This window comes from Odontesthes bonariensis, chromosome 16 (genome assembly GCF_027942865.1).
Source record: "Odontesthes bonariensis isolate fOdoBon6 chromosome 16, fOdoBon6.hap1, whole genome shotgun sequence".
NCBI lineage: Eukaryota > Metazoa > Chordata > Actinopteri > Atheriniformes > Atherinopsidae > Odontesthes > Odontesthes bonariensis.
The window spans coordinates 7,735,005-7,837,196 of record NC_134521.1 but is presented as its reverse complement, the minus strand read 5'-3'; the positions used below and the strand labels follow the sequence as shown (position 1 = coordinate 7,837,196).

The 102,192-nt window shown below is 39.7% G+C and overlaps 2 protein-coding genes across 9 annotated transcripts; both read left to right on the top strand.

Annotated features, from left to right (window-relative positions):
* The first annotated feature begins 5,804 nt into the window (after positions 1-5,804).
* Positions 5,805-60,908, top strand: tiam1a (TIAM Rac1 associated GEF 1a). 4 transcript variants are annotated; one of them, XM_075487598.1, is made up of 30 exons: positions 5,805-6,002; positions 24,115-24,218; positions 25,995-26,650; positions 27,356-27,642; positions 28,576-28,836; positions 28,939-29,170; positions 29,735-29,907; positions 30,563-30,787; positions 31,992-32,177; positions 35,031-35,177; positions 35,379-35,453; positions 38,471-38,641; positions 39,517-39,621; positions 40,558-40,639; positions 40,903-40,989; positions 43,131-43,343; positions 44,192-44,325; positions 50,456-50,545; positions 51,799-52,023; positions 52,251-52,319; positions 53,768-53,893; positions 54,111-54,219; positions 54,474-54,653; positions 54,776-54,894; positions 55,006-55,114; positions 55,820-55,878; positions 56,510-56,606; positions 58,013-58,100; positions 58,257-58,429; positions 58,567-60,908. In XM_075487598.1, the coding sequence occupies exons 3-30, from the start codon at positions 26,002-26,004 to the stop codon at positions 59,193-59,195; spliced, it is 5,100 nt and encodes a 1,699-aa protein (XP_075343713.1). In that variant the 5' UTR covers positions 5,805-6,002; positions 24,115-24,218; positions 25,995-26,001; the 3' UTR covers positions 59,196-60,908. The 4 variants fall into 4 exon arrangements, with proteins under 4 accessions (XP_075343713.1, XP_075343712.1, XP_075343715.1 ...); XM_075487597.1 differs by having other exon boundaries at positions 28,576-28,842; XM_075487600.1 differs by lacking the exon at positions 50,456-50,545.
* Positions 60,909-62,034: 1,126 nt separating this feature from the next.
* Positions 62,035-98,870, top strand: grik1a (glutamate receptor, ionotropic, kainate 1a). Of its 5 annotated transcripts, XM_075487593.1 has the most exons (18): positions 62,035-62,414; positions 73,778-73,945; positions 74,505-74,762; positions 75,718-75,899; positions 76,484-76,537; positions 76,806-76,976; positions 77,295-77,438; positions 81,597-81,704; positions 81,962-82,006; positions 84,967-85,083; positions 85,493-85,696; positions 86,200-86,423; positions 87,804-87,922; positions 90,148-90,365; positions 91,227-91,452; positions 93,740-93,990; positions 94,632-94,800; positions 98,310-98,400. In XM_075487593.1, the coding sequence occupies exons 1-17, from the start codon at positions 62,288-62,290 to the stop codon at positions 94,755-94,757; spliced, it is 2,742 nt and encodes a 913-aa protein (XP_075343708.1). In that variant the 5' UTR covers positions 62,035-62,287; the 3' UTR covers positions 94,758-94,800; positions 98,310-98,400. The 5 variants fall into 5 exon arrangements, with proteins under 5 accessions (XP_075343708.1, XP_075343707.1, XP_075343710.1 ...); XM_075487592.1 differs by lacking the exon at positions 94,632-94,800 and having other exon boundaries at positions 98,310-98,870; XM_075487595.1 differs by lacking the exon at positions 81,962-82,006.
* Positions 98,871-102,192: the final 3,322 nt, after the last annotated feature.

Here is a 102,192-nt window from a genome sequence, read left to right as displayed (position 1 = left end):
ATCGTGGATTTTCAAGATTATGGTTGCAAATTTGAAACATTTCATCAACTGGCCATCAACCGACTTTAACAATCAATCATTTCTGTTTCAAATACAGTCGCACCGGTTTTAAGTCCAAAAATCTATCGGTATTTATAAATCCAATTTTCAGAAACCTTGGAAAGTTAAAAAATAAAAAAAAATAAAAAAATTTAACCTTTATTCAACAGACAGCAGGCAGGCCACTCAAACACACACACTCCGTGTTATGATGTTGTGAAGAATTAAATCTGGTGTTACCTCACTGAAATAAGAAATGTGATTCTGAGAAAAGATGTTGGGTTGATGGTAGCAGATGTGTCCATTACACCTATATTCTACTATACATCAGGGGTAACCTCACACATATGCAAGTAATCTGATGCACCCTTGCTATCAGTTGCTGACTTTTCCACCTCTCACTGAGAAGCAAACTGTAATATGAGCTCATCTGACCACAGAACACATTTCATAGAACAGAAACTGTGGTTTCAGTGATCATATTGTGAGAAGAATACGGGGCAGGCAGTTTTTTCCCCAGATTCCCTGAATGCTCCTTTTGTAGATTATTTTTGAACAGCTATAAATGAAGTACTGCAGACCCCCTCACAGCTTGGTGCATGTGTGGTCAGATTCACATTTCTGCTTGGTCATCTCGAACTAAGTACTCAAGGATTTCTCCTCCCACCTCTCTTTAACCCTGTGACGTTTACCAATGAGGTCAGGGAAGGGAGCTTAGAATAAGACGATAGGGGTTTTCCGACTATTTGAGCTTACATGTGTGGCAGATGGAGGAAGCAACACTAACAAGAATGAACAGATTCTACAAAATAAAACTTTATTAAAAAGGTTTACAAGAATGCAGAAGATACAATCAGTGAAACCTAACTAAACACAAATGAATAAGGAGAGATCAACTGAACAGATGTAACAAAATGTTTGCACGCATAACAATTGAATTTAAGCAGTTTGTAACAATTATAGTCTGATGCGTCATCCCTGTGGAGCAGTGACATAAACGAAGGAAGAGGATATCATAGGACCCCGCTGGAGTCAGGATACCGGTGGTGGATGAGCAGAGAAAGGAAGTTGCAGATTACCTCTGATGAGGCAACAGGAAAAAGTAGATATGGATTGCACAGAAAGTTACCCTGGCAGGGGAATGTAAGAACTAATGTGAGTTTTAAAGAACAGGGATCAGACTGATTGGCTCGAAAAGGAGCAAGCAAGAAGACCATTGGGGCAAAGTTGTAACAACAGAAAAAGGAATGAAGTGAAAGCGGGGGAAAAGAGTAGTGACAAAGCTTAATAGGATGAAAAGCCCAAACACAAGAGAAAGATAATGAAGGCAGACAAGAGGGAACAGGGAACATCCCTACTGAACTTACAGATAAGCCTCATAACAAGAATATCACAAAAGCAAAGAATATGATAAACCAAGAGTGACCTAACTAAACCAGTAGAAATTAACAAGAATATGGTACAATCCAAGAAACCAAATCCAAACCAAAAAGCAGAGGTCATTTTCTGAGCATTTGAAGAACTTCGTAAAGAATTGAAGAAATTGTATACAATGGTAGACACTTTACTGCTCTATGCAGTTATTTCTGTGTCGAAAGGCATAACAACGTTATGAAAATCATGTGTGTGGACAGATTCAGAGTAAACGTTTGAAACATTTTGCTTTGAGACCGGATCGCCTCTTCAGTAGTAACAGGGTCGACTTGGTGATGTCAGCTGGATTTACAGGAAACCTGCAACACTTTTTTTTGTGTTTACACTACACATCTCTTATCTTCTGACGTATTGCTGAAAAATATGATTTGAATCTATTGACTTCTGAACCGCGTTGATCGATTAACGATCAGTCCATGGGGTCTCTCGTCAAGACAAATCCAAGACACTGCAAAAGAAACACCAAGTGTGATCACTGCATACTGCCAGCTCTACTTGTATCTGTTTACGTGGTTATATGTTGAGTTGACGTGAGTTAGGGGCATATGCTCCATCTGTTGTATGTGACCTTTGAAATGATCAATATGCCATGTCAAACCCTGTGCTGTCCATCATGGCATTAGACTTGAAGCATGTCATAGTTTAATATGGTTGATCACAGAGGGATGCATTCCAACACCTGATGCCCGCTTACACTCCATTTTGGGGTCCTGTCAGTCACATCTGTTGTTACTGTTAATGAGTGCTGTTGTGTCTTACCTATATATCCCCCCCAATTTATTTTTTGTGTGTCCATGTGTTTGTGTCTGTGTGCTCGGGATACTATTTGTGCACATAGTAATGTGCATGTACGCACCCATAAGTGCGCACAAACTAATGGATGTGCACTGTACATGGTGTCAATCCAAGCAAATGGAAAATGTAACAGTGCTTTACAGGGATTATCTGTTATGACTCTAAGTGGTGAAAGAGCAACCATTAACTAATGTGACTAAGAGAAAGGTAGCAAGCCAGAAGGAATGTACAATTGTAGGCCAGAAGTTCATGCATTATTCATCAGCTCTGCTTGCATGGCTGGTAGTAATGATTTGATCAAATCTGGCATGATGGGTGTTGGTTGGGTGGGGGAAATGGGTATTCTGATTGTGTATTTTTTTGTGCCATACCACATGTTCATGAGTTTTAATATAATGTGTTCGGCATCTGAAATGGCAGGAAGCATAAAATGGGGACTCAATCTCACCCCGTCGGCTCTTTACTGATACCGCCCACCCCCAGCCTCACACACACTGAGATAACGTCTGATAAGGTTTGAAAGGTGGAGTTTATTGTGCTGAAAAGCCAGCTCAGGTGTGCAGGAAAAATGGGGGAAAACAGAAGCCCTACCAAGTAGAATTCAACACAAAATACAACTGGCGAGTTGGCTTTGACATCTACACTGTCTACTGCGAAGCCGACAGCAAACAATGAGTTAATTCATGTCATAAAAGTACAGCATACCGAAAGATACATACTGTACATACCCTGACATCCTGATGTTCCTGTTGCTTTCATAACATCCTCCACCTGCAGCTGTTATTGTTACCTCCTCTGTTGTCCTCTGCTTGTTCAAAAGTGCCATCACATCTATCATTAAAAAAATAACTAATTTCTCCTCACTCCCTGGATAATTGCATTACAGGCCAATAACGCCATGTTTTGGTTGGAGTGTGGGAACTGGCTGCCATTCATGATACTGGCTTGATTATTTCCTGTTTCAGCCAGCTCACAGCACAACACAACCTTGTACAGCTATACTGTTAGATAACACAGAAAAAAAAAAAAAAAAATGAGGGGAGAGGAAGAAATGGATAGACTGGTAGGAGAATGACATCTCATGATCTGTCAGGTGCTAGGCGACAGCCAGACGGTTAGCATATTCAGCACGCATTCACACAATCTTTACACAAAGGAATAGACATAGGCATGAAGCACCGCAGTAGTATTATCTGAGCAAGGTGCTGAAATGTCATCATGTGCCGGGAGGGAGAAAAGCTGCAAATGTGTGTGCCTGTGCACACTTACAGTTGAGACTTTGTGCGTCTGACTGTTTCCCTTTTCTTCCCTGTGGAAGTTGTGTCAGGTCCCTTTGTTTGGGTAGATCTGATACGGTCTCTGCCCTTTTTTTCCTGATATGTTTGCCTCTACAAATGTTGAATAACTCAACATTCTGCACTAACAGCAGAGCTCATCAGCCTGTTATGTCATTCTTCCCGTTTTCCTTGTGGATTCACATATTTTCAAGCCAAACATTTTTGATGACCGATTTAAATGACACACATTCAAAGAAGATTTGAGTCTTCAGAGAGAACAATATTTTGTTAACAGAGTCTTATTTACTGCATAAGTTAAGGTTAAACCTAAAATTTTTCAAAGGCTGACAGGTCTGCACTGCTGGCAGACAAGTTTAGCGCCTTGACTCTTTTACTATGGAACCATACTCTTGTAATATGTGCAGAATGTGGTTTGGCTTTTTCCCACTGAAAACAGCAAAACCTTCCTTGTGGTGAAATTGGTACCCCAAATGTTGATACATATTGCTCTTGGAAGTTTTTCTGAAGAAGAATCATGTCTGTTTTTAATGCAGTTCGTCCCAAAAGTCTGAAGTTAACAGTAATTCATTCAATATGGGTATTTGGCCTCATCCCTTTTATTCAGAGATTTATTCCAAATTCCATAAATAGTTTAATGGGTAATTAAATGCACATATTCTTTTCAGTTTTCATCAAGAAATAGTATTAGTGAATTCTATTTGTCCACACAGTCTTTAACAGAGTGGTGAACTTCTTCCCATCCACTGAAATATCTACTCTGCTCGCTTTTTTAAAAAAGAACATAATCATATTACTGAGTTGCTTCTGGGGATCCTGACGAGATGCCAGACATTGCATTAAGTTAATCCGGTTCAGTCCTTTCTTGATTCTCAGCTTCTTTATTCGTAAAATAATAAGAATAAATGAAAAAATATCAGTTTATATACACGTACAATAGTGATCTATTGTCATAACCTTTTTCAGTGAGATCATTACTAAATGTCATACACTCAATATTTGGTTCAGTTTTTTTGTGTTTTCTGAAAAACTTTAATTAACTTATTTTAAAAGAGTGACGATATATAGAAAGCTAAATTTCTCCATTATAAAATGTTGCCTTCGTATTATTGTGAGTTAGATGTATAGCATTTGAATTGCTTGAAGATTATTGCATTGGGTCTTTTTTAAGAACATTTTACGCAGTGTCACTCAAGTGTATTGGGAAAGGGGATTGAAATACTTCTGTTTCTTCCGTGATCTGTACTTCTGTAATCACCTGCTCTGAACACAAATGGCAAACCATGACAAAAATGGAAATATGAATCTCTGAATGTTTCCATATTGTGGTAGCATTTGGATTATGGTTAGCATATGAATGGACAGTGGAGTAGCAGGATGTTTGGTATAAATCTATCTTGCCATAAGCTGGGCACCGGTGGGAATCCATTGAATTCCAGCAGACTACAAGCGCTGTCAATGAGAGGGCAATCTACAAACCTTTCAGAGCTGCTTTTCAAGCCCGCAGGTGGTGATTTTTAGACACTCAAGAAGTGAGAGAAAACTAGGGAAAATTCAATTTGAGAATTGCTTTTTCATTCTCATGTGAAGTTCCTTTTACAAAATGCCCCAACGGGTCGTAAAGCAGTACGGGTGGATGGAGGGAAAATAAAAGAGAGAAGCAGCAAATGCAAGGATCATCAGCTCTCATGGAAAGTGTCCAAGACAGAGATAGATTTCTCTTCGTTTTCTACTGCTGGGCTTTTCCACCCCTCTACTCAAACCAGATTTCTATCTTTACTGATTTGAAGTTACATAAGTAAACATTTTTGTGCCCACTTACTTTTCATATATTATTGGCTTGCATTATCATTATCCAGTCAGAAAAAATGGTCATACCTGCTAAATTTGACTATATTTTACTTTCAGGGAGATGTTTTTTTGTGCATGCCTGTTCTCATCCACCATATTTTTGTGCCTTTGTTTTTGTGCAGAACTTGAGGCCAGAGAGCCAGCAATTAAACAGAGGATTGGGACATCTAAAGGCTTAGAGGCACAAACCGAGCACACATGCTGGCAGTCAATTGCCAAGCCAGGGGAAGTGAAACTGGAGCGAGAGAGAGCGGCGATGAGAGAGGAAAGAAGGAGGAGGAGGGCTGAGTGAGTGTGTGAGGGAGAGAAGAGGAAACCAGAGAAAAGAGGGCGGGCTTACACCCAGGGCAGTGCACACACACACACACCCTTTACTCAGCCCACAGTGTGATCACGGCATGCAAGAGGCAGCATGTACTAGTATGAGCTGCAATGTGTATAGAGTGGAACGCCGGACTCCAGGAGGTGTCTCACTGATGCAAGGATTTCCCCTCTTTTCTCTTAAAGAGAGGACAGGTGCTGTCTGTGTTTTAACCACCACAAGGAATTAAGAGTAACACACAGGAAACACTGGGAGCTTTGGTGAAGGTAAGAAGATACTTTTCTGCTCTTTTGGGATCTTTTGGGAGCTTTGTGAGCATCAAAGACAGAAAGAGCGACGGAGCTGATTGAGGGTTAAAGGGCAGTTGCTGTGGAATATTTGTTAAAAATTTGAATGCTGATGTTTGCCAGAGAAAAATAGCAGTGACAGTAAGGAGTAAATATATGGTTATACAACTTCTACAACAGTACAGTATTTGTGTATTGCATATTGTGTTCTATTTTTAGAAAGTGTGTTTATTAATTTACTCTGGCAGGTATTGTAAGATTGCATGTTTCTTTTTTACGTATGAATGTGAGCACGACTTCTCTCCTTTGCTGGTACAGTATCCTACTGTGTGGTCCTGGCTTATTTAGTCTTCAGGCTCAGTCTTTATGACTTTATGACACAAACTCATTAAAAATTTAGAAATAATCCCAGCATTGCAAATGTTTTGTTTAAATGGCCATGTTGCAGGGGCCACTGTGTGTGTGTTGATGAAAGGAGCTTATCAATCATTAATGCTCTCCTCTGGGACATCGCCTAGTTTCCAACTTGAGTTAATTCAGTGATAACAAAATACCTTTAACAGCCCTTTGGCCTGGCAGCACCTAGCAATCCCCGCCACAGTGCAAACTGCACAACTCAAAGGGCAAACACTGTGATGCATGTACCTGATTTTATACTTTTACTTAAGAAATATAGACTTTGAATTGCATTAGATAAAGTGTAATCTCAGATCAAAAAGACAAATGGTACTCACAGCAATTATAGCCTGTCAAAAGCTTGTTAGAGAGCCATAGCACTTTGATGATGTAAAAGGAAAAAAAACAAGTAAATTTTCAGAATTTCTGCTTATGCCATCAAAGGTTTAGCATACAAAATGAAGAAAGCAGGATCTCTCACCAACAGATTTATATCTGAAAAATACATTAGCCTCTTATGTGTGTGTATGTGCAAGCTGTGTTATGTGGAAATTTGTAAGGGCAAAAGAGAGGAGAGTTGAAGAAGAGAGGACTGACAAAGAAGAAGTCTTAAGAGCTGCTGAAAGTCTTGAAACATCTGTTAAAGGCAAGGTTTTTACCGAAGACAGTAGCCAACAAGATAGAATGAAGAAAGTTGGAGGGAGAGATACGATGTAAAGTCTGGGAAATACAAAAACAATGCACAAAAACAGTGCATTGCTATGTCCTTTTGGATATTGCAGACATACTAACCAGCCGTCACTCAACTTTGTGTGTGTGTTGGAGAAGGTGTAAGGTCAAAACTGTGCAGAGGGTCATCTCCAAGAATCCAGCGACAAAGTAATTATGGTGGATCAAAGGGCACAAAGCAGGCATTCTCTGGTTCTACCTGAAGTTCGTGCTACGGTTTGTGCTTCCTCTCCAGAGATCAGTGTAGTGCAGTTTTTTTCCCGTATCAGCATTACTTAAACTCTACTCAGGAATACAGTGGAGATCAAAAGAGGAACCATTTTGTTTTTCCTGCTAGTGATAGGCAATATAAGCATAAATGCAATGTGAACGGTTTAGTCCTTATTGTTATTGTATTTGCAATGTGTGGTTTCAGATTGCTCTGGCATGCCATTCAAACAAACTGCTGGAAAAATATCCCTATCATAATTCCCTGTCACAATACCTGGGATTCCTTAGACAAAGTGCTTATGGAGAATCTCGCTTTCTGTTTTCCATCATGTTATCTTTACTCTGAGTCACTGCTTCAGTTGCCACCACGAGGAAGTTGAATATTGGCAGGGTGTTTTGGGGAAGTGATCCGTGAAAGGATTTATAGTGGCAGATAAAAACCGATGTACATGTGTGTGTGTGTGTGTGGGTGCGGGTGTGCGTTTGTGTGTGGATACCCACTTTTTTCCATCACTGACAAAGACTTTGTGAAAGCCAGAGGCACTGAAAAGGGGATGGGAGAGCTGTCTTATCTCATACGCTAGTACACATCCAGGTTGTTGTGTGTGTGTGTGTGTTCATTTACCAGGTGTGTGTTTATGAAATATATATCTGTGTGTGTGTGTGTGTGTGTGTGTGTGTGTGTACGTGTATTTGCGTTCATTCAGCCAAGTGCTGTGTACAGTAAGTTAATATAGTGTATCAGCGTGAGCGCAGGATGGGATCTTGTCAAGTGGGCCTTGCGGATGTATCTGTGTATCCAGTATGTGTAAATACTGACCCAGATTGTTACACTGCTCCCATGCTAGTCCGCTTCTCTACAGATGTAGATGTAAATATCCTCTTTTAACCGATCTGATCGCACACAGTTACTAATACTCAAACATTCTTAAGACCTAACACTTAGCCGAACCTCAACCAAAAACCAACATAAAGTCGGAGGTGTTTTCCCTTAAGGGAACTCATTTTTGTTCTGTGTTGTCCGCAACATTATGATTAGAATAAACAGAAGTAAATAAAACACTCAGCCACCAAGCAAATACACTTGTGCTGTAGATATTCTGCAACCTTTGTGTAATCTGTCCGTTGAATACAAATCTTCAAGTCACACTTTGATGTGGTCATGCAAAGGCCATGACGTGCTACATGAATTACATTATATACATTATATTATTCTTCTCAAATTGATTGATTGATTTTTATTTATTTGTTTATTTTGCCATTTAGTCATTTATTATTATTTAGTTAGTAGTAGTATTATCATTGTTGTTAATTCAATCATTGTAAATATTTAAAAAAATGTTGAGCTACTTGACGAATTTGAATTTCCCCCATTGGGGGATAAATAAAGTATTTTTCTATTCTATTCTATTATACAAAGTTTTGACTCCTCTGACCTAGGAGTTGAGCAGACAAACAAACATCTGTAGGTACAGCAACATAAGGCGGTTTTCTGAGCATGTGGTAGTCATGATATGGAGCTGATACAGTAAAGACAAAAGGGATGACCTCTCTTCTCTCTGTCTGTCTCTGCATAGTCTGTTTGCTTCTCTTATTTTCTAAATGGTCTCTCCAATGTTTCATTCTCCGTGGTCCACCAATTTTTGCTGTTAAGGAAATGAGGGGCTTTTGCATCCCACAGTGTCTCTCTCCTTTTATTCAATCAAGCTGTTAAAATGTTTGTATTTGACTGTGTTCCTGTCTTCTCTCTGTGTGTATTTATATATATCTATATATATATAGATATATATACACATATGTCAAAACCCTCCAATTCTCTGCTGCTGTCACTTGGAGCGTTGTAGACAAATCGTATTGAGGTATTTTTTGCGAAGACCAAGACAAGACCTGAAAGCTGAGGGTGGAGAGGAACTAAGAAATGTTTTTCTTCCTCTCTGGTTTCATAAAATGTGTCTTTTTAAGGAGCTGTTTCTGTCACAGTTGCATGCAGTAGCTGAGGAAATCCCTTTGTAGTGTAGATTCAAGATTAAGTAGTTGTTCCCAAGCGCTCTAAATATGAGGGGTGGCAAACCAGAAGGGGAAAAGGAACATTTGCTTCACAAATGAAACTTTTTATGATGTTTTTTAATCAGTCCTTTTTTTTCCTTCAGATCTTTACAGTTTGTAGAGAAATTTGAATAAAACAGGAAAAATACTGTGATTGAACTTGGTCAAGAACCATGCTGTAGTTAATGATGGGTTACAAATAGATAAGGTTTAATTTATTTGGATTGTGATTATATCTGTGTATGTTTGGAATTCAGACATAGTTGGAAATCATACAAGACAAGACAAGACAGGCTGAATGAGAATGATCCAGTGTGAACATTATGTCACACACTGACGTCTTTGCCTATGTGCCCCCGTTTGTAATGTCACTAGTCTGGTTGAGCAGGACTAAAAGAGTAGTTAGCTGGGTTGTGAAGAACACTTTACCTCAACATCAACCCCCTGATGAGAGAATAATGACCATGCAAGGGAAGTAAAAGCAGCAAGAGGGGGTCCAAAAGGGGGGAGGGGTGTCTTAGATCTGACATGAGCTGGCATGTGCCCTCATTCATTTCCCTCCTTTTGTCTGTTCTATGTCTGCTGATGAATTGGGAGTTTTCCCCTTCCTTCCTTCCTTTGCTCCCACCTTCTTTCTCTTTAACTGTCGTTTCTCTTTATCTGCCTCTTTCTGTCACTCCATCATATTTCCTCCCTTCCCCTTGTGGTGTGACGGCTTTACCATCCCTGTCATGTCTACCCATTATCTCTGATTGGTGTTGCTTTCCAGCCCACACATCAGTTACGGCTGCCAGCTGATGGCAAAAAGCTGTGTACGAAAGGTTAGATTTGTATTTTCTGCCCCTTGGTGTCTTCAGTGAAAAAGAATAAAGGAAAGAAAGATGAACACTTCTGTGTACAGAGCAATCAACATACACAGGATGTGAGCAGAGCAAACCAAGCATCACAGGAAGTTGGGGGGGCTTGGGGTCATTGCCCATTGCCTGTCCCACATTCTTGTTGGTTATGGATCACTATGTTTCAGTTGTTCCATCCACTTCAAGACATTGCATAAAGAAAAGCAGGTGAACATAAAAACTGGGAGATCATTCGAATTTTAGGTTTGCTTGTTCTGCTGCTGGTGTTTTAAATCTATTTATCAGTAGCCACAGATTGGATGTCTGCATCATTACACTGCTTTCAAGGATATTTCCGTTTATTTTGATATTTCTTAAAACTCTCCGATGATTTCAGACCATTTGCCTGTATCACAAGAAGGTTGAATACGAACACTGACAAAATTGATGGTTTGTCAGCTCACACTGTAAATGGCTTGTCCCTCAACTGCACGATTAACGGTTTAAACCCTGGTATTGGGGTTTCTAGATTGGACATTGGTGTTTTTCATGATATGAAAATCAAATTAATCCTCTGTGCAAACAAGATGACATGTCATCCCAGAGAAATGCAATCTGAAAATGTGATAGAAGCTCACTTAATGTGAAAGTTGGGTTTGATGGAGATGTGAAACATGCCCTGAAAGGAGACGTGTTACCAGAACAGGAAACTGTTGTAAAATACTTCAGAGGGAGAGATTGGAAATGTAAGAGTGTGCGAGGTGTTTAGTAGGGTTTTAAAAGGAGGAATTAGAGCAGAAGTGCAAAGAGTGTCTTCAAAGATAGTGTTTGTGCTTTGTTTGCACTGGGGAGATTTAGTCTGCCTTGGCTCTCCTTTAGTATCTGCTTTGAAATCTTTACGCTTCCTTCTCTTTGAGTGTGCTTTTGAACTAACTTTAGCATCACAAATGTGTAATAAAAGCAAAGGAAAAAGGCATCTTAGCCACTTTCTGTCCTTGTCTCTCCTCCTTCATACTTACATAAAAGATGCTGACTTGGCTGGCGACTCAGAGCTCATCACATAGTCACACTTCACGCTCCTGCTTATTGACCTGGAAGTGATGCAGAGGGATATTACAAGGCAGTCACCAAAAAGCCTGTGGATGCATTTGTAAGTGTGTGCAAATATGTATGTGAATATGTGTGCATGGGAGTGACAAAAGCAAGGATAAAGGCTTACAGGCAAAGCTGCAGGGATTCTTTTGTTCCTTGGATTTAGTTTCTTTGAAAATCGTGGATGAGTGCTGTGTAAGATTTCTGTTAGCCTGAGTGTTTTAATTGTTGTCCCATAGTACATTAGTGGTTAGGCGCGTGAATGTGTGTATGCACGTGTGTTTGTGGTCAGGTTGTCTTTGCCGTCTCTCCTCAGGCATGCACTCAGATGTCAAAGAGTCATGTGGAGCTTATACAGGTCACTAATGCACCGTGAGGGGAGGCTCCATTCACTGCAGCCACTCAGAGCTCAAACAATAACCCCCAGCTCGAGTCGGCACAAGAGATCAACTCCCGGGAAATGTACCCAATGACCTAGATCCAACCCCATCTACAAAACAGATACCACAAAAATGACATGTTGTTTGACATCTTTGTTTCAGGGATTTGCATTGTGTTTGTCTGATCTCACACTCTTTTGTTGAAATTTGTCTTTGTACAGTTATGGTGACTAAAGTTTATGCTGATTAACGAAGTTTTCATAATGCAAAATTCAAGTTTGACAAAGAAAGAGTACGAGGTCAGTTTTCTCGTACGAGCAAATGAATCTGCTTTCCTGAACAGTAAAACAGTAAAAGATGAGTATGGTATTACCAATGCAGACAAAACATTTATTCAATCAATATTATTAGTAGTATTTTTAGACTTGTAGACTTAATGGTTGATCAGTTAATCACACATTCAAATAACCACTAACTTCAGCACCAGTCTTACTTAAGTTTTACTACAGTCTGAAGCTTGACCTTTTGTCTTTGTGTGGCAAACTGATTTATTGTGAACTAGAATTACTGGAACGGTTTGCTGTTTTGAAAGTTTGCAGAACTTTTGTGCAATTGACTGGGCGTAGGTCCTCTCACTTTCTGAATTAGTCACACCTATTTGCACGAGGGGGGTATTTATTTGTGCTTCAGTGTGATGCACAAATGGAGAAGAAGAAGGAGGGCGGGTGTCTCTTGTGAAACAATCATGTGAAAAGTGATGCAAATGTGTGAACTCTGCCAATGTTTCTGACTTAAACGTCTCAGAAAGTTCTTTTAGATTTGGGGAACTCTTACATCTGTCTGAAACTACCACAGTTTTTGGTATAAGGGTTGTCTTTATTTTTCCTGACGAGCTTAGAACTCAGAACTCAGAACTTGCAGTACTGTCTTGCGGTCCTATGTCCTATGTTGGCTTGAGACTCAGACGCAGCTGACGTTTGTCTTTTACATTCTTGCTGAACATTTCTTACCCCCATTGCTCAGTGCAGTACATTGTCTTCTGTCTCTCCTTATAGGGGGCACTTTGTTTGTGAGTGCTGCTGTTGACTCAGGTGCAGGGATGCACTAAGATAACTTCCCCTTCAACATCCCACTTTTCCCTTCCCCCACACGACCTGCTCAATGCTGCTCCTTCCTCTGCTGTTAAGATCTCTCATGTCCTTACCTGCACCATTGTCAGCTTTTTTCTTAGATGGCTGGTTTTTGCCCCTGTGCCTCCGTACCGCCACTTTTCAATACTTTCTTCCTCCCACAAAACCTTTCTCTTGTACCCTGATAATGATGTGGGTTTTCATGCCTCAGCAGTAATCATAACTGAGAACACAATAAGAGCGGTGATTTGTGTTTTCTTAATTGCACGACTCTTACAATTTCATCAAAAGAAGAATATGAAATTCCACACAAATTGCATTATTGTTACGTTTACAACAATGCAAAATTAAGCCATGTATGTTGCCCGTGTTTTAATTAAAAGCAACACAAGATGAATTGCCATTCTTTCAGTGAACTTGATAAGTTTATGGCTTGATGTTTTTACATTTATAAAACATACATGTAAATACATATGTGTGTGTTGGCTGCGTGCAAGCGTTTACAGTAATGTGCAAAGGTCTGAAGGCACCAATCATTTCTTTATATTTAGCTTGCAAGCAACCACACTCACTTGAAATATTTTAGTGGTCTTGACAAATAATGCTCCAGACCTTCTGAAGATCATTCAAAAGTTTTGTTTTTGTGAAGTCACTTAACATCAACCTACTAATCACTCAAGTAAATCGGCATCTAACTCAAGCGATGAACCAATGTTTTATCTACATATAACAGCCAACTTGGCAAAGAACAAGTTCTAAATTATATCTTGAGGTGCTTTGTTGCAAGCAGTCACAAAGACACAATTTGTTCACATTACTTTTGTTGCATCTAAAAAGAAAGACAAAGATAACTCAGTTTGACGGTCTTAAAATATTACCTTTGCACCAAAAAGGTGATTCCTAAAGAGCTATGAGTTGAGAACTTAGCGTATGTCAGCACGGTGTGCAGCAATTGTTAAAAATGTAATGAAACTGGACAAGTGAAGGACAAAAGAAGAAGTGTCAGGCCTAAAATGCTATCTACAGCACATGAGCGGTATCTCAAGGTGATGTCCTTAAGAAATAGAAAAAAAAAATGCAACAAAGACCTGACACAACAACGGAGAGTTGCACCTGGCCCCAAAGATGATTCATCTACTGTTTGCAGAGGTCTAATCAAATATGATCTCCATGGAGTGACAAGTGTCAAGAAACCATTCTTAAGGAAGGGAAACAGAGAGAAAAGGAGTGACTCAAGAAGTGGACAGAAAAAAACAGTGTCAACAGGTCTTATGGAGGGATGAATCCTCCCAAGAGCCTAGAACTCAACATTATTGAAGCAGTGTGGGATCATCTTGACCAACAGTGAAACAAAACATCCAAAGAGCTTTGGGATTTCCTTCGTTAAGTCTGCAGAACTATTCCTGGACTACTTAAAGAAATGTGGACAAATCTTGTCTAAGACAGTTCAGGCTATGTTGAAGAATATTGCACAATATGGTGGTTGAAATTTGGAATTTGGAATTTCAAGTAACAGGATATAAATGTCATCTGCATGAATAATCAGTATCTGTCAAACTAATTAATCTAATCCCTCATTTTACAAACGTCATGTGAGATAAAGTCTCACCAGCCCTGTGTCAGACCATTAGAAAACATTTTGGTTCTTGCAGCTCCTAGGGGTGAGGCCCACAAAAGTTCCTGCCTGCAGTGCACGTGTGAAAATGACTTTGCAGGCCATTAGGTCACACCTAAATACACACAAAAATACAGCAAAGATAACAACCCCCTCAATGGCTCTCCCCTGATACCCTTCCAGTCATATCGTAACTCACAACAAACCGGGCCTTTTCAAGTCTGCTCTACTTTGAACTGACAAAGCATCTGTCTCTATCAGCCCCTCAGGACCTATCAGCACCACTGTACCTCTTTTCCTCTCGTGTCTCCTTCCACCTCAGCACACATCATTCATCTGTCTACCTGTGGCCCAACACTCGATAACACCAGCTCCCCACCACATTAACAGCCCCTCATCACCCTTTCAGCACCATCATCTGTTTTTTTTAGACTCTCCTGCCACTCTTATCCCATCCCCCTGTCTCGACCTCCCACCTCAGTCAGTCTACCTTTGCCTGAAACCCTCTTATCCCTCTCACTCATCCACTCAGCCACCCTGTTATTTTGCTGTCCCTTCAGCCTGCACGGAGCGGAATTGAAGTATTACCTGCCAATTCGGCTGCATTCAAACTGGTCCGTGTTTGTCTGCTGGTGTCTGTATGCGTCGGTGTCAGACTATGTAAAGATGTCAGGGTTTAAGTGACATGGATAAATTAAGATGGTCTTTAAAGATAAAATTAGGAAAATCTTATTTTGGCTATTATTTAATCATTTTCCACCCTGAACACAAAAAACCCAAAAGAAAACCAATCTTTTGCATTATAAGACAACCTTAGTTTTAGTGTGGTTTGTGTGGTCTTTCAGGATTACCTGCTCCTTGCTGAACGGTCCATCCAAACTTTGAAATTTGTATTCTTTTGAATCTGTTTCCTCAGATAAAAAAAAAAAGCAGAAAAACAAAAAACAGGACATGTTGCACACATCACAGCACAGTCGTGTAAGAATCCAGCTGCACAAAGAGCACAGGAAGAACAGGAGCACAGGCTTTAGTGCTGCAGTGATAAAATTGACTAAATATGAAGGTAAAAAGGCTATAAAGTCTCAGTCATTTAAGTTATAACCATCAGCAATAAATTAGTTGCGTTTTTCCTTTTATAGTTGCACTTGTTTGAAGTTTCATGCTGATCAAATCTTCAAAGGATTATTCAGGAAAGAATTGTTGTGCCAGTTACAGAAAACTGGCCTGTTTCTATTATACAGAGTTGCTGATATAGTTTTTTTTTTCATAAAAGTCCAGTGATGCCTGAAATATGTAATAATTTATTAATGCATTTGTTACAATGCTCCCCCCCCCCCTCTAATTATCATTTCAGTCTCTTATTTCACAAAATCCAAATGTTGTGCACTCCTCCTGGATAATTTAACAACATTCTCGTTTCTGCCTCTCATAAGTTTGTAACAGGAAATCACCACATGAATATTCAGTTCACTGATTTTCAGGTCTGAGCAGCAATCGTCAGTGCAATCACTGATTCATCAGGAAGAACGAGCTGATTGAGGAATGGCAGGAGAGGGAGGTTATTTATTAATATTTAACAAACGGCAAATGGTAGCTTTTCATTTGTCATTCAACCGGCTACGGGATTTAAAGTGGCTTATTAACTACAGGAGAAGTCCAAGGAGGATTTAATTAAGGCTGACATGCCCTGATCTTGACCTTGCAAGAACTAAATGCTATGATCATTGAGTGTAAAATCCTCAAATTAAAATACACATCCCTAACACTCATAATGATAGGTTTGAATTATTGGGCCTTTTGTCTTTGAATTCTCACAGGGATTCCTGGTGGTTGAGGCTGCAATCTTCTGCTGCAGTGACTGAATTGAGCAGTCTGTGGTTAAGCATCAAAAGCTACACACATTCATTGACTCTCTTGGGTCTCTTACTCAATGGAAGGCTTGTGGAAGAAGAAATCTTCTTTAAATTATGGTAATCCTTGACTGCAGCATGCTGCAGAGACAGTCAGCTGAAATCTGAGTTAAGGAGCAGACAGCGTAAGCTGCCAGAAAGTGTGTTTAATGAGGTTAGTGACACTTGAGGAACCAACTGGAGTGAATTATGCTGACAGTGAATTCCATTGCTCTGTATCTTTTTTATTTATTTACTTATCTATTTTGGCTTGATCCTCAGTTGCCATTCTAGCCCAAAGTAATTTGTTTTTATATCTGTCATTTTGCAGATGATATGCTGCACTCCCATCTATATTTCTCTCCCTGTTTTTCGGCCATTTTCTGTATGTTTTACTTTACTTATCTGACATTCTTGACATGTTTTTTTTTAGAAATGTGTTCAAGTGATTGGCAGTGAATTTGCTTTGCTTCCGTGTTAATAGCCAACTATTCTTCTCTATGTCTCTGTTTGGAGATAACAAATAGAAGGAGCCATTAAAAATAGAAAAAAAAGATGAACAATCATCTCATCCCCTTACACTCCACTTTGTCATTTTCGTGCTTTGCTTCTAATGAAAGCGCTCCTCAGGAAGCAAATTATCATTTGTCTTTCACCAGTTTAAAGAAATGAATGTATGATTTCAGGAGCTGCTGAGACTTATGCTTGCAGGCACACTGTTTGTGCATGTGTGTATTTAAGCTGAGAGTGGGGGGAGGTGGCGCGTGCCTTGTCAGATCCCCAAAGGATGAATAAGAAGCTAATCTCCCTCTTCCAGGGAATTCTGTGCCTCAGACAGCCTTATATCAGAGGGACTGTGGGAGTGCAGTGGAGTGTGCACTCCCATGTCTACGATGGGATGTCTTCAGAGAATATCAGACTCTTGTCTCTTCGTTAGATAAATGTTGCTCTTCCTCAAATGTGAACAATGCACACACACCTACCAACGTGTGCAGATACAGGCAGGTGCTCTCAGATAAGCCCCCAATCCTACTCTTTTTAGACCATGAGCCTTTGTGTGTTCACTTTATCCACAGTGTTTTCATTATCTTTAAAAACTGATTTGCATGCTTCCAGTGTGTATTTCCATAGGTGAGTACAGGTGTGTATTAGCCTGGCTGACGCGTCCACGATCTCGATGAGATGGTGGTCTGGGAACTAGGTGTGCATTTTCTCGTATTTGAGGCGTGGTTTACGAATGCCTAGAGCCGTTTATTGGGCGCTACGAATGTCTATCAAATGACGTCAGGTTCTTCCCATGCTGCTTTGCGCGCGATTCATAGCCAATTGTATCACTTATACCAGATGACGACAGAAATTCGACGAGGAAGAAGAAAAAAATGGAAAATAAAAGTAAACTTGCGCTCTAAGCTACTTAAATTGACAACAAAGTAGGCCTATATGCTATATTCTACATGAATTTTTATGTTGTAGAGTTGTGAATTTATTTTAATAATGGAGAAATTGAGCAGCCTTGCTTTGTTGTCTACAGTAGTAGATCAACCCTCATCTTACTTTGAAGCTCCCAGCTCCCAGAAGTGACGTTAACGAAGCTTTAGCAGCAGAAAAGCTATCAGGCTTGTGTTGATGATAATAATAAACTCCTGGACTATGTACAAACTTCCAAATGCATCGTTTGGTGAGTACAGACCATATTTGTACAACTGTAGAAGTTTGGTGTCATGACATGTGATTTTAGTGTGGTAATTTTGGAGATACGGACCAGGGTCCGTTAGCGCTTGTACTAAGCTATTCGGGATAACTCGGTAACTCAGCTGATGTTCAGCCAATATCGGAAAAACTTCGGGTGGGCTACTTGGCTGGATGTCACGGTTCAAATGACCCTAGGGTGAATCTACTCCGAAACACTTTCTAAGGCTGCATTGAACGGTAACGTTGTGTCCGCTGTCATGTTGGATTAACGCTCTACAAGCTTCGGTGTAGCGCATAGACGTTGTCATCGTCTTGCTGCCCCCCCCCGTTCTGTGATTGGTTCCCAAACTCTAGCAAAAATAAGGGCGGTGGTTTCCAGGCTGACTTTGCAGTGAGAATGAAATCGAGCGCAAAGCAGCATGGGAATTCCCAGGCTAGGTGTGTATGTGAAAACTGGGGAAATTGTGACACTTTGATGGAAACCTTTCATCGAGGATTTTCATGGTCTTCTATTTCAGCTTGTTTCGGACAAAGTTTTACCCATCCAGAAATCCCTTAGTTTACACCTTCAGAGGGAGCATAAACCTCAGCAACTTCATTCCCTGGCTAGCTGGAGGGGGTCTGCTACCGATGTGAGGAATGTAAAAGGTGCGGGAAAAGGCCTGAGGGTAGGGTGACTCCAGTGACTGTGTCGTGTTGTGGAGCTTGATAGGAGTTGGTCAAGGTTTGAGGGTCACATTTGAGGCGTTTTTTTTATCCAGCATGTTAGAGAAAGGCACCCTGTCTTTCCTTTAAATTTGGACTAAAACCTGTGTCCTATTCCCCAGTCCTGAGCTAGTGTCGATCATCTGATTTTTTACTAATCAGTTGTTTCCCCTTATGTATGATACATTGTGACTAATAGCTAGCACCCAAGAGTAACTACAAAACATTTACAACACGAAACGTCACCAGGGAAATGCAGCATTGCTAACGCAATGAGCCAAAGCAGAAGCAATTTTTCAGGGCTGTTTGAGTATCTGGCAAAAAGATAAGGGACCAGTTTGAATAACATGAAACATGGTGGAGAGATGGAAGTTGAGAAAGGGCAGAACCATTTCAATATTAGTGTGTTTTGAGGCTGCTTTCAAAAAACAAAATAATGAACTGAGCATGGTGTATGATTAGTTCTCTGAGAGGTGTTACCTATATATATTAATGCTCTATAATGGCAGATGATAACTTGCTTTCTTTAAGGATTAATACTTTTCATATACATGATCAGCCGACTTATTGTTCATACAGAGTACGGCTCTGAAATAATTTTACACAAATTTTTGCTACAGGACATTAATACTACAAAAATAAATGAAAGCCCTTCTATATTAGTACCGTCTTTAAAAAAAAACAAGAGAATCTGTGATGAATTTTTGTTTGGGTAATGAAGAGTGTTAATAAAAAACACTACGTGGATCATTGTCTGATTGCAACAGCCACTGCAGAATGCAGTCTAGCCTATGACTTAAAAATAGCAATGAGGCATGTTTTGTTTTGCCTCACTCCTGCACAGTGCTGTACGGTAGCACATCCAAGCCATGTGTGGTTTGTTTCTGCAGAACTGAGCTGTGTGTCAGGTTAGGGTGGAGTTGTGAGACAGGTGCAGAGATGAAAAGACTGGCAGGGGGAAGTTTAGGGTGTGCCTGCTCAGTGGCTGTTCTGACAGGCCTTTGGTATTTTTCCAAAGAGTGTGAGTGCATGCGTGTGAGTCAGAAAACCTGCTCATATTTCTCTCGAGACTGTACAGGTGTGTGTGACAAGAGGTGTGTGCCATAGTACCCCAGTGCGTGAGGTAGGAAACCGCCTGCTAGTTTCTGTGTTCAGCTGTGTGATAGATGCGAGGGCCGAATGGTGTTGAAGATTTCTTAATGCAACTTTTGTGTTGCGGCAATGAGAGTTTGACAGCCTCAGTAGAGAGGTGTCTCTGACACCTCCAGTCTCGGTACGGTCGACCACATCCCTGTGATTCAAGCCATTCCTTTAAACATTTTGTTGCAAAGAGAAATGTTAAAGGAAAAAAAAGAAAAACAAAACAGAAGACAAATGGAAACTCTGAAATCAATCGAAACCTCTCTCCACTTTTTCACAGGTGTCTTTAGTGTTTAACCATGATTTATTTTATTTTTTTTTATTCAACATTACTCTTTGTCTCCTCTCAGTGTGAGCGCTTGTGTCTGTTTTTGCTGGGACATGTCTGCATGGTAATGATGCTGCTGTTGTGCAGGGCATTGTGTTAATACACTCTCAGTGTGTTAATATAGTGTGAGAAATGAAAGGCTGAGAGAAAGAGAGCGAATAATTATGTTTCCCTTTTGTCTCGGCTCCCTCAATTAAGCTCGAGGAGAGGCAGACAGAGCACATGTCTACTTATCCACTTAAAGCTCAGCAACAATAGGACCCCCCAGTTTCTCCCAGTCTATCCCATCCTCTTCTCCCTCATTTTCTAAAATTTTTCCTCTCCCTTTTCCTCACATTTTCCTATCAAACTTCTATTCTTAGCACAGTACCCCGATACCCCCCCCCTCCTTTCCGTCTGTACCAACCTCACCTCCCTCCCTCCTCGTGCGCTCCAGACTTGACTCACCTCTTGGCTCTGAGTGGGTTTAACAGCGAGCTCCCCTCCTCTTCTTGTTACCCCTCTCCGTATCCTGTGCCTTGCTGCAGGGCAAAGGGAGAGAAAAAAATGAAGAGACAAAACATTTTAAATTGTGCGCAGCCTGAGGAAAGGCAACGGTTTGATTTCCCCTGTGTGGCGTCAGACAGGACTCTTTTGTTTGTTTGGCCAGTGTGTGTGTTTTCCACCTTCCCCTCGCTGAACAGAGAAACAAACTGATCTGTATATCTTTGCAACAGTCGTTGCAATGGTCATCATCATAATAAACCCTGTATGTGTTAAAGTTCTTGCAAGCCAAATTTCTCTTGTGTGTATGTGATTGTGTTCCCAACTGGTTATTTGGGGGTTGGTTACCGCTTTCCATTCAGCCACTTTGTATGTCCTAACTGTCTATGAATCATTAGTATTGTGTGTGTGTGTGTGTGTGTGTGTCATGTATTTCTGTTTGTTTCAGGGAGTGGGTGGACAGAATGTGGGTTGTCCTCATCAGGATAGATGAGACAGAGGAGAGATGAGGAATAAAGGGCAGAATGAGAGGCAGAGAAGAGGAGGAGAAGTCTCAGGGTCGAGTTTAGCTTATATAACTACTTCCCACAGCTGGGGTTAAATATGCTGCAGTGGCTGATTTGAAATACATGAACACACATACATGCTGCATTGCAAAAGATTATCAGTATGTATTCAAATGTGTTCAGCCAAAGCCTTTACTTGTCCTTTTCTGAATTCTTATTTCTGTGTCTTTCTCAAGAATCGTAACACAATTGATTTAATGTATTTTTTTTCCCATCAGTGTCATCTGTGTTACCATCTATAATCCGATAATGCTTGCAATAAAAATAGCAGCTGCCTTTGAAGTTTGGTGAAAAACTATTTCATTCATACCAGCAATGTGGTCTCAAAGGCACAAACTGACCATTCTTTTGCATTCTAAAGTAAAAAAAAGTCTGATTTAAAGGACTCTCCAGCTGCAAAGGCTTCAGACAGACCCTGTGCTGATCGCCATCTGCCCTGCAACTGATAAAAGCATTTTATCTTTCTTGTAAAAGAGGTTTTCTTTCATCGTTTTCCTGCTTATTGGCTTATCAGGCCACAGTCAAATCTGGTAATTGTGTTTGAAGCATGGAGGGCAGCAGTCAGTTCACCAACTACTTAAGCTTCTGAATGCACAAGATGATCAACAAGATCTACTGTGTTCTGTGTAAAAACAACAACATTGTAATCTGTTTTTTTTAACTGGAAATATGTACAAGTCTACACACATGCAAGCAGGCTTGCACTTGTATACCTTGACAACATAGACTATGTAGTTAATTATAGAAATCTTGGTTCACCATTAGCGGCCCAGGGCTGGTATTAGAGAAAATTGGGTGTTGGCAAGGATAGCTTAATCAAGTGTTAAGCAGTTAATCATGCTCTACAGCTTTTTTCATCTTCTCTCATTTTACCAATAGTAAATATCAGTGCTCCTTTTTCTTTGTCTGCAGGGAGACAAAGGGTGTTTTCCCAAAATGTTTCAGGCACATGCCTGTGCCTGTCTGTATTGTTTCATGTGGGCAATGAGTGTTAGGATAGAACTGTATAACTCTCATTCTATAAGATTCTTTTTTTTTTTTACCGAGCTTTCACTTTAGTTCACCTGCTTTATATAACATAACATATACAGGTCCTTCTAAAAAAGTTAGCATATTGTGATGAAGTTCATTATTTTCCATAATGTAATGATAAAAATTGAACTTTCCTATATTTTAGATTCATTGAGTTTTAGGTTCACACCAACTGAAATATTTCAGGTCTTTTATTGTTTTAATACTGATGATTTTGGCATACAGCTCATGAAAACTCAAAATTCCTATCTCAAAAAATTAGCATATCATGAAAAGGTACTCTAAACGAGCTATTAACCTAATCATCTGAATCAACGAATTAACTCTAAACACCTGCAAAAGATTCCTGAGGATTTTAAAAACTCCCAGCCTGGTTCATTACTCAAAACCGCAATCATGGGTAAGACTGCCGACCTGACTGCTGTCCAGAAGGCCATCATTGACACCCTCAAGCAAGAAGGTAAGACACAGAAAGAAATTTCTGAGCGAATAGGCTGTTCCCAGAGTGCTGTATCAAGGCACCTCAGTGGGAAGTCTGTGGGAAGGAAAAAGTGTGGCAGAAAACGCTGCACAACCAGAAGAGGGGACCGAACCCTGAGTAGGATTGTGGAGAAGGGCCGATTCCAGACCTTGGGGGACCTGCGGAAGCAGTCGACTGAGTCTGGAGTAGAAACATCCAGAGCCACCGTGCACAGGCGTGTGCAGGAAATGGGCTACAGGTGCCGCATTCCCCAGGTCAAGCCACTTTTGAACCAGAAACAGCGGCAGAAGCGCCTGGGCTACAGAGAAGCAGCACTGGACTGTTGCTCAGTGGTCCAAAGTACGTTTTTCGGATGAAAGCAAATTTAGCATGTCATTCGGGAATCAAGGTGCCATAGTCTGGAGGAAGACTGGGGAGAAGGAAATGCCAAAATGCCTGAAGTCCAGTGTCAAGTACCCACAGTCAGTGATGGTCTGGGGTGCCATGTCAGCTGCTGGTGTTGGTCCACTGTGTTTTATCAAGGGCAGGGTCAATGCAGCTAGCTATCAGGAGATTTTGGAGCACTTCATGCTTCCATCTGCTGAAAAGCTTTATGGAGATGAAGATTTCATTTTTCAGCACGACCTGGCACCTGCTCACAGTGCCAAAACCACTGGTAAATGGTTTACTGACCATGGTATTACTGTGCTCAATTGGCCTGCCAACTCTGCTGACCTGAACCCCATGGAGAATCTGTGGGATATTGTGAAGAGGAAGTTGAGAGACACCAGACCCAACACTGTGGATGAGCTTAAGGCCGCTATCGAAGCATCCTGGGCCTCCATAACACCTCAGCAGTGCCACAGGCTGATTGCTTCCATGCCACGCCGCATTGAAGCAGTCATTTCTGCAAAAGGATTCCCGACCAAGTATTGAGTGCATAACTGAACACAATTATTTGAAGGTTGACTTTTTTTGTATTAAAAACACTTTTCTTTTATTGGTCGGATGAAATATGCTATTTTTTTGAGATAGGGATTTTTGTTTTTTCTTTACTTTTTTGCCAAAATCATCAATATTAAAACAATAAAAGGCTTGAACTACTTCAGTTGTGTGTAATGAATCTAAAATATATGAAAGTCTAATGTTTATCAGTACATTACAGAAAATAATGAACTTTATCACAATATGCTAATTTTTTGAGAAGGACCTGTATATGTCTTGCAGGCCCTTCTGCAGTAGTTTTAGAAGCTTCTTCCTCTTCGAAACCCTCTCTTCTCCTCTATGTGTTTGACACATCGAGTCACTTTGAAGTTCTGAGAGCCCTGCCTAAACACCTCTCTCTCCTCTTGTTTCGCCAAGACTAATCTGACACCAACCTTTAAGCCTGTGTGGATCATGCGGACGGTGGAAGATCACATCACACGTACGTGGGGAAGATGGTGATGGCAGCTGCTTAACCACAGGTATTTCTCTCGGTTTCTTGCTTTCTTTCAGTCATGGCACTTCCCAAAGCAGATTTGTTTAGTATATTTTATACTCCTAACGGAAAAAGAATTACTTCTTGAAACAGATTTTTAGCCAGTCTCTCTCGCTGCAGGTTGCGCAATGAAGCTGATGGTGTAGGTTTGATGATGTGTGATCACAGAGGACAAACTGATCTGACAGTAGTTGACTAAGCAGTTCCTTGTGCTTGAATAATAAAAAGCATAAAGGGAAGCAGGCAGTTTAGCTAAATGATTGACAGAATGCACCAAAGAAGGGATTTTTTCAAAATAATTTTAACTCTCGGATGTACAGCCATTGTAGAATTTTAACACCATGCAGAAATAAAAATGCAGATCTACCAACCAAGATCTGGTAGGAGCACTTTGCAGAGCGCTTAAATTGCCTAAAATTTGGAGATTAGTGATTAATCCAAATGAAAAGAAGTATTTGTAGTCCCAGATAATTAAATAGGACTTTGATCCATACTTTTTTGCTGTTAAGCATGAAAAAAAGTCAAGATCAATATGAATGGCCAGAAAACTGCCGTCCTCATATGTCCTGATCTCTGACCTCATCTGCATGACAGTTAAAGTATGTAAAGTCTTCACAGAGATTGTGAGAGCCTGCAGTTAGTAAATGGGCCTTCAAATATTCTTAATGTATAATCTGTCTTTGTTTAGATAAAACAGGTCAGAGCAGAAACTTTTTCAGTACCCTATCTTGCTTAAAATGGTTAAACATTTTTGGCATACATATATGTACATACATACATATGTGTATATACAAATACAAAACTGTACAAAACAAAGCCTCTCAAAACTGGACTAACACACTCAGATAATGCAGTTGGGGTTCATATCACTCCTGCACGTATATGCTCAGTACACTCAAATGGGCTTTGGTGCACCACACATAGTCTAAAGTTCCATCTTTTTGTTAAAACATTTTCTTTTTTTCAGTTTCTTTAATTAACTGGCTATATGCATCAGAAACTACGACTGAAAGTCATTGCTTAAAGCATTTCCAGACTGTGGCTCTGCTCTAAAAGCATCCTGACTCTATAACTGTGGCATCATTAGACAAAATCACCATTCAAGTAACTTAAAGACAACTTTTTTGCAGTGATTTCAACTCTACCTATCTGTACGATCTCCCTCCATCAACTGAAGTTGAAACCAGCAGCAAAATTGCCATCTTTTCACACTGTCCACGAGGTTGTGGCATACTTCAGTCAATAAATCTAATCTGCTCCCATGCATGTATACGGGGACAAGGATGGTGGTCAAGCTCTCAAAGGAGCTCTAACTGTAATTCAACTCAGCTGTGTCAGTAATTGTGCTGATGGACTGGAGTGTGTTTCTTTGTCGGTAAATCAAATAATGGGTGAAGGAAAACTTTAGAAACACCTGACAACTGCACATTCATGTATGAAATCTGTGCTTCCACCTGTAAAATTGATGTTGTAGCATTGACTTAAATCTAAATATTATAGGGATCTGGCACACCTCTGACTCCCTTTTATACACCGCTGTCAATGTGTTTGTGTGTGGATGATCATCTTTATCATAAAAAGTATGTACATGGCTTATGTTCACTTTGGTGTCAAGTATGAGCTAAGTGGATCACAGTTAATAGGTGCCCACATTACATATACAGCACAGATATGATGGATAAAACTTTAAGTGTGTCCTTGCTTTTCTCCATTTGTAAGTCAGCCTAAATTAAGAGGGAATGGTTTCTTCCTTGCTCCACAGTTTAATCATGGGAAATGTGGAGAGTCAGAATGGAGACAGTGGTTTCTATGGCAATGGGACGGGACATCTGTCTCGTAAGCACACGTCACGCTCTCTCCGCCTTTCCAACAAGCAGCCGGTCACCCGCCGTCCAAGGCACTCCTCATCAGTAAAACAGGAACACAGAAACTCTGAAACCTCAACTCGCTCCTCTAGCACGCCAAGCATCCCACAATCCTTAGCAGAGAACGGACTGGAACTTTTCAGCACCGCAGATGAGTTGGGAGAGTTTGGCATCAATCCGCATTGGACGCAACGTGTTGCTATGACAATGAGACCGGAGTCCTATCAGCACGATGATGACCCCTTGGCCGCACCAACTCCCGAAACCTCAGAGGTGGATACTGTCGCTCTGGATGGAGGAGAGGAGTCAATGGGGGATGGGGAGGGAGAAGTTACTGTGGAGGAAAGGTACCTTCAGCGAATGACTGAGGTTCCCCGAGAAGGAGGGAATTTTAAAAAGAAGCGGTCAAAGTCGGCGGACATGTGGAGAGAAGATAGCCTGGAGTTTTCTCTTTCTGACCTGAGCCAGGAGCATCTGACCAGCACTGAGGAGATGATTGATGGAGAAGAGGAAGAGGAAGAAGAACAGTTCACATGCCCCAGGGGCAGTGCAGGTGAGGACAGTGAACACACCTGCACTCACAAGTGTTTTGACTAATCTTTTGCGTTATCAATTTTACTCTCACTCAGTTTCTGTTGTCAATATCAGTAGAATTTATACCACGCTTTGCTTGACCGGAAGTTAAATCCCAACTGACAGAATAGATTTTTAAAAAGTTACTGGATTTCTTAAAGGATTATTCTTGCGAAAAAATAAAAGTTCACATATGTGTGCATGTAAGCAGGAGTGTTTGTTTGACTTACTGTATAGGGGATAAGGAAGAAGGAGGTGGAAAAAATGCAGGGACTCACTGCGTAGAGAAAAATGATTACAGAAAAGGGACTGATTGAAGGTTTGCTGTCATCCATCACTTGCAACAGTTCACATAATCACTGGCTTGTTAGTGTAGCTGGAGCTGTGCAGGAACCGCAGGAGTTCAGCTTTCAGCACTGCCATAAGTGGTCGGCTTGCTCAGAACAATAAATTAGTTTGCTGCAGATACATGCGCACAGACAGATTCAAACTCAGTCGCCAAAAATTGTACAGATTCACAGGACACAGAGACACGCAGAGAAGGTCAAATATGTCAAAGTAGCCTGACAGTAATCAGAATATACTTAACTCACCTGGTTCAGTCACTCTCTTGCACACACACACACACACACACACACACACACACAATGCACTGCTCTATAATAACCACCTGTGTCTGTTCCAGGTTCAGCTGAAAGGGCATCGTCTCTGGACCATCTGTGCAGCCAGCAGAGTCCTGGCCTCCGGGGGCAGAGGAGTCGCTATGTCAAAAACAGCAGAGAAACAGAGTGCGATGGAGGTGGAGAAGGGGAGGATAGCTTGATGTCTCCAACTGAAGAGGACGGTGGTGGGTACGGAGCATTCACGCTCCCATGTCGACGCTCTCACTGCCTTTCTGAAGGCTTGTCAGGGCTGAGGATCCCTGCTGCACCACACCCTGCCTTCCAGGGACGACGTGCACAGACTACTCAGGTTTGATCACAATTCATATTTATATGTATATCTATGAATAAATATACGTAAAAAAAAAAAAACAAACACTTGGTAACATGGTAAAAGTCTTCTTTCTCTAATTGTTCTGTATCATGTCCTTTTTCTTTCTCCTGTCTGAAATAAACTTCGAGATGGAGGACTTTGTTTACCAGTAGTGTCCAGGAAGTTCAAGGGGTTCACAGATCACAAGGAACAGCAGTCAGTTCAGCAATTAACATTTTGTTGACAACCAGAGACATTTCCTGGATGTTGTATGTGCACATTCAAGACAGTGTTTTTTCCATTTAGCAAGGGGGATTACAGGAACTCAGACAGAAAGGGGCCTTCTTCTCCCGCACGCTCTTCTTTCATACATAACTATGCACAACATAGAGATATTTAGAGATCCTTTCGCAAAAGCTGATCAACTCAAAAAAGAGAGGAGGCAGTTGGTGTAATTTACCACACAGGAGGCATTTGATGTGTTTTCTGTCATTTTTCTGTGTCTTGGACTGAAGAAAAGGGCAGTAGTAAAATAGTGAACTGGGCTTTTTGTTCAGCTCATTCCCACAACCTACAAGCCTCCTTCAAGAGGAACTCAGCCTAAGTGCTTATTATGGATTCATCTAGCCAAGCGGAGAGTGTCAGATATAGTTCGAGAAACAACACAGCAGAGAAAACAAACAAAAGTAGACCTTCTTTGGTGAAAGGATGGAGAACCTCCTGCTCAAACTGAAAAGCTTTCTTTTATTGGAAATGCATGGGGGGAACAAACATGTACCCTCAGGTTGATTTTGGAAATCTAACTTCTGGTTTTATGTAGAATGCCAGATCAGTTACTCAGGTTTATCAGACTGCTTCTTACAAGATTGTCTTTTGATTGTTCATCTTATATATTTCAGAGCCGTTTTCACCTGGTTTTTGTGTCTGCAGGACATCTCTGGTGTCCTAGGTGAGGGAAGCGAGTATGGTGACAGCGGGATCGATGGTGTCACCACAGAGATTGATGGAGAACTGGTATCCCGACGGTGTAAGACCATGTCAGCCTCTTTCTCAGTGTACTCGGCCGCCGAGAGCAGTGTTTTTAATGGGAGCGACAGTGGGAGCAGCAGCGCAGGTGGAGGAGAGGGAAGAGGGGGCGAAGGAGGCAGGGGAGGAGTGTATGAAAATTTCCGGAAGGAACTGGACAGTCAAGTATGGGTTAGTTGCTCTTTTAGCATGTGTTTCATTTCTTTAAAATCAAGATATTTTTGCACTTTTTCTGATCCCTTCATCTTCCGATGTCTGTCTCGTTAGACAAATCAGGGCCGGGACTGCAGGGAGGAGGCAGACTTGGCTGTAAGTGACGAGCGGAGTAGCGGCACGCTCAGCAGCGTGTATCCATCTGATAGTGTGATTGGCTGCGCACAAGGCACGGTCAGGAAAGCAGGGGCTCTGGCTGTGAAGAACTTTCTTGTTCATAAGAAAAACAAGAAGGTGGAACCTGCAACAAGGCGCAAGTGGAAACACTACTGGGTGTCCCTAAAAGGTGCTGCTCAGACTCTAACTCTTTCTTCTAATCCTTATATTTCTTAAGATTTTTTTGTTTTTGTTTTTATTTGATGGGAATGAATGTGTCATAATGTCACGGAAAAAGAAAAAGCATTTTAACCTGACCCAAGCTTGCTTAATGCCCCACACTCTTGTTCCTCTTAGACTGTAATCATATCAGACTACACCAAGTATATGCCCTTGGTTGTCACCCTTACTGACCTCTCTCACACTACTTTCGGTGGCTGTGCAGCACTTCTGCAGCAGTTCACAATTTAATTTCATGGCAGCGTCTGTGTCTAATCCAATCAGGTTCTCTTGAAATGCATAAGATTCAGCATCTGCAGCTGCATTCCTGCCCGCATCCACTGTTTATATCTAGACCTCGTGTTACATTTGCGCCAATAACCAATAATGTTCATCCATGTTCATGTTGTTTAAATACACATTGCTAATGAATATGATAGATTGTTATTATAAATTTAGTAGTACTTAAGCTTATTCTTTGGCTTACTGCTTGCCTAGAATTATTTTTCATCTGTCTTCTTCTGTGTTCTTCAAGGCTGCACCCTTTTCCTGTATGAATCTGATGGTCGCTCAGGCATTGACCATAACAGCGTTCCTAAACATGCATTGTGGGCGGAGAACAGCATCGTCCAAGCTGTTCCTGAACATCCCAAGAAAGACTTTGTCTTCTGCCTCAGCAACTCAGTAGGAGATGCTTTCTTCTTCCAGGTGAGACAAATACTGGAATTCAACATTCATGTGACATTGCTTTGCTCTTCTTAATTTTAGTCCTAATGTTGTCCTAAAGTGTGTGTGTGTGTGTGTGTGTGTGTGTGTGTGTGTGTGTGTGTGTGTGTGTTTGCTGGGGGGCGGTATTGGGTTAAGTAAATGTAAGATCTAAAAGATAGTGGAGATCATTTAATTGTTTTTGAGACAACATGACAGCATCACACGCCAGGGGACTCACAGCCAGATGGATTTAAGAGAAAAGATTTCCTTGGATTTGTGCATGTGTGTGTGTGTGTAGCACACTAATACATGACCTTTAGCCATGTGTGGGGATATGACAGACCTGTGTCCATGTGTTTGTTTTATGTCTGACATGTTTAAATGCCACACTGTCATGCTGTGACAGTGATCCTCCACGGTGACCACTGGAATATATCTATCTATATTCATAACAGCTTTCAACAAAGACATTTGATCTGTGTACAGGAGGATAATTAATAAAATGATCATGAGAACATACTAACTACCTTATCCATTGAGCCAGTATTGTGACTCAGACTTCAAATTTTTTTAGTTATCAGTTTTTTACTTCCACGTTCCACTTTTTTTATTATAGCCTAAAAGATTTGATTTCACTTTTTCCTTCTTTCGTCAGACATCTGGCCAAACTGAACTGGAAAACTGGATCACGGCGATCCACTCTGCATGTGCTGCTGCTCTCGCTCGACAACACCACAGGGAGGACACGGTGCGACTTCTGCGAACCGAGATTCGCAAGTTAGAGCAAAAGATTGACATGGATGAGAAAATGAAGAAGATGGGTGACATGCAGCTGTCCACCGTCAATGACGCCAAGAAGAGAAAGACCATACTTGAGCAGGTAAGAAGCAAAGAACTATGACAGCATCTAATACAAGTAGTCCAACAGATCAAATTTGTACATAAAGCAATAATATATAAAGATGAAGAAAAATGACAGCAGATTAGTAAAACTTAATGCCCATTTGATGCTGATATGAACCAGGCTTGCCATCTCATGTGTTAAGAACCCTATTTAAAAGTGAGAAAACGCCTAAGGAGTTCCACAGATACACACCTTTGTACAGTTGAAGTGCATTCTTTCTCTCACTCACTAAAACGTTGGCACTAAATCATCTTAACTGGGTGTCGTCACTGAGACAAAATGTTCTTAAGAAGCACGTTCCAACCACAGGTGTTTTCAAATATCCCATCTGGCGCTCATTTATGAACAAATGCAAGTGCATTATTATGCATATTTTCTTTAACACATGTTGAAGCATGTTCAAAGCCAGCATTAGCAGGCAGGTAAACCTCAGATCATTCACTAATCCTTCTGTTTGATAGCTGTCCCAGCTAGATTCTCAAAGCTGGATAATTTTTGTTCACTTTCAATGGAACAAAGCTTTCCTTGTAGTTCATGCATGTCTGTCATTGCTAGTGAAGTTTAGAGCAGCATTGCATGTAAATATTACAAGAGAGCTCGAGAATTTCGTCATTAACAAAAGGCCTTGTTATCTTGGCAAGTCTCTGCTTTGGTATGAGTGTGACAGTTGGCTGATTGTCAAAGAATGAGATGTTACATAAAAAGCACCAGGGTGTTGTTAACATCAATCATGTGTGACAAAAATTATTTCCAATAAAGCATTTTGATTGCCTTTTGTGCCACATTGATATTAACAATTTTGATAAAGAGAAGTCAGTTATATCTTATTTCTTTTTAGACTGTGTGTGTGTGTGTGCATGTCTCTGTGTTCCACCTCCCACGACCCACCCTGTGATGCATTGCACATAGCACAGCAGGTCGACAACCGGTGGTGGTTGTTAGAGTGAGTAATACCTCCCACATCACACTCGTCCCACAACAGCCACACAGCCATGTAACACCATCTTTATGCATGTTTCATCTCTTTTTCTTAATCTCTCTTGTGTTTTTTTTTTTTATCAGTGGCTAAATTGGGAGGTATTTGATTGAGCAAAGTTTGGTATCAGCAAAGTTTACTGTGGTTGCATAATCACAGCTACATCCTTCTCACTCTTTTCCCTATCATCTATCCCACTGTTAGATCTTCTTGTGGGAACAGAACCTGGAGCGGTTCCACATAGATCTCTTCCGTTGTCGCTGCTACCTGGCCAGTCTGCAGGGCGGTGAACCTCCCAATCCCAAACGCCTCTTGGGTTTTGCTTCACGTCCCACCAAACTGGCGATGGGTCGCCTGGGCATCTTCTCTGTTTCATCTTTCCACGCACTGGTACGGTCAGAAATGCTCACTCACATTCACGCACACACATACATACAGTGCTCTGACTGCTCATTCCCCATCTAGCTGTACAGTAATTATATTCTTAATTCTGAAAGTCAAACACATGTCTCTACTTGTTCGAGTCGGCATTGCGTAAGAGGTGCCCAACTGTAGACCCTCACTAACAGCCCGGCTTGGGGGTGGGTGTGTTTATGTGGCTCTGAACGTCTTGTCACATACGCCTCCTGAATTTCAAGAATTTCTCCTTGCCTGACAAATGTTCAAACTAATAGAGTGCATCTGACCCAAGGTTAAAACACACAAAAACTCAATAAGTAATATGATTTTTTTAATCATGCAATATAAATGAATGTCTGCCTCACGACAGCATTCTCAAGTCATTTTTATTGTGTAAAAGTATCAGCTGTGACTAGTTACCATAAACCAGAGTGTAAGACAAATCCAAACTACCTTTAAGAGAACTCTAAAAACAAAAAGAATCCTCACTTTGAGGGCATGCGCCCATACTTTTTTTTCCTTAGATCTATGTTGCTTGTTGCTCATTTAGGTATTAGATATTAGATTTACACACTTAGAAACACTGTTCTCACCACGTAACATTCAGAACTTACCTCAAAGCTTGAGATGAAAATGAAACCAGCATTCCTTCAATATGTTCTCTTTTACGTGCTGTTGACAATTTCACCTTGTGGCTTGAAGCCAAGTCATGAGCTCCGTGCTGCAAACTTTGTTCTTTGGTATCTGAAGCGCTTCAAGAATGTACAGAATGCAGCGCCATCATACATGGAATGATTTAGACATTAAAAAATCACTGAAAGGTGAAGTTCATAATGCTACTCATCTATCAGGGAGTGAGATTTATTAAGTTGGTTCTTGTGTTTACAGTATGCGGTGGTTGGTACATACCAACAGAGGTGCGAGCAAAGACAATGTTGAACCTGCAACATGATCAATTGCCTCCAAGGATCACTGATGGGAGCAATGGGTCGGCCAGCTTGGTCAGCATGCCCATCCCGTCCCAAAAGCGCCTACAATAGGCCTGTGACTGTCAGGCATGAATAATGGAGTAATAGAAGAAGATGGCTCAGTATGAGTTATCACGTTTGCTTTTATATAATTTGGATGGTTGAGTATTTGTAGACTGCGTGACACTAGTTTCAGTGTTGTGGCTGAATGATGCACGATAATTTAGATGTTGTATATCCTGTGCCTGTATCGTCCCTTGAATAAAACCCAAGAAATGAATAGCAAAGTAAAGAGACGGTGCTTTGAAAATATCTCTGTAGTCCAGTTTCATACCAACAGGTCATTTGATATGCCAAACATTTATGAACTCACACACATAAACACAAACACACTCCACGTCAGACATTGACAGCGTTTTTTATGATCGGTGGATCAATACAAACTCTGTTGGTAAGCTGCCATCCCTGAGGCACTTTCCCACAAACAGGCTTAACACTCTCTGGCCCTTGCCCCTGCCTTTCCTTTTACTGCCAACACCCTCGCTTCCTTTGTCTGTGTGAATATTATTCAGTCTCTCTCGTCTTTTCCTCATCTGCCTTATTTCTTGTACGTTTTTTCTTTCTTCTTGTACGTTTTCTTTTCACACATCCCTTTCCCTGCCTCACCATGTCCTTTTGAATCCACATTTGAATTCAACTTGATTATTCCAGTAGTCAAACAATTGCTGTATGCAATTATATATCATGTATAACAACAAAATTATTCATGTTTTAATTAAGTACAACAGAATAGAATAAAGGGTGGAGCCTGGTAACTAATGAAATGTAAAGAATTTAAAATGAACTAATTTATACAGCCTGGAGCAGAAATTAACTCTCCTCTCTGAATTTTTGCTTTTCTCATTCTCTGAGTCACAAAATGAGCTATTTTCAGTTCTTTTGACTTTCTTTTTTCATCGGCTTGTTACCATCTTTGGTTGAGAGAGAAATAATAAAACAGAAGGAGCAATATCCTCTTGCATACATCTTGCATCAGAAGCATCTTGCAGACAATTTGATCTTTTTGCCTGTAGTGCTTGCAGTGACGAAAAGACACCACTACAGTATGTGCACTGTGTACGCATGCATAACATGCACGCTTGTGTAATGCGGAAACATATAGGGATTCTGAGCTGCTCAAAGTCCAGCAATTGAGTGTAAATTAACCCAGAAATGCCAAAAGCTGTTCATCTGTGTTCTTGTAGGTCACTGAACAAGATGAGAGGTTGAAAACATTCACAATGTTTCACTAGTTTATATATGCTGCATTAACTTGGAATGCTGCATAATAATCTAAATGACAGCCTGTTAATGATTTAAACCCTTCAATAGATCTAATTGAAAATATAAATGTTTAAATTTGACATTTTTTTCTTTTTCATACATGTGATACATATACAGGTTTTGTAGCAACATATGCTGCCATTCAAATGACTACTTTTTCATGGAAGACCTTGCATATTTTGGCACGTCAGTGCTTAATCACATTCTGTGTATATTACAATGACAAGGCCTTCCAGTAAAGAGGCCAGGCAGAACACCGTAGAGATCTGTCGCAAGCAGTAGCAACGTTGCTATGCTTATGAACTCTGCTAATTTCAGTGTTATAAAACATAAGCTTTAATTACAGATACTAATAAGTGTGTTATGAATTGATGAAACTATGGCTATTTATTGTATAATAGATAGCCATAATGACAAAGGAGAGACATAAGACAACAATTTCCCTATAAAGAACATTTTCTATACATTGTCATTAAGTTGCAGAGATCGGGATATTGATGGTTAAATTACTTTTCCACTCATACAATGTTTTCTTCTACCATCACTGCCACAGGTGTCTGCCCGTATTGAAAGCAGCGCCAGGAGGCGGAACCAGCCCTTGTCTCGTACCTTCAGTAAACGTCGTAGCCGTTTCTCCTCTCTCTGGGGTCTGGACACCACGTCCAAGAGGAAGACCAAGGGACATCCATCAGTTGACCAGGTTTTGATTCAATTCACATTGCTTTACTGACTCAAAATGACTAAAATTGGATTTTGGTCATGATCCAACACAGCTAATAAATGTATTTGACAAGCATCTATAAATGCTATAGAAAAAAAATCTATATAATCTTTTTGGGTTCTATAAACACTCAGATCTGCGCTCAGTATTGTAACTGTATGATAATTGTTGTAATTGCAGGTGTTTGTTGATGGGATGGAACCTGTGAGAAAGCCCCTGGAGCACATGTTTGAAGACTCCATCAGTGAAAAATCTGTAAGAGTTTTTTTTTAAATTGAGGTCGATTGTGAATCAACTTATTAAAGTTGGTGAATGGGTACAAGGTTTATATTTACATAAGATGCACATTATTAGCTGTCTGTCAAGCAAAAAAGGCTAAGACAGTTTGAGTGGAGCCTAGGATGAAGCCCGACGAGCTGTAGAGATACAGACAGGGCTAAACTGTATATTTAGCCCTGTCTGTATATTCAGCACATATCAGGATGAAAGGTTACATCAAAAGAATATCTAGCTATATAGATTTTATCAACAGAGGTGACATTTTATGGTTTGGATCAATTTCCAACGAAATTTTAAATTTAGAAATTTGTTTTAGCTACGCAAAGGCTGAAGGTTAACAAGTCCTTACACTTTAGATGTCCAAAACAACTTAGATTACAGCACATACTAACTAGTTGGTGTCATCGAATGTACGCCACACAAATCTCTGTTTCTTTTGATGTTGTTTCCAGACTGCAACCAGATTGAGATGGAAAAACCCTCAATAGATACATCGAATATTCATGTCCATACAGTAATAATCTTCCAAAGGCTAAACACAAAGTTCCCCCTCAGTTTCTTTGTTTGGCATTCACTACAAAGAACCAGAGCTCTTTTAGCTGTAGGCTCATTTCTTGTCATTGTTTGCCTTTCTTGTAAACCAAGAAAAAGATCATTGGAGCATCTGATGAGCCTTTTTATTTGTACAATGGGATAGGGTCTTCAAAGACCCTGAGGCAGGCAGCATCACTGGATTTTCCACCTCTTTTCACTTAAGTTAGATGCTTTTGGTGCTCTGGTTCTTCATTTGGTGGTTATTATGGGGGAGGCGCAAAAGCCCTGGACCCTTCTGCGCCAGTGAGCATTTTTTTTAAGGTCATTCTCAAGCCCTTGCTTTAATATTTTCAGACATCCAATTCACCTCTTCACAAGGAGTAATTGGAGACATTTGCAGACTTATGAAACATTACGATCAGCAGAATCTCTTTTGCTTCATCATCAAATGATTGTGAAGTTTATTTGTGGTGTATAAAGTCTTCTTCATCTTTTGCTGCTGTTCTTCCCCCTATATCGATCAATAAATGTTCAGCTTTACAATTTTGTTTTCTCACAACTGGCCATTCTGAAGGATCCCCAGGGAAAAAAAAACACCATCATTCTTATTGTTTTTCTCCACCGTCTCCTTTTTTTTCAGTTTATCAAACAGCACTCCCACATCACTGCTGACAGATTTCCATTTCTTTTCTTATTTGCTCCAGGCAATTCCATCTCTATCAGCATCACATAGGCTATGGGCTGGAGGGATACTCCTGTCTGCCAGTCCCACTGAGACAAAGTTGATCTGATATTTGCACATCATTAGCCCTCTGATGTTTCAAGAAATTATGCAGACATTAGCTACCAAGAGCCTTGTAGTTTCACACCATCTGTGCCCTCCTGTGACTGCTGTATTGACCACATTTTGTTCACAATTTTCCGACAAATTACAAATAATGAATACTATCTAAAGAAAAAAGACATTAGATAACCCTAGGCCACCTAGCAATGGTTGTTCAGTAATTATTATCACAGATGGGTAAGTGGTGATTTTATGTAAACTAAAAAGAAAAATGTCCAATTACTCATAGTAATATCAGGTAGTGAAAGAGCAGGCATGCTAACTCCATATTTGATGAGAGCAAATGAAAGACAGCAGAGACGTGGGAGAGGAAAGTCAGGCCTCTATTTGAACCCTGCAGATTGAAGGAAACTGCAGCAATAACCCGCTGTAGCTGTGGAGGCCCCCAGTGGCAGATTGAGAGCTCAGTTTCCTTCCACCCACGCCCAACCTCAGCTGGCAGGGTATGGGATGACCGTAAAGAAATGCAAAAGGAGTACTGGTTGGTACTGAAATAGAGCTGGAAATGTTGCATTTTAGCCAGATTTAGAGTTTCGCAAAGAGCATTTCCAGCAGGATTGGCTCCAAATGATCACATTTGATGGACTCGTCCCAGCTATGACTCTGTATTTATTCTGGGGAATCCAATTGTTAGTGTAAGAGGGAATGAGAGAACATGAGAGTTTAATATGCCTCCTGGAACCTCTTCGTCCCCCCAGCAGAGGAATCCTAGATAGGCCAGGAGGGAAGCCAGATGGTGTTGAGCAGGGCTGGGAGTTCAGGGAGTAGGGGGAGGTACTGGTTACAGGCCCCCCAGTCTGTTGTCTGTCTGAGCAAATGTGTCTTTCTTTGTGTGTTTCAGTTTTGTTTGGTTTTAAATAAAAAAAACATGACGATAAATACATTTCACTGTTTCAGTTTCTTCCTCTCTTACAGTTTCCCTCTAGCACACAGATTCACACTCACTCGCACACACACAGATAAGTCTAGGTTAATTTCAGCGCCTGATTGCTAACAGTCGGCAGATTGCACGGAACAAACGAAAGACGGGGAGGAGGGAGCTGATGGGGTGATGTACAGATAGGGGAAAGGGCAGCAGAAGGATAGGCAGTGATTAATTGGAGGGTGGAATGAGGAATGAAAGAAAAATGTGGGTGCTGTCACTTGATAGGAGGAGATATGTTACAGACAGTGTGAGGTGAAACAGAAGAGATGAGTGAGGCAGGAGAGAGGCTGACATGGAGGCAAGATTATTGGTGGAGGTCAGACTGATGGGTTTAAAGGTTGTGGGCTATGGTTTAAACAGAATAAACACACTCACTTGGAAATGCAAGTGGCCTCACACAAAGAATTAACAAAGAGTAACACATTCTCATGAAGAGGCTCCCATTAACACCAATCAATCAGATTTAGTTATCAGACAGGCTGCTGCTTTCGCCCCATCACCACTGTCCATCATGTTAGTGTACTCACATAAAACATATTACTGACATCTTTCAGGATATTTAACTATCTCTCTATAATTGAAAGCTTTTCACGATTATATCAACTTTAGATTGTTCTGTCGTCTGTTTTGACACAGCACTATAGCTGCTCGAAGTTTCACTAGCTGTGTCTGTGTGTGTTGCTTTTTCAGAAAAAAACCGAAGAGTCCGTAAAAAGTCTTCATCCGCAGCACGTCGACAGTGATATTTGGGTTCCCGAGTACCTAAAACCCTCCTGGGTGTGTCTGCCGAACAATCAGCCTGTGCTGGCCGTCATACAGCCTGGTGAGACAGCGCTGGAAGTCCTGAGCACCGTCTGCAAGGTAGTCAAGTGATGGGGGTTTTGAAAATATGTTATTTGACAGCATTTATTGAGAGGTTCTTTCTGTTATTGAAAGTGCATATTTCACACTACACATTATACATAACGGTGATAATAACGGACTAAACAGAATGAACTTTTCCAACAAATTTGCCCAACCTTCAATATGTTACAGCACATCATTTTATGTGCGTTAACCTGCACACACATACACACATTTGCTAAGACTGCTAATTTATCAGCTTATATATATAGACTTATATTGACGTCTCATAAAATTGTCCGCAGCTCTGTTGCAAAGTTTAGAATACAAAGAGAAGTTACACTAAGATAAAAAAAAAAGAAGTAATTTTTCTGTGTGTGGACAACTACAAACAATTAAACATATTTCTGAATTTTTTTCTGGGAACGGGAAGATTTGAGGCTGTCTTCTTGAATGTAAACGTGTTCTTCAGAGACTTGTCATAATGATGTCTGATTATGCCTATATGTTCCATTTAAGGGGTTTGTTCAAACACTGGTATAAAGATGACTTGTGTGTTTTAATTTGTGCGCACGCATGCCATAAATACAGGCAACTGCAAAGTCTTGTGGGACCTCTGCGTTATTTAAATCTAGAATCTAGTTTGGTTTTGTTACTATTTGTGTCCTTTAGCTAGCGGATTCTACGAACTAGAAGTAAAGAAATTTAAAAGTCTTTTAAAAGAATGACTTTGACTTTATTCATAGCGAGGACAAATTACAAGTTGTAAGAGTAACCACATCTATGTGATTTTGACAGATGAATGAATACATTGTTTATGGTTGTCTAATTGATCTGTTTTTATTTCAGTAGAAGATCATTTTCTCATAACTTTTCCATCTTGTTGCCCTCAGACCCATAACATTGACCCCTCCGGACACTACCTGCGTGTAAAGGTGTGGGTTGACCACCAAATGCTTTTTTACGTTCCCAAATTTGAGGAGGACATCTCTGACCTGGTAGGAAAAATACAATACAGCACCGTAGTACAGATTATGGAGCCTGGAAAAGTAATCCAGTGCATAGAGTAAACTTTTTTTTACAATGTGTGTCATTTAGAGGTTTTTTCTTTTTTCTTTTTTCTTTCTTTTTGTTTTATTGGATTTTGAGCTTCGACTCACTGTCCTATTTGGATTTTGGGGCCTTAATTAATTTTTGGTTCTTTATCAGCAGATATGTATGCTAACTTGTGCATGTTTTATGACTTGGTTTCTGATTTGATTTGCAATGCACACAGAATCCCCAGGATGCAAAAGAGCCCTTATTGCATATGCTATAAATAATGAAAAAATGGTACTATGAGTGTATTGTCTGCGCCATGAAAAACCCATTTGTATGTGTGTGCGTCTATGCTTGGACTTTTTCTTATTATTCATATAAACAATCACACTCCCCACCCAGATTATTCAACCACCGTAAACTCCAAAATGAATTCTTTTTGTGATGCTGCTTTGTAGGTGACACGCTGAACCCTCTTTCAAAGCACAATAACCATATAACCTGCACTTTTCCTCAAGGGCTCTTTTATCTTCCTGCCTTGATCATTGACTCATTTCTACCTCTTTCATCCTCAGTCTGTGATTTTTCATTATTATGTCTTCTCAGTAAAGGCTATCACACTGCAGACGTCTGTCCTGTGTGTTGCTGCATGCACACAGCCGTCTATGCTCTTGCCTTCCTTGAGCACAAAGCCTCGTATGAATAATATTTCACTCCAACAACTTGACCTGGATTTTGGCCCCACAACCCTGTCATCCACTCGCTCCTCTAAGGAGCGAGTTCTTTATTAGGAGCAATAGCATGGCTTTGACCCTATCCATCTAAGAACATTGCTATCTCTCCATGTTTTGTTTTTTTTTGCTAATTATAATGACATTTTCTGTATGTGTTCATAGCTCTACAAAGAGATTGAGATTTGCCCCAAAGCTACCAAGGTGATCCGGTTTGACAAAACAGAGTCCTGCACCATTGGATATGGTATGCTTGTCTTTGACAATACCCTTCTACACCCTAAAATTCTGTATGAAATTGATTTCTCTAATGGTCTTTATTGAGTCATCCTTTTATAATGGCAAAAAGAGGATGACCCAGTGGGAGCACGTGTGGTCTTAAGTGGATCTAATCGCTTTGTTCTCATGCTGCAGCATTGCATACTTTCACATAGATATATACTGTATAATTCAAGGAGGACTGAGACAAAATGAGTGAATCTCACAAGGTCTAATTGTCCGTGTCTATAGGGTTTTCTGTGGCAGTTGTTGATGAGGATGGAGAGCAGCAGCTTCATATTACTGATGTGAAAGAGGGAGGACTGGCTTCAGCCAAAGGTACATGTTTCTCTCTTTTTTTTATGAACAAACAAACATGGACCGTGCAATGTCATGCATTTGATGTGAGATAGGAACACAACAAAAATCTGGCAAAATGATTTAATCTCTAATAGCAGGTTACATATAAATTATGTAAACGCTGGACAATTTTTTTTTCTTTTGAATGGAGATTACAAAATCAACATTTAAATTCCTGATCAACCCCCTGGTTCTACATGATGCCTTATCAGACATCATTGCATCAGCTAGTAAGCTATTGTTGCAGGTTTTTTGGGGAGGTTGGAAAGGAAGTAAGGTAGCTTAGGAGAGGGTAGAGGAAAGTCTGCATGCTCTTAACTGTAATGCAGTCTTTTCATTTGGATTTGTATTGTTCAGCATTTTGGGTGACCTGAATTTTTTGTGAAGATTTAAAAAGGCAATCAACCCCAACATAGATATAGAGTGCACAGAGAAGTCACACACTGGATTTTATCCCAAAGGCATTATCTGCCAAATCCCTCATCAGTAAGATAAAAAATCAAAAAGGTTGTTCAGGAGCTGTGGATTTATGGCTTCTTTTCCCCCTCTTTCCTTTGTCTCCACTGAACAACTGGGTCTCAAGATCATCCCCACTCACTGGTCCCTGTCTTTTAACCAAGGCAGAGAAACCTAATGGGTTTGAGAAACACGTAGGCGCTCTGTAGCTGCAGCACTAATGTATAGAAAATAACATGCACCACTACTGTGCCCCAGGGTCACACCAAGGTTATTCAAGTGTGAGATTGCGGCCTCCAGTGTATTAGCAATCTAAAAGCTGCTATCTTAGCAGGCTGCCAGCAGCCAGAGGACACAGCTGTACTGACTATCAACCTCTGTAGGGACAGAAAAGTCTTGGGAAATTCAGATAGCACAGTACATCTTTCTGCAATATTACAGTATGTTTAGCTGCTTCACAGGATTCATACTACAAAACTGTGTCAGGCATTATGTATTATTCACATGTACATTGTGATGATCCCGTGTGTGTGTGTGTGTGCATGTAGTTCTTTTAAGGTTGAGGAGAATGAATGGTGAATGAAGAGCCCCAAAGGGTCTTGCTCTTGTTGTAATTTCTGTTCCACCTCCCACCACAGACTCATACACATTTAACTGGAGCAAACACAGCCAAGCACACACCCTCATACACACACAGACACACACAGCAGTACGTGGCCAGAGGGGTTATCACTATAAAGACTCTGCCACAGCTGACATTTCACATCCTACACAACTAGGTCATAACTTATGGCTAAATGTGTGCCATGTGTGTCTCTCTCTATTTATATATATCTGATTGTGTGTGCTGGCTTGCATGTACCGGTTTATGGCAGCAATCTACTGAATGTCTGCTGTTTATGTTGCTCTAGATGATTTAAAGTGCAGCAAAAGTCAAGGGAACAGATAACGATCACTTGAGGTTGTGTTAAAATCCTTTTGCGCAGCTTAATTCTGCACTGATGGCAGGTGAGAGGACTGCCAGGTCCCCTCAACAGCTGTCATAACCAATCAGGTTAATTGGCGAAGTTGGCTGATTGAGTGGTAATTCTCAATTAACAAAGCTGGGCGCAGGTGGTTGAGGGGAGGGGCAAGAGAGAGGGCCTCAAACTGAAGCTGTGTGACCCAGTGAGCTCAATGGCTTATCTTTCACATATACTACCACATGAAAAATGTATATGATGACACGACAGGAACAGACAGGCACTGCTACCTCCCTCTCACACTCCATCCAGTCTTGTTAGATCAGTCTTTGCCGCAAGCAAGCATGGAAGAATGCATTTTTAATGGATTGAAACACATTAGAGGCCCAACATGTCTGATTGGTCTCAGAGCTGCTGTTGGGAAGTATGCCGCTAAAATCTTTGTGTAGATCTTCGGATACATTAGAACACTAGGACTACCACTTTGGATAATGATCTGTTGGAGGGTCATGACCTCATGGATAACCCTTAAAACCTACTGTTTTTACTTTTTTTACTTTTATATACATTCATATCAAATCCCTTTAAAGAAAAAAAAAAAAGGAAAAGTTCCATTTATTTGAATAACTTCTGTTTTACAGATTTTAATGTTACATTTTCATGATTTATAAAAACGACAAAAATGTATTCATGCTCCATTAGGTTTGAAAGCAGGGGATGAGATTCTGTTCCTTAGTGGTAAACCTGCATCTGCCCTCCAACTGGATGATATGAGGTCTGCATTTGTAAACCATATGCTTACCTTGAGCATCAGCACTCTGCCCCAGTTGGACCCTCGGGTGCTGTGCTCCCATCCACCCCGGCGCTCTGAAGGGGAGCAAGACCCAGCCACTGACATCTTCTCCCAGAGCCAAGGTATGTTGTGGATATTTAAAGTAGGTTATTTCTATTTTTAACTATGCAAATTTTGATAAGAGAATGTATACATACATTGTCCTCGGGGGGGATCTATACGAGTGTCTAATTCAGTTTTAAGTGAAAATGAAAGTCCTGAAGTGCTTCTTGCTGTTAATGTAACATCTTTATGTTAATACATTCCCAGTGTACCGGAGTATGCACCTTTTGCAATAAAAACATCCCCTCTCCAACTTCATGAATTTAAAAAAAAAAAACAGATGCATCACACTCTGCAGGGGTGGAAAAAGGGCACTCTACTAATTATGCATGAGTGCAGTCTCATAACTAACCTGCAGGCAGCCGCCAGCCTTCCTCTGACCTGCTCTTTTTAGTTCTGCAAGGGCACCATTTGTATTCCTCAGAAACAGGGGCTTGTAATGCACAAGCTGACAAGTTGGCATTGTTTATACAGGGATTTGGACCAATATGAATATTTATACGAATCCTTCAGCAGTGTGGAGCTGTCATCATGGCGGATGTGCCATATGCAGAGGGTCAGAAGGAGAGTAAAACACTTCAGAAGCCAGATGGAGGTCACTGATGATGTCATGCTTAAGAGCAGGCTGGTGTACATGAGTTCTTAAACACAGAGATGACTTTAAATTGGAGAAATCTCCCACATGGGGAGGAAATTACTTCCTTTTTTTTCATTTTATTTTAAAAATGATCATCAACACAAGGTAACTGCATATAAAATAAGATGCTGTGAAACAACACAACACAAAAGCTGTGACAGACAAACCTATACTAAATGTATGGGGGACTCGTGCACAGTTCTCAGCTCTGTGTTTTGTCTTTGTCTGTAGAGGACATCCTGGATGAGGTGTCAGGTTTGACTGTGGAGAGCCCAGATGAGAGCTTGGAGGAAGGACCTCTACTAACCCTGCGGAGCCCTGGAGATCATTCGGATGACAGATCCTTTATGGGAACTGGACAAAAGGTAGGGTATGGCATACAAAGGCACAGCTTTGATCTATCTAGCACACCAAGCCAAACACACACAGATTCATACATTCAACAGATCCAAGGGATTAACAGTTCAGTTCTGCAAAGGTAAAAGTTTCACACGCACCCTGTCAGATGTGTTGTTGCAGTCAAAGATCAGCAGCTTTGGCATTCCCTTTAAATTGCTGTGGAGCTGTTTTCTGTCTAAACATGTGAGGGAAAGTGTGGTTAATGCTGTGAAGAAAATGTCACCAGTCAAAAATCCAACTGTGTTATAAACATATTCCTATTCTGGATGTAAGACTACAAGTGAGTCCTTGTACAGTTTTATTTTTGAAATGTGTCTAAACTCCTGAGGCCAATCACATTTGAACTATTCCTTTTTCAATATTTATTTATTTTTACACTGAACCTGTATCATGTAATGCTAGGATAGAAAGAGAGAGTGTGGAGGTGCTCAGTGACAAATTGAATCTATAGTGGAAAGATTAACAAGAAGTGTGTAAATATAACGTCTTTCTTGACAAATTATGCAGCCATTATTTTGGACCTCATTGTAAATGCTATGTTTCAGATGAGTTACACGTGTTATTTTTCGTCCTCGAGTTTGTATTTGTTTTGTTAGTATCCTAAATGTTTGACTCGGATGCTGTTCTCTCTTCCTACACTGTTCCATCAATATATTGCATGACATCTGTGCTCAATAGAAACAATATGTTTGTGTGCACCTGTCAGTCCCAGCCTATGAACAGATGTATCCAGACTGAATTAGATGTGTGTGCACTCTGGAGCACAGAAATGGATACAGACAGGTTCGTGGAAGAGTGAGTGAACGGCATCACTTTCTAATTAAGATTATGTCTGCTCTGATCAGGGTCAGCACAGTGATTGCTGGGAGAAGCCGTGTGCCAGCCAGTCTCCCTTGGATACGGTTGTCACTTCCATTTCCATGGCAATGTCTGATAGCCAGAAACCACCGGAAACTATTTTTTTTTTCCATCTCTGTTTTATAGCGTAGTCTTGAACAAAAGACGAGGGAAGGGATGGACGAGACAGCGTTGCCTCTGGGTCATGAGCTTCAGTCTCAAAGAACTTGTAATGTTGGAGGTCAGAGCTGCCTCTATTCTAGGCTCTGCCCTGCTAGACAGTCGTGGTTCTGACTCCATTGTGCCATTTTTGTTTGAAGAGAAAGTATAAGATGGGACAAGCAGACACAACGGTATAGGGGGCTGGCTTATGTCTCATTCTGTGCCCCTGATTTGAGGATAACATTCAGTTGTAAGACCTTTTTAAATGGTTTAAATCTCAGTGCAGCCTCTTCGTAAAATTTTAAATAACTTTTCTATTTTAAGGTCAGTGTCTCTACATGCTGTAATGGAGGGATGGTAGAGCTTTTATACAGTGCCGTCACCAAGTTTCATACTCTTTTTGAAGTTGCATGGTTTCATACCAACCCAAATTAAAACTAATTTTAATAAGATTGAAAATAATTTGGGGATTAATGCTTGGTCATATGATTAAACCGTCTGACTGGCCAATTAAGTCACCTGATCTCAAATGAACAGAGCTGCACTCCACTAGTTGAAAATCACAAAAAGAAAAGGGTTTAAACTGGCTAGAGTGAAAGTCTGGGTGAGTACACCCCCCAGATATATCGGGATTCACTGTCTAAAAGGTCTTTATATACCAGGAGCCAAAATAGAAAAAGCTGGAATGTGGAAAGTACAGACAATTCCTTTTATACACCAGAATTGGTTAACAAAATTACAAAGCTCTGACAGTCTGTGATCTTCATCTCACCTCTGTCTCTCACCTCCTGCTCCACTCTTGCATGTGCTGTCTGATTTGTGTCCTGATTTCCATCTGCTGCCTTTTTTTTAGCCCCCCTATTCATCATTTTTATTTTTTCTCTGCCTCCATTTGGTTTACTGTCATATTTTGTTCCCATAATTGAGAACAATGTGACCACGTCCTGTCTAGGACACGACAGCTTGTTTTTTTTTTTTTTTCTTCTTCTTTGTCCCCTCTGATCAGCCAGTCTCCTTATCTGCTGTTCTTTGTTTTGAATGCCCTTTCCTTCCTGCTGTCCTTCCAGTTTTCTTCTGATCTCAGGTTCTGTCCACCTCCCTCCCCACCTCCCTCCCCACTTGCCCCCTGCTGTTCATTATCATAAACAACATGAGGCTGCTGTTGGCTCTCAAACAGCTTGCTCTCTTTAGCCCTCCAGCCGGCTGTGAGCCCTGACCTTAGCCTGAACACTCGGACATTTTCATCAAAGACGATCCAAATTTGCAACATACATTCCATGGGAACGACCAAAATCGTATAATTTCTCCTCTTATTTGCATTGCTCTTTTTGTCCTCCTCATGTTTATCTCTCTTTTGTTGCCACTTCTCTTTAGAAAAAACCTCTGAAGTGCTGAGCGTTGCGTCTTGCCTCATTTCACTCAGTGCCTGCGGTCACATAGTAGCAGACGACTGAGGAAGAAGAGGCAAAGTGGGACAATTTTAATTATCTCTACACTCTAATTACTTTACTCTCGAACCATGTTTCACATCATTTAGTTGAGATAAATGAGTGTCTGGTTAGCCAGAGGAGATGGGAAATGTTCATTGTCTTAGACAAAGCACACAGTTGATCCCCGCTGCATGGAAAACCAACCAGAGAATAAAACGGCGATTGCTTAGGATAACGGCAATAATAGAGATGAGGCTGATAGTTGGTATTTTCCAATGTGTAGCCAGCTGTACTGACACGTGCTGGTTATAATTTACAAATGTCAATTAGTTAGGCTTGGGGGCATCTGGAATGGAAAATGTATTATTCAGTGTTTTAGGGGACAGTTTTCATCAGGGATTTTGTCCCCTGATGGTAAAGTTGCAGCTAGATAGTGGCCCACAGAAAAAGTCTTTAATGTAGTTATCAATATGCATACTGGAAATATATCGTTGGCCTCTTTCAGTAAATTGCCATTTTGCTCACCTCTTCACTCCAGTAGGCCTCAAAAGCTTTGTCTAAGTTGTTGCCATATTTCCAGTTTCCACTAGAGGGAGCCCCTGTGTCGTTTGATGAAGCCTGCAAAGCAACAACAATGTTGTTGTAAACGGCAAGCATGGAAAAAGAAGTGTGTGTACATTTGAATATTTTATTCATTAATTGATTAGTGTGAGAGCCTTGATTATTAAGCCTGAAATTAAGATCAACTTAATATTCTGTCATTAATGCTGGGTGGACACTACTGCTTTAAAAAAACAAAACAAAAAATCTTGGCATTCACTTCACTCCCATAGGTTGAATTAAATGGGTCAGAGTCTAAATGTTCATAATTTGACTTGTGAAGGCTGTGTCAGGACATACTCATCCTTTATCTTAAGATTAAATGATTAGTCTCTCTGTGCATCCCCTCATTCCTTGTAAAGATTTATGGATTTGCATGTTTTCCTGAGTGCGGATGAGACTGAACTTAATACTCCCCCTCCCTTCACCTCTCTCTGTTCGCTGACAGTGACAAGTATGTACCTGTTATTTCTGAGAACCGATGTCCAAGGAGGAACAGTTACCCTCCACAACTAGGTGTTTTATTAAATGTACAACATTTCATTTTTTCATGGTAAAATTCAATGCACAAGTGTACGTATCTGAGTGTGACGTCTTTTTGTATGTCAAGTATGTGGATATTCAATTTGTTTATTCTGACATGCACAGCCAGAGGTGTCGGTTAACAGGAGTGAGAACAGGTTTTTGCATGCCCCCATGCTCCTCCCTCATTCTGTACTTCTTTCCCTCTGTGCTGAAGGGTGCATCAGGGGTGTAGAACATTTAGTAACTCTTGGGTTGGAGAATGCAATGATTGGACTTACTACAGTAAAGGTACTGCTACTGTAACTTTATTTAATCCTTTAATGCTTATTTCTTTTTTTTCTAAGTCGCTGTTTTCCCACGTGTGAGGACAAGTTCTGTTTGTTGCATATATGTTGGTTCACTGGGACGTTTGTGCTGTATGCCCTTTGCAGCAAGGGGTTTTGAAATTGGGTCTTTCTATCGATTTGACTTGATGCACATTAAGTAACACAAGTCTTTTGATTACTGAAGCACATCCGTGATGCTAATATTGATCCCTTACGTCAGGTATTCAAACTTTGTGCCAAACATCCTGCCCTTTTAATATTCAACAGCTGTAACATTCTTTTCTTATCTCCGCCTTCAGATCTGCAAATCGGTGGGATTGAAGGCAAGATTTCATTCCCACAAGTATTTTGTAAAGCTTGTTTCTCTGGAATAGCAAGTGTGCAGCTGTTGTAGTATCAAGAGTTGTACCTGTAAGTCCCGTCAGATCTGGATGCAGAATTTACTTTAAGATGCTTTGACTTAGAAAATGCAGATATTTGGTGCATTGCAGCATTCTCCATTTTGCTGAAATTGACTGGATTATGCTGTTGGCACATACAGTTGATGTTTTGGGTATTTCAGAGACTTGATCTAAAATTTGTATTTTTAATCCAGTGGAGTGACATTAATCTCTGTAGGCTGTGTTGAGATGAAGATAAGAAGGTGAATATCTTTTCTTGTTGTTCGGCTCTAACCACTCACTGCCTCCTTGCCTCCCATTCTCTCCTCCCTCCTTTCTCCTCCCTCCTTTTCTTCATGAGGATGTTATGTTTGATCTTATTTAGTGTTGCATTCGACACCGCTGCTGCTCTCGAACAACTGGACAGAACAGCAAGAGAGGCAGCAGAGACGGAGTAGAAACGGGGAGAGGACATTGGAGCATGTGGAGTCAGTCAGGATTTAAAGTGATTGGATAGATGCTGTAGGATAAAGTGCTGCTGTTCAATGCAATTTGGGTAATGATCTGTTTGTTCAGCTGCAACTGTAGTGATTTTTACCCACAGCAGTGTTCTCTTGAGTAGCAGGCATTTACTTTTTGAACTTGTTTTGTTTGAACTCAACGTCTTAAGTAGTTCTTGCATCATCACATGTTTTTGGATAAACCCAGCCTTCTGGCGCCAAATACAGAAGGAGGTTGGATGATTCCTGGACTTGAAAAGCAGGACACGGAAGGAACACCTGGCTTCTCAGGGAAACCTGTTTTGAACTGAGAATGTCGGCTTTTAGGAGAAGCAAGAATTCTAAACCTTCGACAGAATCAATCTATGATATGTTCCAGCTGGTGAGCTTTGCAGTTTGTGTGTGTGTGTGTGAGGCGGATTGTGGATTTGATGCTACACGGGTCAGTGATTGTCATGGTATCGTACTATCAGTGCTAACCTTATACTTAAGGTCAGTTTCCAGTGGAACATGCCATTCAAATGATTTATGTGATACACATTTCTTATCATACGTGCTGATTCAGTGAAATGCAATCCTTGGACCTTTTATCATATCTCACTGTTTTATCTTCATGCAGCACAACTTGCATCACTGAAGTCAATGTTGTTCTTAGCTGCAAGTAATGAGAAATGATCATTGTGTAACTTGTAGAATTGCAAATGAACATAAAAAAGGATTTTTATTACTTTGCAGATTAGGAGTTTAATGACTGCTGCTGCAATATGATGCAGCCAATCTTCCCCTCATCCTCTGTCATCATGTCACTGCTCCAGCTGTCACATGGCTGTCACCAATTTTGTCTGTCAAGAGCAAGACATTGTCATCTGTAGCAAGAGTATCATTGCTGTCTTTTGTGTATAGGCATTGAGGCATTATCACAACATGGATCAGTGTTTGATTCCACTTGAGGTTTTTGAGAAACGGAAATTCAGGGAATTGTTTGTCAACATATTTTCCTGGTCATTGCTAATATTCTCATATTAGCATTGGAGATGGAAATGCTTGTAACTGTTTGTATGTGGGGAGTCTTAAATTGACGTTTTACTCAACAAATCAGTTGGAAGTGAAGCTTACAATGCAGTGTGAATAACTAGGTTACTAGAAAGTTTTCAGTGATATAGGGTGTATAGGTGTTTTTTTTGTGTTTTATAGTAATGGTTTCCTTTAAGAGAGTGAAGAGGGTCTACTTGACTCCATAAAAGGAATTTACTTATCAGCATTGTGTGTGTAGCCCAGGGTGTCACAAAACTGGTTTGATTACCATAATGGAAAATTGTGCTTGTCATTGCTGCAGCAGTTTGATGGGAGACGAGCCATGGAATCGGCAAAGACAAGCTACTTTCCCAGCTGTCTCCAAATCAGTCACATGTCTACACACAAGCAGGTGCAATGCACTGTCACACAGATTACAATGAAACAAAGACACGTGCCCTGACCCAACACAGATGAGGGCTATTTGTGTGACATGCATTTGCAGAAGTACCTCTCTGAGTAATGGCTGGAAGGACTGAATTAGAAGCATTAATCCCCTCAAACTAAGTGGTGGCTGAAATTGGATTGTCCCTGCTTTCTGCAGATACAGATTTTGGCTCGCGTTTTTCTGATCAGCTCAGCACAAAAGTATCCCACTTCACTGACTTACTGTGGCTAGTTGAGCTACTGTGGGATTATTTCACAACACTCATTTTGGGGAATCTCTGAATTCATAGAATACTTTAAAGAAAAAATTATAATGGCAAAGTTTTGTGAATGAGACCTTAAGAGTGTAAATACCTTGTCTCATCTTTCATAGATGCTTTTTTTTTTTTTTTTTCATTCTTTTGAGTTTGCTCTTCAGAAGAGAAAGAAAATGTGTATAATATATAAGTCTCAGCAGGACAGTCCAAGCAACAGGAAAGTACATCATGAAATTGGCCCAGAAGGTCATGAAAAAAGTAATGGTTGTCTGTGTCTTTCAAATATTCCTTATGACAGTAAGCCTCTTGCTTTATCCAAATACTGCTATGTGAAAACATCCTCCTCATGGATCTGAGAATTTATTTATCATAACTTTGCAAGCAACATCATTACTGAACAAGGACTGCATGGGTTTCATGGTTAAGAGTAGCAACATGAACTTACAATTGTCGAAATGCAAAGGGAAGGTTTTTTTTAAATCTTTTGGGCGTATTTCTACTTGATATCAATTCAGCAGGTCTGCTCATGCTTGGTATTTTTTTTACCACGGAAGTAGGAAGGTGGAGTCATGGCAGGTTTTCAAGAATGCACCACATGTGGTGTTAGAGATGCATGTATCCAGTTTGTTCTATGAGGCATGGCCATTGAAAAGATCAGGACGCAACACAGGGCTGCATCCTGATCTTCCAATGACCAAATCCAAAATGGTATGTGTGTGTTTCTTTAAAGCCATTTCATTTCTTTCTTCTGGAACCTTGTTGCAGGCATCTTATAGGAGAGATGTCAATCTGGTGAATGTAGCTCATGTATATATGTAAAAACATGAAATGTTGATGAGCGTAAACAATGAAACTGTATTCTACTTCTCTTGTGCAAGAGCTTTTCTTGCCTAAACTGTTCTATAACATTTCTACAACTGAATACAAATGGCATGATATTTCAATGTTTCTGTGTCAACAGAATACAGAGCAGGTCACTGCTTTCTGCCGCAGTCTCCATGACATGAATCCCCATGAGCGCCCTATGTCATCCTCATCATCTTCGTCTTCGTCGTCCCTCTCCCCGAGCCCGGTGTCGGCTTTACCACCTACAGCAGGCTCTGCCACACAGAGACAGCTCTCTCATGCAGACAAACTGCGCAAGGTCATCGGTGAACTAGTTGAGACGGAGAAGACATATGTCAAAGTGAGTCAACGCTCTGGAGTATTTTTGCTTTGAAAATTGGATTAAAATCATCAGTGATTCTGCACGAATGGTCGAAACCCTATGACTTGCTTTTATGTCTGTAAGAGATGACTTCTGTTTTTCAGAATACTTGACATTGACTCAATCGGGCACCGACACATGCCCTGCTTTATTTCAGTCGGAGCATATGATCACAGCCTGATCTTGTTCATACTTTTCTTTTTCAGGACCTGAACTGCCTAATAGAGTGCTACCTGACACCTTTACAGAAAGAGAGCTTCCTTACACAAGATGAGGTACTGATATGCTAATTCCAAGAATAGAAAAGCTGGTGAATCTTATAGAATTGTCTACATCCTTTATGCAAATGAAAAATCTGATTCTCACACCAGTCCTTTTCATAAGTGTCAAAAGGGGTTAGCGAGTTGAATATAATTTGGAGTAATGTGTGTTCCATGTGAGCTGTTTTATGAAAACATCTTATGATTATTTTACAACATTTCCGTGCAAGTGTGTCTTGAACAAAGAACTTCAATTAACTTAGTTTTATATGGGGTGGCGTAGTGGGTTGAGCAGGCACCCCATGTACAAGAGGCTATCGTCCTCGCTGCAGCTGGCCCCGGTTCGAGTCCTGCATTAGATGGCCCTTTACTGCATGTTGTTCCCCCTCTCTGCCCTCTGCTTCCTGTCTCTCTTCACTGTCCTATCCAATAAAGGCACAAAAAGCCCAAAAAAATACTTAAAAAGTTTTATATAAATGGAAACTGTTTCGAATAATTTCTAAAATGTAGGAACTGGAAAAATTTGTACAAATGGAGAAAATGTGTAAAAAAAAAAACTAAAGAACCAAAGTCTTTTCTCACAGTATGTGAATTCTTATGTATCAGCTGTAGGAAGACTCTTAACAGTGAACATGGCAGGGTTTCAAGGTAAGAACTTCTGCTCTCCAAAAAGGACTTGGCTCCGGCAGTTTGCTAATAATCACATGGACAAGCCAGAGGGCTGTTTGGAAAAGTACTTTGTGGATAGAGAGCCAAATATAACTTTTTCATTGAAATGAGAAGCATTATGTTTGACACTAGCTAGCTGTCAAACACAGTGGTGATTGTATTGTGGTGTGGACATGTTGTACCGTGACCAGGACTCTTAGAAATAAAACTCTCTCTGGAAACTTCTAAATTATATAAAAATCATTTGTGAAACAAAGTTCTTCTCAATAAAAGTGAATTCTAAAAGAAAATATCAGGACATCTGTCTGAACTTTAATCGCATCATGAGTCGGGGAGCAAGACAATGGTACTAAGCAGTCAAGTTGTTCTAATCTAGAGAATATAAAGAACAAAATTGAATGTTTTGCAAGGAAATCAAAGCCCTGGTGTTCAGCAGATAGAAATGCTGTGGAGGGACCTGAAGGTATCAGTTAATGTAACGAAAGCCGAGTTTAAAGCGGTTTTCTACAGAGGAATGGCATTAAAAAAAATATCTGGAAACATCTTGTTAGTTATTGTTGCGCAAGGAGGTAACGCCTGATGACGAAGCCCAAGATTCATGTCTTTGCCATTCAGTCATTTAATTTAAATGCATTTACTGAGGAGAGCAGTTAATTGATTTTGCTTTTCTACTCCAGAACTATGTACATTTTTTTAAAATTATTTAAGATTTTTAACACAAATGCATAATCTACAAACTTTAGAGCATGTTTTTGAAGTAGCTCTGACGGAATGCTCAAACCTGTGTGTTGTAGCTGGACATTTTGTTTGGTAACCTCGGGGAGATGGTGGAATTCCAGGTGGAGTTCCTGAGGACTCTGGAAGATGGAATCAGATTGGTCCCAGATCTGGAAAGACTGGAGAGAGTTGAGCAATTTAAGGTAGGGAGTGGCTGATCTCTTAATCTCAGTTTCATTCAAGTTGTAACCTTTTTTTTTTATTAATTTTTTTTGTACCACCTTTTACCTCATTCTGCTGTTTAGAATGTACCGTTACATGTATTGATTTGTTATGTATAGCTTATGTTGTTCAGTGTTGCCTACATTTTTTTTTTTTTTTGCTGAAATTTATTTATTTATTTTTTGCCCATTTCTACAGAAGGTGCTGTTTTCCTTGGGCGGTTCGTTCCTTTATTATGCTGATCGCTTCAAGATCTACAGTGCGTTCTGTGCTAGTCACACCAAGGTCCCCAAAGTGCTTGCTAAAGGTAAACACCATGTACACATCCATGCATGGTTTAAAGTGAACAATCATCACTTGCTTCTGAGAGTAGCAAAGTAAGCATGCTGTTTTAGTCACATGCTCTGCATAAAAAAAATGGGTGGATCTGCAGCAATTGCTGGCACTGACTAAAGTCACACGGGGTAGAGACATTTGAAAAAGGCTGGGACTTATATTTGTTAAGGTTTGTGGTATCAGCTACTTGTACCAAATAAAAACTCTTTATTTATTCTTCTCAAGCTAAAACTGATCCAGAATTTAAGGCTTTCCTGGCCGAGAGAAACCCCAGACAGCAACATTCATCTACTCTGGAGTCCTACCTGATCAAACCCATCCAGAGAGTTCTGAAGTACCCTCTGCTGCTGAGGGAGCTCTACTCTCTCACCGACCCTGACAGTGAGGAACACTACCACCTTGACGGTAAACTGCTGTCTTTTTCTGTCTTGTATTAGCACTGTGAAATGGTTTGATATCTTCTATTCTCTTCACTTTTGGAACCGTAATTAATTCGGACACAACTAATGAATCATTGTTCCTTTCAGTTGCGATGAAGGCCATGAACAAAGTTGCGAGTCACATCAATGACATGCAGAAGCTTCATGAGGAGTATGGAGCTGTTTTTGACCAGCTCATCAATGAACAAACGGCTGATAAAAAAGAGGTAACACCCATTCTGTTTAATGTTGCTGATTTTTAGTACAGGGAATTGTCTGACAATATAACTCCCCTTTTTTATTTTTATTTTTTTTTTCAAAATGTGTCTTTATATCAGGTGCCTGACCTGTCAATGGGGGATCTATTGCTACATTCAACTGTGACTTGGATGAACCCTCCAGCCTCTTTGGTCAAGAGCAAAAAGGACCCTGAATTGGCAGCCTTTGGTAAGATAATTGAGTAATTTTGGATAATGTTACAGAAAATGATTGTCCTACGTTTGACTTTTTAGTTTTATTCACAGGTCTCTACATAACAAAACTATACTGCATGTGGAAAATATTGTTGTAGAGTAGATGTGCGGTAACTTTACTAAACGACTAAAGAACGTTTCTACTACATGTTTGAATTGTATCTGCTGGGGAGAACTGCTGCATATACTCTATGTGATATCTTAAAACTATTATCTGAATACTTGTGGACACATGACACTTTATAATGCAATGTCATCGGGCTTTGTGCGCAGCTGGGTGCTATTTAACTGAAATACAGAGGAGCAGATCCATGTGTTCATTTTATTTTTGCATCGGGCGAATATCAGTGGGTTGATGTACAATACTGCCCAGACGTATTTACATCTTGCTTTGCTCACACTTCTTTTGGCAATGAATATTACATCCACATGCCATTATAGCTGTCTATTGCCTGGTGATCATGAGTAGGAGTGGTTGCTTTGACGTATGATTTGACTTCCGTTTTAAGCTTTTGTCCTGCTATAATGTCCGTAGTTTTGGGCTATTTTTCTACAAACTGTAACTAAAAGTATCCATTAACATCCTGCATCAAGCTGCCACTGTTGCAAATTTGCTAATGAAATATCCTAATGACCTTCCTAATGGTTTTCTCCCTTTATTTCTTTATTTCTCCTGCAGTCTTCAAAACAGCAGTTGTATTTGTGTACAAAGACTGCTCCAAGCACAGGAAAAAAATTGTAAGTACGCATCCGTTTTCCTTTTAGTTTCAACTTAAGACGAACATTATTGGAAGATGCTCTCTGTGGAATGAGCCTATGTGTTTCCTCACCATTGCTTTATTGTATGAACAATTACACTACAAAGTCTTTGAGAGGTTTATCAAATATCAGTTTTTCAGATTCAAGGTACTTTCTTAAACAGAACTGTTTGCACCCGGAAGGTTCATCATTGCACTATAATAGGGATTCAGTTTGTATCAGAATGTTAACTTTTATATTCAGATTTACAAATATTATAATTCAAACAGAATTTATATTTATACAAACTGTTTTGTTTTTTAAATGGTGTTCTTACCTAAGAACAAATCCCAGATGGAAAATATTTGCAAATGTCAGAAACTGTTTAAAAACCCAACTCTTATGATGGGTTCAAGGAATTATTTTGCATTGAATTGCATTATGAAACAATACAGGCAATTGAATGGAGAGTTTACATGCACACTTATACTGTTGCCTGATGCATCGCAGTAGGTGGCTGTCTCGGGATGTCACTGCACTCTTGTGCTCTCTGCTGTCATGTTGATGTATTGCACTTGGTTATTTATAAGGCTTTTTTTTTTTTTTTTTTTTTTTTTTTTTTTTTTTCCAGGGCGGATCTCATCGTGCATCTGTGAGTGATGACAAAGATCCTTTCCGTTTTCGTCACATGATTGCAACAGACTCTCTGCAAGTCCGTGCTCTTGCAAGTAGGTCTATTGAGATAATGTAACATTCAGTAAATGTTAAATATTTTCCTTGCGTATCATAAACACTTTAATGGATGGACGAGAGCTATTAGGAATGCAGCCAGGTATAAAATTGGACAAATGATTGTTCAATATTGCAGCTAAATTGCACACAAATCTAAAATAAACACATAAATTAAGATGGTTATGATGTGCACTGGAATTGATGATCTGTTCTTGTTCCAACTGGAAATGATTTGGTTTAGATTAGTCATATGGTCATTATTCTGGAGTGTGGCTGTATGCAGTTTTTAATGGTCAAGAATAGAAACGGTGCTATGTGGTTACCTTGTATTCGTCCAGTCAGGGAATCAGACTTCAGAACTCTTGTCAGTCATGTTAAGATGAGAACCTGTGCAGTAAGGAAACTTTTTTTTTTTTTTTTTTTTTTTTTTTTTTTTTTTTGAGGGGATTTTGGATTGTGTCTAAAGGTGGAGAGCAGAACTTTGACTGTTTAATTCAAGCTGTGAATAAAAAAAAAAAAATTCTTAAAAAGTTCACGCAACGCACATAAAACCCATCAGTGGCAGATAAATCTGTTCTCACAGTAAAACATAAATTCAACTCTGTCTCTCATATTCCCATCCGTTAAAAATGCATCATTCCCAGTGCCTAGAACTGAAGAGAGCAACCATAGCAATACTAAATTTAGGAAGCCTCCGGGACAAGTTTACAATGCTGCTAATTAAAAAAAAAAAGCTCTGTTTATACAAACGATGACAGTTTCAATAATGCAGCTGATGGCGAGAACAACTCAATGTCCCATTGTTGTAGGTTTTCCTCTTGGGAGAGTGATTAATTGTGATTAGTGCTGCCAGAGGGGGGAGACAAAAGTTCCAAACTGCCGGTTTATTGCAAGTTTTAATTTATCATAGTCAATAAGACAAACTGGATCTTGTTCACGGTATGTTGGTGGACGTTTTCTAATTTTTGGAGCAGACTTGATCACTAAAAGCTCACATGGGATATAATCATATTGTCCCACAGACAAAATAATATACGCTGGTATGTTCATACTGGGTCATAAGGAACGATAATTTGCATCCAAGAGTATGCTGGAACGAACAAGGTCATTCTTTCAAAAATAATTGTAGCCTCGAGGGCTCTGTGTTAAAATAAATAAATAAATAAAAAAGTAAATAAAAAAATAAATGAATATATATATATATATATATCACATCAGATAAATATCGCATTGCAGAGCTGTTTACTTTCCTCATGTTTCGGTTCTGTCCTAAGTGAACCCTTATTCACTTTCTGCACTTTTGGCTCAACTTTGATTGTCTGTGAAATGGCCTGTTTTTGGAGAAAAATAAATTGACTGAATTAAAGTTGTTGACATGTAGATCACATCTCTCTTCTCTCAGACTCTGAATCCACACCATTGTGTGAAATAGTCCACACAAGGTCTGAAGCTGAAGGAAGACCAGAGAGAACCTTCCAGTTGTGCCCCAGGTCTATATATATATATATTTTTTTTACCCCTATAAACTATACACATTTATTCAAAACATTTAAAAAAAAAAAGTAACTTCAAACTTAAATTTTCATTGATATATTATTTCAAGGTCAAGTCTTTTTTTTCTTTTTTTTTTTTACTATGATTTGCAGCTCTGCAGATGGCAAGAAGGACTTCCTGAAAGCAGTCCACTCCATCCTCAGGGAGAAGCAACGCCGCCAGCTTCTTAAGACGGAGTCTCTGCCACCCAACCAGCAGTATGTCCCATTTGGTGGAAAACGTCTACGTGCCCTCAAAGGTGCACGGCCTGCCTTTAACAGAGCAGGTGACACATCTTGGGTTTAGCCTCTACTTTACAGAAAGATCAGTTAGCTATTGGATCAAATGCTACACCAATATTTCTGTAGAACAAACATGTGTGGACACATTATCGATTTAAAATTTTTTTTTTTCTGTGTTAAGCATCGGCTCCATCTCGAACACTGGCTCGCAGAACCCTGGTGAGGAACCGCATCACCATCGACACTGATCTGGTTTTCCATGGCAACAATAACGACGACGATGCTAACCCTGTCCAACAGCCTTCCTACTCGTCCTCCAACTCCCAACACGCTCCCCATCAGTCCCATAAACCTCAAGGTGAGGACACGGATCGCTGGGTGGAAGAGCAGTTTAACCTTGGTTGCTATGAAGACCAGTGTGAGGCTATCGATGTGAGGCAGGTCAAGGAGACGGACATTTTGAGTGACGACGACGAATACTGTAAGTCTGTTCGATCTGCGTCAGCAGAACCGGACGCCATGGACGGGGAGATGGAAGGACTGATCTTGCAGGACAAAGAAGTCAAGCTGAATGGACGGGTGCCGACTAGAAGTGAGAGTGCGCAGAGTGTGAAGGTCGATCTAATGAAGCACGGGGAGGATTCACCATCTGTAGACTCCTTCACATCCTGTGGCGTCTCTGTCCCCCTCTGTGTAAAGCTTGCCCCCTTGAAGCAGTGTGCTGTGGAGGGGGCCACAAACAAGGACCATGATGCAATATGGGTGCGGAGGGATGACTTTACTAACAGGTGCAACAGTGACGTCTTCTGATTTGGGAATCGCAAAAGACACGATGAAGAGAGGAGACACGCGGATGTCTTCCACTTTTTAGATGTAGTAGGAGCGCAAGAAAATATGGAAGAAATTCGATACAAGTTTTAAATGTAATACTTGCAGAGCATGTGTGATCCTCTTTAACTATAAACAATCCTAAACTTTCACTCGCACCACCCTGTTCTGACAGTCTTGAAGTAAAGAAACCCCCATTGAGAAAGTGGAGAAAATTGAATCGGCTTCGTCTTGTAGCCAGGAGATTCGTATCCAGAGCTGCTTTCTCTCAAGGTGAACCAGAGAGCCCTCACGATGTTGGACACGCACCCTGGCATTTCACACACCAGTAAAACTGTATGTTAAGAAGACGGCACTGCATGTACGCACGAGTAGAAAAGCAAGTGTGTATGTGTTTATACATTGCAAGTGCACATAATACGCAGACACAGGCAGCTACTGTCCCATGCGCGCACACACTGCACAGAGACATTATCACTGAAATGTGACCTTCTGGGCAAAATGTCTATTTTTCAACACAGGAATGTGAGTGTTATATTTTTCTGGCTCAAGCTGTTTGTATTTTAACACTCAAGGGCTGTGTGTTACTGAACTTCTCTTCAGGGGCTTTTGGCTTAATGACTGTGTAAAAGATGGTGAAATTCAGCTATAGCTTTATTGCGCTTTTTATTGTTTTAACTTAATATCAGCTGCACATCGGTGTATAGTTAGGTGTATGATGGCACCGTTAACCTCTTGTACAAAAATGTTTTACAGCTCCCTTTCTCTCCTATCAAAGCCTTTTTAAAACAATAGTTTGGACAGCAAATAATTGACCTATTCTCTATTTAATAAAGCCTTTAAGTGCTGTATTTTCTAATGTTTACACTACATTCAACTGCCCAGTGTTACAAACTACCTTTTGTGTGTTTAGTGCCAGCTACAGGCTTGACAAAGCCATCTCTTAAATCCTTCACATGAATGTTAAGATTTTCAGTTTGTTGCCCAAATAAAACATCTTTTTCTTATCTCGTTAACTTATAAGATTACACTAGAGTTCTTGATATAATGGATTCTGTATTGTCCCAGAATTCATCTCACTCTGTGCATTATGTTCATGGTGAATAGAATAATTCCTCCAATCCCTTTTACTTGAATTTCCCTTTGTTTTGGAAGTATTCCTTGAAGCTGTAATATAAAGAGCCGTCATGTGGCTGGTTTATTATCCTCGCAGATTCAGACACCTGCCTCTGCTTGAAGTTACTTTTGTCGAGATTTACGTCACCCCTGCACGTTCTTCACAATCCTGCAACTCTTCACTTTTCCACCGGGCTGTGCTGCTTCACTGTCATCGCAGCAACATGCTGTTTACCATGCTGAACTCAGCGGTGCCCACCTTAATGGATGTATTGAACATGCACTTAATGCCAAAACTGTGAAGGGGGATGGGATTCTGAGCAACTGATTCAAAATGAGAAGTGAATGGCTGGAACTGATACTTTGTATGATTTATTTTATTTTTTTTCTTGTATGTCACTATGATGCTGGTTTCTTAGATTTTAACTTACTGGGTCATGCCAGTAAGGACTTCCAACTGTGAGGTACAATCATTTGCCTTGGAGGCAAATCCTGTGAGAGGCCGCTAGACTCCCCCCTTTATACTTATAAAACTGTGGCGCATTACCATTTTTATGTGAAAATAAACTTCTAAATTTATTTTGTGTGAGACTTCTTTTCTTCAATAACCTTAAGCTTCACTCTCACCTGTTCAAGTGAATCAAAAGATCTAAAGCATGCTCTTCCAGTTCTGACCTGAGGATTTAATTCAGTATTACTATTTCTGCAGCCCTTATAGACATTTACAAGTAGCCTTCATGGTATTGTAAGCTCCACACGGAGATGCCTCTGCTCAGTATTCAAATCATGTTGGTGTTGGGATTGTTGCCCAAGGACGACTCCTTAAGAGGGAACGTGGTCGTTTTTCTGAGTTAATTAAGTTTGTCCGTATGGCTGTTTTTGTCAGAGGTTCATGTCAGATCATTAGGGCCCCAGCTTTGAAAGACTTCAGAGATTGTGATAAACAAAATGCCAATTCAGACCTTGGGAATTTGAAGGGAGCAAAACGGCTCTTGGAGTCTGACTTTTTCAAATGTCACAATATCGAGCAACGGAACAAACCACATAGTTTTCACTCCCGAGGTGGTTAAATGTCTTGCCCTTGGAAATCAATGCAAAAGGTAGGACTATTGCTTCAATTGATAAGCGATGTTTTAGCGCATAACGAAATTATTCAAAGTTGAAGGCTAGATGGGAAGGCATCCAGTGATCCAATCTGATAGCATGCTTGTCTGTAAAGAGAGATAATCTGGCATCTGCCATGTAACCTGAAGATTATTCTCCTCTCATCAGCACCGGTGCACAGACAATCGGCACCAGTCCATCTGCTCCTTAATCCAAAATACTGCAACCAAACACTATTCAGCCAGAATTGGAGCACGCGTAACTTCAGTGTAAAAGCTTGGCTTTCAAGTTTGTGACGAAATCGTTTTATGAGATAAAGGGGAAAGAATTACAGATTTAACTAGTTTTGAAAGTTGTAACGTAAATGGCTGTTGTAGTCAGAGTTTATCTTCACCAAAGTCAAAATAATATTTGATCTCAACAATGGAAAGTATAGACAAAACACATGACAGCGGACTAATGAAGAAGAGTAAATTTAACGTCCTGATGAGTTTATTTCAATATGATACTAATGCTAAAGTACGTTTTATTTTGATTTTTTTTTTGTACCGGATGTTGTTACATTTGTAGCACGCCACACAGATTTCAGGTTTCCCCAGCTTCTACCACCTTGGAGGCGCTCTTACTGATGTGCGTGCATATCCCGCTGCTGCTTTTTGTCTCGACAATGGAACTTGGTTTTACAGTATATTGATTTTGCAGGGGAACCTTGGATACATGTGACTTGAGTTTGTCATGTGCACTTTCTTTTGCGCAGCGGTGTGATGCAGAGTGGATCGAGTTGGGAATAAAACTTGGGATGCGCGTTGGTATGGCACCTCGGTGGTGTCCCCGCTTGGATAAAGGCTCTTTCAATGTGTCGTGGTCTCACCGTTTCTGGTGAGTTTTCCTGGAAAACTATGGAGCAGAGAAAGAGACTTATTTGCTATATTTTCTTCGCGGCGGAGTTCTGTCTGAGCTCAACGCAAGTCCTCAGGATCGGTAAGCGCAACAGCTGTTTACGCACGGTGTTATTGGTGCTTTTGAACAATGTGTGGTAGATTATATTACATGTCTAAGATACAGTTTTGTGGTACAGTTGTCCCACTTCGTTTCAGCTAAGCGATATTTTTCCCTTAACCTGTGAGTGTGATTATGGGATTGTTTTCACTATTATATAAGACTGTCGTGTCGGTAATTGTCATTCAAGACAAAAAATAATTACAGTTGTGAAAAAAGAGAGTAGACTACACTTTTCTATTTTAAGTTAGTAGAATTATCTGGTCCTTCTCAGGTCGTAAAATACAGCTTTAACAACACACGACAAATTACAATCTAGCCCAAAAGCAGAAGCAGTGTCTGAAAATAAGTTGATACTGATTCAGTGGGATCTAAGAGGATAAGTAACAGCCAGATGCTGTCAATCAAATTTACTCCATTAACTGATCATCAGCAAGTGCAAACATCTGCCCAAAGGCAGAGGTTTTGGCTGTTTGCTGATCTGAAGTATTCAGACAAGCCAAACAGGAAAGACATCAGCAAAGATCTTAGAGTTGCAGTTGTTTCTGTTTATGGGAAGGGTTATAAGGAAATATCCAAACAATTTTGAGTCCATCATTCGCAGTCAGTGTAAACAGTCAAGAAAGTTGTGGGATCTTCCCAGATTGAATGTTCCAGCAAGTTCACCCCAAGACCAGACATTGGAGTTACTCAGAGAAAAAAAATGGAAAAACCAAAAAAAATCAGGAGCCAAAGACTCTACTCTCTCAGACCAGAGACCTAAATTAGCTTGTAAAATGTTAAAGTTCATGCCAATACAGTTACAATAAGACAAGTATGGCTTGTTAGATAGAGTTGCCAGGAGAGAGTTCCTTTTCTCTAATTGAAAAAAGAACATTGCAGCACAGCTCAGGTTTGCAGAGTTAAATCAGAACAAATCTGGAATGATATCCTTTGGACAGACAAAACCAAAGTGGATATTTTTGGTCATAATGCAAAGCGGCATGTTTGATGAATACTAAACACACATCAGTGCAAAAACCTCATACTTCATAACAACACACGGTGAGAGGGGGTGAGATTTGGGCTTGTTTGGAGCCACAAGACTTTCATGTCTTGCAGCCATTGAGTCAACCATGAACCCCTCTGTATACCAAAGTAGAGTCAAATGTGAGGTCATCTGTCCAACTGCTAAAGTAGGCTAAGATTTATCACGCTACAAGTCAAATATACTAGCAAAATCTGTAGAATTAAAGAATCAAGGTGTCCTAGTCAAAGTCCAGACTTCAACCGAATTGAAAGTTGCTTAGTTGAAACTTCAGAGAGCTATGGCATACTCAATGCCTGCAAAACTAAATGGACTGAAGCAATTTAGTAAAGAAAAGTGGACCAAGAGTACTCTACGATGTGAGATATCCATAATATCATACAGAACCCAATTACTTGGCGTTATTACTGCTAAAGGTAGTTCTACATGATATTGAATTATATTTTCACACCCTGCTACTATTCTGTGTCAAACATTGCACTGCACATTGTTGGTCTGGGACTGAAAAGAAAGACACAGGGAGACAGAAACACAAAGAAATAACTGAAAAAGACCAAAAGGAAAATGAACACTTGAGAAGCATTATGTGCTGTCATATATTCAAAGGACACAGAGAGCGTAATCTTTTGTTCACATGATTGTAATGTACTTGCATGGAATTACACAAAGTTTTTTCATTAATTTGTATCGGTCGTCCAATAACCGGAAGGTTGGCGGTTCGATTCCCACTCTCGCCACTCAAAAAAGATTGGTGGAACTGATAGCTGGAGGGGTGTTAGTCCACCCTCTTGTCACAGCTGAGGTGCCCTTGAGCAAGGCACCGTACCCCCCATGCTCCCTGGGCGCTTCATGGCTGCCCACCGCTCCAGGTTGGCATCTGTCTCTGAGTGTGTGTGACCCTGTGCATGTGCATGTGTGTGTCAACAGGTGCCAACCTGGATGGGTTAAAAGCGGAGGACAAATTTCGTGTATATGCATGTATGCATGACCAATAAATCGGATCTTAATCTTAATCTATGCAGGATGCAAACTTAGTTGAAATATTGATAAAGGAATCTAAGGCTCCAAGTTGAATGTTCCCTCTGACCTGGCACCTCAAATTCTAGGTCTTATCGATTCATCATCTCCAACAGGCTTTGTCTCTGGTATTACAATCTTAATTATCTCAGTTTTTTTAAAGAACTGTTTTATGACATACTACAGTTCTGACCCAAACCATCATCTGAATTTGCTGCATATTTTGCTGTCATGCAAACGTAACGGATTATTAATTCCTCCCAGTATTCTCTTCTGCCTGACATACATTGTTGTTGAGGCCATTTTCACTCAAAGCATGAACCCAGTTGCCCTCAATCCTGCTGTCATCAGCCTGCTGGTGGAGGTAAGATGACTCTTAGAGCTGCGCATGGATTTGATTAGACAGGATGGGGCCAGGTGAACACAGAGGGCTGTGTTCATTATCCAAGCATTTCACTTTCAGGCTTTGAATCAAATCACAGACGAGCATTAATGTGTGAATCTGAGTGACTGATTGAATGGAGAGTTGGCGTCACTGTAATCTGTTCTTACCTTATAAAGTAAGGCCTCAGAGGATCTAGGGTACAGAAGTTCTGCATTCAGTACTGGTTCTGGTTCAGATAAGTAACATTTCTATATGTCAGATTATTCTAAATGCACAAAATCCATCCATCAGTTTTCTATACCTGCTTTATCCAATTTTAGGATTGCGGGGGGCTGGAGCCTATCCCCACTGTCATTGGTACACCATGGACAGGTCGCCTGTCCATTTTTTTCTTTTGGACTCAAGTTATCGCTGGTTCCAGTTGCTGTACATCATTCACGTGTGTTATTTATCAGATGACAACTGGCTTCTAAACTGGCTTTGATGTCACAACCCCCACCCCCCCCCCTGTAGATGAAAACATGAAAACAGTTCTTGAGTTCCTGATGTAAATTTTTTTGCATCTGCACACAAAGTAAAGTCACATTTAAAAAGTGAACTTTATATTTAAATTATTTTCAAAGGACCACTAACACACTGATGGGAAACAGTAGATTAGAGGTTAACCATGACAAAATTACACACATATATCATATCATATTGATAATAGGTTTAAAATTGAACCGGTGTGCTTCAAAACACTTTCCAATTAATTAATAAACTTTGTAACTCAGATACAAGGGAGAGATTGTCACCAAAATTAAAATGTAGTCAGATAACAAATTGTGCTTTTGTGTACCTGTTACCACAAATGGAAATTAGCCGTTAGTTAAATCTGATACAATGCATCCATTCTCTTATGAAATTAATGTTCTTGTGCGTGATCCCTAACAAATAAATCAACATAAACATCCTGAATCTATTACACTGATATTGGCTTCCCATCTTGGATGTCTCTAAATATTTCGTTATGTGAAGTAAAAGACAAAGGTTTTTATGTATTTAAAGTCATTTACAGTGATGGGTATGATGTTAGGTTGTACAAATGGCTTTATTTGAAAAACATAAATACACTCAACACATTTTGCTTAAGTGATTGAAAGTTATCAATGCATATACTTTACAAGTCTGGACATAAATAGGGTAACCTGCAACTAGAGTGGCTGGCAGAGACATAAAACTGCAACAGTAATTTTACTGTAGTCTATATGCTAATTCTAATGTTCATTGAAAGTATTATAATCATGATATAGGATATTTTTCTTTGGCATAAATGCACAACTTGAATAGTTTTGATAGAGATCTAAAAACTGACTAAGATATTAAAAGAAACAGCTTTTTGGTTGACTGAACATTGGATTGTGACTCTGTTTCTGTCAATACTGATATTATCTGTGAAAAGCTTATGTCTTTCTGTAAACTGGTACAAGCACTAAATACTTGGCCATCTGGGATAGAAGAGCTAGATTTTCTATATAATCTATACCATCTTGACGAGCACTGGTCTTTCTGTTAGATTTCTTCCTAGCTCGGACAGCATTTGTTCATTTGTGGTAAAGTCTAGCAGCACATGCAGCGGATTTATGATGTAGGGTTTAGCTCTGGGTCACATATTAATATTCAGGGCCGTTTAAGACCAATCTGTTCAGCTTCAGTGATTCAGCTCAGGTCCTTTGAGCAACACAAGTTCAGAAATTCACAATTCTGAAAGATTTGCATCCAAAGACATATCAATGTGTGTGTGTGTGTGCGCACGCGCGTGTGTGTGTGCGCGCATGTGAAGAATTGCAGAATTGCAAAATTTGGCTTTAGGTGTTGCTTTCTGCTGAATCAACTTGCTTAAAATAAACAGGAGCTGTGACATGTATTTTTTAAATGGGTACCTGCTTGAATGTATTCATTAGTTCTTTTTCTTCCAGCCAATTAGAAGAGGAAAACAAATATTAGGAAAACAAATTAATCTCTTGTAACCGTATTGCCAGTAATTGGAACGTTTGCCTCACTTTTGTGGAGGACACAGTTATACTGTGATCACACTGTGGAAACGAGTGTGATCACTCGTTATGCTGGCAGAAAACCAGGACTTTTGGCTGAGAGGAAGAAAGAGAAAGCGGAAGTCTGTTGTAGAATTAAATGAATTACCTTATTTATTTGTATATTGACTCTGTGGACTTATGAGACATTTTTTTGTGTGTTCGGAGAGACTTGTGGAATCCTACCTCTTCTGTCCATTCCCATCTTTGTTTTTTAGTAGTGCCTGGTTTTGTTCGATTTCTGCGCTCATAACAATTGATTAAAAAAACCTGAAAAATGCAACCTGAAAGGAGCTGTAACAAGCATTATTGTTGCTTAGACACATGCTGGTGTCACGTAACACATTCTGTGCAATTTATTGTCTTCATTTCAGTGGTAGTAGAAAAAAGTATCTGATTCCCGGGTAGCAATGCATTATTTTTGTGCCATAATTCTACAGTGGAGGTTGAGTGCCTTGTAATCTTTGCACGCAAAATTAGCATTTCTTTTGATTTATCAACCAAATGTATAACACGTTAGAAATGCAAATGAAACCTGAAGCCAGGGCACAGAGACCTTTGAATATACGACAGTACATAATGCTTCTCAAGTATTCATTTTCCTTTTGGTCTTTTTCAGTTATTTCTTTGTGTTTCTGTCTCCCTGTGTCTTTCTTTTCAGTCCCAGACCAACAATGTGCAATGCAATGTTCGACACAAGACTGCTTTCTTACTGTGGATGCATTAGCTCCTGCCCGTTGCTACACAACCTGCCCAATATGCATGCAGGTCACTTTTTTTCAGAGGCACTGATGGTGGTAGTTTTTGTAGCCTAATATTGCTAGATATTGCTAGTGATGTTTATGCATTTACCAGACGCTTTTATCCAAAGCGTGATAAAGTCTGAACCCATTTGGTGAATCTTTATTTTTTCAATGGGTGTTATCAATAGGCATAGACCTAGTAGCCTCTGTAACAACTGGATAAACCCACAACCAGTGTGTAGGTAACAAAGTAATGGATTACAAAACACAATACTGTAATTCTGCTACTTTTTTTTTGCAATTGGAGAACTCAGTATTTTTTTCTAATTAAACTGCACAGTTTAGTTATAAAAATGTATAAGATGTTTGCGTGTTAGCTTTATTTTCATGAACTATTATGGTGAGCAGGGACTCAGTATAGCTAACAGTAAAACAGTTTGACTTGTTCTTTTTTACACATCCCTTAAGTTTACCGTGACAGCCTGTCCTAAAACCTTTACTCAAAACATTCAGGTGAGTCTCAAACTTTCATGTGTCTGACTGAACAGTTTCCTTATTCACTTTTCTTAGGTTGGAGTAAAACCTTTCAAGAAGCAATGCATGTGCCTGCTAATCAAGTTTACTGGTTGTGTATTGTGAGGTTACAAACTTGTAAACTCGCTCTTTTAAACTCATATTCAGAGAGTCTTTCATTCGCCAAAACGGCACCGAACACACAATAAATAACAAAAATGAATTGAAAGCACATTCCATGTCAGTGACATCGTTGTTGGTAATTATTTTTACCACAAAAGACACCTACTAAAATGATTACATATTTGATAATGTTTTATATTTCATTGGACAGTGTTATTTTGCAGTACCCTCATTTTGTATCACATATGCAATGACTGCATTACATTTAAAGGGAGTAACTTGTAACAAGTTACCCCAATGTGTGTTAATATTAAACCAACTCTTATTAGATATGTTTTTAGATTTCACATCAGTTTATTAACAGTAGTGATAGGCAGGTCTGACACAGAAGGGAGGCTCAGTGGATTCTGCCGAGGCAAATGAAAACATGAGTTCCCACAGTTGTCTGATCCTGAGAAAAAAATAGAAATCTTCTTACACGTTCTGCTCAGTGAACTGTCACAACTTTTTGATGATAGGTCCACACTTTCTCCTTCTCAGGTAGTGAGTGCCAGTCTAATGTGTAAATGTCTTCTGCTGAATTGTAATGCCAAATGAGTGACATCTAAACTACAGCATGCTTTTTCAAAAATCATAATCTGAAGGCTAAGCAAAATGTGCAACATCCAGTTAAACGTGCTCGTATAATGATATGGAGTTTAAAAAACCTGCATGCTTTTATAAATCTAATGTCTTACCTTGAGGTAAATGTGCAATACTGCAGCACAGCACATTAAAGTCACCGCAGTATTGAGTAAATTCACATTTTGTATCCTGGTTGTGCACAAGCACTAAAATGTTTCAGTGATCTTTATGAATTCGCTTCGACAACAAATCGAAAGTCTTCTTTAAAATCTAAGGTGAGAAGTACAAAATATTGGCAGTAATTGGCTAAATAAAGTAGGATAGGATTTTCTATTTACCCATTTTATTTTCATCTTTTATAGAACAACATTCTACAAAACAGAGCTAAAACAAAGCATTGCTAGAAAAAATAAACTTAAACAATGAAACAATGAAAATAATTAACTCGAGGGAGAATGGGAAAACAATCATCCATTATTACGTGCTTCCCTATGCTTTAATCAGCCTCGGCACATTTTGATTGAGCTTGACTTTTGAGCAGCTAAAATCTATCTGCAAACCCCCGTCACATGTTGAGAGGCATCCATGGAGTCCGGTGGGCATGCTTGAACTTTACATCCATTTGTAATGTGTTTCATGGCAGATGGACGTGTTTTCCTGTGGCAAATTATTTCTCATCAGTTGGGGGCTTAATAAAAAGCTTTTAGTGCTTTTGAGGTACATTTATTCATTTGATAGAAAAAAAAGCAAAAGAAAAATTTCAAATTTAAGTGCATCAGTCACAGTCCACAGAAGAGTTGAAGCTGCTCCACAAAATGGAATGCCAAATGACTAATGTAGAACATTATTGTTTATTGTTAAGTAGTGTAGTGAAAGATGGATGGGGTGAGAATCCTCTTGCATACAAACAGACCCAAGCATCTATGTCTTTATTTTGAAGAGCTTGATCAGGCTTGCTTGACAGGTTGGCATAGAGCTCATTCTGGTTCTTGCGCTTTTTTGTTTACCTCTGACTGAAGGCAGAAAAAGCATCCGTCAGCCATAATTGCTGAATACCTGCTGTCAAATGATATCTTATAACAACTAGCAAATGGCTATTTTTGTATAATTGCTATTTGCTACACGGCATTTGTGACCTGAACAAAAGTGTCTGTAACTATGTTTTTTTTTAGCTTTTCTAAGTCAGTTTGTATGTGCTGTATGTACATAAAAGCAGACGATTTAAAAGCTTTACAGATTAAGTGATTTTGTGTTATCGAAGTATCAACCTTCCATGGATGAGCAACTGATCATGATCATCATCTTACAGAGCCAAACTTTACATTTGGTCCAAGATCTTTCCACAAGGTTAAGGAGTGTGTTTATGGGAGTTTTTGACTATTCTTCCAGAAGCGCATTTGTGAGGTCAGACACAGATGTTGGACAAGAAGGCCTGGCTCGCAGTCTCTGCTCTAATTCATCCCAAAGGTGTTCTATCGGGTTGTGGTCAGAACTCTGTGCAGGCCAGTCAAATTCCTTATAATATCTAATAATATCTTTATGTATTTGTGAACCAGACGAGACATTTTTATATAAAGAAGTCCTTGCTGCAACATTATTACTGAGCCAGTTGGACTCTGACCTCGTTTCCCTCCAACTATGATTCATCAAATTGCATTAGGAGAGAGACCACACAGAGATATATGTGTGGGACATAAGAAACGTCAGAGCTCTTGTGGCTTGGTATTGAGTTTTGAATTCAATTAAGAATGCCAATATCAATGTTGTTTCAAACTAACTTTTCTGCCCACTGTGTATGTAATATGCAAGAAATTTGTTTCCCGAGTTGCAGGTTATTCCTCAACACATCTTTTGTCAAAATGTATTGACGGTAGAATCTGTGGACAGTAAAGCTGGGTGACAGTTCATTAGCACAGAAATTGCAGCTATGTAGACAATGTTGCTTTCATTGTCTTTATGCAACAAATAGTGACAGAGCATAACTGTCTAAATGTATTGCCCACTCCACTGGTCAGTGAGAATGAAAGTAACTTGAATTAATGAAAACATAAAAATGATGTATATGTGGATGTAATCCACAAACGACTTAAACTCCGAAGCAAAGTGCTTCTGGAGATCATCATTAACTTGTTTAGGGTGCCTTTGGCCAAATCCCATGAGCAAAGCCCCAACCACCAGCTGACAAGGCTCTGCTCGGGGCATGGCTCCAGCTTCCCTAACATATGCCGACATTCCTGGATATATCTATCACAAGTGTTATTTAACTGTGTTTTTGTCTGGGCCCTCATCCAGGACCAATTTGACCACACTACCCTCAACAACACACAATAGCTCCTGGAATGACTACGGCACTTAAACCACTCTATTTCAGTTAGGTGGCTATTCATGTAATGACATAGGCTCAGAGTGCCTTCTGGGCATCTTGCACGAGACGAGAGGTGTTGAAGCTTTGGTGTAGACCTAGGACCCGCTGGAAAGATGTATTTCACAGCTTGCTTGAAAATGACTTGTTGTCCACCTAGAACAGCTGGAGGAGGTGGCTGGAGAGACTGCTGTCTGTTGATCTTTGTGCAGACTGTTGCACCTGTGACCTGTTCTGGGATAAGTATCAGAAAACAGATGGATGGATGGAGAATTGTTCATAGAAAATTGACCTTGTAATCTATTTTTCTTTGATCCATTAAATGACACAGGTGGACATTTAAATTGAGTGTTGGGGTTGTGACAATGAATAGAAACAAATCACTAGAGCAATTTCTGAGGGGGTCACTGTATTTGCAGCTATTATTAAATGTTTTAAGAGGAAACGTTGTTCTCGGGTGCACAACTTTTGTGTTGAAAACTTTGCATTTAAAAAAAAAAAGTAAAACCCTGTTCTGTCAAAATAATTATTCTGAAGTTGATGAAGGCCGATGAAATACTTTCTGTTCACTTTTAGCTGTGCTGTGGGTGGTACTTCAGTCAAAGTGGGGCTGGCGTGGAGCAGCCTGTAATTTTTTGGTGGGTGTACATTTTACTTTGCTAATGAAGCCAATGTTATCATGTGTCCACAGCCATGCAGCGAAGCCTGGCAAAAGATAGGACACATTTATTTCTGAAGAAATACTTAATTAAACAGTAAAAACATATTGAAAATTATATATATATATATATGTATGAATGTTCAGACAATGTTCTGAAAATAAAAAAAAAGAACAAAGAAAAAAAGTTAATTACTTGTCCAGTTAGTGATTTCTTTTGTCCCTATCTTCAAAAATGTTCTTTGACTCAAGTTACAAAAGCCTTTTTTGTAAGACAAGTCATTTAAAGCTGTTCAAGTCTTTTTATTTCCTGCTGCCTTTTGACACTGTAGGAGCAGTAAACTACCTCAGTTTCTTCTGGCTTCACATCCTCGGATGACAGGGTGCTGAGGAGGAGTTTGAGGACAATACCAGGTCTGCCTGAACAGCACTGTTTCTCGAAAGAGTGCTGACAGCTGATGTCAGCAGCGATTTGTCCCCACATTACAAAATCAGAGAAATGGAAGAACAACTACCTTTGCTCCTCTTTGAGAACACTACACGTTGATCTACATATGCAGGCATCTGTGGGAAGCTGAAGGCATATTGTATATCTAGCCTTGTTGATGATATATTGCTTCTTCTTTTTGTCATTAAAGAAACGGTTAATTGAAATTACTATCGGATGACCGGATGGTTGCAATTCAAACAGTATATTTTTGGTGATGTATCATATTAATATTGCTGTAATAGGTAAGGCAATGTGTATCTGTGTAGCACAATACAACAACTAGATGATTCAAAGTGCTTCACTTAGAGCATAAAATCATTAAAAGAGCGGTACAGTGCAGTGAAAGTTATGAATCAAAGTCCTTTTATTCAGTTAAATGAATAAACTACATGCAGTGGTGAACAGAAAAGTCTTAAAGTTTGATTAGAAAAAAGCAAGAGCTGACCCATACCTACAGTTACTTGGGACTTTTTTCAAATATATATTGCAAAATATACTGAAAGCAACTTCTTCATCTTTACTTCTCAATCCTGAAAACCTATATGATGTCCTGAGGTACATGTATCACAATATCTGGGATGTACTGTGGTCCTCAATCATTTAAAGCTCTATAAACCAACGTATTTTAAAATCACCTCGCTGACAAACAGGAAGCCAATGTGGAGACAGGAGTCACAGGATTTAGTGAGTGACTCGAGCAGCAGCGTTCTGAATCAGCTGCAGCCGTCGATCTCTTGGGTAGACCAGAAACACATTATTACAGTAATCAAGTCAACTGAAGATAAATGCATGGAGCAGCTTTTCCAAATAAATCTGACACATTAATACTTCAAAACTTGCTAGTGCTAGTTATTAGTAATATGACCCGTATAAGTCATTACATGCTTTTTAACATACAGGTATTGTGTATCAGTGCATTCATATATGTTAACAATGTTATAATGAACATGTTTATTTTTAGTTTATGATATCCATAAGAACTTTTACCAAACTGGCTAACAGCCCGTTCACAAACACAGAGGTCTAGAGTTTCATATGAAAAACATCATATACAGGCAGTTTTATGATGCACTTAATAATTAGTCATTTCAGCTGCTGATTTTAATCATCCTTTTAGTTACTCTGTTGAAATGAATATATGCAGTTATATTATGCATTTATTAACAGAGAAGCTGATTTGCAGCTTCAGCAGTTTTCTGTAAATGATTTGATTAAATGAAATGTAAAGCTTGACAGAACACATTGTTTGTTGCAGAGTGGATGAAATATGCGTTTGACCTTCTACACTTTCTTTAATTTAACTTGTGTTTCTCATCCATTTCCATGTTCAGGTGGAATTTTTGAGACCAGAGAAAGTGAGTTAGTGAGTGCGGACGAGTTGGCTTTCAAGTTTGCTGTGAATAACATAAACCGCAACAAGACCCTGATGCCGAACATCACTCTGACCTACGACATTCAGAGAATAAATGTCTTCGATGGCTTTGAAGCTTCCAGGAGAGGTAGGAAATGATAAGGCAGCGATTCAGTTGACTTTGACATCACAGCAAATTGTCAGCAAAAGGAATTTTAGGACACTTTACAGAGAAAGTAAACAAAGTTGAAATTCAAATTGTGTATTTAATTGTAATTACATACACTTAAATTCAATGTAATCCATTGAATCTTTCTTGTGAACAACAGATGCTATGACTTAATATTCTAAGTTGGATCTTTTTGTCTTGGATTCTGTTGGAGCCAGAGATGTTGTGAAAACAGCACACAAATCAGCCTCTTGGTGGTGGTGTGTTTCACTTCACTGTGTTTTATTTAACCATTACTTGCCCAACCAAGTCATTAAAAACAAATTCCTCTGTACGTGATGTCCTTCTAACATTTTGAAGTAATATAGTTTCAGGATTTCCAAAATATCCCTTTAAAATGTAAGCGTGGGTATCAATTTAACTTGTTTTAACAATAAAAAAAAGCCTTAATTGGAATTTGGATTTAAATTAATCTTTTATTTACTATCCTTGTCTAGACATTTCCAGCTGACTCTTTGCTGCTGCCTTTTTTTACCAGTGTGTGACCAGCTAGCTCTTGGGGTGGTTGCTGTGTTCGGCCCCTCTCACAGCTCCTCGGTTAGTGCAGTTCAGTCCATCTGCAATGCCCTGGAAGTCCCCCACATACAGACTCGCTGGAAGCACCCCTCAGTGGACAACAAAGACACCTTTTTCATTAACCTCTATCCTGAGTACACTGCCATTGCCAGAGCCATCCTGGATGTAGTCACGTTCTTCAAATGGAAAAAACTAACCATGATCTATGAAGACAGCACAGGTAGGGTCCATTGACTGTTATAGTTGTTTATTGGTCAGCAAAATGTAACTTTTAAAAACAGATTCAGAAGTACTTGGATGTGTTATTGGCCTGTGCAGGTATTACAATGGATGTAGAACATCAGATGTTAAACCCACTTGATTAGTAAGCATTTTAAGTCAAAGTGAAAACAAATATGCACAAAGTTTCATTACGTTGCAGTTGATTCTGGTCATTCTCTTTTAATATCCACATATTTGAGGGACTGGGGACAGCATTTTATTTTTTATTTTTTATTTTTTCCTAGTGTATTGCTGCTTTAGAATCTTAAAATTGCATGTCATTTAAGGCAGAAAAACAAGAAGGACAAGATTGAAAAATGTCTCGCTCGTGTTTTTTGGATATCCCAATACAGTGATGTCTTGGTTATAATTACAAAATATAATCCTGTCTACCAAAGTCACCTCTGTTGTGCTGGCCAGTGAACCCAATCTATAACAGGGCACCAGCTTCTCTTATAAGAAAAGCTGCCTATACAGCTGCCCCCTGCCTTCATAATACAGAGAGCTGCATGGACTTCCAGCCACAACCGAGACAATATTACTTTATTTTTTTTTAACTTGTGATTTTTGATCAGAAATGCATTTTCTTGAGCATGTTGTGTCCTTATACACATATGCGGGGAGCACAGTCAAAGAAGATGTAGGCCAGAAGCTGAGCAACAGGATGATGATGATGATGATGATGATGATGATGATGATGATGATGATGATGATGATGCAAAGAATAGAGATGACATATTTCAACAAAATTATCCAAGTTTTCTTGAGCAAGAAACTCAAGAGTTGTGTTCTACCCTGGTCTGAACTTAAGACCGCCCCACCTCGGGGGATGAGGGAAAAACAAAATAATGTTCTTCTACTTTTTTCTTTTTCCATGTGTGTGGTGTGTTTTTTTTCTTTTTTTTTCTTTTCAGGTCTAATGCGGATGCAAGAGTTGATCAAGGCTCCGGCAAAGTTAAACTTGAAGATCAAGATCCGCCAGCTTACCTCGAGTAACCTAGATGCCAGACCACTGCTTAAGGAACTGAAGAAAGACAAGGAGTTTTTTATTATCTTTGACTGCTCCTACCGCACAGCATCAGAACTCCTAAAGCAGGTCTCTCCTTTTTATAACAAATTTGTGTGTACTTTGGGAGCACTGTAATTGACAATTCTCTTCACAGCGATGCCTGCCTGTGTTTAATAAAAATAAATAAATCATATGCAGCCACTGTAGTTTGTTTACTAAGACATCTATTGATTTCAGTGGTAGCCATTAAGGATATAATCAAGAGAACCTTTCCATTTGCTCCTCAGTATGACAGAACCCTTTTAATGTTACAATGTTAAAGGGTAGCACATTCCATCTCATGAATGTGCTACTATTTGAGCAAAGCCCATTCAGTCATTGCTGATGATTGATGATGTACATGTACATAGAAGTAATATAGAATATCTCTTTGTTTAATGATTCATATATGACTATGGGGCTGAACAGATGAGAAAGTCAAAGAAAAAAAAAAAAAAAAAACATTTTGTGCCCTAATTCCTCATATTATATAATCATTCTATCTTCACATTATTTTCATCTTAGCTTTCATTAGCCTCTTACAACATTTAGAATTTTGAATATTGGATAATAAAACAGTCCAGCCCTTACTTTTGTTTTTTGTTTCTATATTTATTTTCCTGATCTTGCAGCTTTCATCAATGGGAATGATGACAGAATACTACCACTTTTTCTTCACAACACTGGTGAGTTAGAAAACAATGCTCAACTTAAACTGCTTCACAGGAGGTACAACACAAAGTGAAAACAAGCTGTTTATGTGCATATGGCCAGACATTGGCTATGTGAATTTATTGGGAATGTTACCCAGCTTTGGCTTTGACTGAGAATGTCACACCATGAACTCAGACGTTACATTGCGCTGCACTTACTTTGTCCACTGAACAGATAAAAATACACATACACCATGTTTCCGTTGTGCTCCTCATTTCCATCTCTTCTCTCCCGTTTCAGGATTTGTTTGCTCTGGATCTGGATCCGTACCGTTACAGTGGAGTCAACATGACAGGTTTCAGACTGCTTAACTTTGATGACCCATGGGTAGCCTCCACGATGGACAAGTGGGCTACGGACAGACTGCAGGGTCCAAAACAAGAGAGTGGCTTGACTGATGGAGTCATGACTGTAAGCCTTTTTATGATGATGCTAGATGCATGCTCTGCTGAAAGCTATGCATATGCAGCGATGCACATTTGATATGTTGCCTTGGTAAAATGGATAAATCCTATTATATTTATCTTATCATTATACTTACAAAATATTCTGTTTAATCCTTTAATGGAGCACCCTACCTTTACTTATTATCATGCTTTCACCTCATATTTCCTTCCGTAAGACCTGCTGCCCTGGCTTTGTAATGCAGCTGTTTACAACCAATGTTTATGTGTTTATTGCTTTTGAGTGTAGAAAAAAAAAATACTCCCCTCACCGCCTCCTCTGCAGACAGATGCAGCCTTGATGTATGATGCAGTGTACATGGTTGCTGTTGCTTCCCAACGGGCCACACAGATGACCGTCAGCTCCCTGCAGTGCCACCGCCACAAACCTTGGCGCTTTGGACCTCGCTTCATGAACCTATTCAAAGAGGTCAGTGACAGTCTACTAGGAAGCCTGCGCCATCACCAGCATCTCCCATTGCTCTGCATTGGCTTGCATTTTTGATGGCGCCATTCAACATTTTCAAAGGACTCTACGAGCGCAAGATCATTCACATTTTTAATGCCCCGGTTTTGATTATGAAATTCAGCAAATTCAGCAAAATTCCATGTCATGTCATGTGATATAAGATTTTATATGTCACCTCTTCCACGCCACGCTTAACCTCTGAGAGCACTCAACACGAAAATGCACAGCATTTATGTACTTATAAGTTGAAAGCATGTGGCCTAGACTGACTGTGAGACTGGAGGCCCACAGACAGAAATGAGGCCTTTGATGCAGGAGTGTTTTGATGTCTTCAGTCTTAAATCCAGCAGACGACCGTTGCCTGCCTGAGAGAGGGAACATTATCACTCCATCCCCTCGCTACGGTTTCGTCTTCATGCCCAGCTTATTTTCTGTACATCTTAGTGTGTCTCTCCTCTTTAGCTTTTGGCGTGTTTGCCCCTGCCCATTCTTTGAAGCTTCTGTCCTCCAGTGCTATTTATCACTTAAAGATAGCTTCTTTGACTGTATGAACTCAAAGTATATCTCACACAACACTCAATTGGAAAACATTCCTGACAATAGAGCTGAGAATATGAGGAGACAGTTTTCTTTTCTAGTCTTTGGACTAGATTAATCACTTTCTTAAACATTTTGGATATGCATGGACACACTTTTGTGATTTCATGCTCAGTGAAAAGTGGGTAACAGCCTCTATTTTCCCCTATTTTCTATGGTGATATCTGTAGGAAGTTTTCTTTTCTGTTTTTTCCTCTGTTGATATTTTCTTTTCACATTGACGACTGCAAGAAATGTTTCCCCACCAAGAAAACGATCTGATATGATAACGAGAATGCTGCAGTATTCTCTGCTTCTGTACTCTACCTCCAGTTCAGCATTGAAAACATTCCACTTGTGCAGATTCAAAAATAGCCTTTGAATAAGGTGAAAATTTGGCCTGAAGCACATTTAGGAATATGTGTTTCACTCAGCATTGGTCAGGAGAGGATGAGGATGCTTAGACTCCAGATTGGGATTTTTTATTTGGTATCCACTTTTAAAGAGGTCAAAAGCAGATGGCGGCCCTTTTATAAACCTTGAGATCTTATTTTTGATTTGGACCTTACATGAGAGACCTGGCTATTCAAACTGCTCTACAACACCTGTTTACTGTTGTATATAATTAGTCACCATATCAGCTATGATTACTATGATCACCAGTAGTACAACTTTTTACTTAAAAGGTTGATGTTTAGGGGAAAAGAAGAGCAGCATTTGTCAGCAGTCAACAAGTAAGGCAAAAAGAGGCTGGCCTCCACAAGAGAGCAATTATGCAACACAGGCTTCAAACTCATGACTCATTCAAACATGAAGTAGAACAAAAAAAAATTATTTTACTAAATTACCGAATTACTAAATAGTGTTTTCAAGTACATGCGTTTGCCAAGTTTCAATTTTTCAGCCAATAATACATTGGCGAAGAACTATTTACTATCTGAAAATATGCCAGCATAACAGTGTTTTTTTTTACCAGGGAGCACAGTTACACTCCCTTTCCCAGTGAGCTGTAAACTGAACTGTGGTATTTTCTGTCGTTGTCTTTTTGAGTGCCTGCCCTGCAGTCCAGAGTTAATGGACATCCACCTTTGCTAGCACTGAGAAAAACACATTGCTGAGCTATAAAGCCTCCCACAAAGAAAGGGATACGATCAGAGTCAACATTCTTCTACTTTCCCCTGAAAATCAAGCAGGGCTCCAAGTTAGATTTCATTTTGGTTTTGACTCTGGATTGAGTTTTTGCTGCTCTATTGCAACACCTGTGGTTTTCTAAGATTTTAAATAGAGAATGACAAGGTAGTTCAAGCCCACAGGGATGCCATCTTGTGAGGACTATACTTCCTGATCTTTGTCTGACTATCTTATCTTGATTCTTTCTTCTGTTTGGGTTTCATGTTTTATTTTTTACTTAAAAGTTGGATGAAACTCTCAAATCTGACAATGAACTGATTTAAATTCAGTTAACTTTATTCATAATCATATTCTAAATACATTTTTTTCATTTTCGATTAGATTCACTTTAGTTTTATTTATTCAGTGCCAAATTACAACAAATGCCACATCAAAGCAGTTGCAGTCCATTTCATAAAAATTAGAATCCAATTAGTTATAATTCATTAAAATCCAAATAAATCCATTTCATACATTGCCAATTCAAGGCAATTCATCTCACGGTACTTTGAGGAGATTATAAATAAGTTAGATATAAGGCATATTAAATCCAGTTCAAATCACATTATTACATTCAATTGAAGACTTTTCCTCCAAATCCGTGCAGTTAGTTTTAACTGTATTCATATAATGTCGATTCATGAAAAACAACGAATCAAAGGAAGCAAAGATCGCATAGAATCTTCAGTTAGATTCAATTTCCTCTCTTGAGCATGCACAAGCTGGTGAGCGACTGTGGAGAGCACTCCTTCTTAAAAGGAAGAGACCTCCAACAGAACGAGGCTAAAAAAGGGCTGCCATCTGCTTTGACCAGTCGGGGGTTGTGTGGAAAGGGCAAAGGCGCAAACAAATCCAAAATCTCTCCACCAGGGATACCTGCTATGGGAAAAAACAATTACTGTCCTCGATACTCTTCCTCCGCACACATTTCTGCACATTGCAAAATGCATTTTACTAAGCAAATGAAACTAAATGTTACAAAACCACAGAAGCTTGTGAATAGTTTTGTATGACTTGGTGCAAGGTCTGTTGTGCTTAATTCTAATCTCCTACAAAATCCAACCTTCTGTTTCGATTCAGTTATCGAACCGAACATGAAACAAAACATTTATAAGCTCACATCCAGTTACGGGCTGATAGCAATGATTTGCTTGACTGTTAAATGGGTTTTTGTCATATTTATTTTGTTTTACAAGTCCACATATTTAGTTTTTACTTGAAGAGAGCAGATATTTTTGTGATTGTTTATGCTGAGAAGAAATATAATGTTTTAGAAGTTAGTCCTGCAACGTGTGCACAGATTAAAGACACTTTGGGTCGGCATGAAGGGTGCCAGCAGATAAAACACTGCCTCTGAGGGAGCGGGATGCTCACAGCAGTGACCCCCATTTCCTCAAACATTCAACACTGCCTGGTGTGACCTTCATATTCTTTACAGAACCTTTTAAGCTTGTAAAATAAATAATTCATTGATATTTGAAGAAAGATGCATTTTTAAGTTAAGTCAAGTCACTTTTATTCATGTAGCAGATTTAAAAACAATCGAAGCTGACCAAAAAGCTTCACAGTTTAAAAGTACAACAGTAAAACAACAATGAATAATACATCATAAATAACTGTAAACTGTGGGTCTTTTGCAAGAATTTGAATTGCTCAGGGGCAGCCATTGTTAGGCACATTAAGGGAAATTGGTTGGCACACCAAAGCTTTCTATCTGGGCACTTAAAAGTGAACAGCAAAATTTTAAAATCAATCTTAAAATCATTGTTAAAATCAACAAACAGGAAGCCAGAGAAGACAGGGAGTGCAGTACAGATGTAATATGCCACCCCCCCCTTTTTTTTCTTTTCTGTCTGTAGACAGCATTTTGAACTGCGTCAAAGAAATAAATGGTAAATGATGAAAATATAACTTTCACCACATAATAGAGGAATGGCATTGGAGGAAAAAGGAAAATCTTGAATAAAGTCACTTTGTACAAGATGTGTAACAAGGTCAGGAATGTTCAGAGAAGCACTTCAGCTGTAAAGCTGTGTACAAGTGTTGTTAAAGAAATGTGCATGTGTGTCAATATGAATATTATCACTATCTCAGCTCAAATTAAATATCGTAATATCCTCACCATTAAGGTCTAGTTACTGTCATTGTCTTAAACATAAACTTACATGCATATTGAGACTGTACCTCAGAAATATCTGGATCCATCTTCCTGTATTCGCTTGATTTACTTGAGTCTTCTCACCATATGCCAACATGGACAAAGCATCTATTCTTCTTCTGGGAGTCTGTTAAAGATATTTCATTCAGGCTCTGCACATATAAAGAACTCAGATGGTCTCCCACTACTCTCTGTGTGCTCGTCCCTATTTGTAGGCACAGTGGGATGGACTGACAGGGCACATCATGCTTAATAAGACAGATGGCCTGAGGAGAAACTTTGATTTGGACATCATCAGCCTGCAAGAGGACGGCAGCACCAGGGTGAGTACAGAGGCCTGAAACAGCCAATTACACCACTCTCCTGCAGCGTCCAGGCTGGCCAATTCATGTGTGTTAGTACTCATGAAAGGAAAAGAGAGGGAGGGGGCTACAGTAGAGATGCTTTTTTTTCTATAATCCATCCACACAGTTATATGTATTGAATCTGTTCAGTCAAAAATGATAATAGTGCTGCAACAACTGACTGTCTCTTTTCATGATGTTTGTGCTTAATATTGCCTTTTTCAAAATTTCAAAAGGGTAATGTGGAAGGTACAAGTCGTCTCACGAAAAGGTGGATCAAGGTTTGTTCTAGCGTTTTGGTGGAAGCGTTTGTTTTTTTCCTGTCCTCCCCCTATCCTCATTCCATATGCCACACACCTCCGTGCTACCTGCCTTGTCAACTTTCTTACTCTTCACTGATTTTGTTTATCGTGAAGCCGTATTTGACATTTCCGTTTTCCTCCTGCTTTGGGTACAGACTGACCGCTCTGACAGACGTCAAAACCTTTTAGTAGCTTTAGAAAAAAAGATCGAATCATTTTTATTTGAGCAGACATAGCACAGCATCTTTTATGTTTGGTGTCACATTGAAGTTATACTTAAACCTGATTGGTTTGCAGATGGAGGTGGGTCTGATGATGTTGGTGTGCCATCAACTTGACGGGTCAGTGTTTGAATGTAAAGGAAACCTGTGTCAGTTAAACAACAAGATAGGACTCTGTCATCATGAAGTCATCATATTTGTGTGTGAAGAATGACCAGAATCTAAGTCATGTGACTTAGTGACTTAGAAAAAGTCTTCACACTAGAAAGGAACCACACCAAGTAAGTTAAGTAATAGGCAACCTAAGTATTTTTTTTTTCTCTGCATATCTTTGCTGAAATTATTTGACGGGTGAAAGAGCAAATGTTGAACCAATTAATCGTTTCAAAGACCATTTGTTTGCAAAGTTCCTCCTCACCGTCTGTTTCAGCTGTCGGGCACACAGTTGTGGAGGCAGTCAGCATCTGTCAAGGTGCAGAAACGGTGATTTATGCTGAAATTTTAATAGCATTCAGTACTTTTAGCTCTCAATAGCCTCCCCTCAGAGGAAATAGCACTTTATGGTGAGCATATCCCATAAAACGTCTGACTTTACGGCAATGAAAAATGAATTATCAGTTGGTTGCAGTTGTGTTAGTTCTTGGGCACTGGAGTGTTAAATACGCTGTAGAGGATGACGTGACTAAATAAAGTGAAAGTCTTCTGAGAAATAAAATGTTTTCTCCTAAAGTTGTTGACTTTTCTGGAAATACCCCCCCCCCCCCCCCCCCCCCCCGGCTCTCTAGGCCTGGCTTAGTGCGTTTCCGATCTGTGGTAACGGTTTTCAGTAGTGATTTGGTTCCAGGCGAGGGCGAGCTTTTGGATTCATAGCATCTTAGTTTAAGCATAAGGGAGGATATTCCTGTCAGTTACTGTAACACACTTTGTTGGTGGAAGCTGCTTTGCTATTCACAATAAAACCAGGACCTGGGTTTCAAAAGATGATGATTATGTGATTGACCCAGTCTGTATTGTTTTGCATTTATTCTAAGGGCTTGGCCAGATTTCTTTCTAATGAGCAGTAGATTTTATGTTTCAGAGAGGAGGGTATTTCCAAAAGAAACCCTTTTGAACAACATGAAGCTTGCTAGATTATGTGAAACCACACAATCTGAAACCAAAGTGCCCTCCACACTTCCAAAAATATTGTTCTCGCTCTGCTCATTTATCTCATAGATTAAGAACAATTCAATTAATTCAGTCCAACAACCAGTCAGAATGTTCCTCATCTTCCGTGTCCAGAGATAAGAAGATTTATAGACCCCTGCACAGAGTGCCTCAGAGGGAAAGCGCGTGGGAAAGAGTGCTTTTCGCAAGGTTATAAATTAGCAGATTTTCCGTTTGTCTCTATGGGCTAACAGAATAAGGTAAAGTGAAAACATTTCTTCTTTTGGAACAGGTAATTCGACGCAAGCCTTTTCTGAAGATTCACATTCTGCAGAGCTCAGTTTCATGAGACACTGATGTGCACATTGCTGCCCATCCTTTTTATGCAGCCACTGACAGAACAGGCCATTGTTTCTGAATGAAAATAATAAAACACTTTACTTTTTATTCATAGAGTGAACTGCCAGAGGAAGAAAGTTTGTCACTTGTTTTAGTTCTATTAACAATGAAGAGTAATGAGTTAATGCGCTTGACTTTATTGCATCACTTGGATCTTAAACAGTGCAGGGATTTGAGGGGTTCAAAATCCGGCTGCCAGATGCCTGTTCTAATCTGGTAACTGTGGGGATTATGCCGCCTGGTCAGATGAGGCAGACAGCCTTTTTCATGCTTACAGTAACAGTTTGCAGGACAAACCCACTGTGCCCTCACCAGCCCACCCCTCTTACTCTGCCCTTCTTCATTCATGCTGTTCCTGCTGGTGTGACTCTTCACCATCACATTCAAGTAGTTTTATCTTATCTTTCATGTTCGTCATCAAGAGATTAATACATTATCTATGAATTATACAAGGCAAAATGATCAAAGACTAAGCATCCAACAATCAAGGCCTTACAGAATTCAATTTTTTTTGTCAGACAAGAAATAAATTATTTTAAATCCTGAAAATTTAGAGCTAGTTTGAAAAGACAAGGAAACAGATGCTGCTCCAATCCCATGTAATTTGTGATGAAGAGAATTGTTGTATTCATATTTGTCGTGGAAATCAGCTTTGTTTCTGCACACAAAAAAACCCCAAATGATACTGGAACTACTGTAAGCTTATCTCTTCATTTCATATTCACTGTAAATGAAATGGAAGTTTACAGCACTTTGTCCGGAATCATCAGAGCAAAGCTGAACAAATGGAAATGTTGTAGGACAGGGAATATAGCAGAAGTCTGAATAAGAGCCAGCAGTGTCAGGTCTTTTAACCTTCATACTTGTGCTCCATTTTTCTGTTCACCGAATCGGAAAATGTGATTAATACGTGTGCTGAGGCAGGTTCTGGCTTCTTGTTTAGACTAGTTTAGACAAAAGATTGCTTTGATAGCTCGGATGGTCGGAATCACAGAGATGCTCTAATTCAATATGTCAAGATTTATTCAAAGCTTTAACGGATGCAAACATGTTTACCCTGCAGTTTTATCAGTCTTCTACAGTCCCTGCAACAGCTAATATTAAACGTCATATGTGCTTTATATCAAAGCTAAATGTGACTCCATAATTCTGAATCACTGTTTGTCTTTTCAGGTTGCTGTGTGGAACTCATACAAGGGGATGACCCTGATGGAGAAGCCCAATCGAGACAAGAATAACAATGTGACAGACTCTATGGCTAACAGGACTCTTATTGTCACCACCATACAGGTGAGGAGGAAGATTAAATAGAGGACAGCAAAGGGAGAACGAGAGGGTACTTTTGGGATGTGTAGAGTGGCGACAATTGGAAGAACTGAAGGAAAATAAAAAACAGAAGGGAGAAGACAGGGGGGGATGAAATTGTTTCCTCCTACCCATTTAGGCCATGTAGAGAGAAAATATAGCACATAGAAATAGATCGTTGTTCACCAGAAATATACAACATCAACCCTATAATTAGATAACTAGATTTTTTTGTTTAGATTGCCACTCATGCAATGATCATCAGACTAAAACCATATATGCAGCTTCCTGAGTACTTAGAAACATAAAACTTAATTACTCAGGATGGGGAATTGGTCTGTCAAACTGAACCGTTTTTTTCATTTCATTGATTGATTTACTTTTTGCTGTGCAGGAGAATCCATATGTGATGATCAAAAAATCAGACAAGGAGCTAGTTGGAAATGAGCGCTATGAGGGATACTGCATGGACCTGTTGAAAGAGCTCTCGAACATTTTGGGTTTTACCTATGAAGTCAGACTGGTGGGTGATGGGAAGTATGGAGCCCAGAATGACAAGGGAGAGTGGAATGGGATGGTCCGGGAGCTGATCGACCATGTGAGTGAACGGTTACGTCACCCCATTAAAAATGCTTCCCTTTCAATGTTAGTTAGATCATTATTTCTTTCATGCCATGGAGCAGAAAAGTAATGATGAGGTTATCCAAAGTAGAGTTTACAGATTGCAATAAAGCCTGCTTGTAGGCAGCATGTTCAGTCGTGTTTCGTCTTGTGATCAAATTAATGTAAGGCGGGTGCAGTATTAACACATTTGGACCAGTTTGAATACACAGGCTACAAACGCTAGACTTCTAACATTTTTTTGGTGGGATTGTAAAAATTCTTCTTCATCTAAAGAGCCTTGAGGGTCTTTCCAGCTTTTTTGATTGTGATTCCTTTATGACACATCATATCAAATCCTCCATTAATTTCTTACCTTTCTCACTGTTACTGCTGCGTATTACTTATTTTTTTTAATCTTTCACACCCATACAAATATAGACACAAAATAAGTACATGGATAAAAAAGATAAATATTAACAAGTTGCATCTTTCCATCAGGTTGCAGACCTTGCCGTGGCTCCTTTAACCATCACCTATGTGAGGGAGAAAGTGATTGACTTCTCAAAGCCCTTCATGACCTTAGGAATCAGCATCCTGTACCGGAAACCTAATGGCACCAATCCAGGGGTATTCTCCTTCCTTAACCCTTTGTCTCCGGACATCTGGATGTATGTGCTACTAGCCTGCACTGGTGTCAGCTGTGTGCTCTTTGTGATTGCAAGGTAAGAGGTTGGATTGATGCTTGTTATGATGAGTTGATGTATGCACTAGACCAGTGGTTTTCAAAGTGGGGGCCGCCAGGGGGCGCTAGGGGGGCCTCAGAAAATTGGAGGGAAGATAAGAAAAAAATGCAAAAATAGAAAATATATTTTTTTTACACATTATAAAAAATAGTCACATTTTTTAATCAGTATTGTAAAATACAATTTATAATAATATGTCATATCGAAATGTTATTTGCCATGCTTGTCTTTCTGATTGGCTGCCAGTCAAAACATCGTAGACCTGGCGGTCTGTTCTCAAGCTGCTCCTCAAGCTAGCGTGTAGGTAGCTTAGCCAAAAAGGACAGATTTTTGACTTGGAAGCGACCGAAGGAACAGACCAACAGCCCTGCTGTGGAGGACACTGCTGCAAAAAAAACCTAAGAACTGGCCAACTAAAATCAGAAAGTATGAGGCAGCATACATTAAGTTTGGCTTTACAGTCGTACAGAAAAATGGCCACGATTGCCCGCAATGCGTCCTCTGTCTGAAGACCCTCTCAAATGAGTGTTTAAAACCTTCGAAACTTCAGCGTCACTTGATACAAAAACATCCGGCAGACTTCTTCAGATGTAAAGAAGAGGATTTAGTCAGGCTGCATTCACACGGCGAGCTACTGTCCGTGAATAAAAGAAAGAAAATACGTTCTAAAAGTTGATGTTTCTTTACATATTTTGTAGCATTGTCTGTGGTTTGCAAAGGGGGTCCCCGGCCAGAAGCTAATACTGTTTGGGGGGCCTTGGCATGGAAAAGTTTGGGAACCCCTGCACTAGACTGAAAAAGCACAAGAGTTATTAAGGATATTCTGTACAGTATTTTGGGCTGTTGCACAAAATTGGGCCTGAGAGATATAAGTAGGGAGCTTTACCTGAGGATGTTTGTGTGTAGAGATTCACTTAGTAGTAATTAGTTTAGAAATGAGACCCCAGGTCAGCTTTTTAACAAGCTCTTTTGTATTATGGGATATCACCACTTGGCATTGTACTGTTGTTAAATAAAACAAAATATGCCTTTTAGCAGTCAGCTGCCCAACTGCCTTTCTCTGTAGCTGTTAAAAAACTGGGAGTAACTGAGAACACGCTTCTCTCAGATAGCCTGCAAAAACCCTTTTCAGCAGGTTGCACCAAGAAACTTGCACGTGAGAATCAATCTCTGATAATCAAAATGTAAATCATGAGAAAGTACAGTTTTCTGTGGCGCATTGAAACGTGCGTGAGGAGAAATTCTCTTTTTGACCAAACTTCAAGATGATTTAGGTACAATGCATTTCGTTTGTATTTGAGTATTTGAATATCCTGTTGTCTTTCTTACCCTCCATAATTTATTTCCATTGTCTTGCAGGTTTACTCCATATGAGTGGTACAATCCTCATTCATGCAACCCATCCTCATCTCTTGTACAGAACAATTTCACTTTACTGAACAGTTTCTGGTTTGGCATTGGAGCTCTCATGCGGCAAGGTATATCTTACTTTTAAAGTGGTTCTAATCTTTACATGTTTTCATCAAGAGTGGATTAAAAAAGGGTTTAAAAAAATTGACAAGTCTAATCAGTTATTGTGGGTTTAATCAGTTAAAACTAACCTGTGGCCTCTTATGCTGTGTTGTGATTTGCGCATTGCAGATGATGATCATTTTAAGGTCTCTGTAATGTACACATCTTTATCTGATTCTCTGTGCGCTCATCCACCTCTTTGTTTGAATTTCACTGACTTGCCCGTGGAATTTGTAGTGTGAAGCCTGCAAATACCTCTTTGTGCTAACCATGAATGGAATGCAGTTATTTAAATGGACATCAAATAGCTACTTAAAGGGATAATCCGGAGTAAAATGCACTTTAGATCAATTTATGGGATGTTGGGAGTACATACGTTGAGTTGACATCAAAATCATGTCATTCGGATGTGTTTTGAGAATTTCGATTTTACAGTTTTTAGCCAAAAGTCGTTAGCCTGGAAGTGAATGGGGCAAATCATGTCACCGCTACAAAACGCTATTTTTATACCTCTTCTACAGCTCCAAACAACATAACACTTACGTGGTAGTGAGTAGAGGGTCCCTAAAGCCAAACCAAAGTGTCCCGAGGTCTTCATGTGGTCGGATATAGAGTCCAGAATGAATTTAAACAAGCCAGTACCTTTCCGGAAATGTGTCTGCTGCAGCTGCTGCTACAGACCGTGGTGAAGTTGGTTTGATATTGGTTTGAAAAAAAAGACACCTTATTTCCTTATTGTGAATATCTGTCGAATATCCAATATCAAACACAGACACATTTTCGGAAAGGTACTGGCTTGATTAAATTCATTCTGTACTCTATATCCGACCACATGAAGACCTCGGGACACTTTGGTTTGGCTTTAGGGACCCTCTACTCACTACCACGTAAGTGTTATGTTGTTTGGAGCTGTAGAAGAGGTATAAAAATAGCGTTTTGTAGCGGTGACATGATTTGCCCCATTCACTTCCAGGCTAACGACTTTTGGCTAAAAACGGTCAAATCGAAATTCTCAAAACCCATCCGAATGACATGATTTTGATAAGAACAGCTAAGTATGCATGGTACTTGCAGTTGTGCACATTTGTGCCTGAAATCAAATTATTGGGCTCTTAGTGTAGTTATCTTGTAAATTCTCTGAATAACAGTAAAGAAAGAAAAGATTGTTCCCTGAAATTTTTGCCAAGCATCATGACAATGGGTGTCATGTTGGATGTCTTGGAGACTTGATGTTTCTTTTGTGCAGATTAAAGCAGTGCTAGAAAAGAAAAAGATAAAAGAAGCTGCGTGAAAGTTAAATTTATTTCAAATGTGCACAAATTTTTGATTGGGGTCATTTTATTTTCATCTGTAAAGCTATTTGCTCGGATTGTATGTTCTGCTGAAATGTTGCAGGATTTCTATTTCACCTTTTGTCATTCAAACAAAACCAAGCTCAGACAGTTTGTATAGTGCATGTATCCACTGCCTCTGCATATGTGTGGTATAAGCACATTCATGCGGTGCATGTAATTTACCTTTTTTGGTAAAGCTAACCTGTTGCGGCAGCAGTCAGGCATCTGTTCACACCTAAAACAAGAAAAAGGGAACAAATCCAACCCTGCCACATTGAATATATTTATTTCTGAAATACCTCAATCCTTTTTTGTTTTCTTTTTTTGAATAGAAAAGAGAAGATGCAACACAATTATGTTAATTTTGCTTGCTTAGCTTAATACTTCATTACATTTTGATGTGATGTTCTGCGCTTTTTTTCTGTACATACATTTTTTGTCAGATTTGACATGTATAATTTGTGATGTTGTGTTTACTTGATGCTGAGGATGCTGAAAATAAACATACTGCTCATAGAGATGCAGATATGGTCATTTAGACCAGTAGAGGAGCAGTTGGAGTCCAGTTGGAGGTCATGCATGAACACGGCTGTCAAGATAACCCCATGTAGACCGGAGCACTTTACCTTGCAAAAATGCAATATCCTAAGAGCATCATATTCCCACAATTCATACTGTATTTAAACTAGCCTTCCTTCCATTATAGTTGTACAATATTAGCACACTAGAATTAGTAGCAGAATTAGTTCTGCATTATCAACATCATTCTACACTTTCCAATACCAACTCTTAATCTTTGTAAAACCTTCATCTATTACGCTGGTTTTAACCTCTTTTCTCTCTCTCAATGCTTCCAGGCTCAGAGCTGATGCCCAAGGCTCTGTCCACTCGTATACTTGGGGGTATCTGGTGGTTTTTTACTTTAATAATCATCTCATCCTACACGGCCAACTTGGCAGCCTTCCTCACTGTGGAAAGAATGGACGCACCCATCGATTCTGCTGACGACCTCGCCAAACAGACCAGGATTGAATATGGGTCAGTGAGGGATGGATCTACTATGACCTTCTTTAAGGTAATCCTGGTGTAGCGTCCTGTATTTTTCAATGCTGGGGTAAGTTCCAGCCCCCTGCGATTCTAAATTGGATCAAGCGGGTGTAGAGGAGGGATGGATGGATTAATGGATGGATGGATGGATGGATAGCTCAGGTGTGAGCCCAAGAAGATAGTCTTGTACTTTCACTTAATTAAACAATGGTTAAATCGGTTTAATCTGTTGCCGCCTCATTCAATTGCATTTTTTTCCCAACATTCCATGGGGGGAAAATGCATTTAAATATTTGGACACATAGCAGTAGATGCATAAAAACATAAGTTCATTAAGTGGGGAGTTTATGATAAGAGGTAGATCATGCTTGTCAAAACTTCTTGTGAATGTGATTTTGGGTGTCTGGGTTGAGGATAGACATCTGTTAACTTGTTAGGTCGTGTTAGATAATCTACCACTGTCCTCTGGCAGGATTGTCACTTCCTTGCCTCACAACTCCAAACTCTTCTTGCATCCTGTGGTTTAGCAGGGGTGATTCATGCTGGGCTTTATCCCACCAGATTGCAGCCAGTGATTATGGCAGCCTGTAAAGAAAGAGGCAGCCTGTGTTGATGGCCACAACAAATTGAATCAGCTGGAGGAGATTTAGAACGCAGCTGTTCCATTTTATCTGAGTGAGCAGGAAGAGACACATAAATGCACAGTGAGACATGTGCATCATGATGTGAAACATATGTATTTATGGTTGTCATTTAAATCTAGTTCAAGCTGATGCGCAGAATGCATGTATACTCTATGTGGAGTAAAAAACATGCATGGCTTTGGCTTAGATTTCTACACAAATGAGTCACACTTCTTACTGGCCCTTTCTTTTTTTTGCTCCTCCAGAAATCAAAGATCTCTACCTATGAGAAGATGTGGGCATTTATGAGCAGCAGGAAGAACACTGCATTAGTTAAGAATAACAAGCAAGGGATCACCCGAGTTTTAACAACAGACTACGCTATGCTGATGGAGTCCACGAGCATTGAGTACATCAGCCAGAGAAACTGCAACCTCACACAGATCGGAGGTCTTATAGACTCCAAGGGCTATGGAGTGGGAACGCCTATTGGTAAGAAGGATGACAGAGAGACTCAGTCAATCAGTGACGACCCCTTGTTTTGGACATATTTCAACACATGAAGACCCTTGTGGCAGTGTACACCTACTTATATTGACTTCTTATTCTCCAGACTTCACTTATCAGTTGGTTTAACAAGTTAAAGAAAAAGAATTGAGCAATCATAATTTGCTTTTACCATACAAGTGTGCTGACACATTTGTTTCCAGCTGTTGGTGTCTCTCTAGCATTACAGGCAAAACTATATTTGTACACAGTCTACAATATAAACATAAAGCCAGTATGCAGTAACACCTTGTGTTACTTGAGTTAGATTTTGATAGAAACTCTGTTAAGTTTTCTTTAATTTGGAATATGCTATTTTTATTCTTCAAGAGTTTGAGTGCAGAATTGCCATCCCACATCCTCAATGTAGAAATACACTACCATTAAAATGCTGTGCCAGCTGTTCAGGCCTAATTTCCAATAGAGGCTTTAGGCCGGTTTGTTGAACTGAGACTGGAAACAAGCCAACCATTTTACAGTGTTTGGAATTTCACTTCACTAGAACTTATCTGCTCTTTAGAGCCTGTTCTTGCTAGTTACCTTTTCTACTTGAGATTGCACACTGGCATGATTTACACACATCCACTTGTAGAAGCTGCCGAGTACAGGACACTTAAGTGAAGAATGTGAATATTGAAAGGTGAAGTAGTGTGAGAAGTGCAACTGTAAATAAAAGAATTAGCAAATAAAAAATAGCAAAATAGCAAAAGCATAAGTTTTGCCCCATGGATCTCCTCCCCATTAAAGAGAATGACAAGCATTACTAATGAACCTGTGTAGCGTGACACACCTCTATCAGAAATTCAAGTTCACTCATACAAGCAGGCCAACCCGATGAGCCTGTTAATTGTAGTGTTGTCTGCTGCTCTTATGCTGCCATCCTTGTAGGAAACATATAACAGCCAGCACAGAATGGAGCAACATCTGCAGTGTAGTTCTACTACTCAATAGTCAATAACCAGAACATTTCTGGAAAGCTAAGTTGGCACTGATCCCTCTTGCACAGGGATGTCATTATGCATATCAAGTTCAGTTTTATGTTAACCCACCATTTCTTCATATAGCGCTTCTTCCCAGTTTATAAAAAAAGCAGTAACTAAATCTAGAGATATAAGCAATACACAATAGAAAGATTGGCAATTGGCTGTGTTAAATACAGGAGCTGAAAATGTTGATTTATTTGTATAGGACAGTTGAAAGAGCTTCTGCCAGTGTTTCCATGAATGGGGCCTAGAGCATATCATGCAATGCAACACTTAGACCATGGATAAAATAAATAACATTACAACTACATAACAGGAGTGTGTGTAAGTATGTGTGAGTGTGTGCGTGAGAGAAATTAACTTTTAAAGGAGACATTCTGATTTTATGTCCAAAATTATAACTTTGCCTTGCATTGTTGCTCAATATGGAATTTAAACAACAACATGGATTATAAATACAAACTGGAGCTTTGCTTACTGTTAACTAAAAAACAAATGAAACAGATACATGCTCCAGCAGTGCTGCAATGAGTTGCCTTCTTAAATGTGAAGTTTGTTTCACTCAACTGGCACAGCATGCCTGCCAATTTGAACATGATTTTTTTAGGGCAGTTATAACTGCAAGACTGTTTGGCTGGGATGTTTGCCCATTCCTCAAGGCAGAACAGCGCCAACTGTTTAAAGTTTGGATTTAACTGCTGTGCTGTAATCAATAAGTCCTACCGCACATTCTTGAAGTTTTAACTGTTTTCCTTGATGGCCAAAAAGTTCCATTTTCATCTCATCAGACCAGAGTGGCTCCTTCCACATGCTTGCAGAATCTTTTTAGATCTTCCTTGATTTTTTTCCTGGCTTCTCTTTCATGAAGACCATCTATATCGAACGTTGGACCTTTTGAGGCCACCTGAAATTTAGATTACACATGGCAGGACATAACTGAACTAATATTGACTTCTGTGGGTATCTGCCAGCACTACATCCTGATTTACGGCTTCCAAAAAGGGTTAATATAAAGGCACTCACCACTTTTCAGTTTTTTCTTTTCTTTCTTTTTTTTTTAATTAAATTTCACCATTTCGGATTATGTGTTATAGGTACATAACAAACATACAATTTAATTCCAGCTTTTAAGTCGACAAAAACAAATGACGCTTGCCTAGAGAAGCAAATCGCAAGGCATTATATCAATAAAGAGAGAGAAGCAAGAGGTACATGTAATTGCTCTGTAAATGTCACATCTCCCTCACCAGGTTCTCCATACAGGGATAAAATCACTATCGCCATCCTTCAGCTGCAGGAGGATGGGAAGTTGCACATGATGAAGGAGAAGTGGTGGAGAGGAAACGGTTGTCCCGAGGAGGACAACAAGGAGGCCAGTGCTCTTGGAGTGGAGAATATCGGTGGTATCTTCATTGTCCTGGCTGCTGGTCTGGTCCTTTCTGTGTTTGTTGCTATCGGAGAGTTCATCTACAAAGCCCGCAGGAACGCTGACATAGAGGAGGTGAGTGATGGTGAGACAGCTGATCCTTCGTGTGACAAACACAAATGACTGGCTTAGAGGGTGCACCCTGCTCTGGGCAGTGTCAGACGTGCAATTATGTCTTTGTATGAAGGTATCAATAAGGAGAAAATACAGTTTGCTACACATATATATATATATATATATATATATATATATATATATATATATATATAGAATATAGTAATATTTTTGTTTTTAGTTACTAACTGATTTGTTTTTACTGTGACTGAGAATAAAACCTTTATCAGTGTCTGACAGTCCTTCATAGTAAACATTTGGTTAGATGGAGTAAAGAAGTGAGCTGAAGCTCCAAATGACTGAACATTAACTCAGGGATATTTATATAACTTTCATTTCCCAAACTTTTAATTAGCACTGTATTATCCTTTAAATGACTTTTTCTTTTAACTGACAAAAAAATTCTCATTCCATTTCACACTTAAAAAGCCATTGAAAAACAACTATACAATACACACGATTATCTTCTTTGGTGTGCCTTCTTTTTGTGTCTTTCATCCTGTTCTTTTTTTTCAAATTTTCATTTTCACAATATTTAAACATTTGTTTCACGTCTGGTTTTGTTTTGTGTTTTCTCTTCCATCCCATTTTCTTCGAATCAGGCCTTTTGTTTCTTTTACGGGGTGCAGTCTCGTCAGTTTCAGCGGCGTGGCTCCACCTCCTCCTCTGGCAGCTCCTTATCAAATGATCTGGAGAGCGGCAGGCTACTGAGGGATGACACAGAGTAGCCATGGCAACTCATACACAACTCATACTCGCTCTAGACGATAGGTTTGTAACCAGGTGGCCTTCTCTCTGCCCTTGTTGAACAAATCCCAGTTTATCTGCACCTCCACCTGAGCTTCCAGCTTCACCCAATCCCAGTTACTCTTACCCTCTTTGCCCTCAGCACCCACTTAGCCATCCTGAGACCTTTTGTGTTCTGATTGCACTGTTTTTGTTTTAAAGCCACCTATGCAGAATTCTGTTATAGCTTTTATTCAGCATTTTCCTGATGCCGAAGTAGAGTTGAAATAACTGAGTTTATTTCAACGGAGAGAATTTGCCTTTTTACAGACAAGACAGCAGGTTCAATTAGGAGTAGAAAGCTCATCTACATGCAGGCTGTCTTCATTATAAGTGACCATCCACCCCTATTTGCATGCTACTGCTATATGCACCGAGCACTTTCTCAGATGAATGCCTGATTATGCAGACAGTTTTAACAGAAGGCAATTTTTAAGTGTGTTTTATGTATCTCTTCAAGTTTTTTTTGTTTTGTGTTTTCATTTTAATTGTCTCATCTAAATAAGACAAAAAGTGTGGCATTTCCCTGGCATTAAGCTGTAAGTAATATGTACCACTTTTATAGCAGGTTTGGCTCAGTAGATACATTTAGTGTCTTCTGGAAAATCAATGGATAAGAAATGTTGTTTGAAACTTTCCTTTTCATCAAGCCTGTTTTGTGGAGTGGTTTGTTTGGCTGCAATTAAGCAAATATCGATTGAATAATGTGTTGAGAAATCCAACGATCAAAGTAAATATTCAAAATTAACTTTCTTTGTGTTTTAACTTAAAGGGATATGCCACCTCCAGGCCAAATTAAGTGTATCCCCGCATTCCCGAGACATAAATAAGTGTGTGAGAGAGTTTTCCTGGCGACCCAGGCATTGTCCGAATCTCAGAGCACTGACCACTGCTTGGTTTCGCGTAATACCTCCATGCTTGCGTCACCGATCGAAATATTACTCCACTCAACCTCTGTTTCGAACACAGATGGGACAGCTGTATGTTTCAGTCTTAGCACCATCCTTTGCGAAGCGTGGGTCATTTTTTTGGTCATAGTCTTCTGGCTTGAAATGCTCCTCGCAAACACGGTATTGGTTTATTTTTTGTCCCTGGCTGCTTCACGCTGGTTTGTTTGAGGAAGTCGGGGGTGGGGATTCCCAATGACGTAGCGGGGAGTGTGCGTCGGCTGTGTTGTCCGCACCGGAAACTAGTTCCCAAACCGACATGAGCAAACCAAGCCTTCCGTGTTGATTTACACAGTCATTTGCACTCGATGTGAAAGTACACCACTCACACAGTAATTAGAAGGTAAATCAAGTAAATTAATTCACGTTGGGCGAAATATTTCGATTGGCGACGCTAGCATGTATGTATTACGCGCAACCAAGCAGTGGTCAGTGCTGTGAGATTCGGACAATGCCTGGGTCGCCAGGAAAACGCTCCCACACACTTATTTATGTCTCGGGAATGCGGGGATACACTTAATTTGGCCTGGAGGTGGCGTATCCCTTTAAGTAATCATAGATGGGGCCACTTTGTCAACTATATGCAAAATCTGTCTATCTCTTAAACGTTTCAGAAAAAGGGGTAACTTTAGGTTGAAAGAAGGTGGGCCGAAGAGAGCATGGCAGGAAGGGCAGGCTGAGTGCACAGCTAATGAAGCTGATCTGGATCGCATTGAGTGTGCTGGCAGCCAGAAGGTTGTGGTGATTGTAAGACACCAGGGAGAGCAGAATCGTATCAGAGTTTCACACGCAATACACTGAAAACTGTATGTTCACAGCTTTAGTGCTGCCTGAAGGACACTCAGCACCACACAGACAAACTACAATCTGGCAAATATTAGATGTGGTATACAGGATGAATGGCAAGGGAGCACTGCACTGAGAAACATGAGACAGATAGATGACAAGTAATGTCAAGGGATTTTCAAATGATAAATGGAATGATGGGGAATATTTGAAGGAAAATTGATCAGGGAGAGACACAATCCTGACAAAAAACTACTAAATTAGTAGATCAAATATTAAATATCATGAAGATGCACTATGTTTTTGGATGTATATATTGTAACTGAGGCATATTATAAGTATATTACAGTTGCTCATACGAGTGCCAAATGTTCATAATGTTATGCTGATGCAGAAAAATACTTAAATTCCATCAGAGGTTTTCTTTAAAGGCAGAAGTTGATAGAGGGTATGTTTTATTCACTGAAACAGCATGTCACTGGTATTTGTTTGAAAAGCTTTCAGCAAAGCCTCAGGATAAACGAGGAAGGTCTTCTGTTCTTTGACTGAATATGAATTTATAATGAGATAATTACTTTCCAGAGAAATATAAAGCAAATATTTAATAGTTTTAAGACAGTTTTTTTTTTTTAATTGAAGTCTAGCTCCTGTTCCAAACAAGCCTGTAGCTTTCCATTCCTCCAGGCCATTTCTTTGATGATTTTAAATAATAACCTGATCATGAATGTGGTTTGAGTCACTGGCTGCCTACTCACATTCAGCTGCAGCTTAACTCTTTCAAACTAATTCATTTAGCTTCAGTAGTGAGCAACACATTAGCAGTCTCTTAAAATTGTGACAAGATTTTTTTCAGATTTAAAGGGATAATTCGGAGTAAAATGCACTTTAGATCAATTTACGGGATGTTGGGAGTACATACATTGAGTTGACATCAAAATCATGTCATTTGGATGGGTTTTGAGAATTTCGATTTTACAGTTTTTAGCCAAAAGTCGTTAGCCTGGAAGTGAATGGGGCAAATCATGTCACCGCTACAAAACGCTATTTTTATACCTCTTCTACAGCTCCAAACAACATAACACTTACGTGGTAGTGAGTAGAGGGTCCCTAAAGCCAAACCGAAGTGTCCCGAGGTCTTCATGTGGTCGGATATAGAGTCCAGAATGAATTTAATCAAGCCAGTACCTTTCCGAAAATGTGTCTGCTGCAGCTGCCGCTACAGACCGTGGTGAAGTTGGTTTGATATTGGATATTCGACAGATATTCACAATAAGGAAATAAGGTGTCTTTTTTTTCAAACCAATATCAAACCAACTTCACCACGGTCTGTAGCAGCAGCTGCAGCAGACACATTTCCGGAAAGGTACTGGCTTGTTTAAATTCATTCTGGACTCTATATCCGACCACATGAAGACCTCGGGACACTTCGGTTTGGCTTTAGGGACCCTCTACTCACTACCACGTAAGTGTTATGTTGTTTGGAGCTGTAGAAGAGGTATAAAAATAGCCTTTTGTAGCGGTGACATGATTTGCCCCATTCACTTCCAGGCTAACGACTTTTGGCTAAAAACGGTCAAATCGAAATTCTCAAAACACATCCGAATGACATGATTTTGATGTCAACTCAACGTATGTGCTCCCAACATCCCATAAATTGATCTAAAGTGCATTTTACTCCAGATTATCCCTTTAATTGGTTTGTTGGAAATTAGCTTTACTCGTGCCATAATGATGGTTTTTCATCGTCTTTCTCTTTGACAGTGTGTGTCTTTTACTGCTGTGATGGAGGAGTTGGGCATCTCCCTGCAGTGTTACAAAGGCATCCGGAGGAGGTCACGACAGCACAGTGCAGCAAGGTCCCCTTGCATCCTTTGTCAACCCAAAAGAGCAGCAAGGAGGGAAGGAGGGAGAAGAGACTCCAGCACGTGAGCCTTAGATCAAAAACGTGATTAAAGTTGCATCAAAGGCTGCATTTTGTTAGCTCTCTTCCTCTTAGATTTGTTTGTGATTCACCACCATCCTGATGTGAAATGTTTTCCTCGTTACTCCTTTATATCACACTGACTGTGTATGTATAATACATTGATGACAGTAATGTAGATGTAGTTTGTAGAATCATAACTCTGTATAAATATTGATATTGTTCGGGGGACATTGATATTGTCTTACAGGCGGTGACTGTAAGAATGAAACCTCTCATAGAATAAACAATTGTTGTCCCCTTATGGCTGTAGTTGAGAACAGTTTGCAACTTTAAAAATCCTCCCATTGCGTAAATGTGAAAGCTTCTCAGATTTCAGAATTAAAAGATTTTTGCATTTTTTTAAGCCTGTGTATGATTGGCTACTGTTGTTTACTCCTGGCAGTGGTGCATGTGTCTTTGTTTACCTGCTGGCAGCTTGCAAAATGGCTTCAGAGTGGTTTGCGGCACCAATCGTAGCCAGCAAAAAAAAAGAGATAACAACCTCTAAAGACAGGAACACACCTGCTGTTTTTTTCCCTTGTAGAACCAACATCACAGACATCAAACCAGTCCCACTCACAAACTTCAGCCTCACAAGAATTTCATACAGTGAGAAGGGAAGGACAAAATCAGAAGGATTTTTTTTTTTTTTTAACGCAGGAAATTCTCAGTGGGTCAAAGATAAAACACATTTTTATTTTTCACCTGGGTGTAACTGTTTTTTTGTCAGTTTGTTTTTTCCCTTTGCATTTGTCAAATTTGAAAGCCTGAGGGAAAGGCTTTTCTCCCAGTTGTCACAGCAGGTCCCAACGGATGTGTACATTCAATAAAAAAGAATAGAATCTGCCACTTTTTGCATTAAAAGCTTGGCATGCATGTTACATACTTGCATCTTTAAAATGTATGGTCTGAGCCGGTTTTCAAGGCATGAATTTAGCCTAGTCTTAGGCTCAGAGAGATTTAAAACTATTGCCTCAAGCTGCCATGAAGAGTTTGTACTGTAAATGTCTAAAATATGACCTTTATGATAACATACTGTATCTCATGTATAAACTCCCATAGAAGTAGGACATGGCCACTAGGGGATTTGAATTGTGTAACTTTTATTCCCAGAGAAGATGAGACTTCCCCTGTTACATGTAAGGTCAATTACATCACATATGCGTGCAGTACTACTTACAGCTAGATAATGAATGTCACCTTAAACTCTTTTTTTTTCACCTAAAGAATGTCTGTTGCAATTTTGGTGCCATTGGAACGAAGATTTGTAAAAACACAGATGTCAATTGATATTACACATTTTGGAAAATAAATGGTGATGGTCTTCTGAGCTGATGATAAGTTGCAGTAAGCAGCCGTTTGTCATAAATCAATGAGTGTGCTGTCAAATGTTCAGCTTATCCTTATGAGTGATATTTCTGTGATTTTTATTTAAATTTGGATTGTGAAATGTTTAGAAATTTAGATTTATTATTTTATGTCATGACTGATTCAATCAGTAATTGATCAATTTTATGAATTAGCCATGTCATGATCCCTAATCATATGAAAAGATTTTTGTATGAATCTATGCAGCCAATCAGAAGATAAACATTTCACATTTGTGGCATCCCCTAGAGTTAAAGTACAACATTCCTTTTGCTTCATTCAGTGTAAACATGTGTCTTCAATATCAACTTGATTTCCTTATGATTTCCTGAGTTATTGCAAACTTTTGGATGAAATTAGATGCTATAATCCTAAAAGTAATGACCTATGTAATTCTTCTCAAAGTATCCAACATCAATACTGGTCTACTGTCAGAAAGCAAAAAATAATATCCAGAATAATTTTTTATTTGTGTAGAATTGTGTGAAAATACACGTTTTCTTTTCCTCGGGAGAATCCTTTTATATCTACAAATGATTTGCAAGTTATTTTTTACAGTAGTGTAGGAAAGTCAAATCAAGTGTAGCGTGTGAGGAAGGGAGGGGAACAATGTGCATTGCTGCTAGTTGTCACTGTAACCTACCAACTGAGCACCTTAAAAGGATGTGTCTTTGGATGCTTAATCTGTGTCTGTGTCTGAGTCAGTTATGCATTGGCAGAACTATAACATGTTAGTGTTTTGGTTTACTTACTTCTTAATACATTAATCATTTGAATTTAATATCCAAAAATTCAGTGAGCCATTCATTGACAAAAGACAGCTTTCTCAGCTGGAAGATGAGGGATGAAAATGTAAGCGGCTTCAGAATCATTATCCTTCTGCAGCACGAATACAGAGAGTGTCTATTGGAATCACTGCGTACTGACTGACACGTTTTGACTGGAGCTTTACTCATGAGGACACATTGGAGGGCATCAACTCTTGATGGTGAACAAAAAACAAATTGTAACATCATTCAAACAGTTGCAATGACATCATTCTTCCTGACAAATCCTTTCCACTGAGTTCTGTGTTTCATGTTGTTTCATGAGCCCCTCTATATCCAGGTTTCTTCTGGAGCTTTCTGTAGGCTGAAAGAGACAAATCAGCAAGAAGAACTTGACTTGTGCATCTTAATTCAGTCAGACCTTGCCAATGCTGTTTTATCTGTTCTCCCCATCAGCGGCTTTTTTCAGTGATTCTGTCCCTTTTTAAACTCCTCTGTGCTCTCTGAGACTTCAAGTGTGTTATGTGCGCTGTTGCAAAACGACTCAAACCAACCATACTGCCACGAGAACAATTGGAATCGACACAGTCATTAAAAAGACACACACGTGCATGAGAAATGATACTGACAATGTCAGCATAACCAATTGTGTGTGAGAAACTGACTTCAGGAGATCAGATAGCTTAATAAGAGATCATTCAGCATTGAATCTTGATACAATCAATACTATTCATTATCAGTACTGTCAGGATATAAGTGACCTCTAACGTCCATATATCAACAGCTGATACAGTGACATTTCACACAGGTAAGGGCAATACATTTTATAAATTATTTATAAATGACTCAAGTCAGGGGTTTTATGGTGGAGTGAGTGTGCTGGTTTGTATACATCCTACGAGAAATGGACCAAGCTTTTCTTAATCTCTTCCTGTAATGAGTTTTCTCTTTTTTGGTATTCAGATTAATTCTGGGATTGGGCTCAGTCCAGTGTAATAGCGTTTGGTTGCCTCTAATCTCCTAAACCCATAATTCTTAATCAAAACCAAAGGCAGTATTTTTTATTTATCTTTTTTTTATCATTATCTAATCCATCGTGAATGAGGTCATGGATTACACTTTTGATCTTGGCATTCTGCGCAGCTTAGTAGGACTCCTGTCCTTACAAAAGATGGCCTTACCTGACGAGCTCTGTTGTCATGTTTCTGCATTCACTTGCTTGAACATCCTTGTTGGATTCACACAGAAAAGCTCTTTGTCTCAGTGATCTTGAAACATAAAGACATTGCCTGCTGCTGGCGTATATGTTTGTCAGGTTGGTGAGAGATTTTTCATGCACACCTCCTCTACGCTTGAGGAGAAAAAGATTGAGAGAAAAATCCACAGAAACCAAGACCGACAGACAATTTACAACACCTTTTGCTGTAGAAATTTTGTAGAAATGCCCAAAATGGGCAGCATTTTCTCCACGTTTGGAATCATTTCAGAAAGGTCAAACCCAAGAAAAAAAACTTCAGCAAGGCAAAATTGAGCTGGAATATATTCA

What these genes read in the sequence shown, in the direction of transcription:
- tiam1a (XM_075487597.1), top strand. Translation starts at nt 26,002, where the DNA reads ATGGGAAATGTGGAGAGTCAGAATGGAGACAGTGGTTTCTATGGCAAT. An exon ending in CTACTGGGTGTCCCTAAAAG is followed by an intron (nt 29,171 to 29,734) that starts GTGCTGCTCAGA and finishes GTGTTCTTCAAG; the next exon opens with GCTGCACCCTTTTCCTGTAT. An exon ending in CGGAGAAGACATATGTCAAA is followed by an intron (nt 52,024 to 52,250) that starts GTGAGTCAACGC and finishes TTTCTTTTTCAG; the next exon opens with GACCTGAACTGCCTAATAGA.
- grik1a (XM_075487592.1), top strand. Translation starts at nt 62,288, where the DNA reads ATGTGTCGTGGTCTCACCGTTTCTGGTGAGTTTTCCTGGAAAACTATG. An exon ending in CTTTGAAGCTTCCAGGAGAG is followed by an intron (nt 73,946 to 74,504) that starts GTAGGAAATGAT and finishes TTTTTTTACCAG; the next exon opens with TGTGTGACCAGCTAGCTCTT. An exon ending in GATCTATGAAGACAGCACAG is followed by an intron (nt 74,763 to 75,717) that starts GTAGGGTCCATT and finishes TTTTCTTTTCAG; the next exon opens with GTCTAATGCGGATGCAAGAG.